This window comes from Vulpes lagopus, chromosome 23 (genome assembly GCF_018345385.1).
Source record: "Vulpes lagopus strain Blue_001 chromosome 23, ASM1834538v1, whole genome shotgun sequence".
NCBI lineage: Eukaryota > Metazoa > Chordata > Mammalia > Carnivora > Canidae > Vulpes > Vulpes lagopus.
Window position 1 is genome coordinate 32,173,776 of NC_054846.1, and position 144,179 is coordinate 32,317,954.

General features: G+C 38.2%; 1 long non-coding RNA gene and 2 pseudogenes across 3 annotated transcripts; 2 read left to right on the top strand and 1 right to left on the bottom strand.

Annotated features, from left to right (window-relative positions):
- The first annotated feature begins 18,899 nt into the window (after positions 1 to 18,899).
- On the top strand, positions 18,900 to 118,469 carry LOC121481668. 3 transcript variants are annotated; one of them, XR_005985338.1, is made up of 4 exons: positions 18,900 to 19,099; positions 49,513 to 49,628; positions 80,578 to 80,665; positions 117,109 to 118,469. It is a non-coding gene; the product is annotated as an uncharacterized LOC121481668 (long non-coding RNA). The 3 variants fall into 3 exon arrangements; XR_005985337.1 differs by lacking the exon at positions 80,578 to 80,665; XR_005985336.1 differs by lacking the exons at positions 49,513 to 49,628; positions 80,578 to 80,665 and adding an exon at positions 100,659 to 100,810.
- Positions 28,502 to 32,207, top strand: LOC121481665 (annotated as a pseudogene).
- Positions 98,502 to 98,983, bottom strand: LOC121481666 (annotated as a pseudogene).
- Positions 118,470 to 144,179: the final 25,710 nt, after the last annotated feature.

The following is a 144,179-nucleotide window of genomic DNA, read 5'->3' on the forward strand; positions in this document are numbered from 1 at the left end:
AGGGACCATCCTGTTTTGTGCTATTCTTTGCTCTCTAAACAAAATTGAGCAAGTGATGTCAGCTGAGTGTTAGAACAATTTCATATGACTCCAATCTCAACCTATGCCTTGAAAGGGAATGTGAATTAACTTTTGCTGCCGTGGGTTTTTACAATCATGCACTACTTTATAGAATCACAGATAAGTAGAGTTAGAAGGAAATTTTAATCCAGTGGCTGTGGAGTTGAACTCCTTTTCAAAAAATCAATCTTGTGTAGAAGCCTAAGACATAAAATGACAGAAGCAGAAGTCCTTTATTGATTGAATAAGAGGTTGCTGGGCAGCCCCTACAATTCATTTGTCCTATCCCTTCTTTCTCTGTGGGAGCTATGGAGCATCTCAACAGAACACAAGAGATTCTCAGAACAGATTGCAAACCACAAATCTAATTCCAATTTTTCTTATATTACAGATAAGTCATCAAAAGCCTAAAGAAGTGAAGCTACTTGTCCAAAGTTGTAGAACACAAAGCCTTGCACACATTAGGTCTCAAAATGTAAGTTATCAGGGTAGATATCATGTTAATCAATGAAACAGGCAGACTTGCAAATCTAGAGCATTTTTTCCATCAAAATTATTGTTGTTGTTTTATGGTGCATTTTATTCATTTTTCTGAAAGTGTTCAAAGGATATCATTATAGGAGAATGATGGTTATAAAAATCAGTACCAGGGGCACCTGGGTGGCTGGGTTAGTTAAGCACCTGACTCTTAGTTTCAGCTCAGGTCATGATCTCATGGATTGTGAGATCTAGCTCCATGTTGGGCTCTGTGCTCAATGGGGAGTCTGCTTGAAGATTCCCTCTGCCCCTCCCCTCACTCACATGGCTCACGCACCCTCTCTCTCTAAAATAAATAAATAAATCTTTGAAAATCAGCCCCACAGGAACGCTTGGGTAGCTCAGCTGTTGAGTGTCTGCCTTTGGCCTAGGGTGTGATCCTGGAATCTGGGATCTAGTTCTGCATCGGGCTCCCTGCATGGAGCCTGCTTCTCTCTCTGCCTATGTCTCTACCTCTCTCTGTGTCTCTCATGAATAAATAAGTGAAATCTTTAAAAAGAAAGAAAGAAAGAAAGAAAGAAAGAAAGAAAGAAAGAAAGAAAGAAAGAAAGAAAGAAGGAAGGAAGGAAAAAGAAAAAGAAAAAGAAAAAGAAAAAGAAAAAGAAAAAGAAAAAGACAAAGACAAAGACAAAGAAAGAAAGAAAGAAAGAAAGAAAGAAAGAAAGAAAGAAAGAAAGAAAATCAGCCCCAAATCTTATGAGTAGGTCAAGAAACTTACAAAAAGTTTGGGAGAAATCTCACCATGTCATCCTGAGGGAACTACAAAATATTTAATCCAATACCACCACTGCACAGATCTGGTGGGACCCTGGCTACCACTAGAAACATGCATGCTTCATTATGTACAGAGAAGTATTTTCAGGGAAGTAATTTCCCAGGAGTAAGGGCTCTGACCAATTCTGAATTAAGTTGAAGTCATGCTGGATCCTCAATGTAGAGCATCTATAATGTAGATGATGGTTGAGCTCTGTAATGTCACAGAAATCATAGGACAGGGAGCTCTAAGACATCTAGATATTCCGATTGCTTAAAAATTACAGTGTATTGTGATATATATTCTCACTTTATATTAGTTAAAGTATTTGATTTAAGCAGAGCACTGAGGTCACTTGCATCAGAGATCAATTCCCCTCTACGTATCAGTTGCCCCATAGCTCAGCAGTTATTACATCAGACTTAGTAGAAATACAAAATAAGCTATCACAAAATCAAAAAGTTATGCTTATTATAAAACCATCTGAGGTCTGTAGAATATACAATGAGACTTTTGCATGGTCTCAGAATTTCATCTGACATTTGACAGCTGAGACAATGAAGGACAGATTTTTTTACTTATCTAAAGAGAAGCAACAGATTCATCCCCCAATGGCCAAACTGGCCCAACCATCATCATTGCCAATAGCTAGTATAAGAAAAGATCACAGATTTGTTGGAGAACAAAGTCAAGGAAGGATGTCCCAGGCATATTTAAGATTATTGCATTCCCTCTCTCCTCTAAGTCAAGTAAGAGTGCCTCCCAGTAACCACCCAGAGACTGGAATGTCCATCAAAAGAGGAGATGGACATTTCACGAACACACTCCTAATCCCTGTGCCAAATGCTTGCTAATTGCTTGGCATGTGTTCCCTGGAGTATGTGGCGGCAAAGAATGGTGCTTGTCTCTTACAGGGGATTGCCTAGAGCAGGCTCCATTTGCAAAGCAAGAATAAAGGATGCAGTGAACTGGCCTCACTCCTGGAGCATGTCAGGGCCAGGTGGTGTACATTTTCACATAGATCACCTGGATACCAGAAAAGTAGCCAGGCTTGATTATATCTGAAAGGACTTTGGATGTCAGCCAAAATGGACCATTTTGCTTTACTGTCAGGAGGGGAGGGTGAGTTATAATAAATCATCTAAAGGATCCATTGCCTATGCCATGAACTGGTACAGTGCAGAAATACCCAGCAAGGCGGGTAGGGCTTTGGCCACCTTACTTTGCACCCCTCCCTAGCTCCTGGCCATTGAATAGTTAGAAGCTGAGGGAAAAGGAGGTGAAAGAAAGTCATATTTGAAATAAATTGGGAGAGGAAAAAATAAGAGGATCACTCTACCCTATTTAAGATAGACGTTTTGGTATACTAGTTACACTTTTCTAAACTCAATTTATAGTAGATGGAGGAAACCAGAACTTAGAAAGATGATTAACCAAAGGCACAAAGGTAGGAAGTGACAAAGCCAGGAGTCTTGTGACTCCAAAATGGAATTCTTGAGAATGCCACCTTTTATTTACAGCGAGCCTGCAGAGAAATGGAGCAGAATACATATTACTCAATGCTACCTTTCTCTGTGGCATTTTAAACTTAATCCCAGAAGGATTGGAAAATTGCCAGTGATTATTCTGGCATTATTGTGGCGATGGTGGGTAAGTTGCTTCACCTCCTTAAGCCTCCTTGCACTCACCTATAAAATGCAAAGCCTGGGTCAACTCAACTCTAAATTCCCTTTTCGATTTTATCAAGATATAATCATAGCTCAAAAAGAGAAAGAAGAGAATAAAGGAGAGGAGAGAGGAGGGAAGAAGAAGGGAGGAGAGGAAGTCAAGAGCAGGGAAGGGACAGAAGGGGGGGAGGGGAGGAGAAGAGAAAGATATGGAAAAGTGCATGAGATTCTGTATTAGCTGCATGAGTTGAATGTTTTGTACCTTCAATTTGTCTTTCTCAGGGTAGTCAGAGAATTCAATTAGAACTTCCCAAAGTGGCTTTATTTCCACATTCTCTCCCTCTTCTTTCCCATCACTTCTTTTAGAGGTATTGCTAAGATGATATTGTAAACAGAGAAAAAGGTAATTTTAGGAGATCGAAACATTTCATCTTCCCTGAAATGCTTGCAGTTGTTGTGGACAGGACAGTACAAATTCTGCTGCGTCTGAATGTCTCCCCATAACTAGATTCCCAGGAGGAATGGTGATAGGGAGGTTCTTTTGTTTAGTTTGTTGTTTTGTTTGTTTTTGTTGTTTTTTAAACATGTGATGGGAATGAGTCTGGGAAACTGTAACTTCAGATGGGTTTGTTGCTGCAGCTTTCAATCCTGTCACAATAGGTGTCATGAAGATGAATAAAGTTGGTGCCATCTTCTGTTTTCATTATCATCCAAGAGGCTGGGATCGGAAAGGATTCATTTTGTGCCACTGTCATTTCTCATTACTATCTTTGTCATGAGAGTGAATTATAACAGCCCTCCGATGCCAGCTATGGCTTTGCTCTCATTACAGACTTTCATTCTTGGGCTGAAGACGGTAATAAGAATGGAATGTCGTGCAAAAACAGAGCTCACTTTCATGACAGTTGGAAATTGGTGATGAAAATGGAAAATGGCAGAAAAAATTAATCCTTTTTTTTGTGTGTGTGTGGCAAAAATTGTCCTGCAAACAACAGCATGCACCAAACGTATCCCTCACAGTGGCAATAACAAAGCAATGAAAAGGCAAACAATGAGCAGCTTTTGGAGCAAATGAGGGATTCTGAGGCATCCATCTTGCTTGGTGCTTTGGAAATATATCTCTTAATCCTGAATAATGTAAGATCCATTTAGCTCCAAAAGTAATGTGATAGGCAATTAGGAGCTTCTCCGTTCTCCCTTCAGTGATGTTGAGTATCTCTCTATTACATACTGCTGGAAAGCACTACCAAATTTATGGAAGCCGTTATAATTTCTATATAGGATACCTTACACACACACACACACACACAGTCATACACATGCATGTGTCTCTGTGCATGTGTGGTTGTATACATCTAATTCTAGACAAGCATTTACTGACTTGACAATAGTGGCTTTGAAAGGGACCTTGGACTTCCACTTTCTATTTTATACATTTCTGTATTGATCAATTTAAAAAAAAATAACAAGAGCATTTACCACTCTTAAAATTACAGATATGATAGCCTCCCTTCCCGTCAAAATAAATGGCTCTGTGCACCACTGAATTACCTTTACTACCAAAGTCCATTGTCAACTCTAGATACATATTCTCTAATTTAAAATTGAAGAGGGGAAACTGCCATTTACATCCACATCTTTGAATAAATGCCTCCGTCTCTTTCTTTACAGATTCTTTTCCTCACCGTATTCCAAATGTGATATTTTTTCTTTTCCCCGCAGAGATCCTATCTTTTCAGAATGAGTGTTAGAACAGGCTAATTGTGGAAAGAACTTGGTATGAAATGGTCTTTTCATTAGATTACATTTAAAATATTTTATTTGATGTTTTATCATTTGCCAACATATATAACAGTTACTCAGTATTTACCCACTTTTCAACACATGTCGATGTTGAGACAGAAAAGAGGCATTTTAATAAACACATTGAGCACAGAACCATTTGTGAGATGGTTATTGAATACAGAAAAGCTTATTATGTGCATATTAGTGTTTGGCATACATTTAAGGTTCCTAAATGTTGACACGGTTGCCTATGCTCTGTGGATGACGAGCCAGGGGAAGTAGGCATGAGAGAGACCACTTTTCTTAGTATGAAAAGAAGGCAATTACTCTGTAAGACACCACCTGAATTCACTTGGTTCCTTTTACTTTGGAGTAGGTTCGTGGCAAGGGCACATTTTAAGTCACAAAATCTTTTATACTTTTAGGAGCCGGGATGGGGGAATAACATGGTCATTGTTAGAAAAAGAGGAAAAACAGATTACTTTAAACTAGTAGAATTTTTACATAATAAATATGCTGGAATAATTTTATGTGGTTCTGCCAAGACATTGCCAGAGCATTCTCAACTAAAATATCTGAAATAGTAGATTATCCTAAAACTTTTTCTGAAGAGAATTTTGTGTTAACTATGTGAAGGTTGAAAGTGTAGAACTCTTCAAATCATATAGGTAAAGCTCATTCTAGAGCAGGGGTTATTAACCACATTAAAAAACCCAAGAGACATTTTTTTTTACTTTTTATTTTTTAAGATTCTATTTATTTATTCATGAGAGACACAGAGAGAGAGGCAGGGACACAGGCAGAGGGAGAAGCAGGCTCCCTGTGGGGAGCCTGATGCAGGACTCGATCCCAGGACCCCAGGATCATGCCCTGGGCCAAAGGCACTGAGCCACGCAGGCGTCCCAACCAGTAACTAATGGCATTTGTTTTTAAAGATCTATGACCAAAGATTCTAATTCCACAGATTTGTAGCAGGGCCTGCAACCCCTGCAGCTGTACACCTGGGCTCAGCACACAGGGAACCACAACAGGGATCTGGATTTTTTTTTCAAAGCTTTTTAATAAATAATTCTGGTATAAACTTGCATTAGAAAAACTGATTTGAAGCTATGATGGACTAGCTAGATATTTATCTTTTGTATGGCTATCTCGGTCAACTTTTCTCCTCTTAATGAGGATATTCTTGATTCAGTCCATCCATCAGTCAGATATTTATGCAAGCACCTATTCTATGCCAGTATTGCATCTGGAGGGTTCTGGGAATAGAGTTGGAGTTACCGCAGGGACAAGGCATTTGTGGCTTGCATCCACAGGACCCACACAACTATAGCAAATAAACAAATAGTTCTTTAGTAGGCAAGCAGACACTCTTGAGGTTATCCCCTCAAGGCTCAGCATGAAGGGAGCAGACCACAACACCCATCTCCCAGTCTTTCCCTGAGGGGAGTTCGACTGCACACTTTCTAAGCTCCTGCCTGAGGATCTGAGTGATTTGTAATTTAGCACAGTTCTAAGGGCTGGTTATGAACTTCCCTGGAGAATGCAGGAGTGGAGAAGCGAGAGGACATTCCCTCCCTGCCTTCTCCTCTGGTTGTCTAAGGATAAATCCAGATCACCAGCGTCTCCCTGGAAGGATCTATTTTATACACTTCTGGTGCCCAAGCTGTTGTGACTGCTGCCCCAAAGATGGGCACCTGGGTGTTCTGGCCCTGACAGCCGTGAAGCTTGCATGCAGAATCCCATAGTACAGTAGTAAGCAAAAAAATAGTTTTTAATGAGCTCAGGAACACACCTCCCCCTCCACCTCCAACCCTCCACCCGCTAACCCTCACCCCCCTAGGAGCAGAAAATCCCTACTTTCCAGTTTCTCGGTGGAAGAAGAGTTTGTTGACTGAATGGATAAGGAAAATGTAGTATATACACAATGGAACATTATTCAGCTTTAAAAAAGGAAATACTGATATTGGAGAAACCTGAGGGCATTATGCCAATAAACAGGATAAAAAAAGACAAATACTGCATGGTATCATTTATATGTATAGCCAAAAAAAAGAAAAAAGAAAAAGAAAGTTGAACTCATAGAAATGGACACTGGAGGAGGAGAAAATAGGGAGTTCCTGGTAAAGAGTTTTGAATTTCCAGTTATAACATCATCAAGATCTGAGGCTCTAATGTGTAACTAGGCAACTAGAGTTGATAACACGATATTGTTTCATCGAAACTTACTAAGAGAGTAGAATGTCTGTTTCCCGCCCCCCCCAAAAAGGTAAACATGTGAAGTGATGGATGTGTTAATTAACTCAATGGTGGTATTCCTTTCACAATATGTACATATAACAAATCACATTGTGCACTTTAAATATCTTACAATTCAATTTGCCAATCATAGTCCAATAATGTTGAAAAGAAAAAGGAAAGAAATCATTTGAGAATCCCAAATGGTTTTTTTGATAGTTCGCTTATTTAATCCTATGATACTTACAACCCAATGACAACTTCCCCCTTGAAAAACCATCTCTTTATGTTTAAGCTTTAAAGAACAACAAACAGATTTTATTTGAGTTGCTTATATACATACTCATTACATCAACATTTTTCAGTCATTTTTCACCACCAATAACTGATCAATTAATGTCAAATCACATAATTGCTATAATCAAATCAAAATTTTTTGTGCATGATAAAAATTACTTTTAAACAATGGAGTATTTTTGTGGTTGTTTGTGTTCGGTTTCCTTGTTATCTTTTTGTTGGTTAATTTTTTTTTTCATTTAATCTGTATAGCCATTATATGTTTCACTTGTGCAACCATGAGCTTAGATTTATTATTTAACTTCAAAACAGAAAAGACAACCGAGGAAAATTATCTACCATAGTGATTTTAAAAGTTGGTGTATAGGATTTTGGGTTGTGAGTGGATGCCTCAAAGGTGAAGGGCTGGTTGTGAGTAGCTTCAAGCGGAAAAAAGAATCAATAAAAATGGCAGACTGTTTACATGAGGTCACATTCCCAACCTTATACTTTCAACTATATCAACTCGGGGAATGGGAAGCACATGTATGTGCTTGGTCAAACATTATTTAACAGAAGACCTTAAATAAAATTGTGTAGTTTACTTTCTTCAATTTACACTGATTGCATCATGACATTTTCTGTTCAATAAGCTTCATATTTATTTAGAATCTGAGTCAAGATATGACTCTAAATCTTAATCATACTCAGGTTGTTAGACTTTAAGGTAACTTCTATGTTTTCACTACTATAAACAATTCTGTAGTAAACATCTTTATGGGTACACTTTTCCTTATATGTTAGATTGTTTGCTTTGGATGCTGGAGTGGAGTTTTATGGGTGAAAAGCAGGAGTTTATTTAAGGCTCCTGATACATACTGCCAAATTACCTCCTAAAAAAGTTTCTGGCAGTTGCAGTTGAAATATATAAACCCAATAGCATTATCATGTTGACTTTCCTTTTCCTGTTGTTTAGTTTTTTGTTCATTATTGTTAAAAGAGATGTAATTTATATACAATAAAAATTGCTTGTCTTAGTTGTACAGTTTATTAAATTCGACAATTGTAGACTGCGTGTAACCACAACCACAATGAATTTATACAATATTTCCATCACCCTAAAAAGTTATTTTGTGCATCCTTGTAATAAGGGAGATTCCATCTACCCTCAGCCCCTGCAAACCATTTATTTTTATTTTTGTTGTTACAATTTTTCTTCTTTTTCCAAAATTACATATACATGGAAACATAGGGCATGTAACATTTTTCAACTCATTTCTCTTACTTAGTTTAATGCTAAGCACATCATGTGGTTGTATCATTAGCTTGTTCCTTTTTTTGCTTAGTAGTGTTCTATTCTATGGATGAATTACGATTTATATATCCATTCATCAGTTGATGGAATTTGAACGTTTTGAAGCTTTTGGTGATTATGAATGTAACTTTTATGAACATATAAGTACAGATTTTTGTGTGGAGATATGTTTTCAACACTTGTAAAAATACTCTGGAGTGGGATGGTTGGTTCATATGTTAAGTATATATTTAACTTTCTACCACACTGCCAAACTGTTTTCTGAAGTGGCTATCCCATTTTCCATCCTCATTAGCAAATCTATGGGAGGTGCAAATGCTTTACATCCTCACCAGTAATTTTGTTTTCTCTTTGTAATTTTAGCCAAGGCAGTAGGTAGGTAGTGATAGCTCACTGTGATTTAAATGTGAACTTTCCTCATGATTAATGATGCCAAACATCTTTTCTTATGTTTATTTGATATCTGCAGGCTTTCTTTGTGGTATATAAAGTTTCTCTTCAAAAATTTTGTTCACTTATATTGGATTGGGTGTCTTTTTATTATGTGTTCTAAGAGTTCTTTTGAGAGCTAAAAGCTTTGATTTTGAAGTATAAGCTATCAATTGTAGTCTTATGTGCTTTATAAGATTATTTGCTTTCCCCAAGATCACAAAGGTTTTCTCCTGTATTTTGTTCTAGAAGTTTTATATCTCTCATTTTCACATTTAGAGCTATGATAAAAACTGGAGTTAATCTTTTCTTTGTATATGATCTATGGGAAGAGAAGGGATGAAGTGGGTGTTTTTTTCCTTTTTTTTTTTTTTTCCATAGCACAATTCGTTGAAAAGGGTATACTTTCTTTCTAGAATTACCTTGGCACGTTACATTTGTCAAAAATCAATTGACCATAGATATGTGGGTCTTTTTTTGGACTCTCCATTTTGTTTCATCAATCAATACATCTATTCTACCACTAAAACCACATTGTCTTGATTACTGAAGTTTTATACTAAGGCTTGAAATCAGGCTGTGTGTTCTCCAAATTTGTTCTGTTTCAAATTGATTAGGCTATCTACGGCCATTGCTTTTCCATATAAATTATAGAACCACCTTCCCCCTATCTAAAAATAAGCCTCCTTGGATTGTGATTAGTATTTTTTAGAATTTATATACCATTTAAGAACAATTAACAATGTAACAACATTGAGTTTTCTAATCCATGAGCACATCATATCTCCCAATCTATTTAGATCATTTGAAATTTCTCTCTTTATTGTTTTTTTACTTTCAGTATAAAATTATTGCACATATTAGATTAGTTAGAAATATCTCTAGGCGTTTCATGTTTCCTTTTACATGCTATGATAACTTATGAAGATCTTAAAATTTATTTCAGTATCCAGTTGTTCAGTACTAGTACATAAAAATATAATTGAGTTTTGTAAATTGACTATGTATCCAGTGACCCTTCTAAACTTATTTACAACTTCTGGAAGTTCTTTTGTAGATTCTCTTCAATCGTATTAATAGATGACAATGATTCTTTGCAAGTAAGTATAATCATGTTCCTTCATTTCAAGTCTCTATGCCTTTTAATTTACTTATCTTGTCTTATCACAAGGCTAGGACCTCCCATAGAGTGTTGCATAGAAGTCGTGAGGTTGGACATCTTATTATTCACTACCTTATGGAGAAAACCCTATTTTTTTTTACTGTTAAGTATACTCTCAGTTATTGTTTATCTGTGGATGTCCTTTATCAAGATAAGGAAGTTCCCTTTTATTGCTAGATTGCTGAAAGATTTTTTTTTAATAGATGTTGAATGGTTTCAAATTCTTGTATTATAACTTCTGAGATAATACATTTTCCTACTGCATTGTTTTGATATGGTGAATTACAAAATTGATTTTCAGATAGTGAATCAGTCTTGTATTTCAGGGATAAATATCACTCATTCATTTTGTATCATTCTTTTTTATGTCTCTAAATTTGATTTGCTAGGAATTATTTCTTAGAGAATTTTATATCTATGTTCCTGCAAAGATATTGGATCATGGGAAACTTTTTTTTAAAATACTGCTTTTGTATTAATCTATTTTAAGTTATCTTATGATGTTCTTGTTTGGTTTTGGTACCAGTAGGCCTCATAAAATGAGTTAGAAAGTGTTCTCTCATCTTTCATTTTCTGTAGAAGTTTGAGTAAAATTGCAAAATTCTTCATATGTTTCGTGAATTCACACATGCTGCCACCTGGGCTTGGAATTTACTTTAAGGGAAGACTTTAAGCTATAAATTTAAATTGTTTAAAAGATATCAGGTTATTTTGGTTATCTCCTTCCTGAGGGAGCTTCAGTAGTTTGTGTATTTCCAGAATTGTATTCATGTCATCTAAGTTTTAAAATTTCTTGGAACCATGTTCATAATATTCTGTTATTATCCTTTTAAGACATGCAGTTATGGTTTCTTTTTTATTCTCGATATTGATAATTTTTTTTACTTTTTTTCCCCCTTCTGCACATTGGCTAGAACTTTATCAATTTGATTGAACATCTGAAAAAATTAGTTTTCAGGTTCATTGGTTTTATTTCTTATTTTTATTTCATTAACTTCTCATTTTTATTATTTCCTTCCTTAGTTGCATTGGTTATAGTTTTCCTTTTGTAGTTTTTAAGATGACAGCTTAGTTTTGATTGTAGACATTTCTAATACAATAATTTGGTATGATTATCTCCATGTGTTGCGTTAGCTAAAATGTTCCTCAAGTTTGATATGTTATATTTTTATTTTAATCTACTGCAAAATATTTTGTAATTCTCCCCTGTGAATTATGGGCTATTTAGAATTGCATTGTTTAAACCCAAATATTTGGGTTGTTCCAGATTCTTCCCACTATCAATATCTATTTTAATTCCATTGTGGCTAGATAGATTACTTTGATTTAATTCTTTTAATATGTTAATGTTTGTCTTAGGTCCCATATGGTGGTCTCTCTTGGTGAATATTCTCTGTGTACAATGAAAGAATGTGTATTCTGTCTTTTTGATGTGAAGTGATCTTTCGATGTGAAGATCAAATTGATTGGTAGTGTTATTCTTTAAATCCTCTCTATCCTTAGTTATTTTGTCTTCTTGTTTTATCATTGAGAAAAATTTTGCAGTCTCCAACTATAATGGTTGATCTGTCTCTTTCTCCTTTTAGATCTGTCAGTTTCTGTTTCATATATTTTGATGATCTATATGGTGAATACATAGTTAGGATTGTTATGTCTTCTTAAGGAATTGATTCCTTTACTAGCACAGTTCCATGGTTTCATAGAGTCTGACAAAAGACACAAGATCCTTGGGTCAAAGACAAAGCCTTTTATTACTCACAGCAAAGAAAATACCATGAAGTTCATGTTTACATCAATTTTCCCTAAGTGCAAGATGAAGTAAGCCCAGATGGATGCTGTACACAGTGAGCTTATGTACATATGAAGCATCCTGAATTTAGGAAACTTCACTCTCATAAAGAGGGCTGCTAGGTGATTGGCCCAACATTTTCCCTAGAGGGTATTATCTTTATTATCCTGGACAGCAAAAAATCTTTCCCTATGCCCTGGAGATGGAAGGAGACACCATGTCTATCTTTCAAGGATCTCTACTCTACAACCATCTTTAAAAGAATTATCCATAATTAAAGTTATCAAAACACATGAGAATATGTTAGAGACCCTTGGAGCATTGTTTCCTAACTGTGGCCTCCTTATGCCTAGATAGACTCTTCATTCTGTATTTTATTTTGTATATTAACATAGCCAGTAGCTCTTCCTTTCGATCAGTACTGGCTTGACATATATTTTTCATCCTTTTACTTTTAACCTACATATATCTTTACATTTAAAGTGGCCTTTTTGTGGGAAGCATTTGGTCTTAATTATTTATCTAATCTAACCCTTTGCCTTTTCTTTGGGAGGTTTAGGTAATTTATATTAAATGTAAATATTAAGAGGCACCTGGATGGCTCAGTTGGTTAAGCATCTGCCTTTGGCTCAGGTCATGTCTCAGGATCCTGGGATTAAGCCCTATTACAGGCTCCTCACTCAGTGAGGAGCATGCTTCTCCCTCTCCTTCTGCTGTCTCACCCATTTGTGCTCTTTCACTCTCTCTGTCTTTCAAATAAATAAATTAAATCTTAAAAAAAATAAAAGTAACTTAAAAGAAATGAACTTAAATCTAGTAACATACTATCATTTTCTACTTGCACCATCTGATTATTTTTCCCTTTGTTGTTATTTTTCTATAGTTATAATATAGTCTGCCTTCAAATTATGCCACTGAAAACTATATTATTTGACTTCATTTCATTTTACAACTGTATACTTCCACATACTTCTATTTCCTCACTTCCAGCCATTTTGCTATTTTGCTACATTTTACTTCCCCCATAGTGTATTATTATTTTTTACCTAGATACTTATTGTTTTTTAGTCAGTTAAAAATAAGAAGGGAAAAAAAATAAGAAGGAAATCTCTTGCACTTAAGTTATAGGATTTCTGAGATTAATTATTTATGTAAATTCAAGTTTTCATACGGTATCTTAATTCTCTTCTGCCTGAAGTACATGCTTTAACATTTCTTGTAGTGCAGATATGTTGGCAATGAATTTTCTAAGCTTTGGTTTGTTTGAAAAAAATCTGTATTTATCATTACCTTTTTTTTTTCTGTTTGCCTGAAGTTTAATTTATTCCTCTCTCTAGTTTATGGAAGTGGCAGCTTTGGCTATTGCTTTTAGATTTTTCATTATTTCTAATGCATGGATTGAATACTATAAATACCTTAGAGTATTTATACTATAAATTTATAATACTACAAATTTCCCTTAAACACTGCTTTTGCTGCATCCCAAAGTTTTTGATAATTTTATATTTTCATTTTCATTTTTAAATTTCTCTTGAAACTTCTTTGTCCTATGTGTTACTTGGGATGTTGATTAATTTTCAAGGGGAGTTGGACATTTCTCGTGCTTTTTTACATCTTAAGTGAAACCAGAATCTTTGGTTTAGCTGTAATTTGTCTTTTTTTTCCTCCTAGAAAGATTGAACCTTGTTCTGTATATTTATTTATTACTTTATTTATTTCTCACTTATTTTTTTTAACACTGAAATTAAGATGTTTCTTACATTGAACTCTTTTCAGTCATGGTTGATCAGGGTATTTTTTCTTTTACTGTTGCCTGAGTAAAGATGTAATTATCATTGCCTGAGTGTGGATGTCTGATTTGATGGGGTTGGGAAAGAGAGAAGTAATACTTTAGTGAAACAGTTTTCAAACACTTACCATATAATGTGGTATGAGTGGCAGGAATGGTAAAACAGAAATGTGTAGCAGCATTTCTGAAATTGAAATCGAAAGCAGAGACGGGCACTGAGGTGGACACTTGACGGGATGAGCACTGGGTGTTTTTCTGTATGTTGGTAAATTGAACACCAATAAAAATTAATTAAAAAAAAAAAAAAGAAAAGAAAAGAAAGCAGAATGGTCCTGCATAATTGCAAGATGGTTTAAAAACTGAGTACCAAGAGCTTTGACTTCCTATACAGACACTTAAGAAATGGTGCAGCACTGATATTCTTTTGGTATAAAGGACAATAATCATGTGAGACAACATGGACTTGATGGCTCTGTCTTAAAGTGATTATGAAGGCTCAGATTCTGAATAGAAAGATATTTTAGGAATGCCCTAACCATTATCATTTACTGATTTTATTTTCTTTTTATGTAGACAGGAGACAGATATACTAAAATTAATGTTTAGGTAAGTCCAAAAGAGCTTTTTTAGTATTTGAAGTTAAAAAGTCGAACTAATCAGTATTATATCACTTGGTTGGATGATTTTTTTTTTTTTCTTTCTCGGCTCTATAAAAAATAAGGTGCCTACGAATGGTCTGAGATTCACTAAAATATGATCGTTGATAAGTGATCTGTTCATAGTGATTTTTAACAACTAGGTTTTTTTTTAACTCATTCATCTGTTGTGAACTCTCGTTTTCTTCTAAAAAAAATCTTTTTTACTATAATTTTTAAGTGTTAATTTCCTCATTCCCCCATGTGATTATTTCAAATTCTTAAATATTTATTCTAACCCATAATCATCTGTATGTTTTGCCTCATAACAAAATAAAATTTCATCCAACACATACTAACTAAAATCAAAGACCATCAGAGCAGGAAAAGAAGAAAGGAAGACAGGGATAAATGCAGGCTGGCATTTCTTCTTTAGAGCAGATTTCATTGTTTAGACATTGCCATAGCAATGAGATTCATCAAATATTCAAAGCTTTGTTTGATATCAAAGTATAAGTTGTAAAAATGGAATATTATTGCTTTAGTAGAAAAAGTAACTTCTAGATAAATTGCTGACATAAGTGTGCTTTCAACCTGTGATGAAAAGATTGTAATGGTAATAGTAAAACCTTTACACACCATTTATTTATTTTAGAATTTTGAGTTTTCACCTTTTTTTCTTTTTAAGAAAAAAATTTCTCTCTCTAAGCTTGTCACTGTGTTTTATTTGACTCACTATTGCTACTCTTGCCAAGACCTGTAGAGATTCTGACGATGAAAAGGTATACTTGGTGCAGCCTTGCCTACTATGAAGCCAGACCTGGAAATCTGTTTCCATTTTCTCTTAGCTGAGTGACTCTGGCAAACCACCTAACCTCTCTGTTCCTATTTCCTCAATTGTAGAATGGGATTAATATGATACCTCTTTATAGAATATTTCTTATTCAAGTAATATATTAAACACTTTCTGCATATCATTCCATTCAGTTTCCACAAGCCTATAGAGAAGGTGCTATAATTATCTATACTTTATAGATCAAGCACTAGCAAGGTCATTATAGAGTTAAATGAAAGAATATGTACTTGTAATACTCTTCTTAGTTTGGATAGTAGGCACTCAGTGTGATGATAATTATTATGTCATCGAGGATGACAAAAGTGTAACAGTGATAACAATGATAACAATGACAGAAATAAAATTTCTCTGCATCAGCATTATGTCATCATCTTAGATTAATATGATTGTAACTTTTAGAAATATTATCATCAAGAGTTTACTTAATAAACATTTATGGACAGCCTTTTATGGCCAGACTCCGAAAGGATAAAGAGTCTCCAGATTAGTGGGAAAGGAAAAATAGATCAAAAGAGAAAAATATTGAGAAGAACTGATGAAGGAGGGAAGGAAGGAAATCAGGAGGAGAAAGCAGAGAGATCAAAAGAGGAAGGAAAGGAAGGCAGAGTAATCTTGTAAGAAATGCAGCTGGTTTCATTTGGATTGCACCATAGGAGGTATATTCCAATCTCTAATACATGCCATGCATCAGCGCCCATATTCAGAAATCAGCTGCTGGGAAGACACATGTAAACACAGCAGAGCATTTTTTTAAGGATGTGTGGTGATGCATAGCGCCTGTCAAACTGGAATCTGGCTTTATACAAAATGACTGCTGGATCACTGGTCCTAAATCAGTGTGCCATCTGTAAAAAAAAAAAAAAACAAAAACAAAAAAAAACGCACTGTAGCACATATGTGCACGATTGATATAAAATGATGCTAAATTATGAAATCCAGTGAGAACAAGATGGATTTTTTTTCATTCATGCTGTGACCAGGATTTTTTTTTTCCTAAATATACATAACTAAGGATTATGGAAAAGGTAGGGGTGGTTACAGAGAAACATAGAGAAAAGGAAGGGGGGAAAAAGGGCAGAAACATCATAGTAACTTCCAGCTGCTTCAAATTCCTTGGAAAGAGGTTTGGTACAAATTCTATCAAGAAAAATAGGTGCATTCAATAGCTTTAGATACATTTTGTGTCGACCCAGTTAATATGTCAAAATGTTCTGCTTTAAGCAAGAAGACAGAAAAGCTTTTGCCACACCACAAAGGGGCATCTTAATCCCATCACTCCTTTGTCACTCTCCAAGCAAATAGCATTATGTAAGCATCTGATTTGCATCGGTGGGATGGCCTTGATTTCTGAGAAGCCTGCTTGCAATTCAATAAGCTCCATGCACAATGTTGCCTTTCATGTGATTCCTTATGGTGTGTTTGATAATGATCATAATACTCTTTTCCCCAACGGAGAACACTGAGGCAATGGTTGCAAAAGCAAATTTTGTCTCTGTGCGAGTTAGGGGGTATATGAAGACTGAGAGAGAGAGAAGTCTTCATATTTTACAATTTCTGACCTGGATTAAGAAAGTTTGCAAGAGGTCATAAAGTCACAGAGAGGCAAGGGTGAATTGATGGCTTAGAAATGAAGACTGGGGCAGTTTGAAAAGGAAAAGAGTAAGAGAAAATAGGAGAGAGGGAGAAAGAGATGAAGAGAGAGAAAGAAGAGACAGAGACAAGCAGTTGACAGAGAGAGAGAGAGAGAGAGTCATAAAGAGAGACAGAAGACAAAGGAAAAATAGAAGTTGCTTGGCTAGGTCAAGAGGTAGAAGAGCAATTTTGCAACCATTGAGGTCAAAAGTTCATGTGAAATTCATCAAATGCTCATTTCCCTAATTCATTCCTTCTCAGCTTTTTGAATATGCTGGTTATGCCACAGAATCTTGTAAAGCCTGGAGTTTTCTTTCTATTTCCTACTTTGAATAGTTAAATAGCAACTACCTCCTTTATAGTCCTGTAAATCTTAATTTTGTTTCCATCTGAGCTGAGCTGTTAAAAAGTTAATAATCTAGAGCTGTTTCCTGCTTTGGCTTGGATATTTTTTCACAGAAAGAAAATGATGTACTTCTTAATGCGATAGACATGGCTCTGGGTCACTAACTTGGACCTTCCACGTAGGGTGGCCACAGTGTTAGAAGCAATGTCCAAACACAGATGTATCTGCAAATGACAGAAATGTGGAGAGATACTACTGGGGGGAGTGAGGGGATAGGAGAAATGACACAAACAATGGCTGTCAACAGCAAGGAGCTTGAGAACGAGGTTCATACATCTTATAGCCATCACCACACAATCAGGTACAGGACAATGCACAGAAAAGATTCTCCATATTCATCATCATTGACTCAAAGTCATGAACTCATTGCCTTGGTGCCTGTAATAAAAACAAGAACAAAACAAAGTTCCTAATCTCAGGTTGTGTAAAGTCAAGCAGGGATGACACAGGTAAACCAGCAGAAATAACATAAATATCTCTAAGACATTGTCCTCATATAATGTTTATGTTCCCAATTTGTTGCAAATGGCATACAATATTTTGGAAATAGGAAGATTATATAGAGTTTCTCACCTTGACATTAACATTTTGAGCCAGATAACTCTTTGTGAAGTGGGCTGTTCTCTTGTGTATTGTAAGATGATTAGCAGCAGCCTTGACTTTTATGCACTAGATGCCAGTAGCAACTAGCATCCCAGTTTTAATAACCAAAAATGTCCTCAGATATTGCCAAATGTTCCCCTAGGGGACAAAATGCCCCCAGTTGAAAAACATTGCTACAGAGCCTTCGGTTCTTCCTTTCTTTTTTTTCTTTTTTTCTGATGACTTTTTGGATTTTTGCAGTGTCAGCCTTTGTTATCTTTTATCATAGATGCAGTAAAAGTGGCAAAGTCCTGGATTTCCTCTGAACTTATTCATTCCTTCTTCCACAGTAGAGGAGCCCATGGTAACTCCATTAGAGATGACAGTCCCAGCTTCCTTTGCAGGTAGATGTAGCCATGTGACTTCATTTAGTAACTTAGTAAGCTCTTAGTGACACTTGTAAGCACTGGCATTGAAATAAAGAGCAAACAAACTCTTTTCTACTTATCCTTCCTTTTGACTGTGAGCAGGAACATGGATAGGAGTGACTCAGCTTCAACAATGCAAGAAAGATAACACCCTAGAATACTTAAGCCCCTGTGTCTTGGTGCCTCTTTGTCATAGAAACTTTCTGATCCGATCTGTTAGAATTCTGATAGCTGTAGAATATATGGATGATTCCTTGCACATATATATTTTATATGCATGTGCGCGTGCACACTTATGATCAGTGTGCAGAATTCTGGTTAAGCAAGACATTTAGGAAGAGCAAAACATATACGTGAGTTCATGTCCATATAGGAATATTTCTTAAAAAGCTATAGAAACCTGGATGATGGAGTAATTAATTCTGCCAATGGAGCTTCTGGGCCATAGGTGATGAATAAATTTGTCAGAAAGATGAACGAACCAATGAAAGACTGTTCTCTGGTTTCACAACTCCAAAGGCTCTCATCTACAAAGAGACTGTGGTAGCTATGCAGACAGACGGCTGCAGTGACATTGTTTTAGGGAAAGCACTTAGCTGCACTCTCACTTCACACCAGGATGGTCACCAGACTTCTGGAAGTGACGGGTGCTTTAGCCCAGACAACTGACACCTGAAAACTGGATGTTTTGACTATAAGAGCTCTATGTTTCTCTCGCCACGTGTAGAAAGTCCCTGAAAAAGACGTCAACAAAATTTGAAGGTACTTTTAATGATGCATCTTTCCATGTCCTCTTCCTCTGTTTTCCAGTGATTGGGATCGTCTGTCACATGGGCTGTCCTCTCTGAATTAGATGTTCCGCTCTAAACACTAACATAGCCATCCAGCAAAACAAACTAACATTTGAAATTATACTTATTTAAAAGGTACATGATGGGGCCACATGGGTGGCTCAGCGGTTGAGCATCCGCTTTTGGCTCAGGTCATGATCCTGGGGTCCTGGGATAGAGTCCCACATCAGGCTTCTCCCTCTGCCTATGTCTCTGCCTCTCTCACTCTGTGTCTCTCATGAATGAATAAATAAGATCTTTAAAATAAATAAATAAATAAAAGGTGCATGATGATTCAAATATGTTTTCTTAAATTAAACTAAACTCAAACTGTCTCATGAAAATCATTATGCACTGCACTGTCCTGCTTACTTGCGTAATTGAAAGAATTAGCTATATGAAAAAGGAATTGAGTTGTCCTGGCACCATTTTTTTTCCCCTAGAATTTGCATTCTCTCAAATGGAAAAAAAGCTGTATCATATTTTTAGGGTGGGTCACAATTACATCTCACTATAGTGAATTCCAACATTTCTTGTACATTAATAAATCAGTGAAATTTCTCATGAAACCTTGCCACACTCATTTTTCACCACATTTTTCAAATATATTTGGTGTTTTTTCGGTGCACTATACTCAAAACTTCTTACATCCTTGAATTTATATAATATTCTGATGGATCCTGGTATCGACGCTTCTTATCTATTATTTTATTTTTACTGTACACACTGAATCTCTTTGGAAAAAAAAAAATTAAGAAGTTTGATTCCCTTCCCCACCCCCACACTCTCAAAAAAAGTCTTTCTCTGTTCTTTTTTCCCCGTTTGAGAGTGGCAAGAGATCCATTCTCTTCATTTAATCCTTTCTTCTAGCAGCAACTCAATAATGTTAATTCTTTGCTTTGAAGATACCATGTGTTCCTGTTTCATCCACATTAACTCTTTCATGGATATTTCATAACAAAGTGGTAACACTCTAGAGAGTTTAATTGTGAAAGGTATCAGTATTTTTTTCTTAAAAAAATTTAATTTTGAAAATCTTCTAAAATATTTAGTAAGCCCTTGCAAATGCAATATTGATGCTAACTACCCAGATGTAGCCCAGACTTCACAGGTTAAAGGAACACTTCCTGGTAAGACTGCTCTTATGCCAGAAAAGTGAATTATAAGTTTAGGGATAACCAGACTATCCACATTTCTGATCAACTACCTTCCAATTTGGGGATTTCCACTATCCCTTCAGAAGCAATAATTCACTGGAATGACTCACAGAACTTAGGAAAATGTATATGTGTGTATATATATATATATATATATATATATATATATATATATATACACACACACCCACATGCATTATATATGTATAATTATGGTATAATTACACTTCTATTATAATTAATGGATACAAATCTGAACCAGCCAGAGAGAGAGACACCTAGGGCAGGACTTGCGAGGGTCCCAAATGTGAGGTTCCTCTCTTTTCAGGAGACATCACCCTCCTGGCCCATGGATGGATTATTACCAACCAGCGAAGTTCACCAGAATGCCAGAGTCCAGAGTTTTTATTGGGGTTTCATTATGTGGGCATGATTAATTGATTCACTGACCACAGGATTGAATTCACTTTCCAGTTTCTGCTTACTCCCTGGAGGTCAGAGGACAGGAGATATCGTGTGACTCAAAGCTCCAACCTTCTAATCACATGATCAGTTTTTCTGGCCCCCATCCTGAAACTATCTAGGGACTCTCCATGAAGGGACCTACCTTATTTGTATAAATGCAGAGTGGCCCCAGGGCTCACCATGAAAAACAAAGGTAGTCCTACCCCTCAGGAAAGTGCAAGGACTTTGTCTCCCAGGAAGCTGGGACAAAGAGGAGACAAATTCTTTATTATAAAACAGACTTCTTTTCTAAAACGAACTCCATTGTATATATATATATATATATATATTCTCTCTCTCTCTCTCTCTTCTATATATATATATATATATATATATATATACTTTACCAAAATATTCACAAAGATAGTTAGTTTAATGCTTTTTATCTACTACTAATCTTTTCAGGAACATGAACGTAAAAGAAATTTGGGGTAAGGGGAAAGACCAAGAATAGAGTGTATATGTTAGGGTCAGCTTTGGGCAAAATTGTGAAACAGTTGAACATTAAGATATTAGAAATTGAAAGGATTTCAGAAATTCTCTACTTTTAGGTTATTATTATTATTTACTTTTTGTAGGAAAAAATATGTGTGGAGAATTAAGTGATTTGTCCTAGGTAAGAGAGAAAATTAACTCTCAAAAAGGAATCAAGATTCAAATCTCCCGGCTCTTTCCATGGTACCATTCAAGTATTTTTCTGGAGCCTGCCCCAGCTCTTTATTCAGGGCCCATACCTCCCACTTTGTCTCCCTGCCTTCTTTCTATCCCCACCTCTTGGGAGACTTGATGATACTAAGCTTCCTTTTTTCCCCACTGTTCTCTTCTACCTCTCTCTCTTTATTCCTTTGCAACTCCAGGGGGCTGAAAACTGAGCCATAAATTCTCTATCCTGCAAGTTCTGATCTCTGAAAGCTGGCAAGGGCAGGAATGTGCTAATTAACTCATTTACATCTCTCCCAGGTAGCATGGTACCTTAATCAGTTTCTTAAAATTAACCTTCTAGATTGGTGTTAATGAAGAGGATTTCAGAAAGGAGGCCCTTAGCACTTTTGTGTATACAGGTGGTCTTATATGCCACAGGAGGCAGGATCTGAGAAAGTAAGAAGGAACTCTCTTTTTACAGATTGGGTGGTTCACTGGGTGTGCTACTTAATGTGGTAGGAGAAAGAATCAGAGAAGAAGTGCCTGCTGCTTGATCCTCTCATGGTATGCTTCCTCTTCTCCCAGAGTAATCTTTCTACAATGGAAATCCAATGCGAAACACAGAGTTGAGGGACTGTCAGTGCCTCTTCATAGCCTTCAGTCCACTTAGCTTTGCTTGCGATGGTTTTCTTGATCTGCCTCCTGTCTCTCTTTCCGCCTAATCTCTAGCCACTCCAACTAATACCACTTTGTACCTATCGGTCGTATTACGCTACTGCTTGCCTTCCACACGCTGTTCCTTCTGCCTGGAATTCCCTTCTGCTAAGCCTCCTGGACCTCTTTAATGCATACAGGTAACTCCTTGAAAAAGAGGCATAAAACGACCTTTCTTTTAGTATTTCCCTAATACTCAGATTTGATTAAGGTGTCCCTCTTCTAGTCTCTTTCAGAAACTTCTGAGTTAGTACTTTTCATACTGTAATCTTTATTAAGTGTTATCTGCTTCTCTCAAATGGATTATGAATTCCCAAAACACAAGAACGTTGTGCTTGACTTTGTATCTTCAGAACCTGGCCTATGGCATGAGCTAAATTGATGTTTGGTGAATGAATGGATGTATGCATAAACAATACATACCATTATTCCTCCACCTTTATCTTTCCTAGAAAATTATGAAAAAAATTTTGAGCTGTAGACATTTAAAAATAATATCTACTTTAGGCTTTGGAAGAATCAGTAACTTTAATAAAACTGTGTGTGTGTGTGTGTGTGTGTGAAATTTCTCTCTCAATTCCCCAGTGTTCACAGGATATTATTTTGAAATCGCATTTCACATCATGAATTTTTTTTCCAAGAGAATGTGTTATGCTCTTTGTTTTCAAATATAAACAGTAGCGTTTCAGGGCTCTGCTGAAAGGTAAATGTTAGAAATTCTCATTCTTTGCAATGGTAAATATTTCAAAAGAACTGAAAGAGCAATATTCCCAGCTGCATCCACAATTGCCATAGCCACTATTATATTTTGACAAAATACCCATGGAATTTTGGCAGTTTCTTTTACAAATATCATAAGATTGTATTTTTTCCAACTTTTAAAGGGCAGTGTTTTCTCCTGGCTTCTGCTGTCAGATCATTGTCTTCTTACCATAAACCTGTTTCATAATTTACTCAATTCTGTACTGTTCACAGAGAGTGTAAACAAAAGTCTAAGTTCATAGCATTGTAAATTCTCCAAAATCAAAGATAAGCATCTACTGACCAAGCGGTGGGATAGCAGACTTCCGGCCATTCTAAAAGTCACCATTGTTACTCATCCTCACTTCCACAAGACTGGAGCTCTTTGCTTGGATTTTTATTTAAAAGAATATAAATAATGGATGAGTTAGTTGAAGTGACTAAGGTATTATGTAATACCTAGCTCTTCCAAAAATGACATTTCAAAGACAAGAGCTTATATTCAGACTGAGAATTTTATATAATGTGAAATGTTTGTACATATGAATGGACAAAGGGATAGCTATTGGTTTTTAAAATATGGATCATAAAAATTCACATTCAATGACATAGCAGAATGCAATTATTTATGTCAGCTATTTTGGCTTTGCTTTTCAGATGTTGGCATCAAAAAAGTTTAATGATATTTGAACTATTTGTTTTTGGATTGATTTTTATACTATTTTCACAGTTTCACAGGTAGTACCTTTTAAAAGTTTGGGCTTCCACTTTTGTATACACATATGTATCTCTGATTTTACATATCAAGCAGACCTCTGTGGCTCCTGTAATGATGTTGGCAAAATTTACTTGGGCTATTGTGAAATTAGCACAAAGGGGAAAATTAAAAAAAAAATAATAATGTTGCATGATATACTCCATGGAATCCTTAAGAGTTGAGAAACAGTGTAGTTTCCCTTAGCAAGATCTAAGGATCTAAGAATAGTTCTATTTTTTGAATTAATTAAGTAGAATTTTATATTTTAGGGAGGGGGAGGGGAGGACTTAAATATAAGCTCAGTAGCACAATTTTGGTATATTTTAGATAATTTTTTTAAAAAATTAAACTCAGGGTGCCAAGGTGGCTCAGTTGGTTGAGCATCCTGCTCTTCATTTCAGCTCAAGTCATGATCTCAGGGTCCTGGGATCAAGCCACCTGTTGGGCTTGCGTTCAGCAGGGAGTCTACTTGAGGATTTCTCTCCCTCTCCCTCTGCCCCTCCTCCCTACCACCTCCCCAACCCCCGCTCACTCTCTCTCACAAATATATAAATAAATCTGTAAGAAGATTAAACTCAAACAACACTAAAAATGTTTTTTTCTTTTAAGATTGAAATCTCAAATTTTAGAATATTGTAGCGAATAGTCGTTGACTTAAATATATGCACAATTAAGACAATTTAAACATTAACCACACTGTCTTAAAATAGAATATTCACAGTCTTGGGTAAAGCTGCCAAAGTAAAATAGTATATTGGTATAGTATTTGGATTCATATTGTCATCTTTTGCTGTATAGCCCAGGAGAAATATTTTTGCAAAGTGAGCTCAAAGTTCACTGTGAACTGACACTTGGGATATACCTTGGAAAATGGCTGGTGAATCATCATTTTCTATTGAATATGTTTTTTTTTTTCTTGATAACCACATTTCTACTGTTTATGTAGTCTATTAGAACAATTGAGTAATGAATCTGATATTCTGATATGGTCATTAAAATTGCTAAAATTTAGGTAATGTTGACCAGGTATGGCAATAACTAGTAATTGTTGTTGTTGTTGTTGTTGTTGTTGTTGTTGTTATTATTATTTTGGTAAAGGTAATGCATTCTTTTGGGGAAAAAATGATTGTTGTTTCTCAGTAGGTCTTCTTGTGGGTCCAACTATGCGCCCAGGTTTACTCATGCAATTCAATTAAATTTGAGGGAGGGAGGGAGGAGTATATATTCAAAGAATACTTGAACAATGCATTTTCCTGTTCATGTTGATGCCTAAGAGACGTTTAAAACACACACTGGCCGGTTTTCAGGATTTATAGTAACTTAATTCACATATCTTGCTGATCCTAAGGGTGGACTCCAAATAGGCTATAAACGGCAATAAACACTAAAAGTAGTTCTGGCGGTATACTGCCAATGGAGTGTTTTGTAAAAAGTCCCCTCTTCCTATGAATGTTCTAATGTTGCAGACCACACTGAGATTGTAGAGGTCAACAAGGTTAGGAACACTGAGCTCTGCCAGTGACTTGCTGTGTGGTCTCCAGAAAAGATATTTAAACTTCCAGGGTTTCCACTGCCCCATGTATGGAAGAGAAATAATAACACTTAAATATTTCTCAGAGCATTGCCGTAATTAATTCTTCTGAAATGCTTTGAAATAAGCATCAAAGAGATTCACTTATGTGCTTCAGCTTTTGATTTTATTTGTTAATGAGGGAGAACATATTTTGCATGGAGAAAAAAATTCTTGACAATACAAATGGTAAAATTCTTTGCATTATATTAATTTTTTTCTACATGATTTCATTAAGATCCTGAGAGAAATGGGAAAGGTCCTTTCCATTTCATGTGGATGTCCAGAGGTGGTGACCTCCATCCTATAGCCACAACCACTGCCAGATAAGCAACAGGCACTACAGATGCAAGATTACACAATGACGCATATTTGGGAAGTTTTTATCTTAAAAGCTTTCCTGATATTACTTAGGGTTGATAACATTATTCGATTGACTAAAATTTCCCAGTTAAGATATCTTCAATAGAAAATAATGGAAAATTCATACTGACTTCAACAATGAAAGACATGCTTATTTAATGGCAAAGATCAGAGGTGATAAATGGTAGTAATCGCTTTTCACTAGGCTATGCTATAGAAAGAATTCCAAAATGCAATAGCTTACAACAAAGGTTTCTTTGAAGCAGGCTACTTCTCTACAAGTGTCTACTTTATCCTGGTATGCAGGCTGAAAGAACAATCTCCACCTAGGAGCTCTCAGGGAATAATATAAAGAGAAATGGTACAACTGTATACTGACTTTTAAAGTGTCTTCTCAGAAATCACATGCATTTTTCCAATTCACAAAACAGGTTTCATGGCAAAGGCTGATGTCGAGGGGGTAGGTAAATACAATTCTTAGAGGGATGGGCAGTGAATATTCTGGAATAATAATTCAACCTACCACTTAAAATAAGGTTCAGAGACAATTTGATGAGGGCCCAGCTCCATTTCCCTGAGTCACTCCCTTACTTCCTTATTGGCCTTGAATTCAAGTTATCTTCCTTCATGGGAGTAAACTGACAATCATTCTAGGTCTCCTATCCGGAAATCATCCATCAAAAGAAGAAAACTCTTTTTCCAACCATCATAAAAAAGGTGTGGGTTTCATTTTGTTAGGCCCACTTAAGTCACAGTGTTCACCCCAGAATTCGCCACTGGCCAGGGAAGGCCAGACATTTAGAAGTCTAAAACCTAGGACTGAGATCATTAGGTGACTTAGACTAACAGCACCCCCACTCGGAGTATTTTACTTGGAAAGAAACAGAATTCACAGAAAATTGTTACAAAAAGAGGATTCAATACCAATAGAATAAAATTAATCTTGGTTTGAATCCAAATCCTCCACTTCATAGCCATGTGACCTTTAGCAAGTTACTCACTTTGCTAGCTACAGTCTCCAATCTTAAAAAAAAGGAGAGTAATGGATTTATAAGGATTTTGACAAAAATTCAGTGAGCTAATGCATATACGTAAAGGTGTTGCCTAGTATAGAGTAATGATTGATTAACGTTTGGTGTTGTATAAAGTGTTACAAGAGTTTTGAGATGGTAGAGATCGCAGCTCGAGGGATTGGAAAGTTTTTGTGGAGAATGTGGCATTAAGTTTGATTTTAACAACCGCATAAAATTTCCACGTTAGAAATCTCTAGAAGATAACAGGCAAGCATTCAAGCCTACTGGATTGTGTCCAGCAAAGGTGCGGAGGCGGGAAATCGTAAGGCACACTCAGAAAATGGAAACGAGGCAAGTGAGTTCTATGACAGTTCTCATTCACATCTTTCCCACTCCACCACATCTTCTTCTATTTCCATCCCAAGACTGCAATGATCTTTTTACCTCATCAACTATGTTATTTATACCTGTGAGCACCTCTGCTCCAGCTTTCTCTGATTTTTCCTCTATGAAGAACTTCTACATTCACCCTTTTCACGAATGCTTGCTTATTCAAGCAGGACATTTTCAGTATTTTTATCTACTTGGCCATGCTGTTATCCATCTTATGTGTATGTTAATATTTCATAATTTCAACACACTCTGGGCATGAATAAAAAATATATACCTTTATTTAAAATGTGTGTAATTATACTTTTTGCTGACTTGAGGGGAAAAAATAACTTTCAAGTGGAATTAATTTTATCCCCAAATAGGCAATTAATAATGTATATTATGTACATTACGTAGAGGATTCCTCATTTAGAGAATGACACAAGATTCATTTTTTTCTAATTAAATTGTACATTGTTCAAAATTGTGTGTGCATTATTTATCGCTATGCCTGATTTCAAATGAGAAGAATTAAATAAATACCCACAGCACTAGTTTTGATTTCCTTTAACAAACTCAGTCTTTACATGCTTAACACGAGCAGGAAACATTAGGAGCCAGCTGATGCCACAGACCATTTCATCATCAAAATACCAAATTCAACATTTCCAAAGCCCCCAATATAGCATATGTCATTTCAGTTGCTTGTCTTCAGAGATTCCGTTTTTCAAAACTTTATAATAAATTTTTCATTCTTTTGTTAGAAATGTATTTTTTTAAGATTTTATTTGTATTTATTTATCTGAGAGAGAGAGAGAGAGGGAGGGAGGGAGGGAGGGAGGGAGGGAGAGAGTAAACAGGGGAAACGAGCAGAGAAAGGGAGAGCAGACTCCCCTTGAGTGTAGACTCTGACACTGGGCAGATGTCACTACAGATATCATGACCTGAGCCTAAATCAAGAGTCTAGAGTCTGATGCTTAACCAACTGAGCCACGCGGGTGCCATGAAATGTATCAAAAGTTTTGCTGGTGATCTGAAAGGCTTTGCATAGTAAATGGAACATGTTGAACTTAATGTGAAAAATCGGGTCAAAATCTTTGAAAACAGTCATGATAATCACAGCTAAAAATAAATTAGGGTGGAAAAAAGACAAAAAAAAGAGGGTACATTTTTTAAATAAAACATAGCAGTCTTACACTGAATTCTGGTATTGTTCTCCTTGGTTTGTTTGTGTGTTTGTGTGCTTGCAGGCAATTTTTAACCACCACCAAGTATTCAGTTGTGTTGCAATTATTGCATCAGTTAGTGGAGGACAAAGAATTTCTGGCATAATTCTGGTGTGATTCTACAATTGAAGAGACATTGAAAGGGGCTTCACAGAGAACAGATTGAATGTAAGCTCTGTCTTAATAAAAGTTAATAGACCAGGCATGCCTGTATGCTGATAAAATATCTCTGGATTATTTCATGCCACAGAATATCTCTCCTTTGTCTTCCCAGTATGACAGTCTTGAATAAAAGTCAAAGGTTTTTAATCAAACCAGTTAGTTCCACCTATACAACATGAATCTGGTATAAAAAGATGTTCAGGGATTATTTGAATCCAAATAAACAAGAAGTTTGGGCCATTTGGCCAGTCTTGTAGAGCTCTGATTTGCATCACAATAACCTCAAGGTTAATTGGTTTTCATCTTAATTCAGATCCCATCACCCAGTACCACCAAAAACAAAATATCAAAATGAATTGATAAAATAGAAAAATTTATTACTGGGCATTCTGAATGATCTTTGATGTATAAAGAAGCAGAAGACCTCAGATATATAGCATTTTATTTATCAAGCTTAAAATTGGAATGGGAAAAAAAAAAGAAAAAAAATTGGAATGGAGAGGAAGACAATCAGGTTCCTAAATGTAAATTTCAATTTTAAAAAGCTGAAAAAAAATGAGTAAACATATGCAATAAGAAGTTAATCTATCTATAAGAAGTATACAATGACATGGACTTGCAGAGGGAGAAACAGTAAAAAATCCTTTAAAATGACAAAGAGCATTCATAGACCTATGTATAAAAAATATGTTCTTGTCCTGAAAGTCTCTGTTTCTCTGCCGAATGCTGTCCTTATTGACCGCACTCAATTATATAAATGGCTGAGTAGAACCTGCAGAAACCTCTAGTATAACTAACTTCCTGCCAGCTAATCTTCCCTTTCTTTTGAGGACTAAATGGAATCACAAATATACAATCGCTTTGTGAATGGTCATACACCAAGCAAATTTAACTTGTTTTGCCTTGTGGCAGGCCACTGCTAAGTGATTTCAGAAGGGCAAGATGAAACAAATTCGGTTTATATCATGATTTCCCTCCAGACAACTCTTGGGATGATTGTAAGCATATATACATATATCCCCCCTATCAAATAGGAGAGAATATTCCATTTTTTTAAATAAAAATCCCCTTAAGCACATGATTACTTCACTTGTCAATTCCTTTGATTTATTTGTTTGTTTTTCCTTATCAAAGAGGTCAGTTTTGCAAATTGTGCTGCAGATATAGATACAGCATGGTTTTGAGTACAGGTAAAAGTAAATTACCTGGTTGGTTTCCAGGATCTTGTAGATGCCCATCATTTTATTGTCAGCAGTGCTGAGAGCTCATTTCATTGGGGAATCTTCCATAATGGCTACTTTCCACACCTGCTTTTTGTGAAGTTGTTCAGAAGAATCATTTCATGGGTGTCCTGTAGTGCTTTTTTCCTTCCCCTTTCAACTGGTTACCTTTTACCCTGGAACTCATCCAAGAACTTTTCCACCCACTCATCATAACACTGTGCACCCCCCTCCCCCCAGCCTGGCATTTCACTCAGAGAAAGCTTAATGCCATCTGCAAACTGGGAAATTCAATTTAGAGCAGTTGAGAAAATGTGAAATATAATTGATCTTAGCATATTTTCAGTACAACTCAGCTCTTAACCAGTTTATGTCTGAATTAATGCTATGGAAAACCTAGGTAATAGAGTGTTGTGGGTTTCCCCCCACATTACAGCATCAGACAACCATGCTTTATACAATGTAAATTGATTAGTTTTTAAAATAACTATAACACATTTCATTCTTTCAAAATATTTGATAATGAAATACCATATATTGAAGACTTACTGAGAGCTAGAAACAGTGTCTAATGTTCTAAGTCACTACAGAGGTGACTAATTTTGCTTTACTCTTAAGAAGTAGGTTAGAAATGGTCTTCTGTTCCTTACTTGGCACAGAAAATTAGGAAAAGGGATGAAACAACAATTTGAATCAGTTGCCTGAGTACTTACCAGTTACCAATTAGCATGACTCTGAGTACAGTTTTTAAAATGAGTTCAACAAAAGTGGTGTCGCTCCAATATTTTAGCAGTCACATAGTCTTTTTAAAAATCAATCTGATGCACAAGAGATTAAAATTTCCTTTTATCCTATAATGATTCTTTATCTCTTTCTTTTTCTTCATTGACAGTAACAATGAGCATACATTATAAACATTCAAACAGCATGGAAATGCACAACATGAAAAGAAGTGAAAATCCTGTTTGACAAACACAAAACTTTCAGACAGTAATTTAGGTGACTGCTGAAGTCAAATCAGCCTTGGCATTCGATTTATTTTTGTAATTTACTAGGTTGTTTAGAAAATAGGACATGTTAACTCTTACAAACAGGAAGATACAACCTTGTATTTGTATTGGTGTATATGTATGTGTGCAGACATGTACAGATGTGAGTTATTAAAAAAAAACCCAGCACACAGCCATAACCATCTAAATGAACCATAAACCATCTAACCATCTAAATCAGGTACACATGTTTGCAAGTTCAAATATAGTCCCAGAGATGGTAATGAAGATTTTTATATGAAGGCCTGACCCAAAATGAATTAACCTGGCAAGGAAAGTCAATATGCTGGTGGTCTGAATTGTGTTAAAGTTTAGTATATAACACATCTGAATGTGTGTCTTAACAATTTATTACAGTTAAAATATTAAATTGGAATCAAATGTCAGTGTACCTCTCAAGACACCTTGAAGACTTAAGTTTCCATAGAAAAATTTTTGAAAATCGCCTCTCAAAATATCACATCTACAGCAAACCTCCTTTATTTAAGAACTGTAATCCTTTCCAGTTTCTGCCTAATGTATAGATCTTCACATCAGATAGTTGGCAAGCATCAAGGAAGTCCGATACATACGAAATCTTTCTCACACACACGCAGTTCTCTAAGCAATCTATAGCCAATATCTACCCTAAAGAATAGATATTTGACATATATCAACTATATTTTGATTCTGGAGTTATAGAGAATATGGATAACTCCCAAGATGGGCTATACCAAAGGGAAGAGTATCATGTGGAACAGACAGTTTGTATAAAACAAAGAATATGGTTAAAATTGGAGGTAGATAGATGTTAATGGCTGATGGGAATGCAAATAGCCTCTACCTGCACAGGGAAAGTCTCCCTGCCTGCCTCACTTCCTCTTGCCTCCAGTACTTGAGCTTGCCAGCAAACTAGCTGGCCCCGGGGAGGGGGTGGAGGTTGGTCAACTAGGTCGGCAGCAAGTCCATCCAGCAGACCAAGCCCCTCACCCTGGAGCACACCCTCAACCTGTACCTTCTTACCAATTATACTTTTGATACACAAGAGGCCCTCTATGAGAAGGACAGCTCAGTTGCAGCCAGATTTCAACACATGAGGGAGGAATTTGATAAAATTGGAATGAGAAAAACTGTAGAAGGGGTTCTGAGGATACAGGAGCACCAGCTGGGAACAGCTTTCTTCAAATTACCTGGTGGTGAACTTAACCCAGGAGAAGATGAAGTTGAAGGACTAAAACGCTTAATGATGGAGATATGGGGTGGGGTGGTCAAGATGGAATCCTGCAAGACTGGGCCATTGAAGACTGCATTGGTAACTAGTGGAGACCAAATTTTGAACTTCCTCAGTATCCATATATTCTTGCACATATCACAAAACCTAAGGAACTTAAGAAGTTGTTTTTGGTTCACCTTCAAGAGAAAGCCTGGTTCGCAGTCCTTAAAAATTACTAGCTTGTAGCTGCTTTGAATTATATGACATTGCTTGAATTATATGATAATGCACCAGGATATGGACCCATCTTTCTAGTTCCCCTTAGCTTCTGAGCAGGTTCAATTTTATATACAATTGAATTCCAGTACAGCAGAGAAGTAAAAGAAGCCATCTCTGTGAGCACCGCTATACAAGAGTAGAATAAACACGGTAGAAAATTTTTTTGGTTTTTATGCCTTTCCCAATCCCTAGGTTGCTACCTACTTTTTGTTGTTTGAATGACAAGGTTAATATGAAGAACTGGATAGTGGTGTAAACGAATGTGATGATGTTTAATTTACTTTTGGTTCTACTCAAACTTTTTTGTACAATATTAAAGAATATGAACTTCATAGAAAAAGTTGGATGTAGATAGCATGTAAAACATGTGGTGAGATTAGGATTACTGTTTAATATTTAGTCGTTGGCAATGGTACCCAAAGGTGTCAATCTTTTCTTTTTTCCATAAATATATTTATTTAGTGGAAGAGAATGCTCAATTAGGGACTGTTTCATCAAAAATCTTACACAAATATGTTATTTTAAGGGAGGTCTTAAATCATAAACTTAGATTCAGTGGCTAGCGGATTTTCCTGTAAGTTTGTTTGTTTGTTTGTTTTATTCTTCTTGTGGCTTGAATTCTAAACTATGAATAAACCCTGGAACTGAGCCTCTACTTTTGCTACTTGATTAAGTAAGACCTGGCTAAGAAGCTGTATTTGTGCAGATAATGTAGAGGTATGTTAAAATATAAAAGGTATACCAATTTCTTCATATTTTTTAAACATCATCCTTACGGCAGTTGAGGGATTTAATTATGTCTTTTTGAATCCTGTTGTATTTTCTCTTATTAGCCTTCGTTCAACTTTTATTATCCATTTCTGTGACTGCACAAGATGAACTGAAAAGCTGAAAAACACCAGGCACATAAGGAATCAATTTAACTTGGGTCCCGGTTAAGAATGAAGAAAGATCTTGGTTCTGTGCCATACACAAAGGCGAGGGGCAGCATTTTGTCTTGGTTTTGTGCTACTTAATATACCACCTAAAACACTCCTTTCAAACGATGGTATTCAACGTGGGTTTTCCAGTTTACTGGAGTTCCATGGAAATCCTCCACAGCCATCTACATAATACAAATACGGGTAACAAAGGGGAAGAAGGGCTGGCATAAAAAAATACGACTTACGCTACTATAGAAAAAATAACATTAAGAAGCATGGAACAACTTATTTTAATATCAGGAGGCTGTTTGGGTTTTTTTTAAAGCACACCAAGTAAACTGCGTAGGAGGTCTGAGGGGGCTTTACTTTTGAATGTAGTCCATAAAATAAAAGGTTTGGGGTAAACGCTAATGGTTTTATTTACACAGCTGATTTAACATATCAGAAGGTTTAACACTGTAAGAGGGAAATAAAGATTCGTCATCCCTTCTATAAAATTTTCAAAGTCAGATGTGTCTCAGAATTCCGAATTTTTCAGATGTTAGAAAGGTAATACAAGACCTCTGCCATGTGTCACGTAACATTGCCAGGAGTATGTGTCTGGCTCAGCACCCGTAATTAAATATGTTAATACCTATCCAGCAAAATGTATGAATATTTCCATTACATAGGATAAAGATCATAAAGAACCCCATTTCCATCATCGCAAGGCAAAGCTTGCGGACAAATCTGTTTCCAGTGTTTTCTGCATTTCAGAATGGTAGTGAAAAAATTATGGGCCTCTACTGCCTACGACTTCTCCAAGGTGAGGACCGGCCCACATTCCCACCAGCATTTTACACATGGTTTCTTGCCAGGTCTTAGTCACCCTTGAATTAGTGTTTGGCATGGTCTCTGATACATAGTGAGTATTAATTGTTACATTGAATTATTTAAGTCAAGCATTACCATCAAGAAGTAGAACCAAAAAAGCAACCTCTGGGGAAGGTTCAGTGAGCCATCACCTGAAAGTCAATTGAAAAACAAAAGAAGGAGGTCTCACATGTTGCAGTGTGGTTTTATTTTGAGTAGAAGAATAAACTGAACAAGATACGCCATTTCACAAGGCATTGGGGCCCCCAAGAATTTAAATTTCTAAGCTCTGGCCCTTAGTTATAGGTCAATTCAGTTTAGGAGTTTAAAGGGCCCAAATAAGATGTATTCGAAGTGTTTGTCATACTTCTAGAAGGACCAGGCTGGGAGCTTGTTGACAGTTCATGGTACAGAATTCTTCTATCATGGAGTCTTGCAAATTGCACTAATAAACCTCATCAACTGAAATCGAATTATTTTCCCCTAAAGAATACTGTGACATTTTTCCTAACCTGAATCACCACAAAACAACAGCACTCTTTCCTAATTAGCCTTTGAAGCCATTTATCCAAACAGTATCAGACCTGCAATAGGCCCAAGTTTTCATAATATTACAGTGCAGTTTCTCCAAGAAACTGGAACACATCTCAGAGAGTGAGTGTGTCTAGGTCTAACACGAAACACATTAGGCCTCCCGAATTTTCACCATTTGTTCATGAAAACAATGATCTTGCCCCGCGCTTTGAATGACTCAGGAGAGAGGCCCCTCTCCTCAGGTGGGGCTACTAGCTCTCTTCAAACCCCCTCGCTGCCAAGCCTGTTCCTTTAGAGAGTCAATATTCCAGAAGTGCGTTTGTGGTCTGCTCTGGATTCTGAGAATGCCTCGTAAATTTTTTCTGAATGTCACAACTCTTGTCTTTCAGGAATTACCAATATTTACAGGAGGGAAAAATGTTAATTTGGGCATTTACGTTTTTGTTTGCCTCCCACTGTTACTACCCTTTCCGGACCATCTCCCTCACCTGACCATGGTAATATTTCCAAGCTATTAATGTGGTTAGTCATGTTAGTTTTTTTCTTAGAAACCTCCTTTGGCTCCCCTTTACCTTCAATATCATATATATATATATATATATATATATATATATATATATACCAACTGATTTTTATTTTTGACTGTGATTCTGAACCTACTTCTCTGCCTTCATGTCCCTTCATTCCCTCATGCCCCGGACCACCTATGTCTCAACTTGGCTACATTCCATGCTATTTTATAAACCCCACAGCCTTAATCTTGTACCTTTGTACATACTTGTCTTTCCGTTTGTGATACACTCCACTCCTCAGGCAAACTATTTATCTCCCAGGAAGCAGTTCAAATGCCATCTTCTCAGGGAAGCTTTTCCAAGGCTCTCCTTTCATGCTCTTACAATACTTTTTTTCATCCCTCCATTTCAATACTTCTTTTCAGTGTGATTTTTTAAAGATTTATTTTATTTTTTCATTCATGAGAGACACACACACAGAGAGTGGCAAAGACACAGGCAGAGGGAAAAGCAGGCTCCCCATGGGGAGCCTCATGTGGGACTCGAACCCAGGTCCCCAGGATAACACCCTGGGCTGAAGGCAACTCTAAACCACTGAGCCACCTGGGCTGCCCATTCAGTGCGATTTTAAATGTCTGTAATATTTCTATCTCTTCTTATTTTTTTTGACTTTTCTAGAGCATTTCATATTGCCAAGCATACTTTTAGTGCTCTGCAAATGCACTTTGATTGAATAAAAATAAATGAATGTTTCATGGATTTTTAGACTTTTTTTTTTTTCTTTTTTGAGGAGTGCTCAGTCCATGACATACTGTTTAATAAGAGAACTCCTCTCTGATAATGAGGAACTTGGGCAAAGGGAGAAGGAGAGAGAATCTTAAGCAGGCTCCACGCCCAGTGCTTGGGGCTCAAACGCACAACCCTGAGATCCTGACCTGAGCGGAAATGAAGGGTCAGATGCCTAACTGACTAAGTCAGGCAGGTGCCCCCATCATCTATCTTAATGAGATTTTCAGCTCTTTCTCAACAGTCGAGTTTTGAAAACTCTTCTGATATGAGATGATGAGTGGTAGTAAAGAGGGATCCAAGTTCTAGGAAATGCCAGCAATTAAGAATTATGAAAATACCAAACACTTATGCCAATTTGATTTTCTTCAGTATTGCACACAATTCTGTGAACATATGAGACCTGAAAAAAACAATGACAAAGAAGCCACCCAGGCCCTGATGTCAAAGCAGAGCTGAGCCTGTTCCTCTTGAAGTGCACACTGAGCTAGTACATGGAGTCACTGATGTTTGAGCAATTTCCTGCTCTCCTGAGAGCAGGATGCAGGACTGCCCTGATTCTCTGCTCTCTGCCAGAATGCCCAAGCACAGCTCAGGTCACCCAGGACCTGAAGAAACAAACCCTTGAGTTGGTTGCATTTCCTCACAGGGTACTAAGCAATATTTGCTCTAAGTTCAATCCCAAAACAACTAAGCAAAATTGAGCATCACAGGAACATATTATGGTTAGTCCAAGATATTTGTCCTTGGAATAATTGACTTGTCTCTGTCCACATGATGGTCAGATTTCTTCTCCAGATTTCCATTTTAACATTCTGCCTTGAAACTATAGAGACCTTCTACTCTTTTATTGAAATTGATATCATCTACCATGAAATTCTCTATCAAAAGTCCCTTTTGGTTGAGGGAGAGAAGGACAACTTAGCATATCTCCAATTCTCTATAGGTCATCAATCCTATATTTTTTTCTGCAGTCCTGAAAGAAAAAGATTTTTCATACATTTTTTTATACTTCAGTTCTGATTTTAAATAATCCTATCTCCTGATGGGATTTATAGAAAAAAATGGGGAATTTTAAACTCCCAGATGTTATCAGCAAAAAGAAATTAGGATCTAGATATTGAGGTCAGCTATTAGGAATTGGGGTTGAGATATTCTAAAATTTCACAATTTTTATGTAAATATAGATTGTACTGGATATTCAGGGAGACTTGCTCAATATAAAGATTCAAATTCTCTTCAATCTCTGGAATATTGACATATTTGTCTACTATGACTCCAAAATGCACTGTCTTGCTTACTGTAGCTTTATATTTAGTATACTTAAATAGCTATGAAAATATATATTCATTTATATTATATTATGCATATTATAACAGCTATATTAAAGTCTAGAAATCCGATAGTGTTATTCCTCCAATTTTGTTCTTTTTAAAAAAATGTTTTTACTCTCCTAAGTCATTTGTATTTCCATATGAATTTTTAAATCAGCGTGCCAATTTCTTCAAAAGTGCCTGCTGGGATTTGGTAAGGATTGCATTGAATCCATAGATCAATTTGGAAAGAATTGACATCTTAATGATAATGAATCTTCCAATCCAATCTTAACAGTAATGGACTTGGGAAGGAGAGAAGGTAAACCTCTGTGCTTTGATGTAATGATTTTACTGGAAGCTTTATGATCTTTATTTTTCTCTGTATCAATCTTCCCCTGCTAACTTCTAACATAGAAAGTTTCAACTATTCTCAAATAAACAATATCCATTTCACTTAACACAGTTGTCTTTCCTAACTAATCCCTTTTTTTCCTGCACAGCCAAATGAATGGAACCAAATTACTCTCAATACATTTTCATTACTTACATCCTTGAGATCCAGTTTTGCCACAACTCTACGCCATTAGTTCTTGGTGTCCTATCCCACTCAAAAACTGTTGCTCTATTTCTTAGTCCTACAGTTTGTAACCTTTTGGTATCATTTCACTGCTGTCTTTTTTCCTCTCTGTAAATCTCTCTTTCCCTTTTGAATCTTAAGGACAATATTTCCCAGGTTCTGAGCCCCCCACTTTTGACTATCCTTTATGCCAGCTACAAGATCGAGCATATTTCTTTTTCTATTAAAGATTTTATTTATTTATTTATTTATTTATTTATTTATTTATTTATTTGGCAGCAAGGTAAAAGGCAGTGGGAGTGGGAAAGAAAGAATCCCAAGCAGACTCCAAGCTGAGCTTGAAGCCCAACATGGGGCCTGATCCCATGACCCTGAGCCAAAATCAAGATTTGGACCCTCAATTGATTGAACCACCTAGGTACCCTCTAGCATAATATTTCTTAAAATGTATTCTAGAAAGCACTAGCACTTTGGGATATTAACTGGCAAAAAACGCTGAAAGGAAGGAAGGATAGAAGGGGGAAGGAAGAAAGAAGAGAGAGAGCAAGAGAAAGAAAGAAGAAAAGGAAGGTAGGAAGGAAAGAAGGAAGGAAGGAAAAGAAATAATCCAATCAGTTTAGGCAACATAAGCTCAAGAGTCCTGACTGTAAAGGCTTTTAATATGCTATTGGCCATCATACAAGATATGGAAGAAATTACAACATCTGGCATTTACCAAACATGTAAGCCTGGTGATACAAGCCCTGGGAGAGTAATAAGGCACTGAAAGTTGCCATGCCTACCAGAGGGACCCGAGTAAATCAAGTATCCATTCCTTAGTTTCCTCTTCTTTTATTCTTATATAATTTTTCCAGTCTCATCTTTGGAATTCAGCATACATTTTATTATTCAATAAATATTAATTCAAATTTCTCATCTTTACTGAACTATTATTCATCAATAAATTATAATGATCTCAAGGTTTCAGCATTATATTCCCTAACTTGAGAGATATTTCTCTCCTAGCAGTGAATGGGATTACTTTTAGTTTTAAAAATAATTTTGAGGGAAAGAGCAGGGGTGAAAATGGTAGTGAGAAAGCAAAATCACCTTGGAGGAGTGCAGACTCCTGAATTATAGAAATATTCCAACCTTCCATTCTGTGGTCAAAGGGAAAAACTGGATCTCGAGGTACCAATTATGGTTTATATCTGGTATGTTCAAGATGACTAGAAGTATCTGCTTTAAGATGCAGAATATTGTGGTCAGACTAGGAACTAGAGCTGCACTTAAAAATGTTTTAGCAACTAGATCAAACCGAGCTCCCTCACACCCAAAAAAATGACTTCAAATTCTAGTTTTCAGTTGTTGTGACGAAGTGGGCTAATCAATAATAAATTGCAGTCAGTCCAGGGGCTATTCTGACTTTTTAAAAATTCTGCCTTCTTTGATCAATATGGTATCTGCCTTCTTTATGGAATGATATCAGAAGTGATGCTCTCTGTCTCCCACAGGAAAAGGTGACAAGAGGTACCAAGGTCCATCCACATTTATGAAATCAAGAGCATAGATGATACCATTTGGAATTTAAGAACCAAGAGGGACAAAAAAGAAACAAGTATCTATTAATTTAAAAAATTGTTTTTGTGAAGGAAAACAAAAAAATGCAAGAGCATTCATGTTTAATAATGAAAGGGATAGGGCATAGATTTTTGAGTTCATCTTACATGTGATTTATTCAACAAACTTCCTATACTGATTTTAACTTGGGTTTTTCAACTCATATGTTGCTTCATATTTACTGCCAAAATAAATATGCTTTCCATTTTGTTTTAAGATGGAAGGCGTGGGTATTTAATCAATGTTAAATGAATATTACAAACATTTATCTGGAATAAAAAATATGAGGTACTACAAAAAAGGAAATATAGTTTTTTCTTATTAATCATTTAAAGATATTTGATAGTTGTTCTAGCTGCTGGCTGTTGTAGAGTATTAAAATCTTTTCTACTATTTTTTTCTAATATTTAAGAATAATGAATGGCTTAGAGTTTAGCAGGGTCAGCTGTTATGGTATAGAATCATGCAACAGGAAAGATTGACTAATATGTTGTTTCATTTTAGGAAAATTAAACATTTTTCTTTTTGAAATCCTTATTATTAACTGTGATTTGCCATGAGAATGTCCTATAAAGCCCTGGGAGAATGATTTTCACTGGAAAGCTAATCATAGATCCAGGTCCTCCAAAGTATGCTTTAAGTTAAGCCATTTATGGCAAAGGAATTAACATTTTTAGAGCATGTGATGGTCAATTTTATATGTCAACTTGGATAGCCTATAGTAACCAATTATTCAGTTAAACATTCATCTTGATGTTGCTGTGAAGGTTTTTGGTAAATGAGATTAACATCTAACAAGAGTTGACTCGAGGTGAAGGAGATTATCCTGCATAAGTTAGGTGGGCCTGATGCAGTCAGTTGCAAGTCAGTCTCCTTTTAGAGGAGAATTGAGATTTCACTGAAAAGAAGAAATTCCACTGGCAACTGCAGCTTCAGCTCCTGCTCCAGAGTTTCTAGCTTACCATATATATGGGTTTTGGACTTGCCTGGCTAGTCAATCGCACCATCCAGTTCTTGTGATAAATTATATAGATTATATATGAATATATATTATATATTCATTTTATATGTATTCATACAAACACATATATACACGCTATATATGTATAGACAGGTGTCTGCTGTTAGAGGATTTTGCGTCTAATTGTGAAATATATAAATATATTCATTTCTTTTTTGTTGAAGAACAATTGCACATATATATTTGTGTGTGTGTGTGTGTCCCTGTGTGTGTATCCCACTGGTTCTGTTCCTTCGGTGGAACCCTGATTGGCACAGGGCACATACTTTGCAATGTCCGGCTTTTCCTCAAAGACACTTTCCTGACATCTTAAAGTTTGTACCTTCCCCTTTCCATCACTATCTAGAACAGCATTAAGCCTATTTTCTTCATAAAATTTATGACAATGTGGGAGGTTTTTAAAATTTATTTAATTTTTAAAATGTCTTTCAGCACAACTAAAATAAAATTTGCTGAGGTTAGGCACCCTAATCTGCTCATCCATTGATGTATCCTCCAGACTGGCTCATAGCAAGAGCTCAGTTAGTTGGATGAATGAAAATAAATAGATTATCTCATTTAATCCTCATAAAGTCTCTATAATGTGAAATCTATGATCCCCATTTTACCAACCTCAGAGAAATTAAGTGATTTACCTCAAGTCACATAACTAGTGAGTGAGGGATCTGAGATTTTAACCCAAATGTCCCATTTCCAAAATCCATTCTATTTCCATTATATAATGTTGACTGATTTGTCTTTTTGGGAAACTTAACATCTACAGTGTATCAAGCTCTTAAGTAAGCACTGTGGAGAACACAGAAAGGAATCACAAACAATGTGATCAGATGTACAAGTAGGTCTATCACTCAGCCCTGTGCACACAGGTAGACAAAGCAATTGTTTTGGTGGGACTCCTGCTCAGGAGGCCAGCAGGAGGCAAGGGACTTTGGTGCTAAGGAAACTATTCAAATGGGCCTTGGGGGGTGGGACTGGAGTTAGGCAGAAGTTCAATTTAAATACAAGAAGTAAAATTGGTGAAGACACATAACACTTGCATGTCATGAATAAGAAAGTGTCAAAATTCAAGTCCCTTTAGAGTATGTGGGTGGGGGGATTGATAGGAGACCACATATGGAATAGACTTGAATTCTGAACCTAACCCTGTGTGTCATGGTAGTGAGCATGCTAGCTCACACTTTGTGTGTTTGTTTCTTTTTGACAGTGCAAGTTGTCATTTAAACATTGTTAGCAAATTTGATTTTTGAAGGTGGAGACATTAATTACTATCATTGGAATGAAAGGACTTTCTCATTGGTCAGTATGTTATTCCAGTTTCCTAGGAAACAAATACTATGACATAATTAAATTTGTAAGAATTTTATCAGGGAACACACTTTGTAGGGGAGTGGGAGGGTGGGGAAATGGAGAGGGATGTAGGTGAGACTGGGAGAACGGTGTGAACATGATTCTGATATGACCCCTAGTGAAGGATAGAGGGTGGGGAGATTGAGCAGAGGCATCCTGACTCTGTCCTACAACCTAAGGAATGTAAGCAAGGCCATCAGGAGTTCTTAAGTGAAAGCCAGCTATGGAGGAGTTCCTTGTTTTAGTCTTCCCATCATGCTCATGCTCAGTAGTTGACTGGGTGTAGCCTGGGGGAGGGGTGGCCCCACATCTGGGTCTTCAGTGACGTACTTCAGCTAGTCTGTGCCCTTACAAAAGAGTTTCTTTCTCAAAATTAGGAATCTAAGCTGGAGTCTCTCTGGGAATCATTATTTATTTGAGGGAGAGATGGTTGACCTTTGGTATAATTATTTTTCAATAAAAAGAAAATACCTTTATATCACAATCAGACACAAAGTCCTCCAATTGTATTAACAGTTGAGTGTCATTTTCCATTGAAATACCTATAACTGAAAATACATAACTTCTATGTCAAAATGAAGACATGGGCTGGCATATGGTATGCTATGGAATGGGAAAAGGGGGGAAAGATAAGAATTAACACTTATTGAGGGCTGTGCTCTTATTAAAATAAATATTTTCATGTTAGCCACTATCTTTATGTCCATTTTAGCAACGTCTAAACTGAGGCTTAGCGAACCTTAGACAACTACAAAGTCAGCAAAGTTGCGTTTGTGTCTCTGTCTCATGCTACTTTTTCTCTTTTCTCCACCTTTTTTTAGGGCAGTTTTAGGTTCACAGCAAAACAGAGGAAGGCACAGAGATTTCCCCCTAAACCCTCTGTACCTACACATGCATAACCTCCCCCATAATCCACATCTCCCGCTGGAGTGGTACATTTGTGACAACTGATGAACTTAACATGGACATCATAATTATCCAAAATCCATTGTTTACATTAGGGTTCATACATTCTGTGGTGTCATACATTCTGTGGGTTTCAATAAATGTAGAATAACTTGTTTCTGTCATTATGGGATTATACAGAGAGATTTTACCACCCTAAAAATCCTCTTTGCTTCATCTATCTCCATCCTCTACTCCTAGAAACCACTGGTCTATTTTACCTTCACTTATTCTTTCTTAAATGCTTTTCCTTCCTTTATGTAGATTTGAATTTCCGAGCTATATTATTTTCCTTCTTGCTAAAAAATGTTTGTTTGTTTAATATCTGTTTTTAATTTTAATATTTGTTTAATATCTGTTTTTTAAATATTTGTAATATTTTATGGCAAGACAAGTCTGCCGACAAAAAATTCTATTTTTATTTGCTTGGGAAAGTTTATTTCTTCTTTGCTTTTGGAGGATAATTTTGCAGGGTAAAGAATTCTAGGTTAGTGGTTTCTTGGTTTTTTTTCCCCTTTTTATCTGTGCTCTCTATAACTGTTCTCGCCTCCCACCTGGCCTCCACTTCTTTCAAACATGTTTCTTTATCTTTGATTTTCTGTTGTTTGAAAATGAATGACAGAGTGTAGTTTGGGTATTTATCCTGCTGAGTGTTCTCAGAGTTCCCTGAATTTGTCCTTTGGTGTCTGACATTAATTTTGGGAAATTCTGTCATTATTGATTCAAATATTTCTTCTGTTCCTTTCTTTCTTTCTTTCTTTTTCCTTCTGGTTCTTTTTTTTTTTTTTTTAAGATTTTATTTATCTATTTGAGAGAAAGAGAGAGGGAGCACAAGCAGGGGGCAGCAGCAGAGGAAGAGGGAGAAGCAGGCTCCTCACTGAGCAGGAAGCCTGATGCAGGGCTTAATCCCAGGACCTTGAGATCATGACCTGAGCTGAAGGCAGATGCGTAACCAACTGGGCCACTGAGGCACCCCCTTTCTGGTTCTATCTTATGCATATATTACACCTTTTGTAGCTGTTCCCACAGTTCATGGATAATCTGTTTTCTAGCTTTTGTTCTTTTGCTTTTTTGTTTTTGTTTTTTCCCTTGTCTTTAGTCTGTTTTCTCTTTCCTTTTTGGTGTTTGAGTGCCCTATTGATATATCCTCTAGCTGAGAGATTCTTTCCTCAGCTGTGAAACAGCTACAGCGTTACAGTGGTTTTTTGTTGATGTTGTTTTTATCTCAAGCATTTCTTTTCAGTTCTTTCTTAGGATATCCTTCCCTTTTCACATTCTTCATCCATTCTTGCATGTTGTTTATCCATTGGAGCCCTTAGCATGTTAATCATGATTTTTTAAAATTTCTGGTCTGGTAATTCCAATACCTGTGCCATGTCTGATTCTTCTCCTGCCTCTGTCTTTCCCAATGGTGTTTTTGATGCCCTGTAATTTTTTTCTAGATATCCAGACATGATGTTTTGAGTAAAACAGTGACTGTAAATAGGACTTTAGAAATGTGATGAGATGTGAGGGTCAGGGAAAACATTCAATAGTCCTGTGATTGGGTCTCAGTCTTTTAGTGACTCGGGAGCAGAAACTTCACAAGAGTCTCTCAATTGCTCTTGTTTTTGTTTTTCCTCTCAATTAGGTGAGCAGGATGACTAGAGTGGAGTAGAGTAGAGTTGGGGATTTTTCCCAGGTCCATTAGGCTCTAGTAACACCCTCGTAGGTTAGGCTCTAGGTAGCTAGTTTTCCCTGATAGCAGGTCCTGTGAAGACCAGAGTGCTCTGACATATTTCAAAATTGTGCCTTTTCCTTTCCCCCTGCCAGAAGCAGGAGGGGATTTTTTCCCTAATATTTACTGTGGGAATCTTGTTTTTGGAGGTCAATCTCACAGGATTGTGGGGTCCTGTATGACAGGGTCACCCTGGAGTTTTTAACTCTCAAAGTGGTCTGCCCTGAGTCTTCATCAATTCATCAGCTAAAATTTAGGTTTTCTCACTGGGCCACTGGCTCCTGGAGCAGCATCTATGAGGGTGTCTCTGCCCTGTCAGCCATATTCTCTGTGTGTGCTCGTCTGACTCTCCAACCCACAGAGGCAGCAGTTTGCCCTATGTCCTCCTCTCTCTTACTGATCCAAGAATGGTTATTGATTTTTCAGGGTTTTCACCTTTTTGCTTGTTAAGACAGAGCAGTGACTCTCAAGTTCCTTAAGTGTGGATCTGGAAACTGGACCTCCCATGCTGCTTTTAGATAATGTGTGAGTGGCACGTATGTCATCTGAGGATAAGGAGGGAAGAAAGGAAAGAGTGGAGTTCAGAAGACAGCATTTCACTTCTTAATTTTCCCTGGGTCAGTGTTGCATCTCTTTAACTGGGAGGGTAGTTTTGGAGGCGATGCATGACACCACAGGGGAACAAATAGAAACTGGGTGAGGAGGCATATAGGAGGTGAGAGAATGAAGGGGCTGGTGCCATGAGGAGAGAGGCTACATCCTCCTCCTTACAGACTGGTAGAAATGAATTGCAGAGTCTTGAGTGCCCTTAAATTTAAAATTTAGGTTCTTGGCTATTATTAGTTCTATGTATCTTGCAGACTTGAGGTTTATTAATGACTTATTACCATATTGGTTAATATTAGTACAACAGGACCTTCCCATTTGTCATTTATTCCTTGAACCAGTTTTCACTGCCTGTGGGCCAGGCCTACTCTATTAGGGGCTGAGAACACTGCAGGAAGGAGGCCAGATGTGATCCTTACCCTCACAGGGCCTACTTTTAAGTGACTGTGTAGAAGCTGCTTTTATCAAAACTAGCTATATTGCAATAGCCTGTATGCAATTTTTGAGAATCCTAATCGTATTTCTGAGCAATCCTGTCCCTCACTCCTCCTACACCCACATACACACATACTCATTATCCTCTGGCTATCAGAATTGTTTTTCTCACAGCATCTGATACGACCTTAAATACCACCCATAGCTACCCATGAACTCCAGACATAACCTGACCTAGAAAGTTTTTTTCTAGTCTTATCTCTGGCCATCCACCAGATCCCCCACCCCATCTCGTATTCCAACCACATAGAGATACTTCAGATTCACCCAATTTTCCCAATTTTTGTATGTGCTATCCCTTTTACATGAATGCTTTACTTCATTTCCTTCATCAAGTAAACTGATATCAGTTATGAGCGAATTCAGATGTCCTTTCATCTAAGAAATCTTCACTCTTTCCTCCAGGAAACTGTTCATCTCTCCTCTGGAGTCATGATTTATATTCACATATGTTATGACAAATATACATGGCATTGTAATCATTTGCCTAAACTATATTTTCCCCCTTTGTTCCTCTATGAGACTGTGTCTTGTTTTTGAAACTTTAGTGCTAGCAGAATTCCTGCAACATAGTAGAGAGTAAATTAATGGTTAGTTGATCTGATTCCACTTGAATGAAGATTGTGGTTAAGAATACTCAGTTTTGATGTTTTGTGGTGGGTATTAATTCTCATTCAGAAACATCATTTAATTAAATAAGAGTACCTGGTTCTTATTTTTTTATGATTAAATATTTAGATGTATAGATTTATATCGGAGTAAGTTACCTTATGAGAATTGTAATAAATCATTCTCAATATTTTGTTAATTCTGATTTGGGGCAAAGACTAGGTTTTTGAAAATAAAATATGATGAGTGAGAAGTGCTTAACATTTTAACGTTTCAAATACTATAATGTGATTTACCTCAAATCCAGGATTTGGGCAAAGGTTACTCCAGAGATATATGAAAATCCCCACACTCTTCTAAAATAACTGAATGTAGGCCACTCCTGAGGCTGTTTATTTTTACATGATATACAATGAAAACACTATAATTAAGAATGGGTAAACCCAGCTGTGCTTTGGGTTTATCAAATTTCTTAACGTTGTTTTTGACTATTTGGAGTCTGTGAAGAGTAAAGCCTACTTTTCCAAGAATTTTCCCTCGATTTTTAAATCAGTGTTTATTTTAAAAGAAGTATAATCCATATGGTTTTGATTCCTCCACACTTAACTCATCCAAATGCAGTTCTGCAAGAACTATTTGAAGTCGAAAGCTTTTTGAAATTTTTATGAGCTTTTTTTGTCTTTTTTTTCCCCCTCAGAAGAGGAAGCAATACTTTGCCAAGTGTAAACAAAGCTAATCACCAAACAGTTTTATGTTCTAAAATAATGAAACTGGATTGGGTGCAGAATTTGACAAAATAGTTCACTTATCCCTAGTGAAATTGTTGTCTAAACTCATACATAGACCGCCTTCTCTAAAGGAGGGCCAGACGACGCCAGCACTATACCATCCAGACTTTCAGATCTCACATAGTTCAGCAGCTAACTGAGTTGTTTCCCAGCCAGGTTTTACTTATAATATCTTTATTTTGCCATAAAAGCCACCTAAGTGCAATATTAAATATCATGACAGCTGAGAAAAGCTATTGATAGGGCCTGTAAATGGAGAAGCAATACCGCATCTATGAATGAGTGCTTCTAGGGATTGTTAGACCTGCGTAGGAAATCAAGGAGGAAAAAAATACAAGATTCTGGATGCTTCCAAAGTTGCACCTAGAAGAGCTATTGGCAAACTATAACTTGGAGATTAAAAACCGCCTGCTAACTGTTCTTGTAAATAAAGTTTTATTAGAACATGTCCACATCCACTCATCTACGTATTAACTATGGCTATTTTTTTTGCCCTAATGACAAAGTTTTGTAGTTGTTTATTTTTTTTTTAATATTTTATTTATTTATTCATGAGAGACACACAGAGAGAGGCAGAGACATAAGCAGAGAGAGAAGCAGGCTCCATGCAGGGAGCCTGATGCCGGACTCAATCCCAGGACCCAAGGATTATGCCTTGGACTGAAGGCAGACACTCAACCACTGAGCCACCCAGGAGTCCCTTTAGTTGTGACAGAACCATATGGAGGGCAAAGCCCAAAACATTTACTACCTGGACTTTTACAGAAAAAGATTATGGATTCCGATTCAGGTGATACTAATAACCCTTACCTCCTCAGCTCTGGAAATTATACAAAACTCCTCTGAAAGTCATATTCCCACTCTAGATCAAGGATTAGAAGTATATTTTAAAAATAGAGATTTTTAAAAAGGAAATATCAGAAGACAAGTATATGTAGTAAATATATGTTATTGTTCACATAACAGTAAAAATAGATTTATTTACCAATAATATCCCACATTCTGATATCTCTACAACCAAATATTTTGGGGATTTGTAAAGTACATGCAATTCTCTCAGCATGAAGGTATTCATGGTTGGATATCTCTAGTGAAGTGATTGTTTTTTTCCTTCAATTATTAATGTAACAGAAAAATAATAGTCAGATTTTTTAAAACTTACTTTGTGCTAGCACCTACAATGTTTCTTCCTGCATTATTACATTTCATCTTCACAAAAGCACTTTCCTGGGTTATTTAAACTCTAGAGATTTCAATTTATTATTTTGTAAAATAATATTATCTGCTTCTTAGGGCTATTTTGAGAGTCAAAAAAATTAATACTTATATGGTCCCTAGGAGAAAGCCTGTGATCTGCTTATGTCTCTGCCTCTCTCTCTGTGTCTCTCATGAATAAATAAATAAAGTATTTTTAAAAATGTAGATACACAGTATCATGTATATGTGTGTATATATGTGTATGTGTATATGTACACACATATATATGGTGTGAGAATTTGAACTGATGGTTTGATGAGGAGTCTTGAGAATCCAGTGATGATTGGGGTAGGACAGTTGATGACATGAGAGCTATGGATTGATGGCCACGTTGAGGCTAGGGGCTTGGAAGAAGTATCGATGCACAAGCAGATAGTCTTGCTAAATAAGTTGTTTTGGCTGATTTATCTTCTAAAGAACAACTATTTCTTGGCCCATGTAGCTTTGTTTTTGCCTATCCTAGGTATTGTTTACCACAAAAGCAGAAAAGTTCGTTGGCTTAGTTTTCACATTGTATGTAATCGTTAATTATGTGTCAGCAATTTTCATTATTATGGTTTTTTATTTTTTTTGATTTTTTTATTTTTTATTTTATTTATTTATGATAGTCATACAGAGAGAAAGAGAGAGAGGCAGAGACACAGGCAGAGGGAGAAGCAGGCTCCATGCTCCGGGAGCCTGATGTGGGATTCGATCCCGGGTCTCCAGGATCGCGCCCTGGGCCAAAGACAGGCGCCAAACCGCTGCGCCACCCAGGGATCCCATTATTATGGTTTTTTAAAAAAGATTTTATTTATTTGATCATGAGAGACACAGAGAGAGAGGCAGAGATCCTGGGACTCTGGGATCACAACCTGAGCCGAAGACAGACGTTCAATCACTGGGCCACCCAGGTGTCCCTCATTATAATGTTTTATTATTATTATTATTTTAGAGATGAGGTAGTTGAGACTTAGGAAAGTTAGATAATTGCCCAAAGTCACACAGTCCAGACATCATTATGGCCCATATATAATTCAATTCCCTGCAGTTGAAAGACTGTGGTCTCTTATGGTCTCTCCTCTGGGAACCATTCTTAGCTCAAAGTTGCTCTTAGCTCCCAGCCACAAGACCCTCTCACCGAATGGCAGCTCACTTCTCCAAAGCCAGCAGGAGAATCTTGTTTTGGAGTCTTGCTCCAATTTGCTAAGACTGAGTATTATATATCAGAATCAAGAGGGTAACTATCTCAACACCCTTGCTAAATAACATAACCTAATCAAGGGGGTGGCTTTGCTATATTCTATTGGCTAGAAACAAGTCACAGGTTTTCCCTTTGCTCATGGAATTATACAAGGGCATGACTTGCTGGAGGGTCACTTTAGGATATCTCAGTCATCTCTGCTTTGGGTGACATGGTCTTATTCCTGGCTCCCAGGAGCCTGGGTTGTGATTATCCAACTGGTGCTTATCAGCTTCACAATGCATTTTTTCCTACCTCTGTTTCCTCTAACACCATAGGGTCTATTAAGACATGGGACTAAGGTGCTGTGCTGTTGGTACCACAGGCTGGACATACTACCAAGACTTTCCTTCTCTGAATTCTGCACGAAGCTAGCAACTTTCCATATCAGCAGGTAAATGGGCCAGAACAGAATTCTTATATAAAGAATGTGTTGCCACCATAACCCTAAGGAACTTATCAGGCACCGTGCTATCTTCTTTGTTGTAGAAGCTGTAAGATGCAGCGATTTCTTTTATTTTTGAAGTGCTATCCAAGCACAGCCATGACCACTAACCTCCTAAAACTATACTGAAGTGATAGGTCTAAGAATCTTCATCGAGTTTATCTCCTGCTCTCTGAAGTACATGTTATCTTACCAAGGTTTCTAATACACTAACCCCTTCTTGCCTGTGCAATCAGCATGATGTTGTCAATATAATGGATCTGTATGATGATCTGCAGAGTGCTCAGTGATCCAGAGATCTTTAAGCTCTATTTTGTCACAGGAGGGAGTGAGGCTAATATAGCTGATTCAAAAGTGTAAATGAATACTGTTGCACATAAGTGCAAACTGTTTCTGATCCTCTTTTCATATTGAAATACAAAAGAATACATTTGCCAAGTTAATGACTCCATTCCACAGACCTGAGACCTTATTAATTTGTTGTGGCAGATACTGTGATCCGTCCTAATTGCTTGAGCTTGTAGTGGCCATTATCTGGGATCCATCTTGTTTCTTCCAGGGCCAGATTGGTGAACAAAATAGAAGTTATGATATTGATCACCTTTCTAGTTTTTATTGATGGCACTAATTTTTGCTGTGTTCTCCTGACTCCTCAATGTGATGTAGTTTTTAATTTGCTATCTTGGCCACATGGAGTTAGTTTCAGTGGTTTCCAGTTGGGCTTCCCCACTATGATGGCTGTTACCCCACCAGCCAAGGACCCAGTGTGGGGTTACTCCAAACTCCCACTGTATCAATTTCAACCACATGCCCAGGCTCTGGAGAAATGATGATGGTCAGAAACCCAATGGTACCACTGTGAGCTGGGCTTTAGTCAGTTCTCCATTCATTTCCTTGCTTCTATAAGCTCCCATTCTAACAAAAAGATCATGGAAATGCTCTGGATCTCTAGCTATCAAAGTCAGCTCAGACCTTGTGTCTAATACTTCTTGAGTTATATTTTCCCAGTGTACCATCACTTGAGAAGTGGGCATGAGTCCCTTTGGGAAAAGGCAGAGATTCATTACATTAATTACTTGCTGTAGTGTTGCATAATCCTTTATGCTAAAGACACAGCTATGTTTTCAGTCAGTAGGCTCCAGATCTGGAAACCAGTTCAGCACTGTGAAAGGAATTGTGGCTTTGTATCTGGAAGACTGCCTTCAATCTCCTATCCCTCTATTCTTGATTATTTCTGGTTGTATATGTGAATGAGCCATTTCTTTGGCTGCCTGTCTGTTCTGTCCTTAGGGACACTATGTTCTATTAACCAGCTCCATAACTCCCTGGAGGCCACACTCCTTTGTTGCTCCTCTGACCTTGGTAGACTTAATGGTACTTACAGTCCCCTGGCTTCTGCTGGTTAAAAGCTGCCACCTGGCCTCTATTTCTATGAAGTCCCATTGTCCCCAAGGATATTAACAAGCACCACTCTGGTCTGCAGGGAAGGACCAACACTAAATGCGCAAGTGATGCTGGTGCCATAATCACTGGTCCATTCCTAATTGTCTAGGCACATGGTGTATTCTAGGGCCTCCCATAAAATACAATTCTCTGATGGGTCTTCTAGCTTCGTATGTTGGTTCCAGCCAGTCCACTTTCCTTAGCTGCTTTATTACTTCTGTAGAGTAGATCTCTGCTAGGGAAAATCAAGCAATCCCACTTTGCTCAGCATTGGCCATGACTTCCCATGTTCTTATGGTTACCTTAGCAGCAGTTTTGCCCCATCCTCAGGGGTCCTTGGCAAGATTTTCACATTTTGTCTTTGGAGAATCAATGAATCCTTGCACTCCTTGATCAAGCACCCTCAAATCCAATATAGCCTGGATGGCTTTATTTATGGATTCTACTAAACATTTGTGGAAGATGTAATAGATACTAATTCTATATAGAGATAATTTTGCCTAGACAGTTGAAGTGGAGGTAATACTTCATAAGTATTCTGTGAAGTAGGCAGCCTAATAGGCAGCCTAACCTATTAGATAATTCTAAAACTCATATCAAAGTGAAAAAAAAATAAAAAGAGGTTAAAAACCCTTTGCAAAAGAGTAATAGGCTGGAAAATTTATATTATTTGACCTCAGATATCATACATCTACAGCAATCAAGACAGCATGGGGTTTGCCTAAAGGTAAACAAATAGATCATTATAATAGGTAGAATCCAGAAATGGACCTATACATATATCGTCAATTGATTTTTGACCAAAGTCCAAAAGCAATTTAGTGGAGAAACTTTTTTTTTTTTTTTTCAAAAAAATGGTGCTGGCACAATAGATATCCATGTGCAAGAGAGAGAACATTGTCCTTACCTTGCAAGAAACTAACACAAAATGGATCATGAACCTAAGCATAAAAACTTAAACTATAAGATTTATAAGTTCTCAAAAAAAAACAACTATAAAAGTTCTTTTAGGCAAAAATTTCTTAGATGCAATGTTAAAATTTTGATTAATTTTTAAAAATCATAAATTAGTTTTACTAAATAAAAAATAATAATAAGTAAACCTGTGCTCTAGGCTAGCATAAGAAAGAGTGGACTTTCCTCTGCAGAGAGGACACTGAAGTCACTTAGATCCAGGAATTTGTCTCTTAGGAGATTGAAAAGACAAGCCATAGACTGGGTATACATACTTTCAGAAGTTCCTGATAAAGGACTCGTATACATAATATATAGGGGACTTTCAAAATTCAATTATTAGGAAACAAACAACACAATAAAAAAAAAAAAGAAAAAGAAAAAGAGAAAGGTTTGAACAGCTTCTTTCCTAAAGATGTGTGGTAGACAAATAAGCAGAAGAGGAAAATCACAATTATGAAAGTGATAAAAATAGTAATAAATTTAGAAAGTTAAGACCTATAAGGAAATTCTTACTGAGTTAGGATCATCTAGTTTAGCAATTCAAGTTGGTTCTTCTCTCCAAGTTGGAGCCAGAATTAATCAAACTGTGGGATTATGTTAAATTAATATAGGTGAGATCTTTCTGCTACCATCTTTAGTTGTCTTTATTCATGGTTTTATGTTTGTGAGAGCAAAACGCAAAGTCAGGAATTATTTGGTTTAGCTAAGCACAGAGATTGATTTAATATTTGCTCTGGGAAGATACAAATTTTCTCTGCTGCTTTGCAGTTTGTTTATAATGTTTCTTCATTGTAAAACTGCAGAGGCCATTCCCATGGTAGTGATGGAGGGGATGGGTAGAGGGGAGTGCTTCTTGAATAACAAATCAGAGGAAGAGTCAAGAAATTATATTAAGCTGTTAACCTCAAATGGAAATGGTTTGATTATATGTTGGAACCATTTTTCTTGGAAGTATCAAGCGGCCTAGGGCTTGAAGGGAAGTAGCCAAGGGCAGATCCAGAGAGAAATCTGGGATTGAGTTCTAGAGTGGACTTAAAACCCCATCAGAAGAAGCAAAGAGGCCAACTGGCATCCAACTGAGTTGAAGTTTAAGACCTTGATTAGGCATATAAATCAACAACGGAAACGGCCAAAGAGCCTATTTATTCATTCAAAGCCTGCCTTATGCTTGGCATTAGCAGAAAGGGGAATACACCTGTGAACAGAAAAGACATGGCTTGTGAACTCAGAGTTTACAATCTGTAGTCAGCATTTGAGAATGTGAGAATAAGGCTCGCATACCAGTTCTTACTGCAAATTGGGTCCAGTTGCTAGAACTCAAATTCATAGAAGCCAGTGTTAACATTAGGGCACATTATACAAATTGAAATCAATCCCAAATACGTTGAAGAGTCATCCAGGTCTCTAGGAACTTTATATCCAGTTAATAAGGCCTAATTTTCTCCAAAAGTCTTCTCTTGGCCAAAGACTAGATATCAGACGTTGTAACCTTGGTACTAGCCCATCCATAAACCTTTTATGTGTCTTACAACTGGCTTTACACAGCATTTTAAATGAAGTATGTGTGCTATAAATTTCAAATTGTTAAAGCTTCTCATACACATCTTCAGCTAGGAAAATCAGGAAGTAAAGAGATATTTATTTATCTTATTTTTTTAAAGATTTTATTTATTTGAGAGAGATAGCAAGAGAGAGCATAAACCCGGGAGGAGAGGGAGAAGCAGGCTCCCTGCTGAGCTGGGAACCCTATGTCAGACTCCATCCCAGGACCCTGAGATCATGACCTGAGCTGAGGCAGCGGCCTAACCAACTGAGCCATCCAAGCACCCCTGGAAGTAAAAAAAACTTAGATGTTTCCATGACTTCAGAGTTTTCGTCTCATTTCTTTTCTCTTTATATGATAATTTAGAAATGCCTTCATTTCATTTGGTTGATCTTAAAGTTATTTAATTATTTTATTTACATTACCAAATAGGCCTCAAGTTTCTAACATGTATTTATTGTAGCATATTTGTAGTAAGTGATTTCCTGTTCTAATCCATTTTTAATAACTTCTCTAGCATTTGACATATTTTGGTAGGACATTAAAAACAAAGATTCACTTTTTGCCAAGTGGTTTTTTTTTTTTTTTTTTTTTTTTTTTTATGATAGTCACAGAGAGAGAGAGGCAGAGACACAGGCGGAGGAAGAAGCAGGCTCCATGCACCAGGAGCCTGATGTGGGATCAGATCCCGGGTCTCCAGGATCGCGCCCTGGGCCAAAGGCAGGCGCCAAACCGCTGCGCCACCCAGGGATCCCCTGTTTTTTTTTTTTTTTTTAATTAGTAAGTGTAATAACCTGGAGCTGTATGTTATACTGATAATAATTAATAATAATTTACTGAACACTTACTATGTGCAAAGCAGTATGCTAGTGCTTACACAGATAATTTAATTTGATCTTTAAAACAACTCCATAATGAAAGCATTATTGATAATTTAAATAGATTAAGAAGTTGAAATTCAAAAGAGTTAAGTAAACTGTACAAAACCCTACAGTCAATATGACTCCAGAAGTCCTTCATCTTAACCTCTGCACTGTATCACCTCACCACATTTAAAATCCCTTTGTTCTCAAGAAGAATCTAACATTCCAAACAGATGTTAATGTTATTATTATTCCTTGCTATTTCCACTCATGGTTTGACCTAAGTCTCGGGTCATTCCCAGCTTTGGTTGCATGTGAAATTGGCCAAGGAATAACATGCATAAAGGGAAGAGATTGTGATGAAATTTCTACTGACTTTACTGAGTGTCTCAGGACTTTAATGGAAGAAGTTTATTTCACATTTCAGAGGGAGGACGGATTCCTAGTAGTGTTTTATTGCAGAGTGTTCTGAGGCAACAGTGAAACTAGAAGGACCAATGTAATTGCATATGTTCCCAACTAAGGCACATTAGTCATGTTCTATTTTAGGAGAAGAGCCGGGTTTGGGATAGGCGAGAAACACAAGAGGAGTGATTGTACCCATAATTTGTTCTTTGTGAGATACGTAAGGTAAAGGTGGGATGTTAAACTTGTAAAACAACGTGAAATGAACATATCTTCATCTGAAGAGTATGTCTTCTGGTTTTTGCATTTTTCATGTCCAGCCATATATATATAACCACCTACTTAGTACAAAATTAATTGCTTATTTTTATTTTGGACCATCAGCAGTTTTTATATAGCTTGCTTGCTGTTTTGTTTTGTTTCACATAAGATTGAATGAATGCCATCTAGTGCATATTTCAGAACACAGATCCGGTTTATATTTTTTGTATTTAAATTTCAGAGTATTTAGCCTCATGATTGGCATGTAATACTAAAGAACTGAATAATTACATGATTATGGAAATAAATTTATTTCATAATTCGGAGCGATTGCATATTTGGGGAAGAATATCATTTTGTAAGGAATCGAGTCAGGCTCCTAAAATAGCATCATGCCCCCAGAAGTATTTTTGAGTATTCATTTGAAAAGAAAAATGCAAAACATGTGCTTAAAACCACTTTCTTTATTTTTAATCTTTTTAAATTTTATCTATTTTTTTAATCTTTTGTCTTTATCTTTAATAAATTCTGGTTAGATATGTTTTAGAATGTTATGATGTGGTCATTTGAGATTTGCACTTTGAGATGGGATGTATAGTTAGGGCTTTAGAAAAGATCAGTCCTTTGTCATGTTCTGTATTTTCTGATTGGAATGCTTGCTCTAGTAACAATTGAATGGACAATTTATTTCATTCAGCACAAAATTATTTATCATTAAGGAGAAGCAGGAAGCTGGCTAGTAATATGAATGAGAAAACTTTCCTAATTAGGCAGGAGACTAGCTTTCATGAAGATCCACATCCTCACATCCTGGCAAATTAATCTCTCTTAGCAGGAACTAGAAGGAGACTGGAAAGAGGATACTGTCTTTATCCTTCACAAAGAGCAGTGTTATTTTTGTGATAGTGGAGATGGAAGGAAGAGTGAGAAAAGAAAACCTCATTTTGCCTTTTGATCAGCTGAGTGTGAACTTCTTAGAGTAAGATGCCAGGTAGTATGTTGCTTTTATTGCTCATAACTCAAAGCCTTACAGAAGTTAGGTGTGTACATGTGTGTTTGTGTGTGTGTTAGACCTTTTCTCATGGTGGCTATTAGATTTTTCTCACTAGTAAGACAAACAAAAAGCATAGATCTTATGTAAAAAACAGAATCACAACGACATCACGAGGAAGAAAAGAAATATGATGTCAGTTTTATTTCAAGGAAATACAAAGAAGGAAGGCACATTTTTGACAAACCAGGGAATAAAAATAGAAGGGTATTAAAAGATAAGTACAGGAAGAATGATAAAAGTAACAAATTATGAAAAGGAGTTTATTACAAAATAAGTATTTGGTGGTTTTCTTTAATCTCATACTTTTTGGAGTTGCTTTGTGTTGTAATGCCAAGTTTTCACTGTTTGAATAAATCATTGAAATGATTCTACATTAGTGAGTCGTTAGGGTAGCCGTGGAGGTCTGCTGCCTGGATTTACTACTTTCAAAAGAAAACCTGTGGGGGAGCCTAGGTGGCTCAGTCAGTGAGGCGTCTGCCTTTAGCTCAGGTACATGATCCCAGGGACCTGGGATCGAGTCCCACATTGGGCTCCCTGCTCAGCGGGGAGTCTTCGTCTCCCTCTCCTTCTGCCCCACTCCCCAACTCGTGCTCACTTTCTCTCTCAAATAAATAAATAAAATCTTTAAAAAAGAAAAGAAAATCTGTCAAGGGGAGCCTGGAAGCTCAATAGGTTGAGCGACTGACTCGATTTCATAAGATCTGTGCTCAGTACAGTGTCCTTGAGATTCTCTCTTTCTCTCTCCCTCTGCCCCTTCCCCTGCACTTGCTTGCGCTGTCTCTCTCTGTCTTGCTCTCTGTCACTCTCAAATGAATAAGTGGATCTTTTTTAAAAAAGAAAGAAAACCTGTCAAAAGGAGTACAGCTGGATGACAATCTCTGGGTGCAGGTGCCTTCAAGCTTTGCCCCAACTTTGAGCCAAGGCCCATGCTCTTTGGACAGTCCTCAACCATTGAATATGAATGGCAGTGGTGCAAGAGGGTCTCAGTTTTGAAGCAGCACAGGACTCCTTAAAGAGCAGTCTTTTCTCTTTCCAGTGGTGCTCCCATGATCTTGGCTGAAATTTTCTCAGAGGTGCACTGCTGTATGGGGCTCATTCTACCCAATCCTTCAGCCTTCCTTCTCTCCTTTCACATGAGCCAGACCTTCACCACAGTTTGAAAGGTTTCCTTAGGCATTCCTGCCCTCCTTTGTGTTTTTGTGTTTCACAGGCATTTTTCTCAGTACACTTTTTGTACTTTTAACTCAATCTTGACTTCCACTTCCCAGAAGAACTAACATGATCAATACTGAAAGTAGTCTGTGATATCAAAGAATAAGATGAGGTTTTGCAACTGGATTATTTGCCACCTACCAGAAAATAATCTCTTCTCATCTGTGGATCATAGTTTCTGGCACAAAAGTGAAGTCCAATTGATAAAAAAAAAAAAAAATGTCATCAGTGGTGATTTGGGAGAATGTCTTGATAAATGTGAATTCTCCAGTTAGGCCAATATTCAGGCATTTTAGAAAAATGGAGCAAAGAAAATGCATTTGTCTGATTATTAGTAAGTTGAATTGTAGACCTAAAGAGAGATGATGATAAACTGAAAGTGGTTAACAAATAGCTCAAATATGAGTATGAAAGCTAGAAGATGGGGCACCTAGGTGGTTCAGTGATTGAGCATCTGCCTTTGGCTAAGGCCATGATCCTGGGGTCCTGGGATTGAGCCCCTCATTGAGCTCCCAATGGGGAGTCTGCTTCTCCCTCTGCCATGTCTCTGTCTCTCTCTGTGTTTCTCATTAATAAACAAAATCTCAAAAAAAAGAAAGAAAGAAAGAAAGAAAGAAAGAAAGAAAGAAAGAAAGAAAGCTAGAAGACATATTGGGTAGCTTGGAAAGAGTTCCTTATCTTTTATAAAGGGAGAGTGGAGAGTAAATTTAGTATCTGATATTTAGGGCCACTGACCCACAAAGATGACTGGATACTAATTGAAGAGTGTTCTTAAGCCCAAGGTGAGAGCCCTGTTTAGGAAAAGTTGGGGCATAAAAACAGAGAATTGGAGTATGTGGATTAATTTCCCCAAAGATCTATAATATGAAAGCCCACAGATTTGGCCCACTATTCTCTGCTAAGAGTTGACAATTTTCCTAGGCAGGAAGGTACTTCAGAGGCTCCACATAAGGTAGAAGGTATATCCCTCCAAGTTGGCCCAACCTTGTCTCCTAGCTTCTAGGCTGAAAAGCATGGCTGAATTCCAGCATAATTCAGCTATGGGATGTAAATATACTAGGATTGGTAAATAGGAAAAGAGTTAACAGCCCCTTGAAGCTTCAAGAACTAGCTGTCATGTACTATCAGGAGTCAGAAGGATGTCTGTAAGATTGGATTTTCAGAGTATTTGATCAATAGGAGGATACTTGTGATTGGCAAAGCAAGAGTTTATTGACTAAGTGGCATTCTTTGAAGCATGGGATTTAATGCTTTGTAAAAGACCCCAAGGTATAGGGGAAATTTGCTGCTAAAATGGGTCTTAGAACCTTGGAGAAAGTCTTGGCAAAGTTGAAACGCCAGAATTGCCATGGAAGATGATAGAGGCATAAAAGGAGTAAAAGACTGTAAAGTATAATAGAATAGATATATTATTGTCATGCCAAGAAATAAGAATAATATTTTCCATGGGGGAACCCATAAGACCCATAATTCACCAAGACCATGGGGAAACACTAATTCAATCAGTCATAACTCTTTTCCAAAGATCAAGATTGACTGTAGGAAAGACTTTTGTCACATCATCAGGACATCTCACAGACCATAACACTGTTCCATTACATTCAAATTCATCAAGGCAGACTAAGAAAGAAGTAGATAACAAACTCAAAGTTTTGGCAAAACATACAGGCTCCAAAATGAGACAAAACCTACAAATGTTAGGGACCTGCTACTTCTATTAAGATTTTAGGTGCCATGTGTCCATAAAGTACTGGGTTGTCCTCTTCAAAGTGAAAGACTAGATTAGGTTTTTTCTTTTCTGGAAGAGGCAGTGGCTTGTTACTTGAAGGAAAAGATATCAATTCTCTGGGTTTGCCTCTCCTAACTTCAGATCCTTAGTTAGTACCACTAGCAGGAGGTCCTAAGGAGTATCTAATCTACAGACTTGGAATTATCTGTAAAATAATGTAGTGAAGACAGTTCACAGTGAAGGAGATAGAGGTAGGCAATGAACATGGGATGCACCAGTTGTATCACATACCATGTCATCTAGAAACTGCCAGCATGACTTACAGAGCAACACGGGAACATCCTACTGAAGGCTGAAGTCAAAGTACCATCTGGGAGGTGATGCTCTACAAAGACTGTGTAGGCTGTTGACTACCAAGGCCATGGAGAAAGCATAGCCCACCCTTCAGTCTCTGTTCTCCACTATGCAAACAGTTGCCACAGTGTCCCAGAGAGTGGCTGCTTCCTCAGTCTAGGTCCAGAATGATAAGACATAAAGAGCAAATTAAGTTAAGCCCAGTTGGGCCCAGCAGAGCTAAAGGCAGCCTTAGTCCTCATATTACACAAGCAAAAACTAAATGTCTATGTCATAAGCCATGGATATTTTAATATCATTACTGTACCAAGAATTGACTAATATGTTAATTAAGGTTTACATCAAAGATATTATGCAGATTTCCCTTTTGTGATTTTTTTTCCTTTTGAGTGCCAGAGGAGGAAATTAGTAAAATACTCAGTTTTGCTATCCATGGCAATATAGAATTTTAATTATAAAAATAATGACTAATGGACATTTCAGATTTTATTTGAATATTTTTTATAGTTTTACCCAGACAGATTGCATTGCTGTCCCACTTGAGAAGTATTTCCTAAGGAGGGTTCTAGGAAATTTATCTATTTAAAACACAATTTCTCTAAAAAACTTAAAATATGTGATAAGTCATTTGGACAATCAATAAAGCAGTTCAAAAGTTATTATTTTGGGAGCCTTGAGAATTTTCTTTTTTCATTATAAACCTCTTCAAAATGCACCTTATGAAATAAAATGCTCATTCAAAATCAATAATAGTAAACAAGTTTTTCATTTAGTAATATTTTAAAATGCTAAAAAAAAATCTCTTGACTGATTATAATCCTAGGAAGATGAGGAACAGTAAGTCAAGAGATAAGTAATAAATATATATATTTATAGAGTAAACTAGAACATAGTAGGTACCAGAGGATTTTAGAGTATTTCAACCTGTTTCTTAGTATAATATACTTTGATAATAATCACCATGCTGCCCATTATCTGTATATGAAATTTAAGCTGATAGTGATGTTATTTATTCCTTTAATCAATAAGTAAAAAAATAAAATAAAATAAAATAAAATAAAATAAAATAAAATAAAATAAAATACCATTGAGAGATCTGAATAAAATATTTATTTCTTGTAGGAATGAGGAAACTTTGAACAGAGCTGTTTTTCCAGTTGCTTTCATCAGATTAAAGTTGCTTCCCTATCTGCCACCTCCACCCCTCCCCCCCCCACCCCCAACCATTTCAAGATCTTGCGACCCAGGTTAGGGCTAAACTTAATATGTGTATAGAGTACTTAACTGGGAAGAAATGATCAAGCAGAAACTTTAGCTTAATGTTCTCCAGGCACTTGGAGTTTAAAGCTCAAAATCCACCCCAGCTGCTTGAAGTTTAGCTCAAACAGATTTCCTGTGGACAGTGCCCTTGAGGAATTCTTTTTGGTCCTTATTTGCCTTCCTCTTTATCTCTCCATTGAGTCTTCTCCCTGTCATACTCACACTAAGAGGGCCAACCTAGTCCTTGTTTGCCAGGAACTTTCCTGGTTTAGAACTAAAATTCCAATACCCCCAGAAATCCCTGCAGCAGGGGTGTACCGGGACAGCTGGTCACCCTAATCCAAGCCAGCTCTGATCCTCTTCTTCCCAAACTCACTTTTCATAGAAGAACCTAGAGTGATGTAAGAAGGAAAAGAAAGAAAGAGAGAGAGGGAGGGAGGGAGGGGTGGAAGGAGAAGGAAGAGGAAGAAAGGAAGGAAGGAAGGAAGGAAGGAAGGAAGGAAGGAAGGAAGGAAGGAAGGAAGGAAGGGCATATGAGAATGAGAAATAGTAAAGAAGATTAAAAAGGAAGAAATGGAGGTGAAACTGCACTCTGTTAAAGATTCATACCAACTCCTACAGAGCTCACTGTTCTCAATTCCTCATTCCTATTATCTGCTCTCTCCCTCCCCACCCCTCTCTCCAACTCCTTCTGGAGCTAGAATGCCTGGATTCAAATTCTGCCTCTACGCACTGAATGCTGTGTGCAAAGACTTAGCCTCTCTGATCTCATAAACTCTGGATGAAAATACTGCTTGTCCCCGAGTAGTTGCTAAATAAATTCATACATGTGTTGCTGAATCATTAACTGTACTATTTTTGTTCTCCTGCTCAGAGCCCACGACCAAAGGTAGTTAAGAGCCTTGGCATCCCTTGCCCAGCTCCGACGGGCTGGCTGAGGTTCCTCAGCAGGGTAGCACTTTTCAGTGAGCGATTAATTCTGGGTTCTATGCAATTTACAGATAAACTCTTGGAAAAGAACCTGCTCATAAGCATGAGATTGCCTGTAGGTCAGATAAAATTTATATTGCATTTGTCATTCACATGCTTTGTTGCTGGAGCTGATTGTATCTGAGCGCAAAAATCTGGCGTGAGCCATTTGCTCATACATTTTTAATTTATGGACTCAAGAGTTTGGAATAATTTTCAAAGTCACAGATGCTTATCTGAACCAAACCCAAAATATTTTGAGGTTTTCATATCAGTTATAACCATCAGAGAACTATAGCCAGAGAAGGAAAAAGAAAAGAAAAACTTTTGCCTGAAAAAAAAAAAAAAGACAACAAAATGATTTATTTTTAATGTTCATTTTGGGAATAAGTACTTTTAAATTGACAAACTCTATCACATGTATAGATAGATTCAAACATATTTTTGTCTCAACAAACTTAGGTTAAAAATATGAACCCAGAAAAATGAATAGTCCCCTAAGAGGCTTGCACCTAATTATTTCAGGACGTTTATGATCTATAAAAGTTTAAAAATATCTTGAGAGGACACTATTTTTAGGTATCAAGGAGGAAGCCCCAGGGTACTTGGAACTGAACCTGGGATATTGGAAATGAGGAGAGCTTTTACAAGTGCTCTGGAAGATAATTCTCGTTATCAGACTAGAGGAAGGGGTGGCTAAGAAGGTAGCTTAGCCTTGGGTAGCTCCCAAAGGTAGCTGAATAAGGTAGATGGATATACATTGTAACAAACAGTTATTAAAATTAGTGGAGGTCCAGTTCACAAAGCTAAATTCATTTTACCAGGAAAGGTAGGCACGCTGTAGAATGACTCCAAAGAATGGAAGCTCAATAAAATCATCTGCAGATTGATCTGGAGGTCCTGTGGGTTTGTGGGTAAGAAAATGTACAAGCTGCATCTCCAATAATACTTGAGGGTTAGAAGTCATGAACACACCCTTCCACATGCTGAAATATCATGGCACCTTTTCACTTTGTCCTCAGCAAATACATGCTTTAGATTTAAATGCAGTTATGGCCCCTAAAGTTGGCATGGCCTTAGGATGCGAAACAAATAAACATAAAAACCTGCCTAATGTATTAGGAGAGACAGGGCTGTCTGTTTTTTCTTTGACATGGGAGTTTGAGAAGAAAGAAGCAAAAGGCTGAATGAGAAATAATGAAATCTGCATCTGTAGCCACATTAAAGCTAAAATGGGGGGTGGGGGGGAGTTGATTTAGTGAATTCTTTACTGTTTAATTCCTTTAAAAAAAAAGATTCCATCAAAATAGCTTCATGTGTAGGCAGGATGTTTGATTAGCTGATGAACGTTTTAATTCCTACTTGGTTGTTTTCAATGTGGACACAGCTCTAATTTGTGTTTTTCACTAATCCCTTAAAATCAGACTCTTCCATTGCGGCATGCCACTCCCACCTACCCCACCCCTAAGCCTCCCCCATTCTACTCCCACTCACTCTGTTTTACAATGGCTTTCAACACACTGCTGTTTCTTCTGCTTTGAATAGCCTTACCCCTTCTTAGTCTGATTATTCCTAGTTATCCTTTAAGTTCCGATTTAAATATCTTCTAACTGCAAAGAAATCTTTCCTTGGACCACCTCAAGAGCTTCATCTTAATCCTTCTAGCATCTTTTATGTAGGCCCTTTGTTGGCAGACAATGGTGTGAATGGTTATCTGTTGTGCAAGCTCCCTGAGTCCTTCTACCACTGCAATGAATGATTTAGATGTTTGTCTCCTCCAGTTGATGGGGAGCCTCTCCAAAGCCATGATCATTTTTTACGCTTCTCTGTATTTCCATCTCTCAGTACAGCCTCTGACACATAGGAGGCCAAGGATGGACAGAAAATTGGTTCCAGCTCTAGCATCAATTCTCTTTAACTGGTGTGGCTGCTGGGAAGCATTTGAGGATATTTTCCTGAGAGGAAAAGGGTCCCTGAGCAATTGGTGACATATGCCTGGGGAGTAGGAAACCATGAGTGGCAGCATGTGTGGCACCTTTGCTCCTTTCTCCTTTATCGCAGGCATTTTTGTGTGTTCAGAGAACGAATATGAGAACAAACCTAAGAGTAATATCACTTGAAATGTATCCAGCGATGTTAGAAAAAAATATTCTTAGTGCATCTCAGAGCCTCTGGTCCTAAGGACACAAAACACATCGAGTCCCTTTTATATCACTACTCACTCGATTTTAGTTTTCAACGTAGGCATTCATTTCTCTTAGGAGGGAATCTGAGCCTGGGCTCTATCAGACCTCACGGATGGCCATAAATTGAGTGCTGTCTCTGTGGTACCAAACACTCACGTCACCTGTTTTTTCCACTGACTTAACTAACAGATTTTATACAGCCTTAAGATTACGTGGCCAGTCACAAGTCGGGCTTGGATGCCAAGCTATTTGACCTGTCAATAAGGGGGCTGTATAATTTATAGTATATACTGGGATACTCTTAAGAGTAAATGGAGTGCTATTGGTGAGTGTGCGGGAACCAGAGATGTAGATTAGGACCATTCTGAGGAAATCTGGGATGTAGGGTCACCCTACCCTGTAGAATCATCATGTTCATTCTCCAAAAGGCTGTTAACTTGTTTGCTTGATATAGACCCCAGTTTATAATTCCAATGGGTTATGTACAGTTTCTTGAGGTGCTGTTGAGTTTCTCAGGCTGCTGTGGGCTTCACAGAAAAGGGTGCTTTTATCCACTGCTGGTGCCTACCTAGTAGCTGGCAAACATGAATGAAAAAACAACAGCCAGAGTGCCACTCATTATAATTCCTAATATGGAACAGAGAATCCATAGCTATTTGCACTAGTTCCTATGAAATGATCCTTTCCTAAATATTGACTCCTTCCCTATCAGGGCCTGGCTTCCCTTTTGAGGTATAGATTCCTAACTAAGTTATTTGTGACCAAGATTTCCTGCTAATTTGTGGGCCTACCTGTAATTCTCTGGATTTGAGATTTATTACCTATAGCTTCCAGTTCTAGCTATGCTTTTCAGGACCTAGATATTTTGTCTCTTCACAATGTCATAATTGTAGATATTTTTTTGAAGAATCCTTTTTACAATTTTGTAGAAGATATTCCATGAATTGTAGAGAAGTGACTCTATTAATTAGAGTCCTAGAATTACTAGGACTCTAGTAATTACTAAATCCTAGAATTACTAGGATTCTGGTCTTGGAGACCAGACTTCTCTATACAGGGCATGGGTATGGTTTCTTGTTTTTTGAATCTTTTGGACTTGATCTCCTAGCTTCCTGGCTATGACCAATTTCTCCCTGGCACCTGTAACTAACTAAATCCTAAATCCTTACGAAATGGTTAATCTCAAAATCTAACTTCCAAGCTAGTACTCTTTCCAGTGATTCTGTTTCTAGAATTAATAATAAAACATGAGTGATACAGGTAATTCTGGAAAGAGGAGGATTTGAAAATAAAATTACCCAGGAGAGTACCTCAATTATCAATTTTGTCTTGGCACCAGCAACAGAGCCCGAATGATCTTTGCCAAATCTTTCAACTTAGTGTTTACCAACCCTTAAAATGTTTATTAAATGGAGATTATAATAATGATAAATCCCAGAGAGCATTGTGAAGGATTACACAAAAATGATAATGGCATGCTTTGTTAATGTTAAATGATAAATACCTAATTCCATTAGGATTGTACTCTGGATCAAATGAAGTGATGAATAACATAGTTATTGGAAAATGTAAAGTATGGCTTTTGTAGGTCTTAAATCTCAGATATGCAAGAAATGGCTTTTGCATTACTTTTTGTAAATTAACCTACTTTTAACTCCAAGGCTCAATTTCACCATATTGTCTAGGAATCCTTTAGCCTTCCCAAAATAGCACCAGAGAGTGGGAGGTTTAAATTTTCCTGAAAACAGGGAAGAGCCTGTCATCTCCCAGCTTATGTGGCCACTTCTGACTTTGTCACTCTCCAAGAGATCTCCAGGAGGTCTGGAAGCTCTCTGATGGTTGTGTAACACTCCCAGGTGGGAATTTTTGGAGGGCTGGGGGAACTTGGTGTCTGCTCTCTCTGGATCCACCTCATTTCTGTGGGCTTCCAATGCCTCCTGTTGAACTCTGTAGTCATCCTGCCTCTCTGCCTCTCCAGCATTCATCCAGAAGCTAGGCCTCCAGACCCACTTTTCTGGGACACACAGTCAGTGAGACCCTGTTTCAGTTTATTAGTGTAGGCCTGAAAAGTCTTCAGCTTCTTGTCTTGCCACATCCCTCTTCGAAGGGGCGAACCCGAGGCAGAGTCTGTTTCCCCCTGGAATGGAAAGCATGGTACAAAATGAAAGGGAAGCATGGGTACAGAATGAGAGGGAAATAGGAAAAAATTATTTCTTTAAAAATACACAATCTGTGTAGACGTCCCTGTGAGGCTTCCTATTACTGATGACCAGTTGTGGCAAGGAAGCAGCACTGGTGTCTTGTGAGGGCTGCTTTAGGCCTCTAGACGGATGAGGGAGGTGACTTCCTGTGTGCTTTCGGCTCAAGCTTCAGAGTTGTACCACAAGATACAAGAGGCTCTCGCTTTCCTTTGTGCCATCTCTTCCCTGAGCACCCTGAGGATGACACAGTGGCAGCCTTCAGGGCTGGGGCTTAAGCAGGTCAGCAGCTGACAGGCATAGGGAGGTAAGGCACTTGGCTCTCATGGCAAAGGGCCTCTTTTGCTGCAACGGCTCCAACCTCCTTCTAGAAAAGCCACCCTACACCCCTTCATGGGCAGTTGCAGCTACATCCTTGGTGATGGATTCCTTTAACTGGCTCTGGGCTGATATGACAAAGCCAAGACTATAAAACTCACAAAAGTACTGCAAGAGAACAGAGCCTACAGACATTTCATGCTGAAAACCACATCTACACAATCCTCTGGGGATTTAGTTGTTTAGGGCTCTACACCTGCTAACTTTGTGGCTCTGCCTGTGATTCTCTGCACTTCAGATTTATTATCTACAGCTTCCGGTTCTAGCTGTGCTTCTTGGCATATCAATACTTTGTCCATCCATAATGTCTTAATTCCATTTTTTTCTTTTTCTTTTTCTGAAGGAGACTATAATAAACTGAGCACATGTACACACACACCATATACAAAAGAAAGAAAGGGAAAGAAAGGAATGGAAAGGGAGGGGAAGAGGAGGAAAAAAATGATGCACTATCATTCCAGTTTTTGTACTGTTAGGTGCACAGGCCACTCCTCTCAGCAAGCTCCCCCTGCCCTCCCCCACCCCATCCATGTTTTATGGCAAAGGATCTAATACAAGCTCATAAAGACAGTTGGGACCAATAATTAGCAAGTGCAATATTTTACAACAGACTATGTGTTTCCTTAAAGGGGGAACTCTTGAGAAATATTGCTCCTTGATTACACCTGATTACACAATAAAAATGATTCCATTTTTATTGTTTGATGTTTGATTTTCTTAGGCCTTTTATACCACACCAAGAACAAAGTTTCAGGTTTCAGTCACTAATCGCTTGTCATAAAAGCTATATTAGAGACCAAAAAAAAAAAAAAAAAAAGAGGGTGAACCCATAGTTTTCTGGGAAGAGAAGATGTAGAAAATATATGTGTTATCTGTATTTCTTTTGCCAACACTATGCTGGACTTGGTAACCTGTCCAGGTTCCCTACGTAAGCGGTGCAAGTGTGGGTCCTTGTGCCTGCCCTAAATGCTTGGGCCATCTGTGAATAACCTGGTCAAGAAAGCCAGTTGATAGCTTCTGAGCTCCTCCGTGTTATGCAACCTTCCCAGTGGTGACTGTGGCAGCATTTGTCCCGTGCAGCACTTCGGGGGCCTGCGAAGTCAGCCGTGCTGTTGAGGGGTGCCTTGTTTCGCCAGTGATGACCCGAAGCCTGCTGCTTGAGGGTTGCCAACACTACCTCCCCACTCCCTTTTGTCCTACCTGGAAGGCACCTACCAACCCCGGTTTCTCCTCTTTTAAGACTTCAAGGAGGAAAAGAGGCTCTGACGGGGCTCGTTAGCTGTGTCACAGCGGCCCCTGCAGGCTCAGGGTGCGCAGGTGGCCCAAGCCCGCAGGTCCGCGCCTTTGCCTGCACCCTAGTCCCCCTGTATTTTGCTTATCTTGCGACCTCTCGCAGGATCAATCAGAAATTGCTTGACCCTGAGAACGGGAGCTGTTTCTGATGCCTAAAAACCAAAGTTTCGGGAGCGGACTGCCTACGAGGCGAGGCCTACGAGTCTTTGTTTTCTCTTTGTGCGATTGAAGGGGGACTCGTGGACGAGTTACTTTCTGTGCCCCAGCAAGTCCGCATTAGAGAACTTGTGCATAGCCATAATCCAGCGCCTTTGATCGCTTTTTTTCCCCCCTCGGGAAGAGAAAATGCTTGCAAAAAAAAAAAAAATAGCTGAAACCTCAGGAAGAAAGAAAAAAAAATTCCTAGCGCTCTGGCTTTTCTGGGTTTGCAAATGTGCACCGCTCAGGCACCCGGATGATTCATCCCCTGCAAGCCTAAGCGCCCCATTTGTTTTGTAGATCTCACTACCCCCTTTGTTCTGCTTCAAACCTTTCAGAGGGCTGAAATGCATTATTACCTTGTTAAATCGCAACCAAAATCATTTCTACAGCCTGAAGCTGTTTTGACGTGGGTTGAGCATCTCACACACAAAAGAATGGCTTTTGTTCCCAGAAGCGCTCATTGGCTGAGTGGCCTTTGCGCCGAGCCAATCAGAAGCCAGTTGTTAGGCCTGGCTGGCTATTTTTAGCTTCACTCGCGGGGGGGAAAAAATACTTGGTGGTGGAGGGGGTGAGCTGGAGAGGGAAAGAGCGTACAGTAAAAAGCAAACAGCAAAACGCGTTTTGGATGGCGCGGCGTGTTTGGCATTCTTCCTTGAATTACTCATGCACTGTTACATTAGCACGTGTTTTTTGGTAAACAACAAACAGAGCTAGGACTGCATCTCCTGGTGTCGAATTATCTATTTAGCAAAGAAACAGAAAGTCTAAGAAATAGTCAATATTACCTTTTTAAACAAAAGCAACGCACTGTATCGTGTAGTTTTTTTTTTCTTTTTCACAAACACGCAAAAATGCCTGTTACCATACAGAGAAAAAAAAAAACCTAGGAGGTTTTTTTTTCCCCCAAAGAATTTTTTTTTTTTTATGAATTTTTATCTTGGGTTAATAGAAATTTTCAGTGACCTGTTCATTGAAACTTATAGACTCATAGGATCATCCTTCCCTCTTGCCCTTTAAAGACGTATATATATGTACAGACGAGTATGCACATGGTGTGTAGCAATTAAAATCATAAATATTCAGTATGTTTTGTGCCTGGAGATAAAGCATTCTTTTGAGCAAGTTCTTTCATTGAAGCCATTACTCAGTAGGCAAAGAAGCGTTTCCCCCCGAATGTTCTTGAGGTGACAAAGCATTACAACACACAATTTGTTAATTATCTAATATCAGAAAATGAAAGTTGCCAAATGGGAAAAGTTGGGGCTGAAACTGATTTTCTAGAAGTCATCTATTTAACTGGGGAAAAAGAGCCACGCTGAACCAAAATTTTATACCAAATCAATTTTATTAATAGGAAAGAATCTCTTCCTGGAAAGAAGAAAAAAAAAAAAGCCAGATCTATGTCCAATTCTTAGGACATGTTTCAGATGGTAGATTTTCCCAATATTTCTTAGTTAAGCTTGAGACTGTGACTTCATGCGCTGCTGTGATTTGTTTCGTTGTTTTAAGAAAAATCCCCTTTTGCCTCTAGTCGCAAGACATCAGATTGCCATTTAGACATGTGTGAGCAGGGAATCTGGATCACAGGCTTTCTGAGAAAACTGGAAAGCTTCAGGAAGGAGACAAGATTCAAGAGCTAAGCCTAGGATTACAAAAGTGATTGGCTGTGGTCTTCTGTGAGCCAGGATGGCCTAGTATCCGGTGGGCAGAGGCCAAGGGATTGACCAAAAATTGTACCAGAATGAAGAGAGTAGTACAAAGAAGTTTTGGGAGGAAACCATCCTTGTATTCAGCAATACGGAATATAGTGTTCAGGAAAAATGTCCCCTGGGTTTCTGAAGATGAATTTGAGTAGCTGAAATAAGGCACTTTGGAAAGAGTTATCTTTTTCATTCCAACATCAATTTGGTGCACACTGGGACAGGTTTTAAGAAGGCAGCTATACAATAGCTCCCAGGAGTTTAGCTAGGTTTTTGTAGACAACCAGCTGCTAACAATTTTGTTTAATATGCAGTCTTAGTAAATTAAAGGAATCTGACAAATCAAGCCCCAGCACGATTCTTATTTGTTTGCTGTGGTGGAGCATGTTGAACCCCAGCAGAAATTAATCCATTGCAATTTTTCTCTTCGGGACTGGCATTTTATTTGCACGCTTTCTTGTGCCAGGTGTTTTTTGCTCCTGACTTGGTCACCTAAACAATTCCTTAGTTTAATATTTCCCTGCCTAAAAACCAAATGTGTCACAATAATAACACTCTTAGGATCATGTGAATGTCCAGTTCTATGTGTTTCTATTTAAATTCCTGAAAGGCAAAAGAATAAAAAAATAAAATAAAATAAAATAAAATAAATAAAATAACATAACATAATAAATAAGTCTTCTCCTTCTGTATCTTAGCCTGTCTGTGTAGTAGTTGGTTAGCCTCAAACTTGCATGGTATACATTTTGTTTCCGGTGGAGACAGAGATCCTTGTCCGTTGGAAATAAGGAGGCAAATGGAGGAGAAACATGCAACTCTGCACACTTAGCTACATCCTCATGGGAGGGACATTCAGAAAAGGGAAGGGTACTCGCTGGGTGCCCAACAGATAAAAGAGATACTGAGTGACTGGGGATGTCACACTTTATTTATGTGAGTTTCAAGTTTTTATTTAAATTCCTGTTATTGGGATCCCTGGGTGGCTCAGTGGTTTGGCGCCTGCCTTCGGCCCAGTATGTGATCCTGGAGTCCTGGGATCGAGTCCCACATCAGGCTCCCTGCATGGAGCCTGCTTCTTCCTCTGCTTGTGTCTCTGCCTCTCTGTGTGTATCTCATGAATAAATAAATAAAATAGTAAAAAAAAATAAAATCCTATTATTTCACATAGAGTGTAGTATTAGTTTCAGGAGTAGAATTTGTGATTCATCGTTACATATAACACCCAGGGAGCATCATTTATATTTATTTCACTTTCCTCTCCTCTACCCACCATGCTCTACTGTTGCTTGTGGTAGTAGTTATAAAAAGTGCCCGCTAAAGGATAGATAATTGTTTGAGTGTTAGTTGTGAAATAACTGGAATTTCACCATTGAGATTGCATTGAAATAACTGGATTTCACCATTCACACCTGTCAGTGTGTGTGTATAGCCAATAAACTAAATGAAATTGTAATACACCAAACTATAGTTTTCTGGTGATGAAGTAGCCATATTCGCAGAGGAACGAAGGTTCCAGTCTTGCTGGCGACACCATGAAGTAAGCCAAGTGTGTCACAGGTGCCTCGGGCATCTCCTGCTTCCTTCTCACTTCATGGGTGCAGTGTTTTCATGTTTTGTGTTAAATCACCCTTCTGTGTAGCCTCTCTGCAGACTAAGCCTACCCTCACTCCCCCAAATAATCCCTCCTCATGCTTCAGACTTGGGGTTAGGAATGAATACAGGAACACTTTTCTCTCTCTCTCTCTCTCTCTCTCTCTCTCTCTGTCTCTGGATTAAACAGAAAACACATGACAGCTTTTGCTAAAGTGATTCATTATTAGGTGTGTGAGTGTGTGTGTGTTACTGTGCCATTGAACACAGGTGTGTGGAAGGTGCCTGAACATGCCACAGGACACACTCATTGTGTTCCTGCGTTGTCATCTCTTCAGTCTGATTAATTTATGGTCCCATAGAAAATCTCCCGTGTGAATCTCATGAGCTTTGCTGAGCTCATTGTGCAGAAAATCAGTCTGTATAAACATTCTCTCAGCTTCACACTTTCACCTTAATAGGCTTAATATTTGTCTGTCACGTGCGCCTTGGCCTTCTAAAAAAATCTTGTGAATGGTTAATTGTTGGGCAGACCATTTGTGAAATATTAATATGGAAACCTTAAAACATGAGAAGAAAATTAGAATCATACGTGTAATTTAGGTGGATTCGTAGTGAGTAAAAGAAAGTGCCTGTCTACAAAATTTTGGATCTTGTAGAGGATCTTGTAGAAAATCAGAATCTTTCATGACATGAGGATATCCAAAGTTGGGCCAAGAGAAAGTTTGGGGGAAATGATTTAACCCAGAGTGTAACTTCATGCCAGGGTAGCTGACATTTGTAAATCATAGTGTACAGGACCTAGTGAAGCCTACAAACTGAAGCGGCAACAACAATTTTAAAACAAACCTTCTGAATTAAACTTTTAGTAAGAATGAGTCAAATGCTGTGGGGAAAATGAAGATTTTATTGTGACAAGCAATTCAGATGCAAGTAGATGTCATGAAAAGTTTAAAACTATGAAATAAAGAGAAAGGGAAACATGGTTCATCAGAGAGACAAGTGAAATATAAAGATCAAAAATAAAACACAGCATGCAATTGAAATTTGTGCTACCTTCACTCTGGCTTTTTATCAGATCATTGTATACTGCTAATATTTACTCTAAATATATTTCCCAAATAAGAAAAATAATTGTGTTTACATTATAAGTATCAATTCAGTTATGTTTGCAAAAGTAAACACTAGAGAGTGTAATAATGGGCCTCAGAATAATAGAATAAAATCCCAATATTCCTTGGGTTTTTAATAAAACAGAGCTTATCTTTATGGTTTTGTACTAAGAAAGAATATTGGAAAAACATATGTAAAAGAAGGTGACGAAAAACTTCAGTGGGGAAAAAAAAGCAAATAATTTTGAAATGATGTAAAGGAGAGCAAATTATTTTAGCAAGTCAAGGGGATCTGTAAATACCAGGTAAACACTCTAGTTCATGGACATCCCAAATCATTAATCACATGAAGATGCATCATATAGTTGGATGTGAATAATTCTGAAGGTGTTGGTCACATAAAACTATGAATTTCATGATCCAAAAGATTTTAAAGCTCTTAGGTGAGGTCCCCCTCTCCCTATAAAATATGTCCAGAACAAATGAACAGAAAGCAAAAGCACAATAGTGGCACCGTTACTAGTGTCCATCATAGTTGCCTGCCAAAGAGGTCTTATTTACAGGTGACCCTTCCAGTGGTAGCTCTTTCCTCTTTCATGCATTTTGAAAGCCTCTGTAATTTCCTAGGTGGGGATGATTTGTTGGTCACTACTGACAGAACTACAAAAGAATGCTTTTAAATGCCCATTTCAAACACAAGACTTGGAAAAATGCTGTGAAAATCACTTAACCTTTTTTTTTCCCCTCTTTGGCTGGAACACCTCTTCTGTCCTTCTGTGGAGTTGTTAAAAGTAGAACAACTGTAGTTTGTCTTGACACATAATGACTTAGGTTTGTTTTGGAAAGGCCCTTTGTTAATAAATCTGTTTTCCATTTGGGTGTGAGTACTAATGTCCATGGCAAAGTCTTGCTTTGTTCCTTCATTCATTGACATACAATGCCAATGCTATGCTTCCTTTGATTAAAATAATAAAATACATGATTAAATATTTTATAGGACCCATCACATTACGAGCAATGCCTATAGGGTCAGAGGGCATTCTTCAAATGAGAACATGTGTTGTTCAGCAAATTACCCCTGCAAAGAGGCGTATGCACAAGCTTCTCGAAAGTCTCACAGCTGCGGTGCCCAGATGTTGGCTGACATGTACCACTGGGGTCAGCGTGGGAAAAGGAGTCATGATGCTTTGTGGACAACTCTATATTAAGCTTTACATCAGTAGCAGAACACAATCCAAATTGATGATGGATGGGGTGGCTTGAAAGCTGTTGAGTATCACTGTGTCACCATTCAAAAGAATTACTCTTTGCACAATGACAATCCCATTAACCTTTGGGCTAAATCCCCTTCATTAAAATCATCTCAGACTTTCTGCCAACCTTACTTTAAATGTAGTCATAGGTATCAAAAGGCTATGAGACAGCTTGGGAAACTGGGCATCGAAGCATTTTCTGACAGAAATTATACAAGGTGTGGGCATTCCACATGCCAAAGGCTGAGAAATGCATAATTTTCATCTTGATCTCCAACCTTTCAGCCTAGGTTAGGATTTGTAGAACACCCTCAAAACTAAAGAATTTGGGGGAGAAATCAATACCCCAAATCAATCCATTTTGGAGCTCCCCTCCCAATCTTTCATCTGTCTCCATGCAAGATTACTTCCCAGAAGGATCAGAAGTCATACAGTATGTTCAAAACTGGGCTGCAGGTCATGAGTTCTGCTGTTGACGTAGAGAGCACTTACAGCCCAAGGCTAATGCAGTCTGTCCAACATGAGCTGGGAAGGTGATCAGAGAGTTTCCACCAATATTCAGGAGGAATTTCTCAATGGTTATTTGTAGGAGGAAGACAAGGCGAGGCCCACCAGAGTTCTGGTAGAGCTCCTGATAAGGTTATATCATGTAACTCAGGTGGTAAGAAAGAACATGAGTTACAAAGACCATTCAAGGGAGCCAGGACACAGCTTTCTCTAATTCAGAAGGATATGTTATTTCCCACAAGACAGGTAGATGTGAAGATGCTTTTAAACAGATCCCTGAAAACAAAACAAAACAAAACAAAACAAAACAAAACAGATCCCTGGGGATGCCTGGGTGGATCAGTATTGAGCATCTGCCTTTGGCTCAGGGCGGAATCCCAGAGTCCTTGCATGGAGCCTGCTTCTCCCTCTGCCTGTGTCTCTGCCTCTTTCTGTGTATCTCTAATGAATAAATAAATAAAATCTTAAAACACACACACACACACACACACACACACACACAAATAAACAAACCAAAACTAGATCCCTATAGTGTTGCTCCATATTACTGTAGGCACTCAGACCAAAAGGGGGGAATCTGGAAAACTCTCAAAAGTGGGCATTGCTTCCATACTATTTCTGATCTCCCTTAAGTCCTATGAGGCGGGTCCTTTCTGTTCATTTGCTCTTTCAAGGTTGAGATACTGCAAAACGCTGGGAGGACAGAACTGCTCTCCTTGAGGAGGGTGTATCCCTGGGACATAGACTGGCGTGCAGACATTTACGGGGAGGCTGGCCTGCCCTGTAAGGAGCCCTATAAGGGAGCCCAGCTCCCTGTGAGGAGCGTGTGTTTGCTGTGCAACAGGAGCACCGCAGGAGGGGTCCTCAGCTCAGAGAAGGCATTGCAAAGCCTTTAAGCAGGTGGTGGAGGCTGTCAGTATTTGACCCGGGGGTGGTTCCCTTGGGTGGTAACCGGAGAGCACCATCCAGGCGGAGGGAACTGCATATGCAGAGGTACAGAGAACAAAATTATCTGAGAAAAGAGCTAATCTGCCCGGCTGATGGCAGTGCAGGGGCAGGAGAGATGGCCTAAGAGGGTAGCAGACGCCAAGGGGCAGCGGGATCACAGCAGGCCTCCCCTGTGGTGGTTATCAAGAGTGCTCATATATCACCCAAGCCGGGACTCTTTCGAGAGTCGAGGAGGGGTGCTACTCACCATCGCTCTGACGAGAGGGTAAAGCGGGAACGTCCAGGCTGAGCTGACCCCCGTGGGTAGGGGAGCCTGGCTGCGGACGCCGGGAGCACTGCGGAGGGTCAGAGGCGATGTGTGCATGGGGCAGGTGACGGGCCACTAGCAGCGTGAAGACCCGACTGGATTTCTAGAACCAGCAGGCAGAAGGGACCTCTGCGGTCCGGTGAACCTGGGAGCCCACGGTGGGGGGTGGCTGATGGAGCCCAGGGGGCCCCACACCCGGGGGACCCCAGAGCTGCACGGCCCTGAGTCCACGGAAGCACGGGCAGTGCTTGCCAGGGGCTGCTCTGCTGCACGGATCGTCCTCGCTTGCATCTTAGGGGGACGCTTGCCATCTTGGGGAGCCCAAGGAAAATACTGGCCGATTTTCAATATAAATGGTTTTGTGTGTGTATCAATTGACGTGACCAGCATCCAGCATTATGGTTTTAGGCCCTGAGCCTTTTCTAAAAGATTCTCTTATTTATATATATTTTTAAGCATTCTTGGTACGAAGTCTTCTTAAGCTTGCTCTTATTCCAAAAAGCGCCCTTTTGATGTAAGGAGTTCCCAGGTTCATTCATTCTTATATTAAGCAATTACCTGTTGAGTGCCTGTCATGCTTCTGGCATTATCCAAAGTCTTGGGCACCCGGTGATGTAGAAGACAGGATCCTTACCCTTCAAGAGAATGCAGTTTATTAGTGGTGAGATGGGAGAGGTTAAGGAAGGAAATCAGCTATTTATCTGTAGCTTTCATTCTCAAAGGTGGTCTCAGTACCAAAAGCATCTGTACCACCCGGGAACTTGTTAAAAATGCAAATTATTGAACCCATCTCAAAACTATTGAACCAGAAACTCTGAGCTGGGGCCCAGCCGTCTTTGTTTTAACAAGCCCTATGTTTGACTGTGATGCACGCTGACGTTTGAGAACCTCTGAGCCACAATATAATAAGATGTACGTGCTGGGGGGCCGAAGAGGATGTGTGGGCTAACTGTCTGGTGGCATAAGGAAAAGCTTCTCAAACGAGTTATTTCGAAGTGGAGAGTTGAAGGGTTGGTAGGAGTTGGCTGGGCAAAGGGAAGGTGGGAGTGGACAGAGATTCAGTCCAAGGACAGGATGGAGTGAGTCAGCCTAGAGGTGAAAAATAGCCGAGCTTATATTCAGAATTCAGGAGGAGTTCGGGGAGCCTGGTACAGCAAATGGGGGAAGGTGGGGACTTGTTTACGTCTCCTATCAAAGGGCAGGCAAAGCCTCCCGCTGCATCTGCAGGCAGTAGCATCAGGGAAACCACAGCTGCTGTCTGAGGTGACAGGTAGGGCTTTCACATCGGAACATTCTAGGGATTCAGGCTAAAGCCAGTGGGGGAGAGAAGCACAGTTGGGAGCATGAAGTTAGGGAGCCTCTGGGATCCAGCGATGCAGCTTGGCAAGGAGCAGTGAAGACAACCCAGAAAACACGTGTAAACTCAAATTAGGACTCCTCTTCCAGAGAATGGAGTCTCTTTGTCTGCGGGGGCTGCCATGACAAAATGCCACAAACTGGGTGGCTGTGACCACAGAAATAATTTTCTCATAGTTCTAGAGGCTAGAAGACTGAGCCCAAGGTGTCAGTGGGGTTGGGTTTTTCTTAGAAGCTTCTCTTCTCCTTGGTTTGCAGGTGGTCACCTTCTTGCTGTGTCTTCACGTGATCTTTCCACCTCCACATCCTGGGGTCCCCTTGGGAATACTAACTTCCTCTTCTCCTAGGGACGCCAGTGATGTCGGCTTAAGGCCCACATGCATGGTCTGATTGTAACTTCCTCACCTCACGAAAGCCTAATCTCTAAAGACAGTTACATTCTTACGGTACTAGAGGTTCATCGTGCAAATTTTTGGAGAACATAGTTCAGCCTGTAACAGATGGCAATAACAAGCAAGACTCCAGGTTCGGAGGAAATGGACTCCTTGGTACTTAAGATGTGAACCCAGAGGGGCAGTAACATGCGAGAGACTTCAGGAGCTTCGTACCAGAGCTATGGGTCTTTGTGAGAAAATAACCTGGTTGCTCACAACAACATGCTACTCCCCTAACGAGGGCTTCTCAAAGTCCCCTAGGCTGAAAAGAGATTGGTTTCATATTCAGGGCATCATGAACTCTCAGGTGTGAGGAAAATAAGAGGTGATATTAGGACAAAATAAGTGCACAGGGGATAGAAACTAGTTGCCATCAAAGGAAACTACATAGTAAAACCATGCCAGATTTGGAAATCAGAAAAGCTGAATTTGAATGTGAGATTTGTTGCTTTTCTCTTGGGTGATCTTAGTGGGAGAATTCAAGTAACTACTCAGTGTTCATTTTCTCTGTATAATAAAGGAGCCTTACTAGTACCTCCTTCACAGGAGTAAAGGAGAAGATGTGTCTCATAAAACATGATGGTCTTACGTAAGCGTGATTGTCATCACCATCATACGTGACTTCTTTATCAAGGGTTTGCCATAAAACAGGTATTACATTAATGCTTTTAAATGTAAGATCTCACTTAACTGTAATCTTTCAATACAGTCATCAAAGGTATCTGAAATAAATGCTCAAAGGAATCCACAGAAAAAGCAGATACGTTTATCAAAAACAGTCCTTTCTAAGAAATGGTTTTCCCATATTAGTTAGTAGGGGGCTTCCCAAGTTCGATACAAGGGATCAGAATGTAGCCACAGGAACATATAACTATATGGAAGGAAAACAAAACTCCATGCACATAGAATTGTCATATTTCAAATCATTCAGTGACATGGAGATTAGATGTCTTGGAGATTAGAAAAGAGATGGTAGGTCAGAGAGGAAGAAGGCGTTATAATCACCTCCTGGAATTATTCCATTTTCCCTCACTAATCTACCTGGGTGGTGGGGCTGGGAGCCTCAGGATATCAGAGCTGGTAAGGCGGTTCTGCAAGGTTCCCCTAGTTTTCTGTGCTTACTAAGCGATATTCCCATGGTTTGTGTGTTCTGAGGTGGGCGCATTGACAGGAAGACAGAGAGCAAATCAGCCACGGATGCTGTCTTACATCATTGAAAATCACAAACCAGTTTATCCTATCAGCACCCTCAATTTGTTTTAACCCAAACCTTCAAGGACACTTTGATATAGATTATTCAAAATATGAGAGATTCAATAATAATTGCACTATGGGCCTACAACATGAGACCAAAAGGAAACCTAAAAAAGTTGGTTCTTAGCACGCAGAGGGCTTTCTATTTGCCTGCAGGCGAGGGGCAAGGATGGCTTCACAGAACAGAAGACATCTGAGCTGGCTTAGGGAGCTCAACAGGAAGCATTTATGTAAAGAAAATAAGAAACAACAGTTGAAAAACAAGATCCTGATGTTCAAACCATGGAGTTTTGAAACCACTGGGGAAGAGCTAGGTCTCTGTACAAGCTAATCACCTTCTGTCTCCAAATCTCCCTACATTTTACTCGGTGCCCCAGGACCCTGACACTACGGATGCACTGCCTCATCCTTGCCTCCCTGTCTTGTGTGGGAAGAGTCCATGAGAGGCAGGAGACGTCAGTGGCACACTGGAAGCTGGGCAGAAATTGAGGCGAGGGTTCAGTCCTCTGACTTTCTCCCTGCCAGGTCACTGCACACTAGCCCTGTCCCTCTAGTAAAGGCCACTACTCGAATGGAGCAATCCCAGACCCCTAGGTGCTGGTACTGGTTCTCTCCCCTTTCTCTTCAGAGCCACGATTTCTGGGTTTCCTCTCCACTCTCCATATTTGAATAGATAATCCCTTTGTACAACTTCCCTCAGTTACCCTACTTAAGTACAACCTTTTTCTGAGAGAATCACGGTTGATACATTTACATAACAATACAACTGAGGAAAAAAGCAAAAGTTCATTCTGCCCAGAGACACCAAAGGCAGATTTAATTGGTTTGATTTTTTTTTTCTCCTCTATTCTTTCATCTCTCCATACCCATTGAAATGAGTGGCTATTTGATGTTACCAAGGATACACAGAATGATTCAGAAGTGCCATTTGAAGAATCAGCAACCATGGGTAGTGGAAATTATTTCATGTCAAATTTTTCCATTACTATAGAATAGATTTCATCTTCATAACTCTGTAAAAGTCCTCAGACATTGTCTAGTATTAGGTACGAGACAGGCCAGTGTTCCTAAAACTAGCTCACGAACAAAATCATCCACACAGCTTTCTAAATATATATGTGACTATATATATATTACCAAGCTCACCAAGTTCTCCTGCGTCAGAAGCTCTGGGGGCAGCATCTAGACTTTCATTTTGTTTATTTATTAATTGACTATTATTACTCTGACGGTTTCTGGGCTCTAATTCTCATTTAAGGGGTGGGAAATGGGAGGACTAGAGAGGTTCCGTAACTTGCTCAAACTCAGCTAAAATGACAGAGGCATGATGAGAATGAGATCTACTGCTCTTGACTCTCAAACACTGAAAATGAGGGGAGTCAGAAAGAGGAGAACTCCACAGAAGCTTTGGAGAGAGTAATGAATGCTCTGATTTGAAAAAGTATAACATTGAGCATGAATTAAGGAAAACGAGGCTGTTTCCCAATCTCCAGAATTTCACACTCACCACACAGCCTCCTGTACCTCACACAGCTGTTTAGACTTTTATCAAGTGTTGACCTTTCAGAAGAGGTATTTCTTACGGTGAATGTGGCAACCAGCAACCCCCTGATTCTATTTACATATGAGGATTGCAATTCCACAGGAAGGACTCAGTGTTCTGATAAGTGATGGAAACAGTCATTTCATAAATCAGAAGATAACCTCGAGCCATGGCTTTGAAGTCTCACTGATGTTTTCCAACTCATTTCCTAAGGAGAGAAAAACCTGCCAACAGCCTCCAAGAAGATAAACATAGGGTATTTAGCTGGTAGAAATCCAGAGTCTGAAGACAATGAATTGATCAAATATTTTCTACCGGAAAATAATACAAGATCTCTTCTCCTACAAACCGTTCCAGTGATAAGGAATTAATATATTCTTTCTTCACTAGTGAAGGAAGAATAGAATTGAAGAAAAGTAACCTGCCTATTTCAATGTGGATGAACTTCTTTGACCCCTGAAATCTCACAGCAGATCCTCGTTGACATCCTTAACTACCTAAAACCAGAGAAGGGAGATTTCCCGAGAGCAAAATATGATTTGGGGTTAACCTATTTATCTTCTCCTAGGCGACTTTTCTCTTTCTCAGTTTAGGTTATTTGAGCATGATTGAGAATGTTGAAGAAGCGTGCCTGGGATTTTCCAACTCAGAGGGAGGAACGATCACTCTACCTTTGGTGAGTGTTCTCAGATCTGCGTTATCCTTCATCAGCCTTGATTAACCTCAAGGTGACCCAATGGGGCTAAAGTTCTTCAGCCCCACACTCTCTTCTGAATTCTGAGTCACTGGATTTCTTTGATATGATGTTCGGGTTCACTACGAACCTCAAAACTTATCTGTACAGATAAGTACACCTAATAAGAACACTAGTCACAGTTGAAAGATGCTCTGATTAAAAAAAAAAAGGAGACAACTACAATCCTACAAGTATTTGAGGTTGGTATCCTGCAGGAAGCAGTTCTGCATGTTTAGTTATAGGGTAGTTAAAATACCCTATGTGTGGTGTTAAAAACACTGTAAAAACTGAGCATTGCATAATTTAGTATGTTAAGACCTTAATTTCTCTTTCTAAATTCTCATTTTTTTAAAAAAAGATTTCATTTATTTATTCATGAGAGACACACGGAGAGAGGCAGAGACACAGGCAGAGGGAGAAGCAGGCTCCCTGCGGGGAGCCCAATGAGGGACTCGATCCCAGGACCCCGGGATTATGCTCTGAGTCAAAGGCAGATGCTCAACCACGGAGCCCCCCAGGCATCCCTAATTCTCTCATTCTTGATAGTTTTGAATTTCCATGACTCTTTGGAATGATCTCAGATTTTCTTAAAGACTTTGAATGGCATTCTAAGGAATATTCAGTGTTAGTCTTAAAATCAAAAGAGGATATTTAAGTTCTGAAATCTCATATACTATGTCAGCAGTGGTTGACAAAGAGTTCAAACCATCAATGCTCTACAAAACAGAAAACCTATATGCATCAGGATGAGGTTTCTCTGTCATTTTTACTTGGCAGTTTTGGTCAAACATTGCCTTATTGGCCACTTGAAGTCACCAACGCTCTCCCCAGACTTGAGAAACATGAGGCTTAAAGTTTAGGGATTGAGGGGAGGGAACAAAGAAAGTATTTTTCCTTAAACCATAATAACACTGAGAAATTTAATGGTCTATTTTATATGTCAGATTCCCATTCTATGTCATTATTGATCTGGGACCAGTGCAGTAGGAATGGTTTAAACATTTAAAGATCCCATTCAAAGTCTTTTACAATTTATTTTCAAATGACAAAGTCTTAGGCAAATTTTTTTAGAGGGGAAGGGCAGAGGCAGAGAGAGGGAATCTCAAGCAGGCTCCACAGCACAGAGCCCAATGCGGGACATGACCCCAAGACCCTGAGATCATAACCTGAGCTGAAATCAAGAGTAGGATGCTTAACTAACTGAGCCACCCACGTACCCCTCAAATGATAAAAAGATCTTAAAGTTGCTTTTGAACTTGAGGTTTGAAATGTTTTCCTTTTTGCATTACACCTGAATCCTAATTTTTGTTCTTTGAATTTGTTTCAAAAATAAAATTAATCATTAATTTATAAAAAAGTAATCATTAATAATCTCCTTCCTCCGGTGTCTTAGATTGGGTGTTCTGGGAACAGAACAGTGGAGCTATTTGATTGGGCCAGAACCTCCAAGAGAAGGAAATGAAGGAAGCAGGCCAGGGCAGGAGGAGGAGCTGGGTGAGGATGAAGTGCCCCCTGGAGAAACGTCCCCTGGGGCGTAGAAAGGTGGAGTGGGGTGGAAATAATCTCTCAGGCTATGCAGTTTTGACTTAAAGGGGAAAATTCTTTGGAAAGGGAGTAGCTGTGAGCAACTGTGATCTCAGAAATATGATTTGGGGTTAACCTATCAGGGTGTGGCCATACCACCACCCTCTACCTAATCAACAGAACTCATACTTACTGACCTCTGGAACAAACTTACTGCTTTATCAGTTTGATAGGGTATATCTGTGACAAAGCTATTTTTCTTCTCTTTAAGTTTTTATTGATCACATTGAAAGAGCCCACCTTCGCCTCACAGAGAGCTAGATAAGATTCCTCATCCTCTATGTCATGCCAAAACAAAACAAAACAAAACAAAAAAAACCCAGCAATTTGGCTTTTCCAGGCCTCATTTTTTTTTTTTTTTTTTTTTTTGTTTAACACATAAGAAAAATTATGGAAATTTTCAAGATTCTAAGAAGTAGCTCTTTGGTCTTCTTACGTGTGAAGAGATACTAGCATTTCAGGAATTATTCGTTTGGGAAATGACTGAGACAGTCCCCATTTTATTTGTATGGTGGGCATGCAGAGCCCCTGGGGTGGGAATAACTGGCAGAGATAGAGCGTTTGCTCTGTGCAAGACTCACTCTTGGTCCTTTGCCTTCGAGATCACTTTTAACCTTGTCAGCCTATCTGCTAAGTGAGACTGGGATGTCCTATTCCTCTAGGAAGGAAATGAGGCTCAGAAACGTTGAGCGACTTGCCTGAAGTTGTTCAGCTGTTGGAAGAGCCAGGGTTTGAACACAAGGCTCAAATACTCCCGCCAGAATCAGGTGCCTTTCTCTACCTCAGTAATCGGATCAGTCTTCCTGATTTAGATAACTGCCTATAACGAGAACATTTTCTCAGCAAATGACTGTGTACTTTAGCTTATGGTCTCACAGAAAGTTCTAGAAGAGTATGATGGTGAAGGCTCTCTCAGATGTTCAGGGCATACTTTGGGTTAATGATGTCTTATTGGCCTAAATCCTGCTCCTGCTCCAGAAGCTCAATTCCTCTGGTGTTTTAAAGACTGTGCAACAGGGCCTTGAAAAAAATCGTACTTTCAGATACTGAAAGAAGAGAAGAAAGTTGTTTTTGTGACTCTCCTCCTCCTTCGTCAAATTCTCTTCTTCGGTCCACTTTACAGGACTATTCCGCAGCTGGTTGATGATCTCTTCACCTTTTTTTCTGAGTTCTCAGTGTCAGAGGCCAAAGCCGGGGCCTCACTGCTCTCAGTGCATTCGAACAGTGTGATTTCTTACTTTGGGCACAACAGCCCACGGAGGTTATGTTTTAAATGCAAACATCGTGTATCGCTGTCATTTACTTCATGACTCATTAAGAATACCAGGTCTGTTATTTTCCATATTTCATTTCCAGGTCTCCTTTTGCTGCTTTTTCTGCTTTGTACGCAATTCTAAATTGCCGCATTTTACTTTTCTTGCATTCCCAGGACTCTTTAATTACTCTTGCCAGGGTTATGCTGAGGAAAAGGGCTGGGGTTATGATGGGGGTAGCAGAGAGGGTTTGGTTGTCCCTTGATAGGCTATATGGGCAGCATGTGGCGGCCCTGACTGTTGATGCAGACTTAGCTGGTATTTCCTTTGTTTTTTTATTTTTTATTTTTTTATTTTTATATATTTTTTAAATTTATTTATGATAGTCACACAGAGAGAGAGAGAGAGAGGCAGAGACACAGGCAGAGGGAGAAGCGGGCTCCATGCACCGGGAGCCCGACGTGGGATTCGATCCCGGGTCTCCAGGATCGCGCCCTGGGCCAAAGGCAGGCGCCAAACCGCTGCGCCATCCAGGGATCCCCTGGTATTTCCTTTGAATGTGGGATACGTAATACCTCTTCCCCCCCAAGTTTGGGTCCTAGCCATCAATACCGGGGGCAACAAGGAGCATCCCTTAAAACTTTGTCATAAATACATCACTTTATTTAACTACCCCCAAATCCATTTTTTTTTCATTTGGGGAAAAGGAACCTCAGAAAGTGTAAGCAGTTTATCTAACGGCACGCAGAGAGTTCTGAAATATCTTTAGTTAAATATTTACTCAGCCACTTTCTGCCAGCTATTGGAGTCACATAGGAAATAACAATAAAAAGGATGATTTTAGGAGCAATGTAGAGAAAATAACCTGCTACATACTAGGCACCAGGCAGTTTGAGATACTTAGCATTGTGTTTCCCATCAAACAGACCTGACTCCTGCCCTTTTGGAAAACACAGGTACATAATAGACTTAAAAGATGACTTATCCACGCAAATAATTACAGCTGTAGTAAATGGGATTGAGAAAATTGGGGGGCACTATGTGGTTTGTCCTGTGGGCTAAATTGGGTCCCTCCCAAATTCACATGCTGAAGTCCTAACCCTCAGTACCCGGAATGTGAATGTATATGGAGATAAGGTATTTAAAGCGGAAGTTAAGTTAAAATAAGGTCATTAGGATGGGTCCCAACTGAACATGACAGTGACGTTCTTATGAGAAGAGGAAATTTGGACACAGACACGCACATAGAAAAGATGATGTGAAGATCCACGGAGATGATGGACTCCAAGTCAGGGAGAGAAGGACAGAGGAAGAAACCGACCCCGCTGACACCTGCTTTTGAACTTGTAGCCTCCAGAACTGTCAGAAAATACGTCTCTTTTGTTCAAGCCAGAGGGCCCCTGGTACTTTGTTTTGGCTGCCTTAGGAAAGTAATACAGTGTGTAACACAGAATCCATACCTGGTGAGGGGCAGCTAAAATAAAACATTTTTGAGGATGGCTTCTAAATACCCCAAGAAGAAATGAGGTGTTACCCAAGTGTCCGAGGGATTAAAGAGAGTGGGGGTAGGATAAGTAAAATTCCTGGTAGAAGGTATGGATGGGCAAAGCCCATAAAACAGAAGAAATAATCTGAATCATGGATAAACTGGGAAAAGAGTCAAGAAAGTTGAGCCACGATGAGGGAGAGGTGGGCCAGCCTTTAAACAATTATTTGGGTTGGTGTAGGTGGAAGGTGGTGCTATAGCAGAAATTCATGTTCCCAGCCCAGCCTTTTGTCAGCTCTAGGAGCCCAAACGTCCCCATTTATGTGTGTATCTTATACAATTCTTTGTTCCCTGGTATAGAAAGAAAGAAAGGAAAGAAAGGAAAGAAAGAAAAGAAAAGAAAAGAAAAGAAAAGAAAAGAAAAGAAAGAAAAGAAAAGAAAGAAGAGAAAGAAGGAGATGGAGGGAGGAAAAGAAAGGAGGGAGGGAGGAAAGGGGGAGAATGGGAGGGAGGAGGAAGGAAGGAAAGAAGGAAGGAAGAAAGGAAGGAAGGAAGGAAGGAAGGAAAGGGGAGGGGAGGGAGGAGAAAATTTGATTTATTTGACAGATAATGCTGTATAGTTGGAAATTTTTGAATTAACTAAGCACATAACTTGGCTTGTAAAGAGTTGTGGTGCCTTAATTCTACTTTTACAAGAAAATTTTACATCAGAACCAGAAGCTAGGCCTTGTTCTTGCAGTGTGCATCTATCGACACCTAGCGGCCGGATGCTGCATTGTCCTGGCTGAGTCTTGAAAAATAAGTGGGTCCCACAAAACAGAGATTTCAAGCCATTCTAAAAAGGGATGTTTCCACTTATTTATTCTACAGTTATTTATTGAATCCATCTTAGGTATCTAGCACTGCTTTCGTGAGGGACTCAACTAAACTGAGCTCTCCATCCTGATCTAAACCGTATATGATATACGGATTAAATCATGTCACTAGCCACTGTTTATTGAGCACTTACTGCGTACTAAGCACCGGGCCAGGCAGTTTTTGCACATCATCTCTTTTGAATTTGACAACCAAGTTCAGAGTTGTTATCCTTTTCCTGAAGCGGGCAAAGTGAGCCATAGAAAGGTAAGCTGATTTACCTACATTCACACCCAGGTGAAGAACTGCAGTTATGTCCTCATCTACCTAGTTGTTGTGTTCGTGTTGATCCCGCTCTACCATACAGCATCTTAAACAATTCATCCATAACTTTACTTATTTAAACCATATAAACTTGTATGAGCATATATATAAGTGTATATATATATATATATTTGTATTTATATATATTTCTGTATGTGTGTATGTTACTTATATGTGTGTCACCCATTATATGCATGTCAGGGACAGTGTTAAATAAGAATGCAAATATTTGTCCACAAAGCATTTACTGAATACCTACTACTTGCCATGCATTATGTTGAGTACTGACAGTATAATAGTTGGCAAAAAAACAAAAACAAAAACAAGCAAACAAAAATCCCACAATCCCTGTCCCCAGCGTGTTTAGAGTCACATACAGTAGAGGGACCTTAACCAGATAGACCACCATACTAACAATATGGTGTGCATAATGGCAATCTGGGGTGTACTTTCTTAGGAAAGACAATTCAAATATCCAGATACATAGCATCTTCACTGTTCTTAAGATCTCAAAACGGGTTTCTCCAAGGATGTGCTGCTTCAGCTGAGATCTGAAGGAAGGATATAACTTAAGCACACGTGTATTGAGAGGAAAGAGTAGAAGGGGCAAGCCAACAAGTGAGAGCATTCCAGGCAGAGGGGACAGCGTGTGCAAATGCCCTGTGGCAGGAGAGAGCAGTGCACAGCCAGGGAAAAGAGGTAAGAGGTATGGGTCAAATATGACTGGGAAGTAGAGAAGTCGGTAGATTGAGGGGGAGACCATTGTGCAGACTTACCTACAATGCAATGGTGCAATGTACACTCAGCAGTGTCATGGCACAAGAACTCTGTCTGCGTCTAGCTACTGCAGAGGGAATCCTCCCAAATGCTGGGGCAAAGAAATGTTAGCATAGATCCAGGGCAACCTGTGTGCATGGTCATTCCTGGGGCTGAGGCTGGGCAGTTGGCCATCTGCTGATTTGATTCTCCTCCAACCTCGGGAATACAAATATATCTTCTGGGGGTGGCTCTATTCCCTGGCACTTCTCATTCGTGTCCATGTGGCTCCCTCATGTCCACTCCCATAGACAGAACTCCAACATCATCACCCCTCTTGGCCCTATGCCCTTTGTCTTTCCTTCTCTTCTGTGAGAAGCGTGAGAGCGTTTTTGTTGTTCTTGTTGTTTTCTAATCAAGTACTCCCTCAAGGCTATGAGGAAGAAAATCCAGATGTCTTTTCTCATGTTAGAAAGACACCATCTTTTGTTCTCTGGTTTCCACCTGGTCCCACTTCTCTCCAGGTGCGTTGGGCACAACTCACATGGAGGAGAGAGGGATGTGAAAGTGAATTATTAGTAAAGAGGCAAACAAATGTCATAAAGTTTCTCAAAATCTTATCCCTCCACCATGTCTCCTGGAAAAACCTCTCCACTGCAAAATGATATATAGTTCTCTAGGTGATCAACTTTCCTAGAAAGTGGAAAAGGGTCCTAGATCTCTTTGTCTAGGACAGTATCTTCCCCTTTCAAAACAATATTAAGATCATGTGAGTGATGTTTTGCATGGGTTCTCCAAGAGTCAGGTGGATGAACCTAAATTACTCTCTTTGCAGACAGCTACCCGTTTCCCCAGGCCTATTCCGATGATAGAGAACCCTCTCCCAAACTTGGTTTCCCTAATTCCTTTGATCTTAGTTACCCTTGCCTGGTCTTGCAAATCAGAGGTTCAATGGGGGGGGGGTGCTTAAGATCTGGCCCACAGGCACATGGCACCTCTGTCCAGATCATACCCTCATATTCCCATTTGACTCCCATTTTACTTGGTGCATTAAAGTCAGAGACTCCCCCGTTCTCCCCAGAAAGCTGTCAGTATCCTTGTTCAGCTCTCTTCGTGAGAATGGTCTTCCTTCTAAATCTTCCCAGACTGGAAAACTTGTCCCCAATCCAATGGAGTTTCTTAACCTGGTCAACTCTACCTTCCTCCTGTGCCTTGACTCTCCCATTACATTTTAGGTCACTGGTGTGATTCCTGCCAGGAGCTCTTTCCTTCTCATCCAGAAATCCTCGGTGTAGAGCACTACTCTGTCTTCTTGCAGGACCCAACATTTTCCCTTGATGCCATAGCAATTCCTGGTCTGCATTGCACTAAGCTATGTCAGAGCCTAGAAAGTTCAACTCCCATAGCACAGTCTTAAAACAAACTGAACATTGAAAAAAGATGCCCGTGTATTACTGCCTCTATCACTCACCATGAAGCAGAGATCATGAGCAGACCAGGATCTTCCTGGGTGATAAAAATAAGAAGAAAATCCAGTGGCATCATTTCTGGTGTTGTTATGGGAGAGCCAGGTGCCAAGGGGGAAGTGTCCACGTGTCTAGTAGAAGTTGATTTTAACTATTGACTTATTCCATCATTGAGAGTTGCAGTGGGCAGCCCAGGTGGCTCAGCAGTTTAGCGCCGCCTTCAGCCCAGAGTGTGATCCTGGAGACCCGGGATCGAGTCCCATGTCAGGCTCCCTGCATGGAGCCTGCTTCTCGCTCTGCCTGTGTCTGTGCCTCTGCCTGTGTCTGTGTCTCTCATGAATAAATAAATAAAATCTTAAAAAAAAAAGTTTCTAACCCTCTGGTGCCAAGGATTAGAGATGTGTGCGCAAGTAACTCCAGGGTTTGTTGCAGCTAAGAGATACCAGGCCAGGTAAAGACTAATTTTCCTTTCTATTTTTCCTTCTTCCCATATTGGAATATATATGAGATGCCTGGGTGTCCAATAGCTATTTTAGGCCAGGAGGTGACCTTGAGGATAGAAGTCACTTACAGAAGATGGTAATTGAGAAAGATAGGGAAAGACGTCATGGAGATAATTAAGCAGAAAGGACTTTATAGCTCTGGATTTATTTTACATGAGGAAGGTTTAAATTTCTTTCTTGGTAGATAGCTATTATTTCTAGCCTCTGTTTCAAGCTACTAACACAACTTAGATATGGTGAAGGCAGAAGGTGATCTCATGCAGTGTGGGTGATATTTACCTACATGGGTAGGGACAGGAGGCATCTCAACCTTTTGCTTGCAGAACTACGTAGAGCCACTTTTCATTCTCAGAAACATATACTGACCCTTAGGAATCCTAGATTTCTTGACCTCCCCTCACCCTGAATTTCTGTATTACATTCTAGAATTACAGGCTGCTACTATAACTACTTATCATTGCCATTTAGAATCTAATTAAGCATTGACATGTATGCATATGAATTATTATCCTGTAATAATTCAAAAGGTATCCCACATACTTTCCTGTGAAGGCAAGTTTTAGGCCAGAAATATTAACCTGAGAGGAGGATATTATGTCTGACATTTAGAAAAATCCCAGCTAGTGAAAGCTAATGGCATGCCCATGTTCTTCTTCTGGGCTGAAAATAAGCATCTGAAGAAAATAGTGGGATTAATTTAGAGGCTACAAAGAAGGTGATAGAGAAGTTGAAATGAGGGCCAGATGCATTTGATTCCCCCCTCCCCCACTTCCTTGAACTGAATGCCCCAGCTTTGCTTGGGTAATTGAGTAATCAATGAAATCTCCTCCAGGAGCCACAAAATTAAAAAAAAAAAAAAAAAAAACCTTAAAAAACAAACAAAAAAAACCTTAAAAAACAAAACAAAACAAAAAAAACCATTTTGTTCCCTCTGATTTATGGGTCCAATCACATTGGTGATCAGAGATATTTTTTCAGATGGAGTCATTTCTCCTTGTGGGGACACATGCCCAGCATTTCCCTCAATGGCAGAACTGGTGATCACCAGGGGACAAGCCTTCAATTCCAGGCGGCACCTTGAGGTGTTGTTACTTGTGACCTTCCAGAGTTCTGCTGGGAGTAATTATGTCATTGAATAAAGACTGACACTACAAAGTAATTTATATTCTCTAATAATCTTTTCTGTTAATTAATGAACACTGACAGTGGTCAAAGAAATAATTAGAAGACTCTTTTTAAGACTGAGAGAGTCCCACAGGGCATATATGTAAACAGTTTGCTTTTGAGCTGTTTATATCCCTCCTTGGTCAGACATATTTGGTAATACTCACTTCTCCAGATTAGCCTTGATAACCATTTGCTCTCAAAGACACTGTCCAAGGCCCCCTGGCTTCAGGGTCTGGTGTACTGGTTGGTCTATGTCAATGAAGTTCTTCAGTGTAAGAAGTTCTCAATATATGTGTATGTTGTCATCTTTCTTATGAAGCAGCACAATGATAGATGCCTGAACTCTACTGGATGGAGAATTTTCCTATTCCCTTAGTCTAAGGAAATTCTTTCCTTTCTATTTGGTTACCTTGTTGTTTGACTAAAAATCTTAAGTTTTTCTATCTCTTTGACATGGAGAAGCATAGGAAAACATCCTGGAAGCCTCTGTAATTTGAGGCTTTCATGATATGTGGAAATGTCTTTTTGACAGAGTTATCCTTACTGTCATGTTTTGAAGGATTAATGAACACTTCCTATCCTGAGATAGCCCAGAAGGGAACCATTTGGAATGAATGATACGTGGATAGATGGCCTTCAATCAGCCTGTCCAAAAAGCAATTCTCTGAGTGTCAGAGGATGGTGAAGAAGACTAGAAGGGATTTGAAAAGAGAAAAGTATGACTTCTGGGCTATTAATATTTTTTTTCCAAATATTTGATATGATGAAAGAGATTGGAGGTGGGGAGATTCAATCATCATTGACACAAAGAACTAAACGACAGAGGGGTGTCTGGGTGACTCAGTCAGTTAAGCATCTGACTCTTGATCTCAGCTCAGGTCTTGATCTCAGGACTCCAGGTTTGGGCCTCACATCGGGTTCCATGCTGGGTGTGGAGTCAACCTAAAAAACAAAACAAAACAAAATTGAAAGATAGATGCGTAATATAGAAATCAATGGAGGGGTGGCCCCAGTGGCTCAGCAGTTTAGCGCCACCTTCAGCCCAGGGCATGGTCCTGGAGACCCAGGATCGAGTCCCATGTCGGGCTCCCTGCATGGAGCCTGCTTCTCCCTCTGCCTGTGTCTCTGCCTCTCTCTCTCTCTCTTTCCTTCTCTCTCTCTCTATGTCTCTCATGCATAAATAAATAAAATCTTAAAAAAAAGAGAGAAATCAATGGAATGATTAGTCTAGATGAGCTTTCGTGAAGCTGTTCAATACTCTCATTTCCCATGGACTCTTTGGCTTATATCCTATCCCACAATTTAAAATGATCTTAGTTTTTATAACTGCAAACAGAATATCAAATTTTGTTATAAGTTATGCAATTTTAGTTCCAAACCAGATTAATTTGTCATGTATTTGCAACACTAGCTGCGAGTTCTGAAGATATATGTACCAGAACTGGAATATTTTCATAACTGTGGGATAATATTATTCTTTTTGAGAGTTTTTTTTTTTGTGTTTTAGCTTTCCACATCTAGAATTTTCATCTTTGGTTATTCCCATCCATTTCTTTGGCATATCACTAGTATTTCTCACCACACTTCAAGTTTATTTTTTCCTACAATGAACCTTTTTCTATCTCAGCAACCCCTCTCCTCCACAACTTGGCAGAAATGAACTCTCGTTTCATGTGCAAGCTCTAAAGTTGGTACCAGTCTCCCCTCTAACATCTGTGATCACAGCACATTGTAGCTATAATATCTATCTTCATTGTCAGACTGTGATGTTTTCAAGGGTAAGGTGTTTGTGTTTTCGTAATTTTTTATCCTCCCTTCCTATGATAATCACTTGGCAGCTATTCTTTACATTCTCCTGGAAGTAGGCAATGAATAAGTGAGTTGTTTTCAATCGTCAATGAAGCTTTAAAGGAGATCTGTCTGTCTCCTTGTTAAAAATCAGAAAAGGAAACATATAACTTAGATTTCTTTTTTAATAATCTATTGTTTACAAAGTCCTTACACATACTCTACCATTCAAAAGCCACAAAAACCATATCATCCCCACTTTATTTTTATTAAAAAAAATTATTTTGGAGAGAGAGAGAGCAGGGGGAGGGGCAAAGGGAGAGGGAGACAAGCAGACTCCCTGTTGAGCAGGGAGCCCAATGTGGGGCTCCATCCCAGGACACTGAGATCATGACCTGAGCTGAAATCAAGAGTCAGATGCTTCATCGACTGAGCCACACAGGTGCCCCTCATATCATCCCCATTTTGTTTTATTTTTTTAAGATTTTATTTACTCATTGGAGACACATAGAGAGAAGCAGAGACACAGGTAGAGGGAGAAGCAGGCTCCTTGCAGGGAGCCTGATGCCAGACTCGATCCTAGGACCCTGGGATCACGCCCTGAACCAAAAGCAGATGCCCACCCACTGAGCCACCCAGGTGTCCTCATCCCCATTTTAAAAGTAAGATCACACAGGTTCACAGGAGGTTATGTAACAACATGAAAAAAACCCTCAAATATGCAGCCATGGTCACATACCCGATAGCAAACACTACTGGGGGAAATCACAACTACATGGGACAGTAGTTTTGCAATTAACTCTTTGTGACATAAAGTTTGGGTCATCTCTTTCTTATTTTTTTTCCTGAATTCATTTTTCTTATGTATAAATAAGGGCAGGGGACAAGGTGACTCTACCCTCATCGACAGTACCTTCTGGAAACCTACTCACCTTGCTCATTACAAAGCTGCATGTGGGCAGCACGTCATCCGACCACTAGATGGCGATGCAGCTTAACTCAGTGCCCCCGGCGGGAACCCCAGCCCCCTGAGCAAGGCTGTGTGCATGGCAATTCCCCACAGTCAATTTTCAAAAGACAGACACATTCTATGATAGCCGGGACTTCGTCGTGTCCCTTTCCCAGTGTGACTTCCTTGAATTTCCCTTATGGAGAAAGTGTCTCAGGATGCCAGCCCTCTATGAGGCCAAGCAAGAGAACAGTCCACTTGAGGCCAGTGCTAAAAAAACACAGATGTAGAAGGGAACTCATTTAAATGACTACAACCAGAGCCTGATACCCCTGCCGGGCCAGCCTTACCGACTGTAAAAATGCAAAATTAAAGACTATGGATCCTCATCAGACTCTTCACATCATTACTGCAGATACCAGGTTTCCTCATTGTCAAATTCCCAGTAGGTGTGTAGAGCGTGAGTCGATGTACTAAACATCTACTAAGAGCACATGGAGTGACAGAGGTAGGGAAGAGGAGTCAGTCTTCTGTAGTTCGCCATCAGATTCCTGTATTTAATACACACCTACCGAGCACTTTCTATATGCCAGGCTCTGTGCTAGGTGTTGGGATAATGCAATGCCTACTATTATTTATTGACAGCTAACTGCCAGGGACGGTGCCCAGCACTCTAATAGGTAACTTGCTAAATCCTTAAGACAACACTATGTACTAAGGGTTATCATTTCCCCTTTACAGCCACTGAAAGGGAAGTGCAGAGAAATTAGTGAAATTTGCTCCTGTATTTACCATAATGGAAAGGCAAGGAGCACACTTATGGTCGAGGGGAGGGACATGCCAACAAATAAAACAGATACTATTTCAGATCATAACGAGAAGTGCAGTCAAACACTTCTAGATCACTTAGTCTTTGCCTTGATTCTTGAAATTCACTTCCGCTGTTTCAGAGTAGGGAAAAGATAGATTTCTGATTTGTCTGACAAATCCGAGCCCTTGTCTCTACCACACACGTCCCTGTCCCTCATGGTTGTGTGGTTGTGATCTGGCTCTCTTGGTGATCCTAAATAATTTACAGGAAATTACATTATCTCAGTTGCAACCATTGCTACTGCGCTTGTATCCCACTATTTCATTGGCAAGACTTCTCCAGCCTATGCAGAAGCTAGAGAAAAAGCAGAGACAAGCTCTCAGGGTGATGTCCTAAGATCCCCTCGCCCAGATTTTGGATCTGTGCTAAAACAGTCATTGTTAAAAGTGTATATTCCTTCTACCAAGTTGTATAGATTACTTAGAGTCTGGCCTCAATTTGAGTACTTTCTTTCACTGGGATACATACGTTCCTGTGTTCCTAAACTAGAGAAAACATTTCTGGAAACAAAGAAGGAAGGATACAAGGAGAGGTCTTTTCGCTCCTGGCTTCTAATCTAAAATTGACCAAGAGTCCATCACATGAAACAATAAAGAACTGAAAGCACAGCACACTTTTTTTTTTTTTCTATCACAAGCTAAAAAACATGGAGAGGAAATCCAATCAAACAGCCTTCCCCCAACAAAGGGTGGCACTTTGTATATACAAACTGGTAACAGAAACGTCATGGAGAGTTAGGCCTTTGTCACCAATGCTAATTCTTTCAAAATGCCTCGCAGTAAAGAACACTAACTGACAGACAGAGGTTGGGCACAGCACAGAGCCAGTGTCTAGGAGACAAGGTATCCTCAAAGATTGTAAATTTGCAATCATAGTTTCACTGGTTGACTGGAAGCCTACTGTGGAAGAGGCTGCCCATGTTTCTTCTTCCTTTATTCCCCTTAATAACAAAAGCCCTGAATTTTAAGTGAAGCATGGTGACTGAATTCTCCAACCCCTGATGGACTGGGAATACAAGTAATGAGCCCAGCTCCCCCAGTCCCCTCTCGGAAGCAAGGCTGAAGACAAGTGCTGATAGCAGCTGCCCCCAACCCTCCACAACTCATCCCATATACCTCTGCCTTATAACACCTACTACATTTAAAAATTATTTTCATTACAACAACTAGCCAATACAAAAATTTGTGGCTGGCTGTTAATCATTATTGCAACAAAAAACAGGTGGCAACTGCTTAGCAGTCAGGCACTGAATGGCCAACGAACAGGTACTGCAGCCTGGAGTCCTGGTGACCCTGAATGTGCTGTGGCACAACTTTTGGTCAAAGTACTGCCTGTGATAGCTTGGGGCAGACCAGAGCATGTAGCTTACTCTTGGGGGACAGTTGAGGGAAAAGGGAAGTGACTTGTCCAAATTGACATGCTCAGGGGCACCTGGGTGGCTCAGTTGGTTAAATGTCAGACTCTCTCTCCCCTTCTCTCTCTCTCTCTCTTTCTCTCTCTTTTAAAACAGACAAATAAACAAAAGTTCATATGACTGGACTAGACCTAAAGTCTGGCTCATCGTTCATTTAATTTTAATACAAAAAGTGCCCCTGATGCCCCATGACAAATGTCTCTAACATATGCTCTCCTAATGGGTGTTTAGCTCCACTTCTGCCAAAATAAAGTGTATTTCCACAGGATATGCAAATATTAAAACATTGTCTATTAGATGAATATTTTCTGCTTTCATGTGCATCATAAATATAAAGATATCTTTCTTTGGGAATGTAATAGATAAAATTAAACTTAATAACTTCTCATTCTTAGCATTCTGTTACTTATTCACTAATAATGATTTAAAAGAGAGCTGGAGGAATGCCTGGGTGGCTCAGCAGTTGAGCGTCTGCCTTTGGTTCAGGGTGTGATCCCAGGGTCCAGGGATCGAGTTCTGCGTCAGGTTCCCTGCATGGAGCCTGCTTCTCCCTCTGCCTCTGTCTCTGCCTCTCTCTCTCTCTCTTTCTCTGTCTCTCATGAAAATAATTTTAAAAAAAGAGCTGGAAAATGATCATGGTAAGTGCTTTTGCTCTCTCCCACCCTCCACCAAGGTCACTCCTTCCCTCTCCCCCTTGCCCCTGCCATCAGTCAACAGACACAGTGCTGTTCCACACTAGGCCTCCACTTGTTCTCAAAATCTTCTTCAACCCATCCTCTGGACAGTTCTCCTTATTAACAGAGTCATCACAGATGAGAAAGGAGATTAAGCCTATTTGGCTTAGGGTGGGACCAGGAGTATTCAGATTTAGTAGGTACACTTTTAAGATGCAAGTTAAAATTTTACAGCATACAAGAAGGCAGATGTAAAAGCAATGATTTAACAATCTTTGCAAAGTCAGCCATGGACTCTTGCCTCTTCCTTCTGACAAGGACGGGTCCATGTTCGACTTCTCATGAGTGCCACCTACTTGAGGTCCAAAGGTCTAATATTTCAGGGCAGTTTTCTAGGACCAGAAAACACCTTCATTTTAGAAACCAACAGCAATATCCATACTCTGATCTGGAAAGCCATGAGATTTGAGAGCAAATGTTCAAGAATAATACCAGATAAATTTTGCAATTGTTCTCAAAAAGCATTAGGGGCGGCAAAGTACTTCGTTCCACCACCATGACTCCCTCTTACACCTATTTCCAGAAGAGCTGGAAAACTCATCTTTGAGAAGCGAGGAGCCATTATCATTCTTTGCATTTCACCTTGGCATTTTGGCATTCATCTTGGAATTTCTTCCCACCCTCTTGTTGTTCCAGGTTTTCACTGTGATTATGGGCTGTTAATGCCATTATTTTATTATTTCAAAGGAAAGAATGTTCTATTGCTTTTTGGAGGAATATTCAGCAACCCTTTGACAATTAGTGTTTTTAAGCGTATGCCAGTTTCTATTTTTTCTTTTCCTCTTAAATTGCAAGACTCTAAGTCAGTATTCCAAAAATCACTTTTTGTTTGTTTTAAGATTACTTTGACAGCAGCTTTGTCAAAATTATTTACAAAACCAATCAGGAATGGATTTTTTTTCCTCTAAATCAATCAAAATATCTGTCCTCCTGAGATCAAATTTATACCAGGAAATATGTGAAAACTAACACAAGCTAGAATCACAGTTTGAAGAAATATTTTATTTTATTTTATTTTATTTTTATTTTTTTATTTTTTATTTTTTTTATTTATGATAGTCACAGAGAGAGAGAGAGAGAGAGGCAGAGACACAGGCGGAGGGAGAAGCAGGCTCCATGCACCGGGAGCCTGACGTGGGATTCGATCCCGGTTCTCCAGGATCGCGCCCTGGGCCAAAGGCAGGCGCCAAACCGCTGCGCCACCCAGGGATCCCTGAAGAAATATTTTAAAAAAACTATTGAAATTTTACATTCTGGATGGATTTCGATGCTGAATAGAGTATTTCAAACACAATCCTAGCTGCCTTGTACTGTAATACTATAGCTTGAGAAACAGGGAACAAAAACATTAAATTTGATTCAGTTTGGTTTTGTGCTTTTGATTAATTTGAGAATTACAAATTGTTGCCTATATTTTATGCCACTTAATATGAAAAAGAAACTGTAAGATACATATACAGATTGCAACCTTTATGAAACTGATGGCCCAGGCCCCGAAGTAGCCAGCTATCTAGATGAGGAACACTAAGAGGCAAGAGCCTCTAGCCAAGTTCTCTAAGACTGAGTGCCACCAAGATTTTTATGAGAGCAGCAGCAGTTCATCCTGATGATGTGGAATTGGAGGCAAAAGCCCTGTAGGGGCAACTCATTTGTTTTTGTTTATGCAACAAACAAGAATGCTAACTCCGTAGATATGGTACGCTTTTTAAACCAGTCTTCAACTAGTAAATCAATGGCTCGTTTTGGTATAAATGTGAAGAGGACCAAAAAAGGATTTAGAGTATCTAGATCCATAGCTATTTTGTAATCTTAAGGCATCAGTTGAATGACCCCCCCCCCCCATTAGTCATATGCAAAATGCAGAAGTTGGGTTATTTCTATGGTGTGAGAGTAGCTTAGTAAAGATAGATAGCAGAGGGCACTGAATTCAGGCAGACATAGGTTACAATTTCAGCTCTGCTGCCTTTTCTGTCTTTCTTTTTTTTAATTTTATTATTATTATTATTATTTATTTATGATAGTCACAGAGAGAGAGAGCGAGGCAGAGACACAGGCAGAGGGAGAAGCAGGCTCCATGCGCCGGGAGCCCGATGTGGGATTTGATCCCGGGGCTCCAGGATCGCGCCCTGGGCCAAAGGCAGGCGCCGAACCGCTGCGCCACCCAGGGATCCCCCTGTCTTTCTTTTTTGATAAATAAATAGAAAGTAGGAATACCTACCTATCAGAATTGTGAAAGTTAGATGGTGAGTAGAGATGAAGCTACTAGCACACAGGGAATCATGGCAACTTTATTACTGCAGGTTGAATATTGTACATCCCTGCAAATGGCCTCTCCCAACCCTATTCTTTTACCATAATCATATGCCTAATCCTCTACTCCAACTGGACCTCCTTCAGTCTATGCAGGGCTAGACGACACCTATGAATCCATGAGCTGGAGAAAAGGAGAAATTAAAAAAATTGAGCAATAAATTGTAGGATAGCACAGAATATGATCTATGTTTTTTTTTCCATATCATTATTTTTATTGTCCAATGTTTATAATATGAGGGCCAGAGCTTTCTCCCCAATCTCCCCAACTCAAGTTTATAAATTTTCTTTTTTTCTTTTCTTTTTTTTTTTAAGTTTATAAATTTTCGTTTGGCTTGTGAGGCCAATAGGGATACTTCTTGTTGTCTAATTTTGTTTCTGGGAAGACATCATTCAGGTCCTCAATGGTCATCTGATCAAATGGAATTATGTTCTTCATCTTCTCCAGCTCTTTTTCATATTCTTCAGTCCTGGCCTTTGAGAGAGACAAAAACTTAGCACAGCTTTTCACATCTTCTTTTTTCTCAGCATCCACCTGGACAGCATCCACTCTGGCACAGGAACCTTCAGGGCATTAAACTTTTTCTCAAAGTCGTCTACCAAGCCAGCCTTTGCCACATTGGCCTTGTTGTAAGCCCAGTCGATAGCAGGTGGTTTCTAAGGAAGAGTAGCCAACCTGGAGGTAAGCTTCTCATTCCAAGGTTTCAAGGAGTTGGCAATGGCCTTCTGGTTTTGGGATATGATCTCCCCAAAAGCTACCCAGTAAATGGTTTTTAGAGCAAGTTTTTGCCCGACCATCCTTCACCAACCCCGGTGGACCACAGTCCACAGCCTGATCTATGTTTGAAAAAAGCATTTCCTAGTATCTTTTCTCAGCCATGTCCATGGCAATAATTCCATCCATCCATTCATTCATGAATTGAATAAGCATTGATTAAACTTTGACTATGTGCCAGATCCTTGTCCATGTTCTCAGACCTACCTCTTTCCTGAGCCAGTGTAGGCTAAAAATCCATTTATGAGCTAAAGTGGGGAATGTTTTGGTGCCAATTATTATGTGATTACAATTTTCTCATTTCCCAACACCAAGGAAGCTTTTCTTTATTTACCTCCAGACTATTACATAGCATATGGTTTGTTTTTTGGATATTTTCTTCACACTTTCCTAATTAGATAAATTTTGTCTTCAAACTCCCTATTTAGAACATATTCCAAGACTGTGTCCTGGTTACTTGCATTTTTAAAATTCAAAAGAAATCTATTCAAGTTTCTGTGATTTTTTTTTTCTGCTAGTCAGATCTTATCCCCATTTCTATTTATTTTGAAATGTGCTGACACATCATGGGAATTCCAAAGCTCCCAATATTGGGGAAATTGCCACTTGAAAAAAAGATCTATTCAGCACTCTCCTAGGTCACTTATAAAATATTGTGTTTAAGATAGTCTAGCAGTGATGAGACATAGATCTAACCCTCAATGTATCAGTGATGCGTTGTGAAAAAGGAGATGAGACAACTCTGGCCCTCAGTTTCCATGTCTTGAAAACTGGGAAATAGTATCTTATTTTTCGATGAAAATACTGTGCAAAATAAAGTTAGATATATGATAGAACCTTGATAATTATAAAGTGCCTTATAATAAATATTAACAATTTGCATCTTACCTGAACTAAACTATACCATTAAAGCCGATCTGTATGTGAGTACTGGAGAGAATGATGAGTTGGAATAGATTAGGGTTCCTAGTGAACCCAAATAAAACAAAACAAAAACTCACGTCAGAGAAGTGCAAGGTCAAGGATACTAGCAAGTGGGCCTGATCCAGGGTCCCTCTATTTGCCCTCACAGAAGGGTATCCTGTGCTACAAGACCAGATTCAGCAGCCCTACTAGGGTCAGGAATCTACTAGAACCTTAGAACCATAGGATTCCTGCTTTTTATATACTTTTTCTTGGAGGGATGGAGAAGAGGAGGCTGTGCACACTAGTACTCACTGGACAGTCTTCTTTCCATGAAAGGAAAAATTCTTCTGTGCCACCCCAATGCCTGCATTTACAAACAATTTCTTTCTGTGCTTTTGGTCCTTCTCAAAGCTTATCAGCTGGCCAACTTCATCTGACCACCATGTCCCCAAAGGCCTTCAGGAAAAAAGAAGATTCAGGCTTTGCCTTCAGCCTCTGAGAGGTGACAGAGGTTAGATACTGAGTGTAATCAGTGGGGAAGACAAAGAATGCTGGCAACTGCCCAGTGAACATGACACATGGCAGAGACAAAAAGACACAAACCCAGGTCTGACTCTGGGATAAAGCAGGTTATGATAGAGTTCTCATTTGTTCATTCATTCAACTCTTAGGACAGACATGGTGAGTCCTAGCTTAGAGGCTGGCATGAGCACTATATGTAAATTTTATTTGAGGTGCACAGAGTAGGTTGTTAACAAATTTGCATCTTTCCTTTTGCTCCAATCTGCAAAGTTGACGATTTCAGAAACAGTAATGTGGGGAATAATTTTGATCTAAGAAACATAGTGGACCTAAGGCCTGCCTGAGCTCTCTACTGCTTCTTGCCCAGCCAACTTCAGGTTTCTGCAGACTATGATCCAAACTCCAAGGAATCAAGATGGAAGGTAAAATATTTAATATGCCGTATTTTTCAGACATTGTTTTTCCAAAAAATTTCCATTGATATTTATATCTTATAAATATATCTCAAATATATTCATGATTTGTCATTAAGTAGAAGGTGAAGTATGCTTTTTGCTTAATTTTTAAATAGTTTTATATCTAGAAGTTTCAATTTGCATTAGATCTTTTAGTTAATATTAGATCTTTCTCAGATGTTTCTTTTTTGTTTTCCTGAGTAAACCATGTAGGTAGGAATATATTCACAGTAATAAGAAATTTTCAGAGTGACATTTTTTTCTTTTTCCTTTTTAACATTTCTGTTTCACATTTTTATATTGGTTTCTCTGCTGGTCTTTGGTCAGCACTGAGCATGATTTATAGTTGCAAGCATTTCCTTTGTAGAAGACTGAAATTTTTTCTATGCCTGGAAAATGTGTGTGTGTTCTTTAAGACAGTGCAAAAGAGAGGCACTTCTAATGCGCAGATTCTCTGATGGAACTCTGCAAGTCAGAATCATTACACGTTTTACCAGGATTATCTTGCAGTTTATACCTCATGGGCGGGGGGGGGATGTTTCCACTTCTGGGAAATGCATAGTGTTCATCAGGATTCCGTGGGACTTGGGGGGAGGGAGGTGAAAACAGTCCTCCAAAAACCAGTTAGGATCTGTCATGACTTACTTCTCCTCAGTGTATTCTTATTTCCCAAAATCTTCTAGGCCACTGATGATTAAATGCTTTATTACTGAATCGAGGGTTTTTTAAAACATGTTTACCAGTTAATAATAAAACACGGCTCAGGTTTTAAACAAAATTTAGCCCTCAAGGCCGTCTATAACTCAGTACTGCGACAATCTGAAAATTTTATAAGAACCTAATAAGATGTGGGAGGTTGGTGCACTTTTGAGAAATGCCCAGAAATGGAATTTAACTCCTACCCCCAACAAATAACCACACAGATGAAAAGGAGAGGTGACACATATATTTAATATAAACCTAGTGAAACAATAGGAAAAAAATTGGGGGGCCCTGAGGGGCACCAACTCTTGATCTCAAGTCAGGTCTTGTTCCCGGAGTTATGAGTTGAAGCCCTGTGTCTGGCTCTGCACAGGGTGTGAAGCCTCCTTAAAACAAACAAACAAACAAACAAACAAACAAACTGTAGAAACTGCAGACAAGACAAGAGAATACCACCATCCCAACAACAAAAGCATAATAGAAAACTTGCTGCAGTGCTGTGTCCCTCAATATTAAGATTACAACTTTGACTGCAGCATAAACAAATAATCTGTGTTTAAGTCACTGTTAAAACAGAAAAAAAAATGAAAAAAGAAAAATATTGTCTGTCTGTACTCATCCCTGCAAGGCACACTTAAAGTTCACTCTAATTCTGTGAAATATATTTTTGAGGAAAATTCAACCTTTTGCAGCTTTTGCCAACTAAACATCAGAAATCTTTCAAGAATCTACAAATGTTTCCAACTCCAGTATTTATTGGGCTTTTTGTAATATAGATGGATACTGCAGAAATTGGCATTGAGTTATATTTAGTGATAGAAATATTCTATAAAATGGAAAGAATGTATTATTTTTTTTTTTGATCCGTGAATTCCCCTGAAGACCTGAATTATCTGCAATAAAAAAGCAGATAAAAAATGCTTGGGCATGCAGACTCCAAAATAACTATTTTTCATAAAGAAATATATATCTTTGCAACTTGGATGAGAAGACAACACAATTCCAGGTATGATTTATTTCTTATGTTCAGAGAGCTGAGCTCTAACTGGATTACATTTATTTAAAGATCATTGAAATGTCTCTATTTTTAATTTTGTGGCTTAACCCACATGATTCAGGATCCTAAACTATACCTTGCAAGTGAAGCTAACATTCACCTTTTCCAATGTAGGACGGTTAAGTGTCCAGTTGACATGAAGGCCACGTATTGGTGGTATCACTAATATGAGTATTTAGAGCCATTAGGTTCTATAAATATTCTATGAATATTTTAAAAACCAGTAGACTGGAGTCTCCTAAGATTTTGTGTGCACTGTCTACGTCCCTCTATTAATTTTGTCCAAACCTTCTTCATATAGTGAATTTGTAAATACTCTGTAGAGACTTTGTCCATTTCTAGAGAAGATATAACTCCTTTACCCTCTGGGTCAGGAATCCAGTGTCTTATATGAGTTTGCTGCCAAAAGGGACTTTGAATCAGCTATTTGTTATTACGAGTGTCTTAAATGGAAGGCTCCTTAGAACAAGATGTTTTCCATAAAGGAAACCCAGCCATATAATGAATCCTATCTGATTCTTTATATCATTGGCTTTATCTCTGACTGGAGATTTGCCTTCCTACCCCTAACTTTTTCTTGATCTCCCCTTCTCCTTAAACTCATGACCAGGGAAGAAGTATCAAGTGCCTTGTAGTAGAAAAAGAGAAAGGAATTGATCTGAATTAAATTGCAAGCATACTTTTACAATGGGAGATGTAAAATTGCCTTAGGTTGAGACCTACACACACAACCAGTGAACTGTTTGATGTGTCACAAAGACAAAGCAAAGGAGATTGAATTCAGCATTTTGGTAAAAACCTCTTACCAAAATAGTATTTATAAATTGTTGCAGTACCTTTGTGGATGCTGATTGCTTTGCATAAATAAAATTCTCCCTTGCTTAGTTAATATAAATAATTTTTGTATTTTATTTCCTCTTTTCTCTGAAAAACACCAAGAACAAAATATTGCAAGCACTCTTATAAATAGAAAAAAGCTAACAGTGTATTGCAGAGGACAACTTCATAGGCAGAAATTCCTAGCAGTGTTTTTTACCACTTAGGTTTTACAGTAAATTAACAGAAATGATTATATACAATTTTTGTTTCAAGTGTTCTCGTAATGACAAGTATTGTTAACAATTCTAATCTGGCTCCCAGGAAAACTTTACAAATATACAGCTTTTTATCTATATTTCTTATGTTCAAATTCATGTCTTTCCTTTTATGCTTCTTATATTCTTGAGTGGATGATGAGAAATTGAAATATAAGCCCCCTTGAAATTTTGTGGATTGATTCTGAACAGCTCAGAGCTGCACCTGTGATTGCCCAAAGATTAGAGACAGGTTGAAATTCATGAAGTATATGTGAAAAGCCACTGATGATGGGTACTTGAAAAAAAATCAGAATTTTAAAAAGAATTTATATTACAAAGAGGTTATTGAGTTTAAGAAGCAGTGAGGTACATTTGATAGAAGGTAAGAAACCAAGGGATCTTCATTATATAAGTCTAATTCTTGGCATGCTCTAGCTCATTACTGCTTCTTGAACATGCCCAAACATGCCACTGCTTTGGATTTTAGGCATTTGCTCTTCCCCATATCCGGACATTCTTTCCCCAGATATTAACATGGCTCATGGGGCACCTGGGGGGCTCAGCCACTTAAGCATCTGCCATGCTCATGAGCTCCAGGATTGAGTCCCACCTTGGGCTGCTTGCTCAGCAGGGTGCCTGCTTCTCCCTCTCCCCCTTGCTTGTGCTCTCTCTCTCCCTCAAATAAATAAAATCTTTAAAAAAATTATGGCTTACTCTGTCACTTTATTTTTTTTGTCACTTTATTTAGATGTCTGTTCAGATGTTATCTTATTAAAGAAAAATTTTCTACCCTCTTAGTTGAAAAGCACATCCCTATCAACCTCTAATTTCCTTCTTTACTTGATTTTTCTTCCTAGCATTGATCACCACTTAATATACATTTTGTTCTCTGCTAGATCCTCAATGCCTTCAACAGTTCTTGGAACTCTGGGATGGGGCTCAATTTATTCATATTGAATAGAGAAATAATTTAAACTGTTATTACATATTATCTAGTAAATTTAGTGTATTACGAATGTTATAATGATACCTGCTAAGTATGTTGTTAGAATAAACAGAGTAAGATGGTTTTGAAGGATATTTGATCCAGGCTTTTAAAAAGTCCCCACACATTTTTTTGAAGATTTCTTTCTCCAAATAAACAATGGCTTACTGCTAATTGTAGAGTTTATTCTTAATGTACAATCCAAAACAAAAAAAAAATATTGATGTACAGGATTTTGATAAACTTTTCTATTTTAATAGTGCATCTCAAAAAAAAAATAGTGCATCTCACGAGGTGATTGTGATGTGTCTTGATCTCATTACAATTCCACTTCATTTCATAACATATTATTGTTTGGGGGCCTACTGTACTTCATGTTTAGTGGGCTACTCCAAATACTATGTAGCTCAAGGGCCCTTCTGTTTGATGCAAGTTTTGACAGAGTAACCTTGAATTGGTTTTCTGATCTTCCCAATACATTTAGTTGTAGGTGACACCAGTTGCCATACGTTGGGAACTCCTCAATAGCTATGGCTTCCCTGGAGTTAGCCACAGAGAATGAAGGCTAGAAGTCTTAATGAAGACAGTGACTAATCTAGGGTGTAAATTCTAGAAGCTTTATTGAGCTCTTGATGTGTATTCACATCAAGGGAAATTGTTTAAGTTCTAAAGCATAATTTGTGGTAGAAAGTTTTCATAAAATTTTGGATGAATTAACCTTTCCTCACTTTTCAGCATTTTTCATAAGCCCTGTTAATTCATACCTCTCCCAACACTATAACAACACAAAACAATAAAAACAAAAGAAAAACATAGTCCATAAAAGGACAGATTAATCTGTTGTCATTCACTAATTTTTTTAAAATTAAAATTTAATTTAAAAATTCAAAAAAATTTAAAATAGAAAATTTTCATTAAAATTAAAAATTAAATTTTGGGCGTCTGGGTGGCTGAGTCAGTTTAGTGTCTGACTCTTGATTTTGGCTCAGGTCGTGATCTCAGGGTTGTGAGATTGAGCAGTAGGCTTCTGTTCAGTAATGAGTCGGCTTACATTTCTCTCTCTCCCTCTGTCCCTCCCGCCACTCTTCTTCCTCTCTCTCTCCCTCCTTCTCTCTCTCTCTCTTAAATAAATAAATAAATAAATCTTTAAAAAATCTCCTCTTTATAAGACGCTGTTGAGGGAATGAAAAGGCAAGTCACAGTCAGGGAGCAAACATTTGCAAAGCACATGTATGCATATGATATGTATGCTTCAAGATATATGATAAAGAATACGCATTTAGAATATCCAAAGCAGTCCTCCCTTATCCTCAGTTTTACTTCTACAGTTTTAGTTAACCATGGTCAACTGTGGTCCAGAAAGGGATGATCCCCTCTTGTGACCTATTGTCAGAAGTCAGTAGTAGCCTAACCCCAAGTCCCTGTGCCTACATTGTTCCCCTCACTTCATCCCATCACCTAGGGGTTTTATCCTCTCCCATCATCACAGGAATGCTTAGCACAGTAAAATAAGATACTTTGAGAGAGAGAAAGAGACCATATTCACATAACTTGTATTATGGTATATTGCCACAATTATCTGATCGTATTATTAGTTATTGTTAACTAAAAATCACTAAAATATCTACTAAAAAGATAAATCACTAAAATATCTACTGATGACAACATGTCAAAAGATGTTCCCTATCGCTAGTTATCCTGAAAATACAAATTAATGAGATACCACAATGAGCTAACAACATATCCCTATTAGAACGGCTTAAAAAAAAAAAAAAAAAAAAGACCTACTCCATGAAGTGTTGGCAAAGTTCTTAGGGGAGTTAGAACTGTTATACATTCCTGTTAGGAATGCAAGATGACACAACCACTTTGGAAAATAGTTTGACAGTTTCTTAAATAGTTAAACATAAACTCAGCTCTTCTGATCTTAGCTATTTACTCAAGAGAAATGAAAGCTTATGTCTTTAGAACAACTTTTACATTGTTAATATCAGCCCTATTTTTATTATTTATTTATTTTTAAAGATTTTATTTATTTATTCATTAGAGACACACAGAGAGAGAGCAGAGACATAGGCAAAGGGAGAAGCAAGCTCCCTGCAGGGAGCCTGATGTGGGACTTGATCCCAGACCCCAGGATCACACTCCCTGAGCCAAAGGTAGATGCTCACTTGTTGAGCCACCCAGGCGTCCTAGCCCTATTTTTAATAACTACAAATAACCCAAATGTTCATCAACAGATAAATTAATAAACAAACTGCTACGTATTATAAAATAGAGTACCAGCCTATAGTGAAAAGGAATTTATGCTGCAACATGCAGGATCTAAATGTCAGTAGAATAACTATGCTAAATAAAAGAAGCTATATAAAATAGGATTCAATATGGTTCTATCTGTTTTAGCAAATGAAAATTAACATATAGTAGTAGAAAGCAGATAAATGGTTGCTTTATATGGGAGGAAGGGAGCATGAGAGGGGAGTTACAAAGGGGCAGGAGAAAACTTGGGAATGAGAGGTTTGTTCAATATCTCCATTGTGATGAAGACATCGTGGGTGTATATATGTTAAAACATCAAACCCTACCCAATAAATATGCACAATTACTTTATGTCAGTTATGTCTCAGCACTTCTGCTAAATAAAACCACAAAATATAAAACCCCACTATAGCTGTCATCCCTATACCTCAGTCTTGTGCTCCAGGCCACTGCATAGGTGTCCCTGGGTGTATGAATTGGTTGGCATTGGGTGAGGGACTCACCATGGCACATCTTAGCTATGGGTAGAGTGTGGAGATGTGATATTCCTTTGACGTCATCCTGAAAGCTCTATTGAAGGATTTGCCTTAGGGTGAAGGCTCACAGGCAATGCTCAGACTTGGCCTGTTTAGTTACCATCTAACATAAATGAAAAAGTAGATGTCACCAAAAATAGAGATTAAGTTTGAGTGGCAGATTTGAGACATTTCTTGCCACATGTGGCCCCTCAGGCTTGTTTATATGTCCAATTTAATGACAACTCCTCTAATGTCCTCTAGCACTTCCAATTATTCTAGTAATTTCAAATTTCACAACTCACATTCCAAGAAGTTAGATGCTGCTGAGACCTTGGATTTTAGTTTGAAATATGACACTTGACTCCACCAGCCATCTTGTTTTTACCACAACTCTCCCACAGCTGTTTAAGGCTATTAATATTAATGTTCTAGGAGATTTACAATTGCTCACTAGGAGGAAAAGAATGCGAGTGAACCACAAACCTTCCTTTTAGCACAGGCCAGCAAAGATATGCCCGTGTTTCGTTACGGAGTAATGTCAGATTTCATCTTTCTCGGTCCCACATAATTTAGTTTTCCTGTCTTGCAAGGGTTGCTCAAGTTGAATAATTATATACTTACAATCCCTGCGTGTTTAGTGGACAGGATTTACGAAGGTGTTCAGACAATTTCAAAAGGGGAGAACAAGAGTTAGATAAGTCACAGGGTAGGAATTGTACATTATTCCCTTCATGGGCATTTATTGAGCACATCCTAGGTCCCGGCGCCATATCAGAACTGGATGAACAATCGTGAGCAAAAACCAACCTGTTTCTTGTCCTCATAGAGTCTCTAGTGCAGAAAATGCTTTGGATTAGATGTGCAGTTCATCATAAACTCCAGCTCTGGTTGTTTTTTCCTGTTTCCCAACCAAATTATCCTCATTCAATAAATTGATGCTTCTATTACTGAGGTTATAGAATACTTGGAAATGAGAGGGTTTTGCTCTAAGACCTTCTGAGAGGTTAAGCCCTTCTCATCCCGTGTCTCCTCTACCTTTGCCTCCTCCTCCTCTCATGCTTCCTTCTTTTCCTATTTGCCCTCCTTCTCTTTCTTTTATCATTTTCAATTTTTAATTTTGAAATAATTTCAGATGTCCAAAATGTGCAAAATTAGTTCAAAGAGTTCTGCTATATCCTAACCTAGAATCCCCAGCTTTTAATACATCTTTGTTTGCTTTACCATTCTCTCTCTCTCTCGTTCTTCCCCCCCCTCTCTCCATGAGTATGGCTATGGATATAAATGTAAACATAAATATAAATATACTTGTAGTTACATACTCTATTTCTAAAATATTTGAGAGTAATTTGCAGACATAATACCCTTTACATCTAAGTACATCAGTATACATCTTCTGTTACTTAACCACATTACAATGAATAAAATAAACTAACATTAATAGCACTAGTATAGAATCTAGAAGCCATATATTCAAATTCATTCATTTGTGCCTCAAACGTTCTTACCTAATCCAGGATCACACGTTGCAGATAGTTGTCATGTCCCTTACCTTACTTACTATAACAGATCCTCAGTTTTTGTCTTTTAATGACTTAGATTTTTTTTTTTAAGATTACAGGCCAGTTATCTTGTTAAATGTTTCTCAGTTTGGGTTTGTCTGATGCTTCCGTATTAGTAGGTTCAAGTTATGCACTTTAGGCAGGAATATCCCAGGAGCAATGTGTCTTTCTCAGTATATCATGATGTGCTATATTAATGGGACAGAGATTTCAGCTTTGTCCACTTGGTAAAGGTGTTATCCACCAATTTTCTCCAAAGTAAAGCCATTTCCCCTTTGCACTGTGTTGCAAGCTTAATACTGTGTTGAAAGCTGCTTTGAGATTATATAATTATCCTGCTTTTCACTATACTTTTATTTACAAATCCATTGATAATTCTTACCTGACACCGATATTACTAGGGTGGTGTCCAAACTGATTTTCTATTTCTATCATTCCTTTTATCTTTATTAGTCAGAATTCCACTGTGAGGAACAGCTTTCCTTTTTCCCCGGATAAACTCCTTTTCTGAACCCTCTCTGTCTGTCCATCCATCTATCCATCTCTATATTTATTTTTTCATCCATGCATTACATAATTCTATGTAATACTAAAGACCTCCATGATATAGACCTATTTCATTCTTCTCATCTAATTGAATTTGTACAGAAGGCTCCTAGTGTTGGTCCTACTCACAATATTACTTTCTAAGGATAATAATGAGGTGTTAAAAAATTACTACTTTCTACAGGATTATAGCAGAAAACAGGATAAAAGTCCATTCTTTAAAATCTATTGGAAACTCATCCATGAGGGAAAGATTCTTGCTTTCCAAAGTGATCTTGCATCATCCGATGAATCCAAATATATTCATGAACATGTGTTTGGACTGTCTGTACTCCTCTCCTACTCTTCTTGTCAAAAGATAATCTCCAACTGGATTGTAGGCTGAGATTGTAACGCCCACCTACACTAAATCTGATGTTTCTATCAGGTTGACTGTCTGACTCAAGTTCTACACTTGACGTTTATTTGAAAGACAAAACTTCTGTTCTCACGATAACCCTCACATCTGTCCATGGTCTGGCTTGACTTGAACTTCCCAAATTTGGGATTTTAGTCCTATTGTTCTACTCTGTTGCCAAGGGCATATAGGGAACTCAAAAGATTACAAATGAAATCAGTTAAGTCCATTTAACCTAAGGGCACAGCAACACATTACAGAAACAGAAATGCTAATAAACTTTCTTTCAAAAATATAGAAGCCTAGGTTTTTACACTTTTCTTATATATGTCAATTGTGGATAAAATAATAGAATCAGAGATGCCACTAATCTGGTGCCTAATATGTGTCCCTGGTGCTTCACATTTCACTATCTCAAAGTCTCATAAAACCCTAGGTTCATGTTGATATCCCAATTTTTTACATCTACAGCAGAGGATTTAGAGAGGTTGCATAACTGGACTGAACTCAAAGTTAACAGGTAAAAGGGCTATAGATTTCAAATCCAAGTTTGACTTAAGAAAAAGTCATATTTTCCCCCTGCATTACTTTGACAACGTACCTGTTGCCAGGAGCAAATATACGGAAGAATGAACATGTACGAAGAAAAGCTTATTTGATTCCTTGGCAGAAAAATTCAAATTCTCTCATCTTTAGAGTACAACAGAGCACTCAAGTTCAAAGCGTTTATTTATCTGACTTGGTTTTTCTTGTTCTGCTCCATCTAATTCTTTCTTTCTTTGTGATATCAGTGTACTTCAAAATCCAAGAACATGCTCAAAATATACATTATTTAAAAACCTTAAAATCTGAGAGATAATGATGATGATAGTACTTTATCCCCAAGACAATTTACAACTAGATCAAGCTTTGAGTTTCTATTCCTGTAAACTGAACTCACTCAATTGAATTTTCTGTTTCAAACAGCAGGTGGTGGTGGTGGGTTATTCTATCAAGTTTAAGTACTTCTAGATATTGCTGTGTTGTAGAAAACAATACGTAACACATATTTTGGTTTCAGAACGATTCACATCATCTTGTTAAGATTTATTTTGTAAAATAATACGCATGATGAGGTCTTATATTATTTAAAAATATTGTATGTATGTAAATCTTTTAGAACAAAGAAGACAATTGTATGTATGCAAAACACATATCATTTAAATATTTTAATCAGTTTAGTACTTCACACAATTATTTAAATGGTTGTAATATATATTTTAGGTAATAAATGTGATTTAGTATTGGGGCTTAAATATTTATATCAAGTATATTTTAAATTTGTAATTTACTATAGAAATAGTAGTACTACACGGTAAAGACTAAAGAAATTGTTGTCATTTAGTAAAAGAATTGGTGGGAAATTGATTTATTTTCACTCCTTCAATTAATTTCTCATTGAGTAACGATCTTTAATCTCTTCTTTAATCTCTTCTGACTAATCCTTTAAAATACTATATATTTTCTATTACTCATCAGTCTGCATTCCTATTCCACTATTTTCGAGATCTCTGAATAATTTAAGTCTCAACTACGTTTCAGTTCTCAACTGGCTAAAAATGTAAGGGGGGGCAGTATTTTCCAGAATCTTTGATTTGGGACTAGATTTGGTTGAATAGTGGTAAAGGACAAGAAAAAAGGAGCTTATTGTACTCTTTGATAGCTATTTCCTTATTAGTGATGATATTTTATTATTTGAGCCAGTCACTTCCAGGTCCCAGGGTACATGAAGTAAAGGTAATGCTTATAAACTTGACTGATCAGAGACAATAATAGGCAGCAGATGGTATCTCTAAAGATTTCCATTACTGTTTATGGCAGATGGACTGGAGGAGTGGAAAAGTAGGTGGCTAGAAACTGTGGGAATGAGGTAGAACCAGGCGGCTGGTAAGGACCTAGGGGTCGTGTGGGAGGAAGAGAGGTTAAAATTGAGGCAGGAGATAAAGAGAAATATGGTGTATTAGCAAAAGGACTAAAAGTGCTGTAGATCAGAGTCTACAAAGTGGAGATGTAGGAACCACTTACATTTGTTTTAGGGCCAATGTGTAAGATTTCATCATTTTTATTGTGGCCACTGTGAAATTGGAGCTGAAATATAGTGGCAAGGGCATTACCAAGCAGTCGTGAATGATTAGCTGTTCTACGGCAGGGTTGAAATGAGTGCAATCAATACCTCCAAATGCCTGCTCAAGGGCTACTTGGAAAAAGACTGCTTAACCAAACTGAGCCTTCTACCCTTCCCTCATCCCTTTCAGTTTTCATCATTTCCAAATAGAAAACTAACAAATTCTATTATATACAGCATATATACTCTGTATATCTGATCATATATATTCATATATATCACATGCATGATGTATAAATGCAATATATATTATATATGTATGTATATCCATATTCTTAAGATTGCAACCCCTACTGAAACAGATGTTCTGTAGGGTAGGAACTTGGGAATCACATTGTAAAATATTTTTCCATATAACTATCATGTACAGTACAGTTGTGAACCACTGGTTTGGATATCTTAATATAATGAAACAAAACTAAAAAAGGAACAGTACAGGTATAGTAGAAACAAATCAGGTTTGTGTGGCTTGAAATCATAAGTATTTGGAACCCTCTTTAAGGAATAAAATTTAAAAATTACAACACAAGATTACATGCAATATCTTCATCTGAGGCATAAACATTGAGGACATCTTTACTTCTTATCAGCCTGGACATGTTTCTGGGCCCTTCTGAGTTGAGAATAATGGCCTCATGTGGTCATCAAGCTGAAATGAGCACACAGACCCTCATGGACAGTGAAATACCTGCAGCTATGGAGGGGATCATCCTCTTCATCTCTGATTGCCCAGTTCATAGTGAGGAGTGTGAAGTAAACACAGGAAATTGTTCAATAACTGAGATACTCAGTAAGACAAATATGCACACCTGCATCTTCTGTTCTCTCATTTTTCCAGAGAAATCCAACACTCTTACATGCTCAAGCCTTAGTGAGCATTTGTTGAATAAATGACTGATTTAATGACAAATACATAAATGGATGAGTGAATGAATGAATGAATGAATGAAAGGAAACATTTATGGTTCATGCCCTGCTATCATAAGATATGGTTGGGCTGAACTTTAGAAGTGAGTTGTTCTTTTGAGGATTTTAAACTGATTAAAGGCATCCTGGGGTAATTGTGGTTAATTGACACAAAAAAGATTGCAGTTTATCAGAGTGGAGTTTATCTGTAAGGGCCTCTTGGAGGAAGGGCCTTTTTGCAAAGCTTTAGAAGGAGCTTGTTTACAAAAAAACAAGAAAGTCATTCCAAAGGCCATTTCTTCATTTCCATTTCAACATTACGGTAATATTAGTGCTCATTCACCTTGTGCAACTGGGTGGTTTCAGTGAAAAGTATTTAGGCTTTCAAAATAGGCAAAATAAATATTTACTAAGTGTCCCCTGTGGAAAAAACACAGGAAATTATAAGACATCTAAAAGATACGTCTTTGTAACCACACTAATTGTCACCACAACCCACAGAGTCAGACTTCAGGAGCTTCATGACTTCCCAGGAGCACAAGATCTTAGATATTAACAGATAGTGGAAATAAAATTCAGACCCTACACTCCAATTTAATATCCACGATCTCTTACCATATCATTTTAAGTAACAAAATATTGTTTTTTGCTTTTTGTGAAAGTATAAGTAGACAAAGAACTTTTCTGTATTTTAATAATTCCTCTGTTGAGAATAAAGTGACTTTTAATTATTTGCATTAATTTTATAATATTTTCTACTGAGATCAAAAAGGGCTATATATAGGCCTTTGGCACAATGGCACCACACTGTGTCTAAATCCCACCCTTCTCACACACAATGTGGTGAGATATGAAGACCCCAAATTACACACACACACAAAGTATGATGTGTATGCACATATATCTAATGCTTACATATGTGTATGGACATATATGCAATACATATGTATGTATGTACATATATCTAATACTTTTTATATTTTGAAAACAGAAGAAGGAGTTTCAAAAAGAAACTTTAAACATGCTATTTAGATATTTGCTTTCTCTGATGAGGAAACATGTGTAGGCTAAAGTATATAAAATAACTATACAACAGACCAGTTTGTAAACTGTGATATGACCAGGAACCTTCTGGAATATAAGTGCAATGTGAAATTTATGCTTCTGGGTTTTTTTTCCTATATCCACTATGAATTTTAATTACACACATATCAGAAAAGAGGTGCGGGGTGGCTCAGTCAGTTAAGCATCTGCCTTGGCTCAGGTCATGATCTCAGAGGGTCCCAGGGTCAAAGCCCCTGGGCTCCCTGCTCAGCGGGGGGTCTACTTCTCCTCCTCCCTCTGCCCCTTTCCCTATTTGTGCTTTCTCTATCTCTATCTCTATCTCTATCTCTATCTCTATCTCTGTCTCTGTCTCTCTCTTTTGCATGCACACTCTCTCTCTTTCAAATAAATAAATAAAATATTTTAAAAAATAAACACAGTATCAGAAGGAATAAGGCTTTGATAAGGCTCTTACAGTTTAGAGAAAATAAACTTGTCCAATAATCACAAGTAGCTTTTTCTGATTTTTTTCTCCTTTTATCAGTCTTGCAGTTCTGAAGGAGTCTGCCTGAGACTTGTTTATATAAATAAATATGCCTTGTTGCTTTGTGTGTGTCTAAAGGGAGACCTTTGAGCCCATTCCTTTTAGTTGACCTCTAAAACCAAGTTAAAAAAATAAAATAAAATAACAAAAATAAATAAAAAAATAAAACCAAGTTTAAGCCATCCTGATCTTTCTCTATAAATACTTCAATCTTTTATTTTTCACAGGCATTTCTCACAATGCCTCTGCTTTATACCAACAATGTGACAGAACCTGAAGACACATGATTTGGGACATGTGTTTCTGGTTTGTGACTGTTTGAGGTGCAAATTAAACGCAAGAGGGCAATCCCAAACAGAGCGTGTGTGGCCAAATTAAAGAGGTTTATGCATCCATAAAGGAAGACCAGATATAGGAATTCTAATTAGGAAAATAATATGATATTGTCTCTGGGCTCCCAAAAACTCATTCAAAATGCTAAACTTCCTTGGAAGTTCTTCACATTTACTTTTCATTTGAAGTTCCAAATTATTTTTGCAAAATCTGTCCTGCGGGATACTATTAAACTATATGCCCTCACTTTGTTTTCAGGGTTCAAGGACTGTGCATGTGTGCTATTGATTTAATTCCCAAATTCTGGCATATGTCCCGAAAGAAAAAAAAAGGTATAAAACTCGACACCCCAAAGTGCCCATTAGTCAGCTCCGAGCATGCCAAGTTGTCGAGCGATATTACAGTCATGATCTTTAAAGCATTTGTAAAAAAGCTGGATAAATTTGCGTAAAAAGCTGGATTTTATGGCCTGCTCTATGCCAAAAAGATTGTCCAGCAGAAAGCACCGTGGTAAGCTTAATTATTACTCCACATATGGTACGTGGCATTATAAGCTATTTTGAGTTTTGGGGGGAAAGGAGAGCCAAGTGACAACCACAGCTGGGCGTGCTGAGCAATTTTAACTCCAAATCTGACATCCCCATGTTGGCAGAGCATAAGACACAAAATGCTGCTTCAGCGAACTATCTCTCACATATTTAACTTGAGGGCAAATAATTTTGTTAAAATTTATGGGGTGGGGTGGGGATGGGAGATACAGAAAGTCAGGATAGTGCATCTATACTCAGTAAAGATTGTTCTTCAGAATATCATGGCTTATCATGGGTGAGGCAGCTTTCATTTCACACTTTAAGATCATAGCCTTTATTTGGGGGGAAAGATGCAGAATCTGAGTTAGAATGCAACTTAAGTTAAACATAAACAAAATTTTAATTCTTGAATGTGTAGGTGGGTGTTCAAACAAAATAAATTGGGGAAAACGAACTCAGAGACCCATGGAAGCAATCAGCCATTTCTCAGGGATGCCTCTATGCCTCTAATTACCTTGGAAATTACCTTGGAAAGGTTCTTCGGAGAGAGAATTAGACATTAAATAAAGAGGGTTGTTTTATACTCACGACTTCAGTGTGTCAGTCCAGTGAGAACTATCTCTAAGTCGGATTTGTGGATGTCTCAATGTGGCTTCAGATAAATTCCGACATCCTTCTACCTCCATCCCTGAAGCATTTTAAAGGTCAGCCTTGTCTACTCTTCAGTTGCAACATCTTTTGCTCAGGAATCCTTATGACAGTGGAAGGCATGCCCATAATGCCTGGGACACGTGAAGGGTATTCACACATATTCAGTGATAATTATGCTTACATCCTCTACCGTGTTTTGTTGGACTTGACAAGTCCGAGAAACTTAGCAGGTTCCTGGCACCATTTCCCCCCTTGGTTTGGGGTAAAACAAGTAGGAATTTTCTTCTCTAGCAAAATAAAGGGATTTGCCTCTCCAGTTTTCCATTCTGAATACTAAAAGAAAGAGCAGGGATCCCTGGGTGGCGCAGCGGTTTGGCGCCTGCCTTTGGCCCAGGGCGCGATCCTGGAGACCCGGGATCGAATCCCACATCAGGCTCCCGGTGCATGGAGCCTGCTTCTCCCTCCGCCTGTGTCTCTGCCTCTCTCTCTCTCTCTGTGACTATCATAAATAAATAAAAAATTAAAAAAAAAAAATTAAAAGAAAGAGCACCACGTAAAGTTAAGGACTGAGTTCACTAGGGCAGGATAACCGGGAGCAAATAATGACTATTGCCAGTAGGTCTCCATGCATGATCAAGGCTAAAAGAAAACAATTTGTATTTCAGGTAGATGTTTATTCTTTTGTGGTTATTTCATATTGTTTTAAAGCAGAGTCAGCTATACTTTACTTACTTTATTTAAATATACTATTTAAAAAACGAGGAACACCAAATCCAGGTTTTAATTCAGCCTTTACTTATATTTTTAAGTTGAACGATTTACGTACCTCTGTGGGATACAACTTCTAAGCATTATGATAAGATTAAAATGATCAACCACTTCATTTTTTTCTTTTGAGAATGAACTAGAATTAATGCTCTTTAAGGGTGGCCTCTTTGTTGCTATCACTGTTTTGTCCAAAAGGTGGCACTTGTGTAATCTTTTTCTGTTTCAGGGTGCAGAGAACCAGGGGAGCCAGAGGGACCAGAGTGAATTTTCAGAATTGTTTTTCTTTGACAAACTCCAAGGAGCCACGTCAAAAATCTGCATGTCTGCAACTGCAGTTCCTTTATGCCCAAAAAAACCTTCACAGAAGAATTAGCCTGATTCTGTGAAAGGAAAACATGCTTCCTGTCATGGTTTGGTTTAAACTCTAGAATTATTTATCCCAAGTTTATTTTATAATGTTCTTCTTTCCTTCTGATCTTTGACTGAAGTTCTGGTTCTTTCTTTTAGATAACCTTGATCCATTTGAAGTTGTCTTTCTGAATTAGAGCGCGTAAGCAGCACCCAAGTATGTCTGAACTCTTATCTAAACAGACCTTTCTAACAGCATAAATCAAAAAGGATAAACCATTCAAACAGGAGAAATCTTTTGAACTATGGACAGACAAGAAGAGGGAGAGGCACAGAGGGAAAGAGAAACGTGCTGGAGAGATTCTGATGATAAGACAGGAATTCACAGATGAGACTTAAAATCAAACATGCAAATCCTTCCCAGCGGTGCATATAAATTTGCTTCCAATCCCTGCAGCTGAAAAGGATTTTAGACCCAATCAAATGAAGTCCAACGCTTCATTTTACAGATGAGAAAACTGAGTTCCAGAAAGGGACAGGAGTGCGTTCCACGGTGCAGACTCAATTCTGTTTCTGCTTCTGGGGATGGAATACGATGACCCGTTAAAGAGCAGTATTAATCCACAAGTTGTAGGAAACAACATCTCGGGTAGTTTTGGAAATTGGAGTCCCCATAACGATGATTCTTTTTGCCAGGCATGTACTATTTTGAGCCACGGTGCTGTCCTAGAAGCGCTCCTCTGCTCCACACAGGAATATGGTCATTCATTCACTATGTAAGTCACAATTCTGTAGGGTAGCCATTAGCCCCATGTGACTGTAACTGCATCTTAACATTAAAAAAAAAAATCTAGTTCCTCAATTATGCTAGCCACATTTCAAGTACTTGACAGCTACGTGTGTCTAGGGGCTGCCTCTCTTGGACAGGGTGCCCGTAGAACTTTCCACCATGGCTGAAAGTTCTCTGAGGCTGCACTGTTATGGATTACTCACTGTAGAGAGTATGAACAGAGTATAATGCAAGGTCAGGTACATACTGTGATGTAGGGTGTAGTGTCTATCCACAGTTTCAGAATCTATGTGGCTTCCTAAGCAACTTTACAGCCAACTCTGGGAAACTAGCCGGTTTATGTCTTTTTATGTCCTCTCCCACCCACCTTTCTCCTCCTACTTATGCCTTCTTGAATTTTCTTTTCTTTTCTTTTTGTTAAGTGTTTAATAAATCTTGTGTCTTACTTATTCCTTCTTGTGTGCATCATTTAATTCCATTTCACAATGTCCAGTGAATACCTACCATGAGACAGACATTGCAGTTATGACTAAAAAGGAAGCATTGGATGCTTAGTGATGATGAATGGGCTGGGGGGAAAACAGGGGTTCACAGCCCAATCAAGATGGAGAATGAGCTTCTCAGGCCATTCAAGTTAGGAAAAAGAAGAATTATTAGCATAACTATGTAGATTAATAGATGGAAGTTTATTCTGGAAGGTTCAGTGACTTGCCCAAAATAATACAGATTAGGAAAAAAAAAAAAAAAACCGACCCTCAGACTGCATCCATGTCTTTTTACAACAAGTCTGGTGTCTTTTCCTAATCCATTAACGACCCAGAGTACAGAGACTGGTTTATGCCAGCTTGTAATTTCTTCTAATATCTGACAATGAATCATCACATAAGTTGTATCTTGCATATATCGGCATCCTTTTTTTTAAGCCCGATTTTCTGAATTTCTTTGACTAAGGACAGAATTATACTTGCATGGGCTTTTCTTTGAACTCTTAGCTAAGTGCTTGTAAAATGTCCTTGTGTTGAATTGGTCAGTGCTTGAAGTTCTCTTGATACTCTGAACTCTTAGGAGTTTACAGAGTTTAAATGTAAATTAAATAAGTGTTCTTTCTATAAAATAAAAGGATAGATATAATTTTTATCAGTTGGCAGATGAATAAAATCACACCATTTGGTACTTCCCATGACAGTCCATAGAACAGTGTGATTCATTCAGGCACACCTAAATCCAGATGTTGCTCAAACTCTAGGTCTTATAGAGATTTTCTCTTTCAGCAGCACTTGCATGGAAACTTGACACCACCACTTCATCAGTCAAGTGACTTTAACTGAGCCTATTACTGTCTCTGTGCCACATTATTTGCAAGTACTTCACCCACACCACATGCTACTCAGTATGAAGACTAGTAGGATAGAGACTTTCCCCCACATATACATTATCAGTCACATGTTATTTTTATGTTTTGGTGATATCCTGTGTCACTTGCAATTATTTTAATCACGAATTGTATTATAGTGGGAGGGTGCTGTATTTATTTATAAAATGAACCGAGCTAGAGATTGTCCTTATCTTCATCAATAGAAACCTTCAATAATCCTGTCATGTTTTCTTATCCTACCTATTAAATTTGCCATACAGGATTTAATTGGCTAAAACTTGCTTTTAATCTTTCATAGAGCCCTATCCTGATTCCATCATCTTTTTCACTTTGCCATGCTCTCCTGCCAAAACAGACAGAAAAAAAACAAAACTAACTAGCAAATGTCCTCTCTAGGATGATTTTTTCCACTTTTCAGCACCTCACACCCCTTTCTCTCCAAGCCATCAGCTCAAAGACTCTTCCCTTTCTTATCTACAATTGATTTGTTCCTCTCTCTCTCTCTCTCTTTTTTAAGATTTTATTTATTTATTCATGAGAGATAGAGAGGCAGAGACACAGGCAGAGGGAGAAGTAGGCTCCATGTAGGGAGCCTGACGTGGGACCTGATCTCAAGACTCTGGGATCACGACCTGAGCCAAAGGCAGACGCTCAACTGCTGAGCCACCCAGGGGTCCCTATTCCTCTCTTTCAAGGTTTTCCCCTAGTATCTTAGAATTCAAAGATTCTCATAGCCAACAATATTATTTATATATTTTAAATACACTCTTCTTGCATAACAAAAGTACATTCACACATTGAATCATATATACTGCCCACTGTAATGAAATAAATTAACTTTTTCATAGCAGAACACTCCTTAACACCATGGATTTGGGTAAATGACTCCAATTCTGGACTCTAATATTCTCATCTGAATAATTAGGTAAAAATATAATAAGAATTAAATATAAGTGATAATAAAATATAGCAAAAAGAAAAATACAAGAAAAAGAATTATATTTATAATAAAAAGAAATAAAAATATTGCTGGTATTTTGTTTCTCTGAGTCTCTTTTCATTTAAAAGAATCTAGTAAGAGTAACATAGTACCTACTACTTTTATTCCCTAGGAGCTGTGTGACAGACAATAACTCAAAATATTCTTTTCTAGAATGTGTTATCACTAGTGAAAGTAATTTGAAAAGGAAATTTTGGCCAAAGATAAAATTTGTCGTTCTCTCGAGGATTTTTGATGACTCTCTGCTAGTAAAACTAGAGGTGTATATTTTCCAAAATACATAATTCCAATACTTGCTATAAAAATAAGAAAGAAAAACTTTATATTTTCAGATGAAGAGTAGATTTGTGTCATTAAAATGTATCCTGGTTAATATGATGTAGCATTTGAAAAATCCACAAAATTCTTGAATAATCCACACCTGGAAATTGTCTGTATACTTAAAATGACATTTGTACCAATTTCCACTGGAATCATTTGTATTTGTTCTGTGGCTTGGGATCCTCTCCATTGAGCAAAGGAGCACAGAGCTGACTTTCTCCTGGTCATTCCTGCAATACACACACCTCTCTCTCATAGCTACAGCTCATTAACTGGATGACTGGGCTTTTTCTCACCCCTAAGTAGGTATCTTGATCACATTGAGCTACATGCCGCTTACTAGTACAAGGACATTTTGTATACAACATGCACAGTCTAAGTCAAAATCATTACCTGAAAAATATTTTAGAAATCAAAATAGACCATCACTTTCTAGATTCTTCTTTAAATAAAGGTTACATGTGTGCTCTAAATACTGGCTAACACAATCTTGCTGAGGCATAAGCTCATTTCTTGACTATTCCATGAAAACCTGGGCTCACATTACTCTGCGAATACTTAAAACCCATGTTGGCCATTATCGTGGTGCTTCTAGTATGGCTCTAGCCTCCATAGAGAAAATGACAGATCTTGAAACACATAACCTATCTACTCTATGTCCTTGACATGAGCAAAGCACCAACCGGACTGTCATATGTCTCCCCAACACATAAATTTAACAAAATTAAATCACACAAAAATTACTTTGGATAAATTACTCTTGGGCAACAACAACAAAAACTCATAAATGGAGAAAAGGAAGAGTTCACATAAACAATTGGCTTTTATTAATTTGACTACATAACTTTATACTAGGTATATAATAACTACTTATTGATTTACCATGAAAGCATCTTTCTGATTCTATCTTTGCCAAAATGCGATTTGTAATAATGGGCATTTTGTGATACAACTAGTCATATAAAAGAACTGTCCAAAAAAAAAAACCAAACAAACAAACAAAAGAACTAATAATTAAACTCATTTGAAAATGACAAAATAGTATATGGTGGCTCATTGTGTGAAAGCAGATGGTTTTCATTATTTTATAAAATGACTTTAATTGGGAAGATGGTGGATTTTTGCATCTACAGGTTAAGGTCTGCTCATTGCAAATCTGACACCAAAAAAGTAGCAAACTCTGTTCTGATATTATTTTAAATAGCAAAGATTTTTATGCCATCCAGTCTTGAGTTTAAGAGTGTGGAGTCACTATTTTCGGAGGTTCTCTCAGTAGCACTCATTGGAGATTCAAGGGATACTGGAAACTATAATTTTGCTATAGCTTGAACTTGCCCAGATTAAAGGAGGGATGGACCTCTGAACAAACTCTTCCCTGGCTAAAGTTCAGTCTTACTCTATGCCAAATATTTTTCTTTTCTTTCTTTTCTTTTCTTTTCTTTTCTTTTCTTTTCTTTTCTTTTCTTTTCTTTTCTTTTCTTTTCTTTTCTTTTCTTTTCTTTTCTTTCTTTTCTTTTCTCTTTTCTTTTCTTTCTTTTCTTTTTCTTTTCTTTTTTTCCTTTTCCTTTCCTTTTTTTGTCTCTAAAATGGAAAAAAAAACTTTTTTATAAGAAAAATTATTTTCATTGAAAAGGATTTTCATTCATCTTGTTATGATTATGAAAAATTTCGTTAATCTCACATTTTTTAGGCATTTTGAACTCTAAGCCTTTTTATAAAAATTTGCTTTCATTTTTTATTGAAAAAAATCCTCTAAATTACTGAGAGTGACTGATGATTGAAGAATTTCCCACCACAGCCATAGATCTATTTAATGTCAACAAGCAAGCGATGGATGAATGGATAAAATGACTGGCAAATTCGTTTATTTACAGACATTAAAAAAAGAGATTTTTTTTAAATCTGGATGAATATTTACATCCTTAACATAAAATGAAGTCATGGAGACATGCCCATCTGTTTATTTTTTAAAATCTGTGGTGTCAACAGTTTAGAAGTTCCAGTAAAAAAACAGGAATGAAGGCATTCTTGTGGGATGTAGTCAAATCAGGGAATTCAATCCAAATCTTGGAAACGGACAAAAATTTTGGCCTATTTTCCAGAAAAGTTTGGATCAAGCTTTTCAGTTTTATAATTTACAATATATGTAAAAAATTTTAAATTACAAGCATCCTTTTAGCTGGTTTACACATATGTATATGTATATAGATATAGATATATATACAGAGAGAGAGAAGCAAAGTACTAAGGAGATTCCATATTGTTAAAAGTTGTGAAACCTGGATGATATGAAAGGCAATTTAGAAGCTGAGGGTATTGGCTGTAGACTGGCCACCAGCATGAGAGGAGGTAGTGAAATGGGGCAGAACCCCCCGTATCTGGGTATCATTTACTGGGACTTGGCTAAGAACATAACACTGGAGAACAGCAAGGTCTGCTCGGTTGTTCTCTTCTTGTTCCCTTAGCCTATGTTCCACACTTCTCTGCCCATCTAGGTCTTAGAAGGCTAATTTTTGAAAACTGTCTCACTGTGGCTCTGTTGCCAGCAGGCTTGTGCTTAGAATCAGCCAGAGGTCCCAGGAGCCTAAGAAATGAAGGTAAGAGGAGAACAAGTGGCACATGGCTCCCTCCCTTTATCTGCATCAGTCTCTCATAATAAGCACATTGGTTTTTCCCCACCAGGAAACCACTTTTTTGCAGTTCTAATCCCCAGTGGATGCCGATAACACCTTTTCATCCTCTTGTCCCTTTGGTCCTATGGGTAGAAACAGCTTCCCACTGTCGGCAGTCTCTGGGTGTCCCACTGTCCCTTGTCTGTTCCGTCTGCTCCTTTCACATGTGCCCACACATGATCAGGACCCATATCAACAAAAATAACTGGAGTCCTTAAAAAGCAGATATAGGCATAACGTGAGAAGGAAGGGTGGGCTTTGTTCCATGGCCTTGTGGGTTGTGGAAATGGAATTAATTATTAAGTCACTCAGACAAAGTATTCATTATGAAAATTAAAAAGTAATTCATGTCCATTACGGAGTGATTTTTAAAAAATACATAACAGGGAAAAAATTAAATATTTAAATAAGGAAGTAGTAATTCATCTTACTGAGTGACCGCAGCATGTTCTCTGCATCCCCATGAAGTAGGCACTGTCATAGCCCTATTTTAAAATACAGGAATCAAACTACTGAAAGGTGAAACGACCTGTACAAGGTTATGGAATACCTGAGGAAGAAGCTGACTGAGGCAGACTGGCTCGGAAGCCTTTGTTCTTCATCAGTAAACACTAGTACCTCTAGAACTGGAATGAGGAAATGAAAGGAAATGGCATTTATTGAGTACCTACTGTGTTCCCAAAAGTGCACAAGATGCTTTCATGTGCGCTGTCCCAGAGCTGCCCTTTCGGCTCCATGTGACACCGTCCGATGTTCCCTGTTTGAAAGACACTTTCTTTTCTAAATTTCCAGGACATCCCACATTACTCAAGTGTTCCTCTTCTTTTCTGGTTTTTCTCTCCTTTTCTTTTGCTTGCTCTTTCTGGTCCATTGAACCTTTGCATGTACTAACATTTTGAGTTTTCTTCTTGCTTTTATTCTTCCTACTTGAGCTCCTCTAACAAAGCAGCTTTACAATGCCAATGGTGTGCAGGTGACTGATGTATTTATTTCTAATTTGTCTCCCCTCCTCAATTTCATACATGTCTTTTCAACCACCTCCAGGACATCTCCCTTTGGGTGTCTGGTAGGCATCACAGACCTAACACAGTCCACTGAGAATTCATCACTTCAAGCCACTTCTCTTTTTGTCATCGCCTTTTCCTGAAATGGCACCATTATCTGTCCCAACTAATCAAGTTAAATGAAGAGGAATTATCCTAGAATATTCATGTTTTCCTTTCCCTAACATCTAATGATCAATACCCTCCGTGGGCTCCCTGTGCAGCGATGCAAGCCACTCCCTGCTCACAACAATCATCTTTCGTCTCAGTCATTTTGATAATTTCCTAACTGATCTTGCTCTCTTTCAAGGTTCTTTACTGGAGGCTGCAAAAATGATGATTTTAGGCATATCCTGCCACTTTACTGCTTAAAACCCTTTATTGTCTTCCGATGCAATCTGATTTCTCTTTGCAGAGGATCAAAACCTTACTTAAGCTGGTCTCTTGTGAATGAATGAATCTTATTAGCTACTCTACCTCCCTGAAAAGATGATGCATTCATTTTCTTATCCCTATGAATTATACACACACCCATTTTGTTTTGTCTTTCAAGGAATATAAACATCTCGGTCAGGTTGAGATATTACCATAAACTCTGTGTCTATAGTTGGAAGACAAAGACAGCAGTTTTGTCCAAAACATAGTGATGATTTCTCCTTGGCTTGTCTCCAAACAGTTACCAAAGAGCTCTTTAAGTTAAAGTGAAAGGAAAGGAGACATTTTTGTATCAACGTGTAAAAGGAATTCATTGAAGAAATACACTTTTTTTTTTGTCATCTTCTTAATTTGACGTTGTTATGCATAATTTCTAATTATTCAGGAAATTTATAATTTGAAAAATCCATACCAAAGACATGGAATCATTTACACATGTGGTTATGATCAATACTCTCCATATAAAAACTAATTTCCTCTAAAGTGGTTTTGATTCATGCTGGGAAGAAAGAACACAAAGATTTGTGTTAATACTAAACACAGTGATCGACACACAACATGATACACAAATTCTACTAGAGCAGACATCCGAGTAATACGCCTCTATAGGGATTCCATCTTGTTCACGGTGAGAGAGAAATGCATTGTTTGAACAATGACTCTGAAATTGCCAGAGACTTAGTTTACTACACAACTTGCTGCTTTAACGATGATGAGTACATTAATATATTGTTCCAAGTTAATTTTTTGTAGAACTATTTTCCTTTTTATGTCCAAAGAAATCACAAAGGGAATATCTGATCCTGTTTATGCCAGATAAGTCATGAATCAAGCATTATTTTCTTTCTTGCCTGGTAAAACTATTGCCAAAAGAAATTACTACCAGTAAGAAGTCAGGAAATTTGGTACTTTAAACAATTCAAATTGAAAACGTTATTCAATCTTACTTAGGTTTTATTCCAACATGCCAAGCTAATCCCTTCATCTACATTCACTCAGGTATGCTTTCAATAATAAGTATTTTTACCTGTTTATTTTTAAAAATAAGGATCCAGATGCTATGGTGGAGATGTGCAAATATGCAGGCCATGACCATAATTTTATGGGAATGATTTTCTTATATGACTTATGAAGTGATCCTTATGAAAATTCTCAGGAAGTGTTTCAAATATGTCTTGAGCAATAGAAACATCATTGTATGATATCCCCACCCCCTGACGACTATTATGAAAGACACCAACTATTTCTACGTGGGTATTCTGCTAAAATTATTATTTTTTAAAATTATATCCAATACTTGATCATTTTTTCCTATGCCCTAACCTGACAGCTGTTTTCCTCTGCCTTACTTTTCAGCACTTTTCAAATGATTTTTTAATGAGATACATCACAATCAGAAATGATTCATTTGGTTATTTGCTTTTGGACAATTTTCTCTCCTTTCTCTGATAAACTCTGAAGTAGATTGGAGAATATTGAGTAATGGCAGAATTGGATAGGGACGAAGACCAATTAGATGTTTAAAGATTATAGTGCTGCCTATCACATAGGATTAATCTTCTTCCCTGGGAGTATATGCAGCTGGAAATACCCTCAAAATGAAGTTATCTCCTTTTTGTCCCCATAATTCCTGGGTAAACGTTACTCAAGTCTTGCCAATGTAAGGAATGAGACAAAAGCTACTGTTAAGCATGACTTTCGTAACTCAAATTCCTTTATCAGATGTTCCAACTGTCATCTACCAGGATATGAAGGAAAAGAGAAAAGAGAAAGGCCTTAGTATTTTGTGGGCAGTAATTTAAAAAAAATAAAAAATAAAAACACAGGTCTTAGGGAAATGCTGAGATCCAGCACTGAGAAGGACAGCAGAGCCAAGGCTGAGTGTTTCTGTTTTTGTTGTTGTGATTGTTTTGTTTGTTTGTTTGTTTATTTATTTATTTATTTATTTATTTATGATAAAGAGAGCACAAGTGAGAGATAAGTAGAGCAGGAGTGGGGAGAGATGGACAGAGGGAGAGGAAGAGGAGAAGGAGACTCCCCACAGAGTGTGGAGCCTCTCACAAGGCTCAGCCAAGGATCCTGAGATCAAGACCTGAGCCAAGGCAGACATTGAACCAACTGAGCCACCCACGGGCCCCAACAGTGTTGCTGTTTTGAGTTGAGGAGAGTTGATCCTCTGACAGAGATTCTTTCCTTGACCAAACTTTAGTCAGGCTCCTTTAAGCCCCTTTCTCAGCAAGGCCTCATCTTTGGACCTTGGCCTCATACCTGTATTGTCCAGATTTAGCAAGAATCCTATTGAGTCAGTTGAGTGAGAGTCCCCGCTCTGGGATCTGATCTCTCTTGATATCTAGTCAAGTCCTCATCCCCTTCCATCCCTGAGGTGACAGCTGATTCTCCTGGCCTGCCTTCGGCAAGAATCTTCTCTCCCCTTGATGTCTTCTGTTAGAATTTTTCATCCACCAATCCCCCTAATCTATAGGTCGACTATAAATCCCCACTGTTCTTGCTGTGCTTGGAATTGAGCCCAGTTCTATATTGAGGTCTCTTTTCTGCTATTGCAGTAGTTCCTGGCGGGGGGCGGGGGGGGGCTATTTTTATCACTTTCAGCTTCTATATGTGGCTCTGTATTTTCTGAAAGTCTCAACTATCTTTCAGAAGAAGGTCGGATACTCTATTACTATTAATGAGTGAGAGTGAGAGGGTGGGAGGAGAACCAGAAGAGAGAGGAAGGTCTGTTGCTGTTCACCAGGCAAAGGGTCAAATATACTACAATTTGTGCCAGAAATGAGTGGGATCTTCCCAACTTCCTCTGCATGAAAGGAGCCCTTAGTTTTACATTTGCAAACTTTTTTCCTTCGCTTTGCTCTCAGTATCATGCTTTCCAACCAGTTGGTCACTGGTCATCACTCTTTGCCCTGCCACTTTATTTTACCATGTTTTTGCACTTATGTTGCTCTTTCCAACTTTTAAAAATATTTTCTACCCTTGTGATGCAATCCCTTTCCATCAGTCTCTAACACGGTTAGTTAGAATTTGTTAAAATTTCGATGGATGTCATCCTTTTCCTTTTTAATAGTGAGTCATAAAAATAATAAACTTTGGATTTTAATTTGTTGGGGCCCCCATGGAATGTGATTTTTGCTTTCCTTGTGCCTTTTCTCTTCCTACATTTCCCTTTGGCTTCAGGATCTATTCCTTCTCAGCTCTCACATTGACTTTTCTGGTTACTTTCGTTCAAAACCCAGCAGGAGTCATCTCATTTTCTGTAGCCCCTGTCCCTCACTGCTTTTCTAGATAACTTCTCCCACTTTCTTTTCCTTCCCAGAGGTTTCAGATGGACTTCCTTCTTCTGTCTGCAATCCTCAGCAATGGTTACATTCCCCAAAGAGATGACCTATAACATCCATAAAGACTTTCCTTTGCCTTTTTGTTTGCCACCACCTGAAAAATATCTTAATTTTCCTTTTCTCTTCAAAAGTCTCTTCCTCCCATGTCCTTTTCTCTTAATGGCTTTGGGTCATCCCTACATCATGCAGATGTTAACACTCAAGTTCTTCTAAGTCACTGAAGCTGAACCAGCTGCATCTGTCTCCATTCATTTTGATTTATTACTGAGAAGTTTGCTCAGATTTATTCTTCTCTACACACATTTTATGCACCACAGTCTTTGCCTGACTTCTTCTACTTCCTCTTTTTTTTTTTTAAGCAATTTCCTCTGTATTCTACATACTCAAGATTTTTCTCAACACAGATACCTGAAATTTTTTCCAATTTGTTCTTGGGTACCTTTTACCCTTTTTTTTGGGGGGGGGGCTACTTTGCTGTATTACTATCCCAAAGTCATAGCCCTTCTCCACATTTGAAATTATTATTATTTTTTTAAGATTTTATTTATTATTCATGAGAAACACAGAAAGAGAGGCAGAGACATAGGTAGAAGGAGAAGTAGGTTCCCCACAAGGAAGCTGATGTGAGACTTGATCTCAGGACCCCAGGATCACGCCCTGAGCTGAAGGCAGATGCTCAACCACCAAGTCACCCAGGCATCCCTCCAAATTCAAATTAATGTCTTGTAATATCTAGTATGTTAGAACGACTCTTAACTGTATACCACAGTGCCACTTCTCTTCTTTATCTCTCTAATCACTGTGGAAACCAATAACCTTGTACTTTGCTACTCAGAGTGTGGTACCTTGACCAGCACTATCACTTGAGAGCTGGTTAGAAATGTAAATGCCCAAAACTAACTGAATTATAATCTACATTTTAACAAATTTCTAGGTAAAATGTATTTACAGTCAAGTAGGAGAAGCATAGTGTGCTATAATATTCATAAACTTGAGGGTACATGAGAATCACTTGAGTGAACTGAAGTGTATTGTGATTTGAACCCAAATAATATTGCCTCAAAGCACCCAGGTTTCTCTTGGAGTTCACAAATAGCTATTGTAGTTACTGCACAGTTTTTCCTTATTCAAATTCACCAGTATCCTTCCTAGGATGCATTGTGGTCACATAGATAAACTTTCCATGCCCAAGGTCAAGGTAAGATAATTATTTTATTTCTCACTTTACTAACAGACAACTGAGGAAAGAAATTACCTGATATTATTAAGGTTACCTGACTAATCACAAGCATATTGAAATTATGTACTCAAAATCTAAAATTTGTACCATTACCATGTTGTTTGTTGAATAAATATACAATGCTATAAATGTCATTTTGTTCCATTTCTCTAAATATATATATATATTTTTAAATTAAGACATTTAAGTTCCAAGTTACTGTTAAAGATATATTTGGAAATATATCTATAACATTCTACCTACTATACCTGAGGAGAGAATAATCAAAAGAAATTGAAGTATTAGAAATTATATGCAAGAAAGGGTCCAGTATGTCTTTAGAAATGCACAGAGGTTGGTGATGAAATTTCACAAGACAAAATATATTACGCTTACATATCTTTTGGAAAAAGTTACTACAACGGTTCAGTGGTACATGCCATCCTCTTTAAACCTTTATTGTCTCCTCATTCATCTAACACTCTTCCTCCTAAATCACCCTTTAGCTTGTTCTTTTTCACTTTGTATCAGTGCAAGTGTTAACCATTTCTCCTCTTCATCCATTGTAAATCTCTCTGGTATTGATTTTGGAGGGGCCTGGCTTGGGGCAAGAAATGGAAGCACACTGAGGGAGGGACACTAAAAGTTCTTTGAACATTCACAAAAAATTCAGAACTACTTATATTCATAGTGAAAGTGGAATGATAGTCTAAGTTAAGAGTCTCAACTATTAGTCCCTAAATAATTAAAAACATTTTATAATATAGCCAATGCAAAATAAATCAATTAGCTAGTAGTTTTGGCATGTAACGAGGAGATGAACATTATAGCTGAAACAAAACTATGCTAATGAGACATAATTTAAACTTCAGTTAAAATACCTCATTATAGTTTTTTTCTTTTCTCTGTTGCTCTTAAAACCTTAATTATTGAGGCGATATGACTTACAACGTGGAAATATGTTTTATTTTTAATATGTTTATTTATTTATATGAGAGAGAGCGGGCACAAGCAGAGGGAGGGGCAAAGGGAGAAGGAGAGGGAGAAGCAGACTCCCCACTGAGCAGGAGCCCAATGTGGGGCTCGATCCCAGGACCCTGAGATCATGACCTGAGCTAAAGGCAGACATGAAAGAACCACCCAAATGCCCCAACAATGTGGAAATAAATGTTATGCATGAAATTTAAAGCATAGAGGCAGCATGAAGAATGAATGTAAAGTTTGGGAGCTTATACAGGACTCAGTTTGGATTTTGTATCTGCCACGTGTCTTGTGAACTTGGATGAGTGGTAGAGTGATGCTGATAACCAACTTAGGCTTTCTAAGTATCAGATTCCTTACCTGAAATGTACATGTATGATATTCAAATCTTTCTTTCTCTCTTCATATATATATGTATCGATATATTCTATCATCGTACCTATAGAAGTTTTTTTTTTCTTTTTTTTTTTTAAGATTTTATTTACTTTTTCATGAGAGACACAGGGAGGCAGGGAGGGAGAGGCAGAGACCTAGGCAGAGGGAGAATCAGGCTCCATGCAGGGAGCCCAATGCAGGACTCCAGGATCACGCCCTAGGCTGAAGGCAGGCGCTAAACTGCTGAGTCCTTCAGGGATCCCCATGTTTTTTTTCTTTAGCAGGCTGTATACCATGATGATAATAGATAAATCATAGCTACAGTATAGGAGAAAAAAATATGACAAATGGAGCAGCAGAATTTGCACTCTGAACACAAATACACTGACATAAGAGGTTTCTCTAAGAACTTCTGGAGTAAAATCAATGTCTGGTGGAAAAACAAAATTCAGCCTTGATTTAGTTGTAGTGAAAGAAGTCAAAGTTTTGAGTCATGTTGCTGTCTGGAAACCAAATTTTCAGCTTTTAAGAGTAGAATGTTTGGTAATACTATTTAGTTCACAACTGAAATGAGGGAAAGAGATGTCATTTTCCACTAATCTTAACAGAGGTTTATGGGAGGATATTCTGAATAAAATAACAGAGGCATCTCTCTGATTCATTTCCCAATCTTAGTCAAGTTTTAACAAGAGTCTTTATGGGATATTGAGACTCCTGATTCCTGTGGAAGAACTGTGTTTATTTTGTTATTCCTAAAGTCCTCAAATAAGTACACACTGGGCTCCTTCTCCATGTCAGAAATGGAATCCAACCTTTGGGTATAAGGTTATTATCGCTGGCCTTGAAGAACTCATAATCAAAGGAAGGTGTCAGGTATGTATTCAGATGGTTAAAATACAATCTGATATGTGCTATGATAGAGCTCCAAACGGTAAAATGGAGACAAAAATGAAGAACAGCTATTTGCCCAAAGGAGTTAAGAAGGCTTCAGATCTTGTGCAGCTTGAGTAGAGTCTAAAGGGATGAGTTGGAATCCACCACACAGAACAGGGTCAGAAGTGCCTTCCCAGAAAGGAAATGGTACATCCAAGTGCGAGAAGGTATGGCTAAGCATGTCATCCTCGGTGGTGGGCGATGCTGGTGGAATATCGGTGTCAAGGTCAGAAAGATGAGCTGAAATTAATTTGGAGATACATTTAACATATTAAGACCTTCAGCCCATTTCTCATAAGTATTGGGGAAACATCAAAGTCCTTTTTGGAGGAAATTGAGAAAGGATCCCTATGGCTCAGTGGTTTAGCCCCAAAGGCAGGCTCAGTGGTTTAGCCCCTGGAGTCCCAGGATCAAGTCCCACATCGGGGTCCCTGCATGGAGCCTGCTTCTCCCTCTGCCTCTCTCTCTCTCTCTCTCGCTCTCTCTCTCTCTGTGTCTCTCATGAATAAATAAAATCTTTAAAAAAAAAGAAATTGAGAAGCTTGGGTTTTTGTTTCTCAAAAAATAACTTTGACAGAAGTGGGATGGAAGATGAGGAAGACTAGAGGTATAAAGCTCGAAGGGAAGGGCACTGTATTCCTCAGAAGAGACATGAAAGTAACCAAAGTAAACTAGTGGTCATTGGGAAGGGCAAGGAGAGCAGGGGTTGGACAGGACTCTTCAACATTGAATGTTGGAGAGCTATGAGGCAAATTTCTAGCTTAATCTATCTCTATAGCACCGGGAGGGCCATAAAAAGAGTTTGTGCTGGCCATTAGGACATTTGGGCCATTGGGACTTTGAAAGCCTGGACTTCAGGATAACAGTAATGCTTTTGGAGTGAGAAAAAATGAAGAATCTTAGAATTTGTGCTCTACGTGAATTCCCAGAGGAAAGAAACTGATGCAGTGAGAAGAGGATTTGGGCTGTCAAGGGGAGCCCAGGGTACGAAAATCTTATGGTGACAGAGTGCACCGAAGAGGAATGTGTATCTGGAGCTTCAAAACAGGCTGCTTTTCACTTTGAGGTTGAGCCACTTTTTCACAGAGCATCTAATGCTTCCAGGACCCAAAGCAATATTCAGCATTTATCTTGGGTTAAATCGAGAGTCTTTGTGATTCAATAAATGGATCGTCTCTTAGAGAATCCAGCCAGCAAATGGTACTATGGAAACTGGAATGCATCAAGAGAAAAGTGTGCCTTTGGGTGCTGGCAAAGCATAAAGAACCTAGATGAAATCTTTAAGTAAACAGAAGGGGAGCAATGAACTACAGCATAGTAACAGATAAAAGCATTGTAAGTGGAAGGGATTTACCAGAATCTTCTTTTAAACTTGGCCGCAGAGTCATCTTAACACGCTGTAAATAGTTGTAGCATGTAAATAACCATCATAATAAAAGAAAAGTTGGCATAGCTAGACCAGTTTCAAGAGAAGTTAATGAAAGTGGACAAGAAACAACTGGCATTGACACTTGAAAAGACTGAAACTCAAAGTGTGAGGTTTTTATGAAAAAGAAAGAAAAGTGTCATGTATTTGATCTGTGAAGGAAACTGTCTTCTATATAAGTCCCATTAAATTTAAAAATACATATACAAATACATGCTCATTGTAACAGATGAAACAATAAAAGAGGAATAAAAACAAGTTAAAAATCTCTTTGGCTGACCCCTAGCCTTGTCCACTCCCATGCTTCTGAGAGCAATAGATTAAGAATGTTAAGCCATTATATAGAAAAATGGGTTTTTGTGGAGATGTTTTTATAGAACCAAGATATGACCATAGTTTCCTTCAACTTTCTTTTTAATTTTATTTTATTTTTTTTTTTTTTTTTTTTAATTTTTTTATTTATTTATGATAGTCACAGAGAGAGAGAGAGGCAGAGACACAGGCGGAGGGAGAAGCAGGCTCCATGCACCGGGAGCCCGATGTGGGATTCGATCCCGGGTCTCCAGGATCGCGCCCTGGGCCAAAGGCAGGCGCCAAACCGCTGCGCCACCCAGGGATCCCTCTTTTTAATTTTAAATATTGTAGTGGATTATGGGCAGTCTTTCAGATGTAGTAAACAGATTTATTCTATTATTGATGGGGATTCAGATTGTTCAGAATGTTGTCATTGTAAGCAATGATACAAACAAAGTATTGTACACAGTTTTATATATGGCACCGTCATTTTGGGAGAGCCAAACAAAGGGTTTATGAGATTTTAATTATAACAGATACTGCCAGACTATTTTCAAGAAGAGTTCAGTTAACACTCTCCTACTAGTAATGTGGCAAAGAAAGTTTCTACTTTCCCCCATTAGACTTTTGTATTGTGGGTATTTTGTAAAATTTTGCAAAAAATATGGTTGCTGTTTTAACTGGCATTTTCAGGAGTTTTCTTTTGAAGTGTAGTTGACACCTTTGAAATTGTTTCAGCATTGGCATTGTCTCTCCTACGAGTTGCCAGCCCATCTCTTTTGCCACTTATTATTGACTCTTGCCTTTTTGGTTGTCTTTTGTTGATTTGTAGGGTGGCTTTATTTATTCTAGAACTTATATCATCTCCTTCTTTATTCAGGTTTTGTTTAATAGATGATTTCATATGGACAACTTACCTGTGTTACTAATTTTGTTTCTGGGTATTTGTTGTTTTGTGACAATTAGGATATTTCCTTTTTAATTAAGAAGTAGAGTATAGGGATCTCTGGGTGGCGCAGCGGTTTGGCGCCTGCCTTTGGCCCAGGGCGCGATCCTGGAGACCCAGGATCGAGTCCCACGTCGGGCTCCCGGTGCATGGAGCCTGCTTCTCACTCTGCCTATGTCTGTGCCTCTCTCTCTCTCTCTCTCTCTCTGTGACTATCATAAATAAATAAAAATTAAAAAAAAAGAAGTAGAGTATATCCCCAGAAAAGGGCAAGAAAATAGAAATGTACACTTCAATGAATTAATCCCAAGCACACATCTCACTTTCAGATCAGTAAATGTCACCAGCACTCAGATGTGCCCTGGCATGCTACCTCCACACTGCTACCCCTTTCTTAACTTTGAACACTATATATTTATGCTTTCTATGTGTTTTACCTTTTTTTTATTGAACAATGCACAAAAAGGAGAATATGATGTCTATCCTTTTATGTCTGTTTAGGGACAAAATTATGTATTTCAGATTCATATCATATATATCTGGTTACTCTGTTTTCACTGTTCTATTTATTCAATTGTTAATGGGCATAAAGATGACTTCTAGTTTAAGATTATTACATATATAGTTACTGTGATTTTGGTTTGCATTTATCTAATAATTAGTTATTGAGCATTTTTTATGTGCTTCTTGGTCATTCATACATGTTCTTTGAAGAAATGATTATGCAAGTCTTTTGCCCATTTTTGTATCAGTTTTCTTTTCTAGTTTTAGGAGTTTAGGAGTTCTCTGTATATTCCGGCTTTTAATCTCTTATCAGATATAATATTTGAAAATATTTTCTCCCATTTTTTAATAGACTTTATTTATTTATTCATGAGAGACACAGAGAGAAAAAGGCAGAAACATAGGAAGAGGGAGAAGCAGGCTCCACGCAGAGAGCCCAATGTGGGACTTGATCCTGAGACTCGAGGATCACTCCCTAGGCCAAAGGCAGACACTCAACCGCTGAGCCACCCAGGCGACCCTATTTTCTCCCATTTCATGTGTTGTCTTTTTTACTTTGTTGATAGCATTCTTTGATGTGCAAAAGTTTGTAAATTTCCTGAAGTTTAACTTGTCTATTTTTGCTTTTATTGCCTTGCCTTTGGTGTCATATCAAAAATAATTGCCAAATCCAGTGTCATGAAGCTTTTGCCCTATGTAGTCTTCTAAGAGTTTTATTGTCTGGGTTCCTACATTTAGGAATTTGATTCATGCCAATTTAATTTTTCATATGGTATTAGGTAATGGTCCAACCTCATTCTTTTGCATATAGATATCCAGTATTCCCAGCACTGGTTTTAGTACTGGATGTCCTAAACAGAGAAACTAGGCAAGAAAAAAGAAATAAAATATCTAAATTGGAAAGGGAGAAGCAAAATTATTTCTGTTTATAGATGATATATATTATATATAAGAAAATTTAAAGGCTCCACACACACACATACACATACGCACACAAAACAAAAAATCTCTTTGAGCTAATAAAACATTAGCAAAATAGCAGGATACAAAGTCAAAACACACAAAATAATTGCATTTCATACACTAACAATGAACAATATGAAAAGGAAATAATTTCATTTATGATAATAGTAAAATGAAAATCTTAGAAATTAACTCAAAGAGGTGAAAGACTTAGATAATGAACACTAGAAAACATTGCTGAGAGGATTTATTACACAAATAAATGGAAATATAGCTCATGTTCATAAATTGGAAGATGTAAATCGTTAAGATGTCAATACTTACCAAAGTGTTCTACATTTTCAATGCAATCTCAATAAAAATTCCAATGACTTTTTTTTTTTTTTTGCAAAAAGAGAAAAATTAATACAAAACTTATATAAAATCTCAAGGAGCCCAAGTAATCAAAACAATCTTGAAAAATAACAAAGTTGGAAGATTTGTACTTTTGAATTTCAAAACTTATTACAAAGATATAGTAATCAAAATAGCATGATTCTGGTATAAAGACATACAGACCAACACAATAGAATAGAGAGCCCAGAAATAAGCCTTTGAATAGATGTTTAAATTATTTCAAAAAGATGTCGAGGATCATTCAGTGGGGATAGTACAGTCTTCTGCTTGGATCACTCCTCCCTACCCAAAGTCCAAATCATTTTTTTTAAAGGTATTTCCTACTAAATCATGTCTCACCTTAGATCTTATTTCCTTCTGAAAGTGAAGATCATCATTATAGCAATAAATAAATAAATAAACTAACACTGCTCTTAGCTGTCAGTGTCAGTACTTTAGCAGTGAATACTATTAGGGTGCCTGGGTGGCTCAGTTGGTTAGGCATCCAACTCTTGATTTCTGCTCAGGTCATGATCTCAGAGTACTTGGATCAAGCCCCACATTGGGCTCTGTGCTCAGCCAGGAGTCATCTTGAGATTTCCGTTTCCTCTACCTCTGCTCCTCCTTCATATCTCATGCTTGCTCTCTCTCTCTCTCTCTCTCTCTCTCTCTCAAATAAATCAATAAATCCTTTAAGAAATGAATACTATTATTGTTGTGGTGATTATTTTTGTTTTTATATAAGATTCAGAGAGATGAAGGTAATATGTTTTGTTTTCTCCTAGAATTTATTACTGATTTGTGATTTTACAGTTGAATTTCAGTAGCAACAGTGGGAGAAAAAAATGATAAAACATATTACCTGAACCAAATTCCTACTACTTTTAAGCCACATTCAACTCATTACTAAGAGTATACAGGAGTATTTCTGTTTAGTTGAATTAAGAAATTTAATGTTCATTTGTTTAATGGAAATTAAGTTATTACACCGGAGATTTGTTGTTTGTTGGGAGTTTGCAATGATTAGCAAGACCCACAGTGATGCACATGTCCTGGTACTCATGAAGAAAGACTTCGGTGTGTTCCTTTGAGATCACCCAGATGCAGGAAGGAGTGTGTTACACATAGAGCAATGACTTCATTACAGAATGAGTATCTTCATCCCAAAATCCAGGCTTTTCTTCACTTGAGGAGAAGACTTCAAAGCAAAATATGGTTTTATTGGCTTTGACAAGAGATATACTTAGGAACAATGGCATGTGCTTGGTTTTCTTCTGAAACAATTTTATTTTCTTTAAGAGGGCAAAACCGGGATCCCTGGGTGGCGCAGCGGTTTGGCGCCTGCCTTTGGCCCGGGGCGCGATCCTGGAGACCCGGGATCGAATCCCACGTCGGGCTCCCGGTGCATGGAGCCTGCTTCTCCCTCTGCCTGTGTCTCTGCCTCTCTCTATCTCTCTGTGACTATTTTATAAGTGGTATAAATTGGCAAAAAAAAATGCTAAAGTCTTTCTCTTATATATCTGACACCATTAAAATAGCACTTCACTTAAAATAGGAGATCAATATTTACATGAAGGACAAAGACATACCCAATTAATTCTGAGCAAAAGATACCTTAGATAGGAACTCACAAGTCCAGGTTGGGAGTACTTCTACAATTATCATAACTTTAAATCAGTGCCAAAATACTGAATTGATTTGATCATAAATACTTAATATGCCTTATTTTTCAAGGGATAGGAAATCAATAATGTATTCATCAAATATATACGGCATGTCTACTATGGGGCACCTATATGTTGTATACATATAATACATATGCTGTATGCTTCAGTGTCTGAAGAACTAGCAGTGAACAAAACAGATAAACATCTTGGCCTTTCTGCAATTCCAGTCCAATAGGGGTGAAAAAATTAATAAAATTATTTAAAAAGTAAAATACACAAATAAATCATATAATATGTCAGAGTTTTGAGTGGTATGAAAAAAGGTAACTGAGGAGGATGAGGGGGGACAGGATGTGAGAGGAGTGGGGGAGAGTTGTCTGAGAAAGAATGTGAGGGCAGCTTCTGATAAGGTGGACAAGACCTGAAGGTGGTGAGAACATTGCTATGAGACATCTGGAGGAAGAGAATTTCCAAGAGCAGAGAAGAACAAGTGCAAATACCCAGAGATGAGATAGTGCCTAATATATTTGTTGAATGGTAAGGAGGCTAGTGTTGCCAGAACAGGGTCAGCACTCTAGGAGATATGGTGAGAGAGGTAGAAGGGAGCTAGATTTTTGTAGGGCCTGTAACTAGCATTTATTCTAATGAAACTGTATGTCATTTGTGGGTTTTGAAAGAACTATGACACGATCCATATTAATTAAAACCAGTGACAAAGGATGTTTTTGTATTTTCCCCCAACATATTTAGTCACGTCAATCCAGGTGGAAAAGTATATTTAACCAGGGTTATAAGTATTGGCAGCCAGGTAAGATGAAGGGAGAGAGGGCAAAGGAATTGAAAAGGTGTGCCAAGTAATGATTATCATGCAGAGAATGGAATCTAAACTGAATGAGGAAGAAAGTTTGAACACAGCAGGAGCAGGGCAACATTCATAGGACCAATAATTGAAGGATCACTAGAGGTGGGATATTAAAGAAGTGGAGGTCACAACTGGGTTAACTGAAATTAAGATAGAGCATCATTTATTGGTATGACAAACTCTAACATATGACCATGAGAGTAGTTGACAGAGACAGGACAAAGGACAAAGTCAACGGAGGAGAGGATATTGGAGAACAGAGGGGCCAAAAAATTGGAAAGGTTGTTTATATGGCTATTGAAATCCTCATTAGTGATCACACAAATGCTACTGGGAAGAATGACTGAGCCAGGAAACTCTTTAAGGAACAAGAGTTAAGGTCATGGGGTGACCTGGGGCTCGCTAAAGAGGACCACAAAATAGTTGGTGCAGTTCAGTAACTGCACATTCCAAGGAGGATGCTTTTATGGAGAGAGGGAGGGAGAGGCACCTGGACCAAGAAGCTTCTGGAAGAGCAGAGAGGACACCTGGTTGGAGAGATTGGGAGAAATCTGGTTTGAGGAAAGAACCAGCCTCAGGTTATGAGGGACATGGGGGAAGAAACAGTCACCACTTGAGGGGGCTGCCAAGCAACCAATGACCTCAGGGCTGTGACATAATTCACATCAGCAGAAACAACCTGAAGGCAGAGGATTGAACCTAGGGGGGGGGGGGGGGGAATGATGGGTTTTGTTTACAACTGACAGCAAATCTGTGAGAAAATACCCAAAGATCTGTCAACTTCAGAAAGGCTGTTTTGTGGTTTGGCCTCCAAGGTTTTATTTTCAAAATCATACGCAGCTAATCACGTATCATTTTTGCTCATGAATTGAGAGGTAAGGACACAAGTGATGCCAAGTTTTAATAACTATTCTGAACATAAAATACTGTAGAGCCCTGGCATTGTTTCAATTATAGAAATCATTATTGTGAATTTCCTTTTGAGCTTAATTTCATTTTTTCAGAAGAGGGGCCATGAGCGGGCATTAAAGCCACAATTTATCAGACTGCCTTGAGGGAAAGATTTGAAAGATGTGGATGAAAAACAACTCCTTGGACAAAACGAGAAATGATAATAAGAGGACTTTGAAAAGTTGTTTCTTTCTTTCTTTTTTTTTTTTTTTTCCGCCAATTTTCCCAAGTTCCAGGAAATTTTCTTAGGAGAAATGATGTTGCCTGAAAAACCACTTCATTCTTGGGATGGTAGAGACTTCTGGCCAGCATATGTGACTTTAGAAGGAAATAAATAATTTATATTTTAGAAAAACCCTTATTACCTAAAGGAGGCTCTTTAATAAAGTCATAGGGAAAGCAGGAAAAGGACAGATGTCTTGTTTTCCCAAACTCTTCAGGACTCAGTAAATAATAAGTAAATAATAAGTGGACTAAGTTAATAATACAGCATGATTTCAGGAGGGCTTGTGTTTTAGTTCTCATTTCTGTCCAGAATGAGAACAGTGCATGTGTGTGCCACTACGTTTGTATAATGCTCCCTTCTTAAAGGCAGAGAATGTTTCATGTTCATGTTTATAGCCCCTGTATTCTGGAAATGGGGTGGATATTGAAACACTGAATCAACTGGAGAAACATGAAGCTTCCTTATTTTCCAGATTTTGCATTTTTCAGTATATGAGGGAGTACCGGTACCATGAAAGTCTCAGTAGGCAAAAAGAAAAAAAAAAAATATGTTAGGAAAAGGACATACAAGGTATTCAAGGAGAGTTAAGTAAAAATAAACAGAAAATAATATAGACACGTTTGCCATTAGCATTTGTACCTTGTGGTCATTTCCTCGCCTACCTACTTTCCCTTGGTGGTAGCCATGTGACAAAAATTCACCTCTGGGGAGTAGGCAGTTAATAGTTTTGAATGTATGATGAAGTCATGGATGACTCGTCCACTAAGGAAATTTCAACCTTTAAATGTAATGCACGCAAAAACTAGTTTCCTGGTGGTCCAGTGCCAATATCACTGTCACACACACAACAGCCTGGCACCCAAGTAGTTAAACGCATGTGGCATTTTTACTGAAGACTCTCTTGAAATTACCAAAGAGAGGGAGATGGAGAATGTGTTCTTAACACTGGGGAAAACTTCTAATCTATGTCCTATCTCTTATTTGAAAGTATCTCCACCAAGAAGTAGCTCTCCTGAATATTTCTTCTTCGTAAACCACCCGGAATTCTACTTTGACTTTTGCTTATGTTCATCTCCCATTTTCCCTTCATTGCCTTTCTTCTTACTACCCCAACTGTTGCAACCTTGATTTACATAAAGATGTCCAGAAGTCTCTTGGCAGGGATGAATATTCTTGAGCTGAAGTGGAGAGGAAATTAGGCTGTGAAAGCTCCAGCTTTCATATCTTACTCTTGGCCAAATAAATTGTAGTGGGGGGCTGAATGGCAGTGGCTGGGAAGGAGATTTTTGTTTTCTTCTTGATCTTCAAGATTTTCGATGAAAACACTAGTAAGATGTATTTGCACCAAAGGATTTTGCTTGATCTTTGTTTTAGTTTAAATTAGAATAGAAATGAAAACCCTTTATGGTTCTCATTCCATATATGGATTAATTCCTTGTCCAGATATCTTTTGCTCTTGCTACCTATGATCCTGGGATCTTAGGGATTTATTTTCTCACTGTCATCCCCATGGAAGAGAGGAGGGTACTCTAACACAGAGCTGTGTAGAAACTTGAGGGGAAAAGGGAGCTACTATGTTCCAGAAGGTCCTTAAAGTGAAACAGACCACAAATTCTCTAATTAGCAAAAGCAGACTCAAAGCAAGCAGGCAGCCTTCTGTTTACTTCAGGACTAGGAAAGAGACCAGCTGGCTTTCTTTCAAAGATAACAAATGCTATTTATTGCTGTGTGAAGGAACTTTGCCAGATTAAGTTCTTTCTTTCAAAAGAAAGATTTCTTTCTTTCAAAAGAAAGAAAAAAAAATAAAGTTCATATTGGTGTTTTTTAAACCCTTGAAGAAACTGAGTTTATTATAAGAAGATGCTTTGGATGTCAAGTTAACTCTGCTGTGCTCCTTTCCTTTCTTAATTACAGACTGAAAATAACAGTACTTGGCCAACCCCACCTCCCAAATTAGTTGCATCCCAAAAGGTGATTTTTGTGAAAGCATTAGAAGAAATAAGCTAGAGGTTTCCACTTACTTTATACAGATGTAAAACACTGTTCTCTACTTACTATTATCATTACTGTTATTGGATCAGCTTTTATTAAAATAAAATTAATAAGAGAAGGCTCATTTGAGTACTGGGCCCTGTGGAGCATGTGGAGGAATTTCCAAAATAGTTGAATATTAAACCCTCATTTAGAATCACTTGGATGCAGCAACCGCTTTGAGGCTTTTAGGCTGGGGTGGACATTTATATGTATTGCAGTGTTGTTCTCTTTGGGATTTGCGTGTGTGATAAAAGAGGCAAACTTCTATAAAAATGAACAACTAATGAGATGTACATAATACCAAAAAAAAAGAAAGAAAGAAAGAAAGAAAAGAATAATCAAAACCACTGGTTTCCTAACAGGCCATCTTAATGGCTTAAATAAAAGCAAAATGCAAGCTGAGAGGTCGCCAAAATAATAGACTATTTCTAGACTTAAAAACCACTTTTTCTATGAATTGGAGCACAAAGGAAACCATCTTAATGTAAGCAAAACACTTATGCGATGTACAAAAATTGTGTTTCAAAGAAGGAAATTCACTTGGTAAGCCACCAAGTGTTGGTGTCGGTAGACATCGCCAATGATAATTCTAGGCCAGGCCTTGTCTATTGGATGAGACCTCAGTAATGCTCCTATTTTCCCTAGGAGTAGAAGGTTCTCCTGGGATTTAGATTGGTAAAATTCGTATTGAGCTTTGGAAATGCTCTTAGGGACACAAATATCAGGTAGCTCTCCCAGCTCTTATGACAAAGGAAATTGCCAAAAATAACCCTACAGATTTCCAGTAGTCTGTGGCCAGTGGTAAATCTCACCCCACCTTTCGGGTGGTACTTCATTTTACAGATCAGGGGTCAGCATCCCCAGTACGTAAATCAATTCTCCAAAAGCCACAGAGTGGCAGACCTTGGGAGGTAACCTTTCCATCTTGGTGTTTTTCCACTACCTCATGCCGCTTCTTCTCCAGGGGACTCGGAATAACTCTGGAAAATTAGGCAACAAACTTTTCCCAGACTCCCTTTTGGGTGGAGATGAGGAGATGGCAATGAAGGGATTTCCATGGTTGCCCCATATTCTTTTTTTTTTTTTTTTTTTTTAAATTAATTTTTATTGGTGTTCAATTTACCAACATACAGAAAAACACCCAGTGCTCAACCCGTCAAGTGTCCACCTCAGTGCCCGTCACCCATTCCCCTCCAACACCCGCCCTCCTCCCCTTCCACCACCCCTAGTTCGTTTCCCCGAGTTAGGAGTCTTTATGTTCTGTCTCCCTTCCTGATATTTCCCAACATTATGCTGAGTGAAATAAGTCAATCGGAGAAGGACAAACAGTGTATGTTCTCATTCATTTGGGGAATATGAATAATAGTGAAAGGGAATATAAAGGAAGGGAAAAGAAATGTTGCCCCATATTCTTATGAATTTTTTGAAGAATTCCCAATAAGGACACATTAGATTTGTGATGTTAAAAATAAAAATGAGTTCTATTTGGTGCTTCTCTCTCTCTCTGTCTCTCTGTCTCTCTCGGTGATTTCTAAGATAGTTTAGAGAACATTTTGTAACACTCTGAAGTATTTCTTTCCATTTTTGTACATTGAAAGAAATGACAGAAGTTACTGTCCTGATGGTGTGGTCTTCTGAACAATCCTTTTCACTTCCTCTGTTCCTTTTAGATATCAAGAGTTCTGAATAGGATTTTCCTTCCATTTGGTTTTCCTTTCTATTTGATTCTTCTTGTGTTTGCTCCCCTCCTCCTCCCATCTTAGCATGTAATATTAACGAAGTATTTCCACATTTGATATGTCGGTACCCATGTACTGAAAACAAGCAAAATCATGGCAGGATAAAATAGGTTGGACCATTGAAAATACAAATGACAAAGTAAGTTCTTTAGTAACATATTTATAAATGTAGCTTTTCAGTAAATATAGAAGGCAGACTCCATTAGGCCAGTTCTAATACTTGCAAATGAAATACATATTTTGAAAATTAATAGTGTCATTTACTGACAAAAAATCACTAGTTTGTTATACCAAATTAACATCTCCTTCTTTAAAAAATTTTTTTAATTAATTTATTTTTATTATCACATGAGAGACACAGAGAAAGGCAGAGACATAGACAGAGGGAGAAGCAGGCTCCCTGTGGGGAGCCCGATGCGGGACTCAATCCCAGGACCCCAGGATCACCACCCAAATGCTGGACTGCTG